The following is a 120,409-nucleotide window of genomic DNA, read 5'->3' on the forward strand; positions in this document are numbered from 1 at the left end:
TTTCAAACTGAAATATTTTTTTTGTATTGATTGTGCTTAAACACCGCCTCTATATAACAATAAAAATTTAATTTATACCACAACAGCCGCGTTTCTTGTGTGAGGGAAACCGTACATAGCCGAGGAAATCCGTCATTTGATACAGCGCATATGGTTAATCCCCTACACAAAACGTAAACAGCGAACAATGTTTGATGGTGTTGGCTTTCCCATCTCTTCTACATTCAGTTCGACCGATTGGACAAAGTTGACTTCCTGCTGAATGCCATTCATTCGATATTGGGCGTGACAATGAATTAATGTCGACGACTTCCTTTTTGACTGATAAGAACCATCAAATACAGGTATAATTGCAGTGAGTGGCTCGTCCGCCGTTCTGATCAACTGACGATGGCAATGTTGTTGTAAACCTGTAACAACACCTTGTGGCACCCATCTGTTCAGCAATTGTCTAATATTCTATAGACTTTGTTAGAAAGCTGCATTCATAATAATTAATGAACTACATAAAAAAAACCCAAAAACGATCTGAACGTGATCCATGGTGATAAGGGTTGAATATTGATCACGTAAATACAGAAAGGTAATCTAGCAACATGACACCGTTATGTGCAGGGTATGGTGGAATTATTAGAATCTGTCGTGAACAACGTGTATGCGCACGTAGAGATAATTTCACATACGTTCACTGTTTTTGATGCAATTATTGTCATATTTTTTTTACAAACTAAATAGAGAGAGCCGAGCTGTGGCAGCTGAGGCCTTGCAGACCGGTGATTAACTGTGAGTCTATAAAACTCAAAATGAGTCGAGTAGGCATCAAGCTGAGCCGCTGTTCCGACTGGCATCGCAAGGTGCTGAACGAATTCCTGAATGAGTGTGACGCCAACAGGCGCCCTTGTCAACACGTCGGTCTTAAAACCAAGAGCACATGTTGACACAAAGCAAATTGCAATTCCGCTACACTAGAGACATTGTACTTGATAGTCCTTTGTACTTTACAGATCCTCTACCCATGCGACATGATGGATGGATGCTATATAAAGCTCTTCTAAATTCTCGGTTTTCCCCTTTCCAAAATTGGATCGATGACCATAATATTTTCACACACGCATGATGTTTCTTGAGCATCGCAGTTTGTTAAGAGGCAATCAAACAACTAAAAATAAAGTTAAATACTTAACCAAATAAAAAAGAATCATACGTGAAATCAGCATATAATCATTGGAATGGACGGCCCAGTAGATGTCTATAAAGATTTTAGACAAGATGGAACTCATTTTTGTGGATTTATATATTTTGAGTGAAAAGAATTTAACCTTCAGATGCCAACAGCAAAAGAACACGTAAAATATCATATCAAAATAACCACCAAAACAGCACAAGCTTTTACCTCTACCTTGATAAATTACGTAAAACGTAAGACTGGAAGAAGTTCCCTTTATTATACATCGACGTATATGTTTTATTATTGAACCCTATAGTTTCCATATACTTCAAATCCAATTCTTGTGAACCGGCCCCTCTTCGTGAAGCGGTAGATCCAGGGTCAATTCTGGGTCGGGTCACACCCGAAAAAGGAAGTTGTATCTTCCTCGCTTGACGATAGTACAACGACTGGTTAACCCGTATTAGTATAATGACTCGGGCAAGGCGGCTTACTTGCCTTCGGTATGCCGTTTCAGTGAAGCAGCACTAGATAAAAGAGCGGTGGAAATCCGTCCTGCAACAAGGAGGCAGGTTACATGCACTCTAAGGACTCCTTCGTCGTCATATGACTGAAAAATTGTAAAGTACGACGTTAATCCCCAAGCACTCACTCACTCACTCACTCACTCACTCACCAATTCTTGTGGTTTTCGTATACGATTCTATAAAGGGCATTTCAGACGAGAGTAACAGAGCAGCATGAATAATATGGTATGCTGATATTGACCACAAACATAATAAATGCAAATTCAGACTAAAATATACTAATACATATACTTTCTTAGAGTGGCTATCTAGTGTTGCTTTGAACCTTTGCGGTTTTATTCTCAGGCAGCTGAATATGAACTGAATTCTGAATTCGTTGTGAAGATGTATTTTGGAGGGAATATACACGAAAATATGCCATCTGTTTTTAATTTTGTGTTTCAGACGTCATGTGTTGTGAATGCTGTCGCCACAGTGGCTGCGACTCGTTCTGTTGGATGTTGCTATGGCTTCTCGTGCTCGTGCTGGTGGCTTGGCCAATCGCAGTCCTTTTCGCTTTTTTCTTTGCAATTATGGCACCTTTTTCCGTCTGTTGTGGATGCTGTAAAACTGCCACTGACGTTGTTTACAAAGTTGTTTTGTGGCCGGTGGTCTGTGCAAAGAACGCCGTCGAGGGAACTCCTATGTGTTAACAGGAACCACACCCTTGTCCTGTCAAGTGTACCAAAAACGCTTTGCATCCACGCGTGAAGCAAATCGATTTTCTAATGGATGGTTTACCGTGAAAGCTGTCTAGGCCTACAAGAGAAACATTTAAAAGTTTTCAACCCAAAGGCAGAACAGGGGAAACTGGAGGGGGAAAAAACAACATCAGTTTGGCGTCATCAACATCAAAGAGGTGGTACCAGTATCCTGGTCAACAGGCCTTTGTTCTACTTTATACACATTATGTAGTGTCTGCCAAAGTTATCTGCGCTATCCCTATACTAGCGCTTTAAAACTCTGTGGAATCAGTTGAGAGTATAGCTTCTAGTATCAAAAATCAGTCAGGATACTTTTCATAGAGAATTTACATCGATAATAATCTGAAATATGATAATTAATGATTATATGATTAAATTTTTTTTCAGGTTTTGCTGTGTTTTTTGCATGGGCTTCAGTATTTCATATTTCATTCAATGCATTTTCAAGAATAATTATGAAGTAAATATTATTGTCCGTAATACAGGGCACAGAGTTTAGGGATTTATAAAAGCTGTTTATGTATGTACATGGAACATATATATATATATATAGGTACCTAGATATTATCTACATATGTATACCCAGCCAGCCGACTAGATTTAGCGTCAGTAGTCACAACTTAAATGCTATACCATATAACAAAATGAGAAAGTCGTTTTCCATTAGTAAAGAAGGCATCGGGGGCGGTCCGTGCATGATTTAATGTAAGGAAAAGAATCAATTAGGCACTATGTTAGCGTATAAAGAATTAACCTAATCGTGACATGGATGTTCTCTATTATTTATATAGTAACTCAACTATTTATATAATTTAACCGACAGGTATTGACAAGATATGTGCACAACAACTGAAATCAATACGATATAAAGCATGATCCACATAAAAAAAATTAAAGAGTTCTGTTTTCAAAAAAGTAAATCAACAGTAAACTGACACTTTAACCTGTGTATTGTTAACGTCTGTGTGTAGAGCTACACCCCATGATCCCATTAACTTAACATTTTTAAGGTATTGATTTGTTTGTTTAAAACACCTGGATCATGTAACCTGTTTTTCAGTTAGACTATGATGGTTATAGAAGTGTGATGCACATGGCGTGTACACAGACCCTACCTCGACTTGTAGCATTTGTTAGATCATGTACGTTATGTCATTTCAGTCAACGTAACAGGTTATTGCTGTGGGGGAAAAAAGCGTGTCAAATATGTTCCATCAAATTTTGTATTGAGTACAGTTCCCTTGTAAAGATGGACGTATATGTTGTTCATACTCTCTGGCACTCTGCTTTGTAACTGTTTGCATTAGGTGCTGTATATTCATCTTGTTGACCGAGATCACTATGTTAACTATATGAACAGTTGCAATCAATGAGCAGTCTTGATTAACGACAGCGTACAAGCCAAATCCACGACTTGGATACTGAATTAATTCATTCCTTTAGAATATTCCTTGCGTCTGAAAAAAAAACCATCTAACATCGCTTTTCTCCTAGATTGTAATCTTATCTTCTTTCTTTGGTAGTGGTTTGGTGGTTTGTGCTGCTGTCTGTTATTTTGGAAATTGCATTGACGATTGACGAGTGGTATACGAAAATGTCTTTTCAACGCCATTAGACTTATATAAGTGCAGCAAAGTGCGGAGTATACTGAGCCATCGGAATGCAGATACCTAACTTTCTATCTTAAATGCGCAGTGGGACAAGCTGTCTAGAGCTCGATTCAAGCTTTTGGCTAAGAATACAGCGAATCAAGCGCCTGTGACTGAGGCAATATAAATACCAATGATTATAGTGAAAGTTTTGTTAATTAATTATCGAATAGAAAGTATATAAATGGTCATAATTTTTCGCCGTGGTTCAGTGAACACTTAATTCTACGTCCACGTCTACGTGCATTTGGTACATACAGCTAGGCGCCTGTAATATTGGCCCTGTTAGACAATATTTGCCCAGGGTGCCCTCCGTGACCAAGTGTGTCTTTCTCCGGTGGGAAGGTCCTCCAGCAACCTGCTGATGGTCGTGGATTTCTTCCGAGCGCTGCCCGGTTTCCTCCCACCATAATGCTGGCCAGCGTAAAGAGTACGGCCTGAAACATCAATCAAATAAATATTAAACAAATAAACATATTTGCCAAGTTTATCCTGAATATGATCGTGTCCGTTTCCCAAGTATTATATCAATAACATCGATATAGTTGAATAATAACTGTGAATAGACCACCATGGGGTGTATATAATGTAAAATATGTAACCAACTTATGCACAATTTGACAAATCAGATATCAGTCAAATAAATTTCTGGTATTTAGGCCTGTTTGATTGTTGATTAACATTATTCAAGATATGTAATTTACATATCATGATGGTGGTCTTCTGATGGGGAAACCTTGGTGCTGAGTGTATAATCCATCAACCTACGGCCAGTTACCGAGGGACTTTTCCATGTGTGACGCACAGTCATGCACATCATACATACTGGTGTATGTGGGAAGGTCTGCCGGCAGCCTACGGATGGTCGTGGGCTTCCCCCGGGCTCTGCCCGGTTTCCTCCCACCATATTACTGCCCGCTGTCGTATAAGTGAAATATTCTTGAACATGACGTAAAGCACCAATCAAATACATAAATAAATGAATAATAGATATATACTGGTAGAAAACAAGTGGTCTCTAGCAAATGGTACGCTACGCAACCGTAGCTCCCACATATGCATAAATGACTAACGGTGATCGAGAGCGAGGGGATCTACAAATTCCTTGTCCAAGGTGTGTATAAATCACTATGCTGTTTTGGTACACAAATTCCTTGTCCAAGGTGTGTATAAATCACTATGCTGTTTTGGTACACAGAGAAGAAATCCTAGTATATATAAAACTCGTATAACATACATGTACTAACTCGAGGCATGGTGTCTATCGTGGACAGTTTGTTAGCTGAACCATTCTGGGCCCAGTTCTACACAGCGATCGAATAAGCTGATTGTACCTACCATGAATGGCAGCGTAAGTATTTAACATGTCCAGTCGTGACAGTTACGATCAGCTTAGCTTACGATCGTTTTGTGCAAAAAGGGATTGCGTCTAAAACATGTGAACAAGCACTACTTCAAAGCGACGTGGACGAATTCGGCTTATCTTGATGATTTTCGGATTCATGTAAGTTTAATTTCATCACGGACAAAAACATTTTGGTGCAGAGCTTGTACACATTATGTACTAAACTAACTGTAACTACATGTACCATAATAATACGTGTTAAGGATAACTTGATGCGATGTTTGTACCGTGGGGATAAATATTGTCTGTTCCCTCAACAAATCTTCCTTTAAACCCTTAAAAGAGGATGTTGTAACTACCGCGCTTGGCATTCAGCATGAAGGGTATAGTGCAACGACTGGTTGACCCGTATCAGTATAATGGTTCGGGCGGGGCGGTTTACTTGCCTTCGGTAAGTCGTCTCAATGAAGCAGCACTAGATAAAAGAACGGTGCAAATTTGTCCTGCTAAAAGGAGGCACATCGCATGCATTCCAAGGATTCCTTGACTGAAAAATTGTTAAGTACACCGTTAATCCCCATTAACGGCACTCATTCACTCTTTTAAATCCATTCAGCACTACGAATTAATCAGTTCCTAATAACCGATTAGCCTGTAATCAGGAGCAGATTAATAGTACCCCAGATTTATAACAACAGACATATGTTCTGTTCCAAACGACAATCAGGTCACAGGTCAGTTATGTTGATGGTAATCGCCATAATGATCGACATATTGTAAAAATATATATGTTCTGTTCCAAACGACAATCAAGTCACAGGTGAATTAAAGTGATGGTAGCCACCATAATGATCGACATATGGTAAAAACATACATGTTCTCTTCCAAACGACAATCAGGTCACAGGTCAGTTAATATGGTGGTTGCCATCATAGTGATCGACACATGTTAGAAATATATATGTTCTGTTCTATACTAAAATCAGGTCACAGGTCAGTTAATTTGATAGTAGCCACCATAATGATTGACACATGGTAAATGCACGGATATGCTCACTCACAAAGCAATGACAGGCAAAGTTGATAACTTCCAGTGCCAGGGGCGAGTTTCATAAAGGCCTCGAAGCGTCACGTGTCTTAAATCGCAAGACAACAACTCATAAAGATGACCCAAAGATAAAACATGATTTATTAATTTATTTTGTATTGCGGCACCTAAACTTGTATGAAAAGTAAGACCTGCATGTACATAAAGAAAATAACCATATATTTGTACAATATGATTTTTTTTATACAGTTCTGTCTTTTCCAAAGTCAGAGATTTAGTAACAGAAGCCATATATATATGTACATTTATATAGGACTATACCGTACCAATATAGCGATTGTACTTCTACCTGCAATGCTATAAATACGTGCGCACTTGTGCGGGCCTATGCATGTTGGCGGGAATATTCAGTCTGTCTTATCTGTCTCCATGCAGTAAAGCCCCCCACACGGCCTCGGACCCCTATTAATTTTCCATAAGCGACAATGTTAACGTCTAGCCCTGTAGCTCAGTCCCAAACATTCCGTGGCCAATAAGCTTTGGTGCATACCTGGCCCAGCCAGTGAGAAAGAAGCCATAAAAATCTTGACATAGGTTGACCGTCAAAATCTGGACCTTTCCATGCCGGCAGCTTGGAGGCGTGCCTAGCAACGCCAAGGGGACGTCACTCGCAGCCTCATCACTACCTCACACCTTGTGTCCTCTCACCCAGAATTTCAAACTTTCATCAATAAAGCTCATACTTCCTCAAAGTTTAGACAGTTTCCAGCATTTTAATACCAAGCATGCACCTGTGCACCAAAAATGGACGCCTGGGAGCAAAAAAAGACTTTATACCCTAAAATTCACAGGACCCTACCGAAAAACGGAAGTTGTAATGGGGGTCTGTGTCCACACCCAATACGGCTGATAGAGCAGGGGAGACTATCCCTGTCAGAAAGACAGGACACTAAGATGGGCTGTGTTACTGCATGTAATTTTAAATTGTGCTACCTGGACAAAAAAAAATGCGTTACCCTTACATCAACAAAAGTATTCTGTGAAAATATGAGAGCAATTACATGTACCTTCTACCTGTATAACAGTAATCAGTCTGTAGCAATAAGGTCATCTAATTTAAGATTTTTAGTTTTTAGTGTAGGCTTATACATGTAGTTTGAAATGCCTGTTAACACACTTAAAAGGATACAGAATTAACACAGACTGGCTGACAGTGGTGACATGGTCTCCTGGGTAAAACCGTGCAGCTTTGGACACGCTTGACTAAATCTGCCATACCTAAAATTCAGCTCGAGCTAGGCATAGCCTGGACTTTCCTATCTCTCACACCAGTCCCCAAGATCACGAAGCAAATCTTAGACTTTAGTCAAAACTTCAAACATTAAATTTGATATGTTCCTTTAGCTAAAATTTGTTGTACAATAACTTACCCAGAACTGACGTTGCCAGGCAATATTTTGGCCTAGCTTGTTACATAAGAAATAACAAGTTTATAAAGGTCTGAAATTTAAATCTAAGATCTCTTCTTTATCCCGAGGCCAGCAATCCGAAACGATTCAGTATCCCTTCAAACATCAGCGTATATACTAACGATACACAGATCTGCGTATCGTTAATATACTGATACTCCAGAAAAACGTCAGAACATATGGATACTCTGGAAAAAGCTCAGAGCATATTGATACTCCGAAAAAAGCACATTTGAAGTTACGATTATTCCTACAAAATCTTACTGCATTTATTTATTTATTTATTTACCTGTCTTTGATAGGTGTTTACGCCATTTTACGGAATATTTCACTTGAACGACGGTGGTCAGAGTTTATGGTGGGATATATTTATTTATTTATTTGATTGGTGTTTTAAGCGATAAATAGGAATATTTCACCTATAGTGGAGGAAACCGGGCAGAGCCCGGTGGAAACCCACGACCATCCGCAGGTTGCTGGAAGACCTTCCCATGTACGGTCGGAGAGGCAACATGAGCTGGACGAACTCACATCGAGCGCATTGGTGAGAGACTCCTGTGTCATTACGCTGCGCTAGCGCGCTAACCACCTGAGCCACGGAGGCCCCTTTTACTTCATTTAGGAAGCTAGATGACAAATAGAACTGAATCTGAGTGATATCTGAAATGATACTGACACTGAGTCGTCAGGCTTAGACCTATGGAAGCGCTATTTGATATGCGTTTTATCAGGCCGAGCCTAGATAGATTTGGACGTCTACCAAATTTCAATTTCAAGTATTTTGGACAATATGGATTTACAACCATTCACCTTGGGCACCAATGAAAACAATCTCCCCTCCTCTCTATCCAATCCCCCCCCACCCAACCCACCACCACCAACACCGGCGAATTTTGATGTGCGGACGCTTTACATGTATACACACCTGCCCCACTCTCTACCGCCTAGACGTGCGTAGTAATATTACTGATATGTGTTGTATTTACTAATTTGAGACAGAGTGTCCATTATAATTTTTGTATATAGAGATTTTAGTAGAAGTAATGGTAGTACGTATTAAGAGTACTACCCCATTCAATACAAATATATATTAATATTGCTATGCTGGTGAAGGTCGCACTCGAGATATGTCAAGGTGAAGGTCAATCTGCAGTATCCGTGAACTGTGAACACAGACCGCAGAAGTAGGTCTAGTGCACTGAGGCGTGATATCTTCACTTATCACTGATCGTCAAGCTTTTTGTGTAAGTTGGTGTTAGAACTGGTATGACTTTGCATGACTAATCGTGTCGAATGACCCAACAAGGTTGATTGCAGTACGTGGCCTATTCATTCTTTGAAACGAGGTGACCGGACTAGCGTACAGGCGAATTAACAGATGTGGCCTGATGTCTGATTATACCGCAGTCAACACTGTGGCGCCATGTTTCCGAACCTTATAACGCGTCCACATTTGGGATGTCCCACCCGCATTTTTGCTAGTCTGATTTTTTGCTCACTAACTTGTGGCAGTGTCTAACCATATTTACAAAGAATGACACGTTTGCAGTCCGTGGGATATCTAAGTCCAACTTGCAGATCTAGGTAGCCTTGAACTTGAACTGTCATTCCATCTCATGTTATCTAGGACTATAACTGTTATCTTATTGGGTAGATTAGATGTGATATAGTCAATACTTACTACTCCAATGTTACGTTTATAATTCAACTACCCCTTTTCATACAGACTATCTCAAAAGCTACATGTACCATACTGTGAGAAAAGAGAAGATGGATGTGCTTGCATGTTGGGGTAGCAATGTTTTAAGGAAGGTAGCATTCGCGGGTATCTGGGAGGTGTACATTTTATTGAAGGTGTAACAGCTGGGACGTGCACTCCTCGGTCATTGACCTTTAAGGAAGCTATGATTAAGGTAACTGACCCTGATTGCAGCTGTGCCCTCTGACACGTCTGATGGTTAATTGCATGTGTCTTCATACAGAAGAGAGGGGATCCATATGTTCAGTTCTGAGGTAATGAATTCTGTTTATTAGGGCTATATAAGTTGCCATGATTTTTTTGGTCGCAGTATTTAAGATACAATATACAGTTATGCGGATGCTGTTATATAAACGGTAAACCTAAAGCGGTAAGCAATATATCAGGTCCATATACCTTGTTGTCGGAGACACAGGGACTGACAAGTGCATATAATGCAACATGTATGTATGGTTTACATGACTGGTTATGGGGGACTGACAAGTCCATATAGTGCAACATGTATATATGGTGTCAATGACTGGTTATGGGTGGCTGACAAGTCCATATATTGCAACATGTAAATATGGTTTACATGACTGGTTATGGGTGACTGACAAGCCCATATAGTGCAACATGTATATATGGTTTAAATGACTGGTTATGGGTGGCTGACAAGTCCATATAGTGCAACACGTATATAAGGTTTACGGGGGACTGACAAGTCCGAATAACATAAATAATATGTTATTTTCCCCAAACTGAAGTGTTGTGCATTATTAATGTTACATAGAATTTCTCGTTTATGTTTGATTGGCAGTTCTGTTCAACATAATGTACAGAGACAAATCAATCACATCATATTTTGATTCAGACGAGGTACAATGTAGAGGATTTCCAAGAGAGATAACTGTTAAAGGCACGGTCCATATAATGATATAAATAATGTAGAATGAAATGATGGAGGTCGGTTTGTGGAGCAAACTATGGCCTTCAGCAGCCAAATGATGTTAACACAGAGAAAGCAGATTGAAGTATAATGCAATGGGATTGGTCCACCTTATGTCAGTAAGAATAAAACTGTGATATGCTAAGGTGTCATTGACATGTTATTCCAGTGAGGCAGCACTACTAAGTTTTCAGCATTGAGACTGACTTAGTACAAGGAGTCACACATCATGATCACAGTTTCACTGAAACATTGTTGAAAGCAATTTTTATCATTAAATCCTATTTCAACAAGCTATTGTTTGTGTGTCCTTTCAGTTATAAACCTCCAGGACCTTTGACATAACCATCACCATGGCAAACTGTGGGTGGCTTTACAGTATCATTTGGCTCATCCTCCTCTTCATCTTCGGCATTCCCATCGGACTCTTCTGCGCCGTCTGGTACATTCTGATCAGTCCATTGGCAGCCTGCTGTAGTGGCTGTATAGAGCTGGTCAACCTTCTAGAGAGAGGGGTAAAACTGCCCAGAACCTGCGCCCAAAACATGGTCACTCAGAGCCCATTGTGTTAATAACACAGTTTTCTGTCCAGCTTGGCATATAACTCCGCTCTTTGCTTTTAATAGAAGCGTGAGCTGTTTCGGTTATGCAATACAAAAGCTCACATGTAGTTCATACACACACATACGTCCACTAGTGGTATATGTGTGCATGTGGTGAAGTAGGCCATTCCAATGGGGATTCCTGTCAACATTTATATTAGTGCACAACAATTGTATCTTCCTGCCAACTGTAGTATTAACATATTAAGAAGATTTGCTAAAGGCTCATGTAATCTTTTGTGATTGACGTCTTTTTAAAACAAATTGGTTAATTTTTTTTTTTTTTGATGTAAGTTATTATTTATTTGATACATATGTTGTGGTCTTTTACATTACCCTATGATATCCTCTGCCTGAAACATTAGCAAGTACTGGTATCTACTTATACTTTGAAATTACAAATAATATTCAAATCATAATGTGGTCATCATGAATTTTTGCACCAACTATCTTGAGATCAAATGTACATGTTTTGAGCCTACATTGTAGTTCTAGACTGTAGTTTCAATATGTAGAGTACTGGAACAACAAGGTACCATTATGTTGTCCTCGTTACATTTGTAACAACAGCCGAGGGTAAACAATATATTGTTTACACTGTTGTTACATGCGTAACACTTATGGATGAAGAACATATTCTCTACATTGTTGCTAGATAGATATATAACTAGATCCAACATTAAAACATATTCTGTACGTTGTTGTTGAGTGTATAACAATAACCTAGGTTAAGATGCACATATTCTGCACACTTGTTGTTAGATTATAGTGTGTAACAATAACCTAGGTTAAGATGAACATATTCTGCACACTTGTTGTTAGATTATAGTGTGTAACAATAACCTAGGTTAAGATGCACATATTCTGCACACTTGTTGTTAGATTATAATGTTTAACAATAACCTAGGTTAAGATAAACATATTCTGCTCGCTTGTTGTTAGATTATAGTGTGCAACAATAACCTAGGTTAAGGTGCACATATTCTGCACACTTGTTGTTAGATTATAGTGTGTAACAATAGCCTAGGTTAAGATGCACATATTCTGCACACTTGTTGTTAGATTATAATGTTTAACAATAACCTAGGTTAAGATAAACATATTCTGCTCACTTGTTGTTAGATTATAGTGTGCAACAATAACCTAGGTTAAGGTGCACATATTCTGCACACTTGTTGTTAGATTATAGTGTGTAACAATAACCTAGGTAAAGATGAACATATTCTGCGCACTTGTTGTTAGATTATAATGTGTAACAATAACCTAGGTTAAGATGCACATATTCTGCACTCTTGTTGTTAGATTATAATGTGTAACAATAACCTAGGTTAAGGTGCACACATTCTGCATACTTGTTACATTATAATGTGTAACAATAATCTAGGTTAAGATGCACATATTCTGTATGCTTTTATTACATACATCACTGGTTATCCATGTAACAATGGCCGAGCCAAAGAACATATTCTGTACATTATTGTTCCATGAGTAACAATAATTTAAAGAAGTGTATATTACATTTCTAAGAATGGCTCAGTTGAAGAACACATTATTGTAACTTTGATGTTTAGAAGTATTAGACAGGATACTAGATTAAAACCCACGTATTGTGTACATTATGTATACCAGAATATAGGATAAGGGACACAGAGTCTGAACATTTTTGTATTAAGTACAACAACCACTTAGAGTAAGATGCATATATTCTATACATCATTGTTACATATATATCTAATCTAGGATAAGATGTGTACAGTTGTTGTTGTTTTTTTCCAGTTATAATTTACATAGTTCAGAATCCATTACATTTTCATATTGCATGTATGCTTATAACTTACATCATAAGCCACACACTGGAGTGATGTGATGTTTTCTGTTCAACATGTCAAAACATGAATTCAATGAACGTGATGTTTAAAACACATGCGGTGTGTATCATATTGATAACTGGGCTTATGCTGTTAGTTAAAATTAATGGTGGAGAACATTGTGCTGCATGTTGAAAATTTGCTTGAGTTATTTCATAAGCAAGATGCACACCTAGGAGCATAAAGGGCTACAGAATCATCTCTGATTGGCTGGAGATACAAGTTGAGCTGAAGTTGAGGTGTGGTACATGTATTAGCTAATCAGTGTTGGTTCTGTGTCCCTTTAGGGGTGTTTTGGACACTGCCACTGCACTAAATGCGCTTGATTCCCCTAATACATAGCAACCCCAACTCCGCAAAATGAGGCCTTGTACCAACATGTCCCAAACAAGATCTGAAGACTCAGCCCAATGCTGAATGATGTTCCAACCACAACCTTGCTTTTATCTTTTGGGACGTGAAGTGGGTCCTTTCAGTTTGAGTATTGAAACCATGATTTTCATTGCTACAGTAGCTTGACCTCTCCATCCAGGACATTGGAATGGGCTGAGAGCACAGTTGTTTCTTCACGTACGTATACAGTGGTCAGCAACAAGTCAAAGTAGAAAGTGGTTACATGTACTAAAGCTTACGTTTAGTGAGATTGATTTCAAACCGTTATTTATTCAACAGTGCAAAGATTTTTATAGTGCTATGTTCATGGATATGGATAGTTAGAAATATACAGGTGTAGTAATTAAATATATATATATATGTAAACTACACAGAGGCCATAGGATAGGTTAGAAGACTTTTGAACCTTTTCTCTTGAAAGTCCCTCACTTTTCAAATTGTCAGCATCAGGGAAATTCAGTGCTATGCTTCCTTTGAAAGTTGTTAGCACTCATTAATTACTTAGTTCCTTTTTAAATTTTATTTTTGACTATTGTTATTGTTTTCATAACAGATGTATTAAAATTGCTTGAATTGTAAAGGTTATGATTTTATCCAGTCCTTGTATCTTATTTCATAAGATTTCATATTTTTTGTTTCTGAGCTATTTTTATATGTAAAATCTAGACGGTAACAAAGTTCTATATGATATGTACCGATAACACAAGCTTAACGACTTTCTTAAGACTCGATCTCTCAGGATTTTAAGAAGCCTGCCAAATATTTTGAAGATTATGAGTATTTTTTGGACTTCAGTATCTAATATCACAATTCCACATTAATAAAAATGGTTTGTTATTACTTCAGTCAAATGACAGGAAATATTTCAAATGTAGCTGCTGTATTCTGCTGATGAGTAGAAAAATTTAGTGATCATGCACCTTGTGCTGTCTGCATATTGTTAAAGCAAAGTTTACCTCATATTTTGGTGCCTGGCTTACACTGATAATCCTTGCCATACTAAAAAATATATTTGCATATTGAAATATTTACCACATTGATATGAGATAACTACTTTGATATTGGTGCTTCTCAACTTTCCATCTTAAGGTTTCTTCCATATTTTCTCTATGTATATTTTCTATCTGAATTTTTTTGTTGTAGATGTGTAGCCTACATGAGACTTTCTTAAGAAAGATAGATCATGACAGTTTGCTTTCCTTTGTGAAAGTTAAAGAAGCTTTACTCTGATTGATCAGGCAGTGTGCATGTATCACCATTCTACTCTTATGTCAACAACAGGAGAGTTTTGAGTTTGAACTCTGTTATGACTAAAGGTAAAAAGAGTCCAAAGGTGTCATGTGACCTGTCAAAACAGTGAAGCAACTGTCTATGATGACACTAATTATAATATGGATATCTGCAGAAAGTTTCACAATTTAGAGTAGATGAACAGTGGAAAAAATCGAAGAGTGGAACGCTTGTGAACTTCCTAAAGTAAAGGGGTTTCATTAGTGCCTCTGGAAAATCGCGAGACTGGTGAGTAGTAAATTAATGTTAACTTGGGTTGCCTACCATTTTTCACAAGTCACATTGGGACCGTTTTTACCATTAGCGACAAAATAGTTCGAAATCGAGACCTCACTATTCTTTGGTTGTTCTGATTGTGGAAGTGTGTTTATTCATGTGTTCCTTCTTACTTTAGCTCTGTTTTGAAATGCTCATAATTTACAGTTTCACAATCTTACATACTGACTGTTGGACGGATGTGAAAGATGTGAAACCACACCTGCATTGATTTCCTTTGATTTGTATGCCAACAGTATAGATTTGTCATAAAAGCAAAATGTACCATGCAGCTGCCAAATGGGCGAACAGACATGCAAACGCCATATGAATATACACATTTGCAGGTTCTGGTTTTAAGGTTTTATCAAACTGACTTTTACTATGTTATCCATTTTCAAGATTTTAATTATATTAAAAAAAAAAAGGAGAGAGAAAAAAGATTGTTAAACGTTTAGGTATGCTTTCATGGTTTTGGTGAGTTCTGCAGTGGTGCTGGTGTCCAGTTAAGCCGTTATTGTGTCTCCTACCTTACAACATAAGTAGTGTTTACAGCAGTTGTAGTTGGTACTAGGAATGGAAGTTATGTTATGTACAATTTTCTCTTTGTACTTAAATATTGTGAAGTGTTTTTGGAGAGTATTAATTTTTACATTCCTTTAGGTACTCCAAGATAAGGATTTCATTACATTTTTTTTTCATTCTCATCATTTCATTATTTTGAGGATAATTTTTTACTGTGGTGCCCGTCTCGCGAATATGGTTTATAAGAACCTAAAACCTCCAAGTACATATGTTTTACTTAAAGTCTACTCATTTACTTTTTTATTCATAAATTGACTGTTGTCTCCGTGTTGAATTCCTCCATATGCATGTTCATTGTGTCGGATTGGTATCAACATGATATGTACATGTACTGATGGCATTAAAATCTTTAAACAGAAAACTGTTTTCATGCAATGTCAATATTTGTCTGGTACTCAACGTCTTCCAAGGAGAACCATCCTAGATTAAGTCACACCGAAGACCTTAAAAGAGGAAGTTGTATCTTCCTGGCTTGGCATTCAGCATGAAGGGGATAGTGCATCGATTGGTTGACCCGTATCAGTAGAATGTCTCAGAAGCAGTGCTAGATAAAAGAGCAGTGGAAATCCGTCCTGCATGAAAGGACTCTTTCGTTGTGATATGAAAAATCGTTAAGTACGACGTTAAACCCTAAGCATTCACTCCAAGGAGAACCTCCTGTTTTGGTGCTATCATAATGGACATCTGGCTTTATAAGGTGATGCATGACATCCGTGAGAAAACTTCAGTGTTCAATGTAAAATTTCAAATTTTATTGAGTTTAAAATGGACTGATAAATAAGATAGATTTCTTTTAACTATCCACATGATAGCCTACTTGAAATTGGATGGCCCATGAATGTGCGGGAAAACAGGGTATTAAGCACCTAAAAGTCTTTGGAAAACTTTTTCTTTTTTTGGTGGGGAACCTGTGTACGCTCAGCCAGTCATCGGAAAATGCATTAGTCTACTGGGTTGATTCTGGGAAGCCATGTCTGACTAAACTCAAAATTTAAATGCCTCATAACATTGTTTTCACACGCATGTCTTAAGAGAACATCGATGAGGTGGTCAAGACTTCATTGTCTGGGACCAAAAAATAAGCCCCAAAACTTTACTTCAGATTTTGACTGAAGTTAGAAATGGCTTTGTGGAAGCGATCCTGAATCCTTAACAATTGACAGATGTCCAGCAAGTACATGGAATAGATGAGCTACATGTTAGTACATGTATATTCTCATAAATCAGCCGGGCCTTGTTGAACAAAGTTGATTGTAACTACCATGGCAACATATGCATACTTATGATAGTTACATGCATATCCTCATAAATCAGCCAGGCCTTGTTGAACAAAGTTGGTTGTAACTACTATGGCAACATATGCATGCTTATGATAGTTACATGTATATCCTCATAAATCAGCCAGGCATTGTTCCACAAAGTTGATCATAACTACCATGGCAACATATGCATACTTATGATAGTTACATGTATATTCTCATGAAGCAGCCGGGCATTGTTCCACAAAGTTGGTCATAACTATCATGGCAACATATACATACTTATGACAGTTACATGTATATTCTCATGAAGCAGCCGGGCATTGCTCCACAAAGTTGGTCATAACTATCATGGCAACAGATGCATATTTATGATAGTTACATGTATATTCTCATGAAGCAGCCAGGCATTGTTCCACAAAGTTGGTTGTAACTACCATGGCAACATATGCATATTTATGATAGTTACATGTATATTCTCATGAAGCAGCCGGGCATTGTTCCACAAAGTTGGTTGTAACTACCATGGCAACATATGCATACTTATGATAGTTACATGTATATTCTCATGAAGCAGCCGGGCAGTGTTCCACAAAGTTGGTTGTAACTACCATGGCAACCATGAGAAACTCTAATCGAATAAATATATTTCAAACAGTAAAAATATTAATATTATAAATGAGTGAGTTGATAAAGACAAATTTCATGGTGTAAAACTAACAAAACTCAATGCCAAAGATAAAATAGGATTCCATACGATTTTTGCTCATTTAATTTCTTTTGAAAAGTTGTTTGAGTAAGGCCTTGCATAGAATGCTGTGATCACATTGCAATGCTGAAAATGCTAAAATAAACAGGAACCAATACCACAGTCAGCTTTTATTTAGTGCTGCTTCACTGAGATGCCTTACTGAAGGCATGTAAGGCGCCCCACCCGAGAGATTCTACTCATATGGGTCAATGAGTCATTGCACTATTCACTTCAAGCTGAACACCAAGCGAGAAAGTTACAACTTCCTGTTTTTAAGGTGTTAGGTGTGACTCGACCCAGGATTGACCCTGGATCTACCGCTCCCGGACTAAATCTGAACATTGGCTTTAAAACTTATCTTTGCTACCTGAGAACAAAACCTGGATTACATTAAGGCAACACAATCACAATTAGAACCTTATGAGTCACAAACTGTGCATTATTTAAGAAGATAAAAATTGACATGAGCCAAAAATCGCTTTATGGATGGATTTGGCCCTAAATCAAGAAAAGACATGAAACCCAAAATGTAGTTGGATCATAGGATGATATTTTAATAGTGAAGAAATTCTGTTTTTGTACATGTGGTAGAGGAAAGAAACTGTTATCGTTCTTTAAGTCACATAAATGTTTTCCTCAGAAGAATGTGTGGCAAAGACAGGACACTTTATATGGACCTAATGAATATTCAACAGTTACAGAATTCAAAACTATTCAGGAAAATGTTCTGTGAATAATGAGTGGATGAATCAGCAGCACCAAAAATGACAAAAATGTATTTTAAGTCCCAGGAGATAGCACTGTACAAGGATCATGATCACAATCACACACTCTTTCACCCAGATCACCCTCTCCAGCATTGTCAGTCATCCATCATAAGGTTTAGTCATAGCAGAACATAAATGTACACTGAGTGACATATGTACAGAACAGCAACAAATTCAGACAGGCAAACTTAAATACATGTAGATCTAAACACATGTAGATCTAAATACATGTAGATCTCAACACATGTACTACCAACAATATTTGAATCTGTACTTGTGCTTCCCAATTTACTTTTCAATTTCTAAACCAGTTTCACTGCATACTACTTGTTTGGTAAATTTCCTCTCTATCAGTTCTTGGATGTCACCACATGCTGTGTACGAATATTTTTTATACAAGACTTTAACGGATAAACGATGATGTCTTGTGACTTTTGGTCATGCTTGAAATGATAAAACATTTAAAATATTAAAATCTATAATTATGACAAACTTTTTACATACACTACAGTGTATTCATTTCTCAAACTTTGTTTAAAAATTCACTGTACCTAATGACTAAAACTATTTAAAACAGGATAAAACATGGACACAAAATAATAAAATCAACACACTGAGTGTGAAATAATAAGTATAAAACATATTCATAACAAACAAGTACAGAAACTCCGGTATGAGCAATCCTTCAAAAGATTGTAAACCTGTATCTCTTACAGAGAGCTTGAGCTGGGCATGGAAAATGTAATGTTTAGTTTCTGAACATCTCAGTAACTATAGATACACTGAATACGTGAAAAAGGCTGATGGAAGACAAAATTAACTTAAAAGCTTGGTCTTCTTCCACAAAAGAAATAATAGGGAAAAATTGATTGTAACTACTACAGTGACACATGTTGCCATGGTAGTTACAGTCAACTTAGGAAGCTTTGTGGAAGAGTTCTGGTTCCCATTCAGAGAAGTGATTGTGAGTTTCAAAATGACACTGTTTTCATCAAACAGGGTAATGTCTTGTAAACATGTGAGGCAGATAAATCACATCACACTGTTTTCTCCATGTTTGACTGCCCATGACTCAGTTGGTGAAAAATGACTTCAGTTCAGTTAACAATTCCACGTCGTTTCATTTGTGCATTAAACTTTTTGTCAGCTTGTCTTCCCTTGACCTCTGCCAATCTTTTTGCACGGCTGAAACAGCAAAACAAAACAGAGAAAATAAGAGTAAGTCTTGCAAGATAAAGGGGAGATGGCACATCTTTTAATGAAGTGGCGTTAGCGAGGTACGGCTTCTGTGATCAGATGTCTATAACACTACAATGCATGGGTTTATACTGTAACGTTATACTATCTTTAATATGAAAACATTACAATGAGCTGGAAAAAGAACAAATCCCATCAATAAGATGTCGAGAGTCCTGCTGCTGCTGTGGGACACTTTTCAAAATGTTATCCATTATTTTATTTATTCCACTTTCATGTCATATTTGCACAAAATTCTGACCACGACAAAGTGTCTCATTTTGCCTGATTCTGACCATTCTAACAAATCTTACAAAGGTCTTTTGAGGTTTTTTAGGAAGTCAGGATGATATTCTACTGGCAAAATGTATAAGTAATACACGTACTTCAAATACCTTTACTTGAAAATACATATACAAAGTAGGATTTTTTTTTTTTTTTTTGATTGGTGTTTTACGCCGTACTCAAGAATATTTCACTTATACGACGGCGGCCAGCATTATGGTGGGTGGAAACCGGGCACAGCCCGGTGGAAACCCACGACCATCCGTAGGTTGCTGGAAGACCTTCCCACTTACGGCCAGAGAGGAAGCCAGCATGAGCTGGACTTGAACTCACAGCGACCGCATACAAAGTAGGAAAGTCCAGAGGTGTTTCAGTACTACATGTACTTACCTGTCTTTCTGAGGAGCCACCTTGATGCTGCTATTCTTCAGGCTAGCATGGACATGGCTGGAGGTCTTGGGTTCCAATGGCTTCAGCTTCCCTGTGTAAGGTTTCCATGATAGAGGCTTAGACAGACTGGCCTGAAGGTCAAACACTTTCTTGGTGGACTGAGACTCCAAGGTACTGTTCAGGGGCCTGTAAGGTGTCACTTGGATGGAGAAAGAAACAAGAATACCAATAACCTCAATATTCATTTTCACAATATCTGATACATGTTTTAGTTTTACTGCCACAGATCAAATCAGTTGTTGTGGAATTGTCTTGATATGAGGACAATTAACCGTAATGGTGGCTTGACAGGAAGCTGTATTCAGCTTCTGTGAAAATCTTTGCAAGAGCCACAGGGGTAAAGGACTACAGGAAGGCATGTCGCTTTACACTTGATTTGTATGGAAGACAGCTGTACTTTCTGTTTTTGATACAATGACTATATTTTGCAGACACATATGGAAGGTAGACAAATGATTTACTGTCCAATATCAGTTTAAATAACCTGGTTTGTACAGTCATTAACAATGGGTCAAACTAAGAAACCTACAGCAAAGTGAAAGGCCTTCCCAAACATTATCCATGCTTGGGAAATCCAATGATCATCATGAGAAAACTAGTGGAATAAGAAATTTGATGCAACTCAAGGAAAAACTTATTCTGCATTATGAACACCTACCGCATGACTTTCTCCTCTGCGGCTGAAATGTGTTATTGAGTTCCCCCAGTGACTTTCGGCTGCAGAGTGTGTTGGTCTTCTCTAATGCTGACACATCACCCACTTTCTTGGTTGACATAACATTGTTTTCAGTATTCCTTGGGGAGCGACGAACTACTCTCGGTTTTTGATTGTCCACTTGACTGACACGTTTGGCAGTGTTTCCGAACACAGGTGTTTTAGCTGAGCCACCAAAGTTGAAACTGAGAGACTTGGTTGACATGATTGAGGGTTTGAAGGGCGTCACTTTCTTCCCAACAGGAGACTTAAAGCGCATGGCGATAGCAGTTTTCTTTCCCTGTTAATGTATTAAAGCATGATTTAGAATTAAAACAAGCATCACAACTTGATCATACTTCTTGGCAAGCTTCTCATGTTCCTGTAAATGGAAGGTGTGTACAACTACTGGAAATATTTACATTTGTATTGATATTTCCAACATTGTTGGTTCATTTGTGTAGGCTAGATACAGCAGGACCAATCCACTAAGCCCAGGGAAGTACAATAGATAGGCTTTGTTTCAAAGTTAACAAAAGGTCGAACCTGTCAACTATGTGGTAGGGCATGAAACCAGATTCAACGTTCATACCTTGAAAACATCAGGTGTCTTGTGATTGCTCAGTTTGGCCATAGCTTCCCTCGCCCGGCTCGCTGCTTCCTTGGCCTGTTTGATGGAGTTTGTAATGGACTGGGTTCTCTTCCTTTTCTTGGCTAGGTAGACATCGATGGAATCCATCTTAGAAAAATTCTTCTCGTGAATTTTAGTCCAGTTTTTGTTTCCTGCACAGAATTGAGAAAAGCAGTTTAAATATCATAAAGATTTAATTTACACACCTTCATACCTGTATGTATTCCTTCATCGATACTTCAATAATTAAGGTCATCTCAGCTTTAACTAAAATCTGAAAGTCATAAGTTTCTTAAAGCAAGTGCTTTTGTGGACTGATTGAAGCAGTACTGAATGTATGACAAGTCAGTTTTATGTGTGGGGGAAGTGCAATCCATTGGCAAGTAACTCACAAACTTTCCCAAGTCATGCACAGATTCACACCGGCACAGCAAGCTCAATGTGTCTTGCCACACTGATGGAAGACAAGCTATATTAAAATGATCTCCTGTAAACTTAATACTAGAACAAGGAAATCTAGAAAATTCCGGTCCGATGCATGGATGAACAAACATTTTTAAGTTCAAAGATTCAAACATCATGCATGCAAGATATATGCTTATTTGCATAGCTGCAGTAAAAAAAAAAACAACATAACATATTATATAAAATTAACCTGTTAAATTAATGTTGATTTGTTGGTTATACATTTGTTATTGTCACTGTATATAACTTATCACTGAGTTCACGACACAAGATCACTTTCTCTGTTTTAATGCTCAATTTGCCACAGCAAAATACAACTGCTCACTTCCAGCCAACTTCCCATGACTGATTTTACATTGGTCTCATAACTCTTCTGTGTTGAAAGTATTAAAGTAACCATTAAACCAAGAAGTGACTGTTATTTTCAGTTATTATGTATGTATGTGCATATTTTGTTTTCTGCATATTGTGTAATTTGTTTCACTACAATGTCTCTCCTTGGATCCAGACATATCTACATATACAATCATACTAACCAGGAGTAACTGCAGTTTTCTCCGCTTTCTTCTTTGCCAAGAACGCAGCAAACCGCGGGATCTGTGAGGTTGTTGATGTGGGTTCATCTTGACCCTCTTCTATCATTTCTGTGGAGGAATGATCAGAAAAAGACTTACATTTCTGTCAGATAAATAAAAACACACATTGCTTGATACACATGTTAACCAAAAAGAGGGAAACGATGACGGTTCTTATGTTTATTTAATTGCTCTTTAAAACAATATTCAAAAATTTTTCAACAGCGGTCAACTACATGGATGGAGAAAAACAAGAGTGCCTTTTGGGAGCTACTGGCGAATTATTCCATGTGTGACACATGTCATATGGTTGAAAGGTAAGTGAGTTTCAGCCAATCGCCAATTGCTCCTGAGAACAAGAAATGCAGGCAATGATAATTCTACATGTGCTTTACTGTTCTTTAAACATCAGGTTATGATTTCTATTTTGATTATCTTACTTTTCTCCACTTTCTTCTCAATGGCTGCCAAGAGAGATTCCTTCATGTCCAAGCTGTTCATCTCTGGTTTCATGGCCTGCATAACGTCCTCCACACTATCCCTCTTCTTCACGTCTGCATTTGTCATGGGAGAAGGCACAACTTCAAATGTACCTCTCCTCTTCTTGCTTGGTTGAACATTACCGCTGGATTTGTCACCTTCATCAGGCTACAACATTCACAAAGCTTTAGGAATCAGTACAAACACTGACAAGTTTTTTTAACAATTGGACATGGACAGAGACATCAAGACGGCATCTAAGTCAAAAAATTTATAAATTAATTTGACTGGTACATAATTCTATACAAAAAGATTTCTTGCTTATACAACCCCAGTCAGGTATGTAAATGTATATGACTGGAGGAAACTGCCTACATGAGAGCCTGGGGGCTGTTTCTCAAAAGGGACATAGGACGGGACATTATGCACATTCAGTAACCCGCTACAGAAAATGGATCAGGGAAGTCTCTGCTTTAACGTTTCATGCAAATGAACCAGTAAAAAGCCTTGCCTAAGTTGTACAAAGTAAAGACATCAAACACAAAGAGCCAAAAACACCAAGAACCAAAAAAAAAAAAAAAGAGTCAGCTTTTGAATGACATAAAAACACGAAAATAACAAAAATAACACAAATACCATAAATATAAAAAATTACAAACCTTATCTTCCAGTTCACTTTCTGACAATTTCCTTTTGCCTCTCTCTACATGGACACTCTTGTTTTCAGGTAAGTCAGATTTCTGAAAGAGCAGATTCATTTTTACTGCTTACATAACACTGAAACTATCACCTAAACAAAATACATGGAGCTAACTGTAGTGTTAAAACTTAGTTACATGGAATCCTCCAACCTCAGAAATATTCCCAAAACATTTATCTACATTTAATTAACTTTGAGTGAAAGCTTGGGGTTTAACGTCGTACTCAACAATTTTTCAGTCATATGACGATAAAGGAATCCGTAGAGTGCATGTATGTGTAATGCGCCTCCTTGTTGCAGGACGGATTTCCACCGCTCTTTTATCTACCGCTTCTTCATTGAGACGACTTACTGAAGGCAAGGAAGCCGCCCCGCACGAGCCATTATACCGATATGGGTCAAAGAGTCGTTGCACTATCCCCTTCATGCTGAACGCCAAGCGAGCAAGTTACAACTTTCTCTTTTAAGGTCTTAGGTGTGACTCAATCCAGGACTGTTCCTGGATCTACCGGTCCCGAAGATGACGCTCTACCAACTGTGCTATCTGGGCTGATAATTAACTTTGATGGTTATGTATTGAGTAATACAACTATTACATCCTGTTATGTTACATGAAATAAAACTGATGAATCTAATATTGACAAGATGATAGAACAAATGATTACCCAATCAATATATTGTCTTTAAAACTATACTGCCTAGACTTAGCATCCATGACTAGAGTTTTAAACCATACATGTATTCCACAAGACATGGAATCAAAAACGGCAACATCCTCAGGATTACTCAATCTATAGGACAAACTCTTCAGAACAACGCTGTATCTGAATGACGACCTTGTTTGCTCCTGTTGTTCGTAAGTTATAACTTTCCATTACTACCTGGCTACCCACCTGAGCTTTACCTCCTTTCTTTCCTCGTCTTTTAGGCTGTTTGACAGCCTTTTGTTTAGCAGGCTTAGTTTCAGGTTCTGGTTCACATTCAACAGGGTCATTTTCATCATTACTGGTCTCTAACTGTTTGAGAATAAAGCACTGGAGTAAAAATATCAGTTGGCTATTAAACTGCACAATCTACCTATGACATGCAATACCATCAATGCAAAACATGTACATGCAAACCAAAATAGGACAGAGCATCCCTTTTTCTCATGAACACAACATCCATGTATGTGCACCCATGCACCTTTCCACCTCTGAGTTTAAAGTTTACCTGTGGAGCTTTTCTGTAAAGTGTTCACTAGTTTACTTTGAACAGTGAGACATATTGCCGGCTGACCAATTTGATTTTGCCAACACAGTGAGACATTTTGTGGGTAGGTCAAATTAAAATACATGTACTTTAATTTATGACTTTATGATCGATCCCTGTTCAATAATCCACTCCACTTATTACTTTTTTGCACACAAAAATAACACCCTAGTAACACCAATGGTCTTATAAACTGATTAAAAAACACTTATTGTGTGCAATACTTAATCTACTATAACATTGACTTTAACAAGATGTCTCTTACATTATCCTCACATGAGTCCACACCAGTTTCATCAGGTTTGCCCAATACATCTGTGTCTTTCAGATTAGATCCATCCTTTTGGAAGTATTCCTCCAAGGCCTTTATAAGTTTTTCACTCTGCAATTAATAACAAAGAACACAAAACAAGAAAAATCAGAAATATTTCAAATTTATAAAGACAGAAATATTGTTCGCAAATAATGACTGGCCCTCTGGACTAGTTATTAATTTGTTACCCTACTTGTTATGTTAGATATATATAGTACTCTTAAAATCATACATTCACTACATCACATGTGTATAAAAGGGTCAGAAGTAAAGTTATGAGTGCATATTAGACATAAACCAATTCATTCCTGCTGAGCTTCTTACTTATTTTCTGTTAGTAACCTGCGGATGGCCGTGGGTTACCCCTGGGTTCTGCCCAGTTTCCTCCCACCACAATGTTGGCTGGTGTCATATAAGTGAAATATTCTTGAGTATCGCCTGAAACACCAATCAAATAAATAAATAAATCTGATTTATTTATCGATTTGTTTGATATTAGTGATTGCCTTAATGAAGAATTTTCCTCTTACAAGGAGGCAGGTGCGACTAAACGTAAATGTTACAGTACAAGCCATGTTTTTAGATGCTTTTTATAAATGTAAGTATGGTCACTGGTTGCTTCAACAATATGCTGATAAATCACAGGGAGGCCAGTCGTAACAGTGCCTGTTAAACTCGACAGGCCACAACAAAGTTACACTGATAGTGGGACAGAGGACCAGTTTTAATTTTTATTTATTTATTTATTTGATTTGTGGTTTATGCCATACCCAAAAATATTTCACTTATACAACGGCGGCCAGCATTATGGTGGGAGGAATCGGGCAGAGCCCAGAGGAAACCCACAACCATCTGCAGGTTGCTGGAAGCTTGTCCCACCTACGGCCAGAGAGAACGTTTTAATTTTGAATCCGTCAAGAAAAGTCAAAGTCCTTCCAAATATAATGTATGTTATTGTGTAAACTTAAGCTCATACAGTATGCTCTAACAGCAAATTAACAGAATTTCAGTAGTAACCTATTTAGATCAGCTCAGTGGAGGGATATATTGTTCCTAGAAAGCCATCACAGCAATGTGGGGAGAATTAATCCATTTAGATTGACTCAGTGTGCTATTTTTAAATTCTGACATTCATCATACAGTGAGTCCATCACTGACTCCCAAAAAAACATGGTGATGATTTCAGACTCCCATCTCTTTTCCACTTATGGCAATCTAACTCACCTCCTCTGCTCATTTACATGTAATTTATGGTGGAATATCTCTAATACTGTCCTGTTAATTTACTATCCTCACCTATGAAACTAATTATCTCTCTGCGTGGTGGTCACATTGACTGCTATAACTACGGCAGTACTAAGTGCCTCGCCTTCGACAGCCACTTTGAAGTGTCACATGACCTACTTCTGGGTTTGCAATGCAACTGAGTTTTGGTATTGAAATCCTCAAGAAAACTATTATATTTCAATTGCTGTATGCAAGAACAACTTCAACCTTCTTAATTCAATCCAAAAAGTCAAAAGTCAAAAAAAGCATAGAAAAGAACTTGTATGTTTAGTGCAGGTAAGTTTGGGTGCCGTGTGTGCAGACCTCATTGAGATCGATTTGAAGTGCACAGATGTGCGGCCATTTGTTTGAGTCGGTGATGGACTCAGTGTTATGATGAATATTAAAATACCACATAGAGTCCATCTGGATGGACTAGGGGAGAACAAGATTTTTAGAGGACTTCCTCAGCATTTCTGCTTGAGGTAGAGCGCAGTTAGGAGTGGCAATGCTGGGCTAAAGCGAAAGGTGCCTACGTCAACTTCCAGCTCTGGAATGGGTAGTTCACTGTTCATTAAAGCAGTGTGGCTATTACGGTGTACATAGTCTAAATGATTCACTGTGTTTGTCTAAAATTCGGGGGGCTGTTTCGCAGAGCAGTAGTAACGTTACCTTATGCAGGACACAAATATCAAGGCAGCGTATGCCATCAGCATGTGACATCATGATGATTAGGCCGTCATGACGAAATTGAGAAAGCGGGCGTCGTATACTGAGGCTTTGTTTGTCCCCAATGACTTCTGTTGGCAACTTGGTAGAGTTACTGTTACAGCGTGTTAGTGATTTTGAACAGCAGTTTTTCCATGAAACCGACTAATCCGACTGAAATACTAATCCTCTACAACGACACACGACCAAAACTGCAGCACTGAGCCAAGTATTATATTTTTGATACGACATGATTATACCAGTACATTTATCAAAATTTTAACCGAATTTCATTTAACCTCTCGTTGTTGTTGTTATCAAATCAGTCTCTGGAGTCGGTGGGTTGATTAAATACTAAAAACAACCTCATCTTACCTTCATGTTAGCTTTGATTCCAACATCCTTCGCTAACTTTTGAAGCTCTGCGTATTTAAGATTACTAAAATTTGGTATTTCTGACATTTTGAAGGTATTTTTCGCCAAACCTAACGTAAACACAAACAGTGCTGCTTTCGTCCGTTCCTACGCCTGCGTATTTGAAGTTTGTGCCCTGTCATCTCATTGGCTGAACTCAACAGACGAGTTCATTCAAATTAGGGGTGAACCATTAAGGTCACCATATCAAGTGATTTGACTGATTTTTTTAGCAGAACGAGTGTTTATAATTGAGAAACTTTCTAACACCCACCATTTGAAATAAAAATTCTGGTAACAACTCCAAATATTGGTGCGTAAGATCATACAACACAATTTGCCCTGGATGGTGCAAATTAAGATGCTGTTTCATGTTGCAGTATCTTGCGTGCGGTACACAAAGATAGGTCTGTGATAGGTACAGAATTAAGAGCTGAGCACCAATATTTTGGTATTATATATAAATCATTTACAATATGTGCATTACATTAATATATTGCTCTACTTATGGGAATGCTTGTAAACCATAAAAAAGTGTAACATCTGAAATAAGCTACAGGAAATCAAGACTTAGAGACAGGATATGTTACTGTAAATGTACATCTCAAATGTACAATTTTCTGAAGAGTATAGGCTTTTATACAGGAATGTATGTTTTATGAGTGATGTACATATATAATGGCATCATGTATAATTAAATAAAATGACAATTAAAATGAATGAATGAAAGCTTGGGGTTTAATGTCGTGCTTAACAATTTTTCACTCATATGACAATGAGGAGTCATTAGATGTGTGTATGTAGCCTATATACTGTGGCAGGGTGAGTCCATGCCACCAAAGTGCTGCAGTCACTGAAGTATCATGATGAGTACACCAGACATGACACCTCAACCAGTCATATCATACTGACACCAGGCCAACCAGTCCTGTTTCCTTGTTCTAAACTCTCAGTCCTGAGCGCCAAGCGAGGCAGCAACAAGTACCATTTTTAAAGTCTTTGGCATGAACCGACCCAGTTTTGATCCAGGGTCTCCCGACTTTGATGCAGACGCTCTAACCATTAGGCCACCAAAGCAGTTATAATTAAATGGAATATCAGTCAAAGAAATCTCATTCAAATTGTTATATATTGCATATATAAAGAGACTGTCTTGTAAATAAAGCATATGTATTTTTGTCCACACACTAAAATCGTACTTGTTGGGTAACATAAGTTTATGCAATGAAATTCAAATATTCTCCTGTATAAAAAGAGTTAAGTTAAAGTCTACATCTGTCACTGTGTCACTAAAGAATCTATCTATTTCAATACACTTTTCAATAAAAAAAATGCATTTCCCAAGCCTTTAATGATACAAAATATTACAAATTTGGGTGTAAAACAAAGCATTGAGTATAGAACATGAAGGGAACTGCAGGAGTAATGTCAATCTATGGATGATTCCATCCGTCGAGAAATATAGGGGGTTACATCTGCAATTCTCCACACTTGGACACAGTCACGTCAAGGAGAGCGTCATTCCGGAGCGTTAGGTGGGAAAGACTGGCGGTGTTAGCAGGTGGGGGTAGGCAGTCGTACCGGTAATGAGGGATTTCAATAGGTAAATTAGCCATATTTGAGTGAAAGAGAGAGGCATGAGCACTTCTAGGACACTGCAAAAGAGCAGAATCAGTAACAGTTCACGGTGACTTGGAAAACACTACAACTTGTAAAGCGTATCACAAGAAGAAGTTCGCAATGGCAGGAGGGAAGTCCGTAACTGTAGTTGACCCGAAGTCGGTCGGTTCAGACGAATACAAACGAAGACGACAGTCTACGGAAAATCAGATGTATTATTTGTACATATTCGTAGCTTTCATCGTGTCCAGTTCATGGCTGCTCGGGACTTTTGAATTCTCTTTCCTTTGGGTGTTCTTACTGTCGGCAATTTTGTTTACGGTATGGAAAACGCAGGTCACACAACTTGTCAGACGACATCTGCAACTGGAAGAAGTAATGGTGCATAGGAAAAGAGCACTAAGGAATAGTGAGACAACAGAGTGGCTTAACTTTATCATCAACAGGTGGTGAGTAGATTACATCTAGTTAGCGTTACAGTTAGAGCAAAATAAAAATACCATACCCCCCCCCCCCCCCCCCGTATACCTGAAGGACACACCCATTTTTGGAACTTTAGAGGCACAGTATAGTGCATGTATCATTGAATGTATTGTGGAAATTAAAATAGACACACCCATTTTAAGAATTGACTTTCAATTTTCGCTATAATTTTTAAACTTTTGCACATTTGATTTGGTTACCGAGATTTTTATTTTGGAAGTTATTGTGTTTTGAAAATTAACTTAATCTTGCATTTAGTGTGATTGGTTACATTAGTAAAAATTTTAATTAAGTTTTTCATTGCAGTGCAGTGATGCAGCTTTGAGTTTTCCCATTGTTATTATGACATTATATATACCAGTAATAGAAGTGAAGGACTCAAATAAACAAAGTTTTTCACTATATGCATGGTCAAATTAAGCAGAGAAACCACACAGACATTCATAAGCTGGTTTCTGGTTTCAGAATGTAGATTTTGACATGTGTATGTGCCGTTGACTTATGGATATGGATATTTGTAATGTGTTGTTATTGGATGCAAATATACACAGGAACATTGGCTCTGTAACGGGTGTTTGCAGTCATATGTTTTTGTGGGATTGATGGAAATGTGCATATGTAAGGAACAAGAATGGCAGACATGTTCCCTCCACATGGTTGACTAGAGTCTTGCGCATTGATTGTGTATGATTTGGTACAGATATATACACTGATATTGTGTGTATGAAGCTGGACTTGTCTCAGTGGTACTTATTTACACCTCCCAACTGCTGCCACACAAGGTGTGAGTTCAAACCCAGCTTAGGCAGTGAATTTGAATAGTCCCTCCATTTCATTGTTTGTGGACCATGGTGACAATCAACATCACCCATGGGCGTGTGTGTGCTGTCTTATATTTAATGAAGACCACTTGTCTTTTACAATATGGAATAAGGCATACTTGTCTGATGTATGTTTTCCACTAACTTGCCAAAGCTCATTGGTCTTCTCTCTGTACTCCAGTTTCCCCAACCTATAGACTGAATAAGAAAATAATTAATTAGTTTATATATGATTGTGTGTTGATCAATGTTGAGTTTAGTAAGCCTAACATTTGGATAATTTTGTACCTTGATGACTCCCAATTGATAATATCGGTCATTCAGTAAGAGTTATGTTCAAAGGCATAATAAAATGGATCAGCATTATTGTATATCTGTTGGACTTAAGTATGCCATAATATTCAGATGCGTTGAAACTTGTTTAAGTATGAGTAAGGTACATATACATGGAATCAAGTTATTACCAATAAAACAATGCTTACAAGGCTTTAATAGACATACAACACACATGTTTGTGTGTATGAATACCTTTGTCCAGAACAGGTACTGGACTGTGTGTGTATGCTATGTAGGCCAAGTGTCTATTTGGGGAGGGTTGGCAAGGTAGGGTCTGGGAGCAGTTCATAATGTTTTGATGGTGCACTAGGGCTTTTAAACATATTTTCCTTCAAATACATGTCGGCCTTCGTGTACGTGTAGTTGAGTATCCCCGCGCCCCACACCCACCCACCTCCAGTGTACATAACCACATGTGTTTCCAGTCAGTCCTTGTATTCTGGTTTTGTATGAACATGGAGGCTCGGCTCTATTTTTAGCTACAACCAGTACTGATTACTGTTAATTACTAAGTATAATAATTGAAGTCAGAGAGTTGATTTCTGATAACAAGAATAGCTTTGACTAGATTTCCTTTTTTTTAAGTGCATTTTTTTTCAAAGAGGTCATTACAGATTTATTTATATACATTTATACTACATACATGTATTGGTAGTGGAGTCTACTCTTTCTGCTACCGTACCTAATTAAAACACAGGTGTATAATCAGCTTTGCATCTTGGACTCGACATCATGTGGGAACAGATTAGAAATAAAATCAAATGAATGTCTTTTCCGAAAATTTCTAGTCTTTTTTTTCTCAAAAAGAAAATGAAAAGTGTGATAAACTACAAAGATTACCTGGATTTATTTATTTATTTATTTATTTATTTTTAAATGTACTACACATTTACATAATGCTGTGTTTTATGTCATTCCTTACAGTTATTTTTCAAACGAAGAAACAACCAAGAATTCCAGGGTCTTAAACCCTTATAATGTACATGGAGAAATCAGTGTAGAAGCGCAGTAGGGCACATAGATTCATATGCATATACCACAAGACATGTCTCACAGCTTAATTTTGTATGCTCGTATTACATGTAACTCATACAGATATTTGTGTGGATTTGTCATGGCTTTGTTTTTACACATGCATAGCATACATGTATGCTTTATGTACACCAGTGATTCAGTGTAACAGTAGATGGTCGTGTGGGTGTACCAGCTTCTTACTCATCACATTTCTGTTTTGTCTTCCCCCATTCAAACTTCTACAGTACCATATTTCACCATACTTTTACAAATGACACATTTTCCTTGATTCTGATGTGGGATTAAGATAATCCATCTATCTTAATCCCTGTTCTAATTGATTCACCCACATTATGAGAGTTTGTATTGAAGTTTGATTAATTTTTTATCAGAAAGAGTTATGTATTATCATCAAAAGTATCATTTTTACGCCCTCAATTTCTTCTGAAAGTGCATTTTTACATATCAAACTGTAGGTGAAATCCAGTAACTTATCACTCTCATGCAGGCCTGGGTGGTGATGATGCAGCTTGACCCACATGCAGGAGTTCAGAGTGTCGTTCATGACCTATCTTCAGAAGGAATCTTACTCCCACGCAACAAGTCAGTCAACACTGCTTTGAACATACAAGTGGAAATAATTTACCATGGATCACATTATGTACATTTAAACAGAATACAGAGAGAGAATCCACCATTTGTATTGAAGTAAATTCATGCAGGCATCTATTAAGTAAAATATTTAGTAGATGCCTGCATGAATATACATGTACAAGTGTAAATGTACACTGTAAATGTAAATGGCTATATGGACATATAGCTGTAGGACTTTTTACAAGCACTATTATTCTAATCTACACATGTAATAGATTACATGCACATTTTACTTGTGGATTACTTGTATAGTCAGTGTTATTTAAGAATAATACCTAAGTGTAATGTATGCATCCATCCAAATCTTTATGTAACTGTTGCAACGGAAAGATAACAAAGTGAACTAGTGTGAATTAGTCTTGAAGTCTTGAATTAAACTTATCATAAGCCTGTGCCAGAATAATATGACCGAAGTTTATTTTGAAATTGCCATGGACTTTTCTTTATATGCAGATCGTACATACATTTGATCACTCTGTAATCGCTTTTAATCAGATTTATTTGTAATGATCATTTGATGCTATAGATGTACATGTACATGGTACTCAAGAATATTGTTCATTTACAAGAGGTTTAGAGATGGTGAACATCGCTGCCTGTTGTTCTTGTTAATCGTGGACTGAAAATGCTCGATATGATTGTAACCAAAGTCGATTGTGATCCAGTAAAAATGTGATCCCCACGGCCAAGGTTTGCTGATTGAGAAAATGTTAGTTAACATTAAAGGCTGTGCAGATCGGAAAATACCCAGTGTTTTGGGACAGGACCTCTGTTAGAAGTTGTATAATTAGCATACGGCGTCTAATTCATTAGGTGAGTACCACACCTGACTTTACAGGTACATACTACTGTAACGCCCAGATTCAGTCATATTGACTTCCACGCGAACAATTTCATTAAAAAAAAATGGCTTGAACCCACCTTATTTTTGTTATCCACCGATTCCCTAAAACGCACAAAATGTAATATGTCAAAGCCAGCAGTGGTATACCATCTTTCAACAGTGATATAGTCGTTTAAACTTTTGAATCCGACAACTCAAATTGTCTGCCATGTTTGGAATTTTTTTTCAAATTCAGGCATGGTGATGGGCCGCGAAAATTTTATCCTACCCAACATTCCCTTTAAGAGTAGCATGCCCTGTTATCAGAATGTTGGGTGGGATAAAATTTTCGCAACCCAGCCTTGCTCGATGTTGAACAAAAAAAAAATCCAAACATAGCAGACGTTAGTTTGATGGGCCCAACTCAAAAGTGTAAACAGCTGGATTACTGTTGAAATATGTTTTACCAATACTGGCCTTGACATGTTTCACATGGTTTGTTTGACTGAAGGAATCTGTGGGGGAGGGGTGGGGGTGGTAGAAAAAATACAGTTTTTTTTGGTGAAATTGTCAGCGTGGAAGTTTATTTGACCGAAGCTGGGCGAACGTCCAGCTTAGCTTTGGGCTAGATTTGAACATGCGACTTCTGCAGGTGTAATGCCTAAGAACAACCTCAAATGGACCTGTCAACACCGCTGGGATAGAGAGGGCCTAATCCCTTTGAAAGGTAAATGTTTGTCATTGAAAATTAGTACATTTACATGTCCCACAAAGGTGAAGGGGAGTGGACTCCATGCGGTGTAGCAATAAAGTGAACACAGTATAACCTTGTCGCAGGTTGTGTTGGCTGCATAGATACCATATTCAATCCATGCTTGTCATTCACTGATAATGAGATGCCATGCTGCCAAGTATAACTACATGTAGTTCCTGACAAATAGAGATCAATACAAAACAATTACAGGTCAATACATGTCCACAATGATGGAAGGGCAATGTTTAAATGACCTTGGCAGTCTTGAGACAATTATTAAAGCATTGGTCACACGAGATCAAAACAAACATGTATGTATACATGAATGGAGATATATAATAATTTTTTTTTTTTTTTGACTTTTTAATTTAAAACAAAATCAGATTTATCTGTAAATTTGTTCTTTTGCTGAAATTTACATTTTCCCAGTTGGAATTCGTCCTACAGTGTGTAGCTTCCAAACAACTCTCAGAAGACCTCTCTAAAATCAATAAAACTCCCAGAATCTGGAAAAATGAGCGACTTATACTCACAGACAAATTTTTAGGTCATTTAGGGTAATTTGCTCTTGGCCTAAGGTAGATCTGGCAAATAGGGATTGACTTGGTGAGTGTATAGTGTACATGTATGATGTCTTTGATCGGCCCCGATAGCACAGTTGGTAGAGCATTCGCTTCGGGAGTGGTAGTTCCAGGCTCAATCCTGGGTCGAGTCACACCCAAGACCTGAAAAGAGGAAGTTGTAACTTCCTTGCTTGGTGTTCAGCAACTGGTTGACCCTTATCAGTATAATTTCTCGGGCAAGGCGGCTTACTTGCCTTTGGTGAGGCGTCTCAGTGAAGCAGCACTTGATAAGATTGGTGGAAATCCGTCCTGCAACAAGGAGGCACATTACATGCACCCTAAGGATTCCTTCGTCGTCATATGACTGAAAAATTGTTAAGTACGACGTTAAACCCCAAGCAATCACTCACTCACTCTGTGACATATGGCGTTTAAGTGAGGTAGCACTTTAAAAATGGCGTTTGGACTAGCCTACCAAAAGAAGACAGTCATATCTCTAAAAGAATATTATAATGTGTAAGTGACGTTAAACCCCAGATAAACAAACTAACAAACACAAATAATTAAAAATACTTGGATAATTAAACAATCATTTTAATACATATTAATAAAACTTGAATCACAGGTTTATAGCTTTAAAAGACTGCTACAAGTAAGTCAGGTATTTTATTATTGAATGAGAACAAAAGTGTTAAAAAAAGTTTTAATGGGTCATCATAAAGGCTGAGGCATGTGGTTCATAAAAGTTGTCTGAGCTCGTCTAACTTTCTTTTTAAAGTCATTAAAAGCTGTCATAATCTCTTCCTGTCATCATCAAAACATGCATGTGGTTATCATGGGCTGCTTTACCTAGACATACCTGACAGCTATTAAAGTGAGATTGTGCACACCCTAGCTGAGAATTGGGATCCAGGCACTTTCACAACACCTCATAAAGCAGTTTTTCACAACAGAATTCTTCACATATCACAACACCTTTATGGTGTGACTCGCCAGAAAACTGCCATTCCTCCCCACAAAAGTTATTAAAATAATCAAAGTTGTACGAAAATGGCCGCATGATTGAGTGTGCCACTGATGTTTTTTCTGCAGGGTTTCAGTTCAGGACATATGAAAGCAGAAAATGAATAGTGGGTAGCTTTTTTGATCGAATTGTAATGACATTCAAACAAAAATTGCTTAAATGACAGTTGATGATAGTCACAGACCTACTTGCAGAGACATTCATATATCTTTGTAACCTGTTGCTGGTGATTTTTAAAACCCTGTGTCCTGTATGTGTTAGACTTGCAAAACATTAATGCCGCAGCTCTTGTGTACATGTATATATCTGGCCAGAATTACTTATGGAGTTTGTGTACATAGGTGGGCATTAACTGTGTCATTTGCAGCATATGATATAACAGTATATATTACATGCATGTACACTATATGTGCACGTTAATTTCCAGAACGCATTAATTGTTTTGAATATACCATTTCAGTTTATAATGATGAAGCATCTGGCAAATCTTTCGTTTTTTTTCCTCTTTCTTGTTTTTGTTGTTTTCTCCTAATGTTGCAAAATTACACTTACACTCTGTGCAAGTTGTGTGCTTACATATATTCAGTATGGAGATGATGCATAACCAGTAACAGTTGGGTGTTCAAACTACAATGTAGAGTGTATTTATTCAACCCATGGACAAAGATACATGTGTGTACGCAGTACACTGACACATTCCCTGGTTTTACTACAGCAGCATTATAATCTTCCCCATGCATGTGTACATCTAGGGATAGGTGAACCCATCCAATCAACACCTGTTGCCAGCCAATCACTTTTCATATTGTGGCTGTATTCACAAATTCAGTATTGTGTATTCATGCCGAGTTCAGAGTGGTTGGTTTTGTTGATGGAAGAGATGGGACACGTAACTGTATACATGTAGTTGTGCAGACTGATATTCTACGGCCTATAGTAATTTATTATGTATTTGTCCGCAGTTTGTTTATTCTTGAACGAGAAAAAAAAAGCACTTAAGACATTTATATTTAACTTGATTAGTGACAGTTCATGTTATTTTATTTTTTACTAATATTTATTTGTTATTTTTTGCACTGGCTTGTTTTTGAGGAAGTTATATCTGTTTGTGTTAAATAAAACCTCAGTTACAGGTACATACATGTACCTGCGTTTATATTTAAACCATCTGCATGTCTCATTAAATTAACAAGTCAACCATGGAATAAAGTAGATGTATGAAATATCATTATAAAAATTTGGGCTAAAGATTCAACACTCATTGTATACATGCTCTGTAAAGTAGTATTAGATTGCATGTTCTAATTTCATTACAAGCTGAAGTTCATCTTCCAGGATGAGTCACCAGATAGGATTTCTATTCATCATCTGTTAATACAATGACAGGATAGCATTGTATGGGGTACATGTATTTATGAATTTCATTGATACCATTAAACATTTCTTATGAGTCAGTCAGTAGAAAATGTTGCCAAATAAAAGTTCAATAACAGCCATTTTAATCCCATTAAATTATCAGTACCTCAATACAGTGAAGGAGAATTCTTTTATATTTTCAAAGAAGTTGTTGAGATTGTTGAATGATGTGTCACTGCATGTACTTAACTCCTGATCATAAACAAAGGTCCTTCAGCTGGGCAGTCCTTTCTCTCACTGACAGATAAAGTGCTCGTTAAGGATTTACGCCTGGAAATGTCATAAATGTGTAATTTTTCCCTGGCACCTAAACACTCCACTAGTTGATGGGAGGTGCTTTAAAGTGAAGTTGGTGTACATGTCTGTGTGAGGAATGTAAGAACTCAGGGGTAGAGAGGCAGGACTGTCATTTGTCTCTTTCACAGGTACATATTATTTCCTACACAAGTTTATTGTCACCTGTCAGGAAAGAGAAAGATTTCGTGCCAGCTAAAGCAGCTGACTGACTAGTGACATTTGTTAGTAAGCATGTCTTTATTAACAGGAACGCTAAGACTTTTGAGTGGTAAAAAATAAGTACTGTTCTCCTGTAGACCAAAAATTCCGAACAGATCATCTATATGGCCAGTGTATTTTCTGCTCATGTACATGTGTAAATTTAGGCTGTTGGAATCAATGAACACCACTCACACCCAAAAAATCAAATCTAATCATTTATGTACACATAGGCAAGCCTTGTAATACATATTTTAGATGGCATCGAGTGTGTTAGAAAGTTTGCCTAGATATTTATGCATGCATGCATGTCACTGTAATTAGTCATTTGCCTGATTGTTGTTATGCATGCACATGTCGATAGTGCTGTCCTGTCAATGAGTATTTACAGTAATGCTCTCAACAAGAGTAAAGTTTTCTTGGACTTGTTTATACATTGTATTCATAAATATCTGTCATCTGACATTTTTCGTAACACTCCAAAGTTTCATTCAGAGATCTGGCAAGTCTGAAGTGTTTGTTGATTCATAGCATCTCAATTGGGACCCTCCCACCATACTGCTGGCTGCAGTGAAAAACTCTTGAGTAGAGTGAAAAACACCAGCCAAATAAATAAAATCAAGTGGGCCCTATATACACAGAGTGTTAAATTGTGTCAAAGTGTGCTTCGTTTCTATTGAGCAGATGAAGGTGTCTGCTGTCCTTGGCAAATTTTCTCAAGACAAAATGTATATGGCGTCCACACATGTGTCCTTGCGCTTTGCTGTACAGATGGGCTGTACTTTGTCTGCATGAGGCATAAGTACAGCTAAAAGGCTTTGGTTTTTTAAGATACGCTTTACACTCAACATGTATATGTACATAGCATGTAGAAATTCAGGTTGTGGTTTTAATTGGTCTCTGGTATATACTCTGTACATGTACGTTTAGAAGAGATGTTTTTAGGCTTAAGCTCAAACTGAAACAATATCTTAAGGCTGGTATGTAATATGTGAAGTAATGTATACACTAGAGCAGGATTATGTAGGTCACTCAGGGAAGTAGTGTTTGTATTCAGTGCATCTCAGACCCAGTCTCAGGTAACAAATGCTGATTGGACCGGTAGTGCCTGGATGAATAGGTTTACTTGTCACCTTTCAGGAAGAGGTTGACACGCTTCACTTCACTCACTCAAACACTGGCTATGTCAGGTAAAATGTCATCATGAATATTAAACAGACTTTGTTGTGAATTTATGCACGGTTGTGCGCATTGAGGCTTATCCATTCTTGTATTTTGAAGTGGTTCACTGCCGTATTTGAAATTTTTATAAAGATCCACAACATTTGCATACATGTGCATCATTTTATTTATTTATTTGATTGGTGTTTTACACCGGACTCAAGAATATTTCACTTATATGACGGCGGCCAGTATTATGGTGGGAAGAAACCGGGCGGAGCCTGGGGAAACCCATGACCATTCACAGGTTGCAGCCAGACCTGCATTATTTTAGTACTTAACATATCATTATGTAGCAATATGTTGACGAGTGAAAAGGCCTCATTCTAGTTTGTAGTAATTTTGCCAACAGAACTTTCCTTTTTTTATTTATTTGTGTTTTACTAATTAAATATACTGAATCTTTATAATGACATAAAATGTGTTGTTTTGTACATGTATGCTACTGTTTAAATGTAGAAGTTCAGTCTACTTACTATGCAACTTTGGGCTGAGAGACAAAGTGTGAAGAAACAAAATGCAAAGTCTTCAGAAACTTAAGATGTGACCTGTAATATACATGTACATGCCCACCCCTCTATAGCCTCACCTGTTCAGTTTGATGAATCCTCAGCACCTCACTCCCACATTAAAGGTATTCATATAGAGTGTTAGTGTGACAATAATTGAAGTTGCTGCAGTTTATCATGAACTGGCATTACCCCAACCTGACAGTATGCAATTTGGAACTGAGCATGCTATTAAAAGGAAAGTGTTCAGCATGATTATTATGGCAAATGCTTAACCATGGGTTATTTCTGAGTATCTAGCATGCACTAAGTTAGCAGATTATGTCTTTGTCTTAGTTAAAGAGTAACAGAGGCAGTGCTTGAAGTTTCTGATTTGGGCAGCCATATTGAAGGTACATGTACATGTAGATCAACACAGGTATCAAAATATTTGATATTTCGAGCTTTTCAGAACGATGAACTCGGCCAAAATTGAGTTGCTCCAGAATGATTTAAAGGTGTGAAATGTATTAAATTTTATTTATATTATTGTAAACAACAAGGAAATGAATAATATACAGGAAACAACCACATACATGTATGTCTCTGAAATTATGAATATTTACAGGACAGAAAGCTGTCTTTGAGTTGACGTGGACTCAATTTGAGGTCATCATTTTTATTTTGTGCTCTTAAGAACAAAGGAATGACAAAACATTTTAATATCTGCAGCATTGGGTGATATAGCATATACATGTAACTCCAATATGGTTGCAAAATTTAGGTCATAAATTAACTGTATTATTTAATACCGTTGTATAGATCATCAGTAACTACAGAATGTCAGCCATCACTGCCCTCCTAATTGTTTATAAAGACATCAGACATAATTACAAAGCCTGTAGTTTTCTCTGGTTCTCCTGGGAAATAAGATCCGTGTGATAAATTTGTTTAAGTGGTTCATTGCCATATTTAAAATTTGCAAAGCTTTTCCCTTTTTCTTATGTTAATTACTATACCTGTTAGTGAGAAAAGGATCAGATGGACCAGACATTTGAACAGTTTATGATGTTGATCAATGTTGAGTGAATGAGGCAGAAACACTCTTGAAAGTACATGTGTATTACTGGTTTGTGTTTACAGGTATATGCACATACATTTTTCCTGCGTATAATTCTGTCATACATGTACATTCATGAACATTCATGTACGTACAGGAAATGTAGATGTGTGTTAAATATTCCCATAAGGCCATGGAATATTTAATTGAGTTGTAATGGATATATATAAACAGCTATCAGATAGTACACACAGTCTACAATTAATCCATCAGTGTAGGAATTCAGCTGATTTGATGCTTTTGAGGCATTGTTTAGTATGGAGCAACTTTCAGTGTAATAAATGCACATTTTTAATTTGATCTTGGAGACAAAACTATTTCGGTTGGATTGGCCAATTTCAGTGCTCCACAAAAAGTATAATTTTATCAGTCTGCACAGAATAATGCCTTCAGAATATGCTTGAATACTGTATTTTGCAAGGGACACACTTTGCTTGATTCTGATTTATTCATTCACCTTATAGGACAACTTAAGAGTTACGTTGTGAAATTTGATTAATTTCTTATCAGGAAAACTTATGTGTTGACATGAAAAATATCATCTTATTGTGCTGCTGAAAGTGAATTATTACAGGCCAAACAGGTGAAATACAGTAAACATGTGCAAACATGCGAAACTGTTGAAGAATTACCGTAGTACACTTGAATACATAGTACATCATAGGCATGCATGTACACATGTATGATCTAATCAACATGATCAAAATATGCTAACTATGTGCCAGCTGATCAATAACATGGGATACTGCACTCATTCAGCATGTAAACATTTAGGGGAGAGAATGTAAAGACTTGGTATGTGTTTTGATAGATATAAATACGTGTATACATACAAATCATCCCTGTACTATGGAGCAGTTCATATTGAATAGGGTGTTAAGAAGCAAATAAATAAATGTTACAGAACATGTGTCATACAAGGAGTGTGGAGGGGCCTCCATGGCTCAGTTGGTTATCGCGCTTGCACAGCGTAATGACCCAGGAGCCTCTCACCAATGCGGTTGGTGTGAGTTCAAGTCCAGCTCATGCTGGCTTCCTCTCCGGCTGTACGTGGGAAGGTTTGCCAGCAAGTCCAGCTCATGCTGGCTTCCTCTCCGGCCATACGTGGGAAGGTTTACCAGCAACCTGCGGATGGTTTCCACCCACCATAATGCTGGCCGCCGTTGTGCAAGTGAAATATTCTTGAGTATGGCATAAAACACCAATGAAATAAATAAATCATAGAATGTGGATATATTTATTCCATGACAGGAGTACAGTCTCATGTACACACATTCTGGAGAAATTACTCATAAGTACATGTATACTCGGTCAGTATACACTTACAGGACGATGGTGGAATGTCAAAACATAAATGTGTTTTTTCAACATTGCGTTCCAGTGAGCTAGAACTTTAAATAAGGCTTTTTTGGGGGATTGGTCTGGCTGTAGGCTATATAGGAGACAACAAACAAACAAGTAAACATCTTCAGCACAGTGTTCATACACAGATTTCATAAGCAACTGCCGTCGTATACGTGAAATATTCTTGAGTACGGGGTAAAACACCAATGACATAAATAAATAAATAAATAAATCATAAGCAGCTGAAAGTTTCATGTTCCAGAAAACGTTAAGAAATGCTTAAGAATCTTTATGAATACGGGCCCTGATCCAGACCCCATGGGTCCTATTGTTCATAATTTATCAACTTGACACCAAACTGTTAAATCTGGAATGTGTTCTGTTGTGTTTGTGTTGACAAGCATTACAGTGTACTTGGTATTGTTATACATGTTAATGTATTGAGATTGAGTTGTGATTGACATAGTATTTACATTTTGGTTATAATTGTATTTATATTGTGTTGTAGTGGTGTTCGTATTTATGGTGTCATAGTATGCATACAGTGTTTTGACCATGTTCGTATTGTGGTTATATGCTTCTATGAAATGGTATTTTCTTATGATTGCATTCATATTGTATCACACAGGTTCAGTATATCTTATTGTTGCTGTCTTTCAGGTGGGTGTTTAGCTCCTCCACAATTGAAGACCTCATCAAGAAGAGGCTAGACTCCAGACTGGCAACTGTCAAACCAACATTCATCAGTAAGAAACAAGACTTGAGGTTGAGGAATTAGGATATTAGTAGGCCATCAGATAATAGCCTGATAAAGTAGTTATTTATCTAATAATAACTCAAATAAGAGAACTTTCTCCAGCTTTTATAATGTATTGTGATTTCCTCCAATATGGGACATTAGACTGACAAATCAGTCACATCATCATAAGTCAAATGAAAAATTATGTTTATGTACTTCATACATTTAAGACGACAGGTTTTAAGATGTGTCATTTGAGGAACCAGTCAGATTTAAGTAGGTATTCAGTTCCAAGGCAAATAGTGCCACCCAGCATCCACTGCATCTGACATCATTCCAACCACACTGTTACACTTGAAGGGTCAAATTCCCCTGCTCTCAATGTGTGAGGGGCCTTGGCATTCTTGTTTACAGTATGCAGTTGGCAGAACTCGTAGGCTGTTAGCATATTCTTGTTATCTAACACCACTCGAACCCCAACTTATATGGTATGCTGAATTTATTTTTGCCCAGGCCAGCTCTGCTTGTATTAAGGGGTAAAACATTTAAGTGTATCACACTGAGGACAGTTTGTTAGTGACTTGCTGTAGGTTGGTGGATTATCCAGAGCACTGATTTGTTCAACCCACAAAACTCACTGCCATCACATAAGTGAAAAACTTTTGAGTATGATGTTAAATTGTTACCATATCTAAAAATTGAAGGGTCAGTTTATTAATTTACAGACCAATTGTCAATGATAGTAAAATGTACAGCTTTCTCATTGGCTGAAGACAATGTCTTCGGTGATTCATTAACACCATTGTTAAATTGTGGTCAAATTGCATGGTTATCTTTTTGTAATGTGTGTGTGTCTGATTTTATTGAAAAATTGAAAAAAAATTTCCCAAGCATATTGTCTAGGTAGTGACATGAAAGTATTACTTGTGAATGGTACAGTGTGTAAAAGTATGTACTGTAATTCTTCAAACTTTTCTCATGTTTGCAACATGTATATTCAAGCATATTCTGTGGGCATTATTTTGTGTAGACTGATAAAATTAGACTTTTTGTGAAGCCCTGAAATTGGCCCATCCAACCGAAATAGTTTTGTCTCCAAAATCAAATTAAAAATGTGCATAATTTGCACTGAAAGTTGTTCTTTTATGTGTGAAAAGGTTGGGTAATTAGGGTTAGTTGTGATTGGTATGGAATATCAGATTTGAAGTCCTTTTAAAGTATAATTTTAAGTTTTATGTACATGTATTAGAGTTTTTTTACACGTTTTTTTTTTAAAGATGTATACCTGTCACTCAGTCAATCAGTCATTCTCATTTTGCAGATCAGATCGAGCTGTTCAGTTTCATGATTGGTGAGGAGACCCCTCATCTGAAAAACGTCACAGTGTTTGAGTTTGACGATGGTTACCCAGGTGGTCAGAAGCCAATCAACTGGCGCACTGTCATGCAGCCTCCGTTTGGCCTTCACAAGTTGTCATCGTTTAAAGTGGTTGTGGAGGCAGACCTAGCTCTTCATAGCAACGACTTTAAGATGACATTCCGCTCCTTGCTTGGAGTCAACAGGTATGTTTCATTTGACTTTCGGCGTAATTTGTGGTTTGTTAGTGGTACATGCACATGTAGTACAGTAGTTAGATCTTCATGCCAAAGAAGATACAAAGTGCTCCAAAATGTTGAAATTTATTAATTGCTAATTGCATTGCACTTTAAAAGGATAAATGTAAAGACATTAAATCAAAGCTAAGTTCATCCAGTCCTGTAACTCATGAAACATTTTCACTATTTCTTGGCTATTTTTTGATTGCTGCTTTAAATCAGAAGCCTTGTTTGTGTTTATTCTAAATGTGCTCATCATGGTTTGAGATATCGTGAATGCGTATTTCAGAGCAAGTATCCTGGTTGATTCCGCTGTAGAAAATCTCAACATCACTGGCCGCGTTCAGATCATCATTCATCTTAGTATGGACGTGCCCTTTCCTCATATCTCCAAGGCAACAGTCTTCTTCACCGAAACGTGAGCTACAATCAACTAGTGTAAACATTGCTGCTAAATAAGTTACATGTGCAGTCAGTGTTATATTCTGCTGTACACTTTAACCTGGTTTTGGATAACCACTATAACTTATATATAACACATTCCACACTATGCTGTTTATATTATTTGAAATAAAGTAGTCTGTCATTTGAAAAAGATCTCAGAAAGCGAGTTGGAAGCTTGCCAAACCTTTACATTTACATGGTGATGCGAGTGGACTTGTTCATTATTATGACGTGAGAGTTGTTTCATTCGGTCTTGTCAAATAATCACACTGGCGAATTTACCATGAAAGCAGCTAGTTTTGACCAGAAAGGAACTTGTTTTGTATCTTACAACTGTTTGATGCACTTGAATGGGTTTTATTTAGGTGTATGAAATATATGAGGAAATATCTGTGACAATTAAACTTCCAGTTATCTCCCCTTTCCTTGCTGTGTTACTTTGTTTGCCAACTACCTCCGGACATTTTATTTCTTATTTTTCAGCCCCGAAGTGTGGTTTAATGTGCGCAGCATGAAGGCATTACAACTCATGCAGATACCATTGCTGAAAACCTGGATATATACTCATGTCATGGAAGGATTCACTGCAGGTATAAACTGTTTGCATGTATGTGTATTTGTATACGTGTATTCTGTACCTGATTAGCCCTGAAGATTCTTATAAATGAGCAAATGTGAGACCTATCACCACAGAGCAACATGAACACAGCAGTCATATTACTTTTTCTCTTTTCAAAACTGCCATTCAATGAGTGTAACAATACCTGTGTCTGCACTTTAGAAAACTTTAATGCTTGTGTTTTGTGTCTTGTTGAAACAATTGTAACAGTTTGACTAACATTCATTTAAAATCAAAGGAGTTTAATTTTTTGTTCCTTGGAAGGCTTCCTTTGAGTTCTGTACTGATCTGAAAACTTTAATTTCAAAAGTAAAAAATAAAATTTCTGTATTTTGACATGTGGTATTCACTTGGAATTAATTGAAATTTTAGGATACAGTATAACAAAAACTTCTTCTATTTTTACTGTTGATTTTGAAATTTTGTGTTTCCTACAAATCTGTAAATCATTGGATGACTGACACTGATTCTGACTATTTAAACTAATTTTACATTTTAGCTCTAGTGGATCCTGGGAGAGTTGACCTCTCTCTAGCCAAGGCAGGACCTGTCTACTCACCTCTTCAAAAACTCACACCTAAACCACTGGGTAGGTAAAACTATGTAAGCCAGGCAGTCTAAGCTAATTACCAATGTTAGTGTGGAATTGGATACGATTAATTTTCTAAAACGGGAAAAGCCAAACTTTGAACTATACATATAATAAATCTTTGTCACTGTCCTTCGATACGTGATTGTTTTTCCATTCAAGTAAATAAATCTTTTGGTTTATGTTGATGATGTTGAATGTTTTTTGAGGCATTTCTTTGTTTTTGTTTCATTTTAGCCCAGGGTGTTCTGACCATTAGACTCAAAGGAAAACATGCACCTAAACAATCAGGTATTAGTATCATCAAAATTGCTTATTCAACAACATTCTTGTTTTAAAATGCTTTGTAAGAACAACTTGCAATTCCTTATTAGTTTGTGAAATGTCAACTTGAATTAAGTTCTTTATGACACCCTTAACTAATCCACTTCAGTTCATAATCTCATGGCACTTGTTGGCTGTCAGTGTAAAACAGCCATTATTTCTGTTGTTAAATTTTTTTTTCACTGCTGAAATTACTCTCCTATTTAGTGTCTACTATTTATATCCTGCTGTCCAAGCTTATGTTGTTATTTTTGTGTCTGCAGCACAATAAAATACATGCACCATTTTAGTAGCTGAAACATGCTCCCATACAACCCCACTTGTGACAGCTATGGCCTGTTATGAGCCAAAATCAGATTTCCTAGCATCTTGCGTATTTTGTCTTTGACTATGATGTATTTATTGGCACATCTTTTGTTGTAGATTCCAGTGACATTCTGTATCATGTTGTGAAATGTCGCGAGCGTAAACGGACCACCCACGAGGTGTATGCTAATGAGGAATGGGAGGCCTACTGCTCGTTCTTCATCTATGACCTGGCGAAAGACAGGGTGAGACTTTACAAGGACTGAACTCTGCTGTGTTTTATAGGTCCACTCTATCTTACTCAAACTGTTATTCAGCCTTTTGCAGTATACACTAGGTAATCACTACACCATAATTAACATGATTTTGGGAACTGTTTTTCCCGCATTGAAGTATAAGATAGTAGTAGTGTTTTACAGCTTGATCATTTAGTTTCACATATTGCACCTACATGTATATAATGATGGCTATGTATATGAAAAGAAACTTGGGTACATCATACCGTGCAGAGCAGTGATTTGGTATATGTTACAACCTTCAATTCATGCAGCTCAACCACTACAGTGCATAGTGAACCTGCATTAAAACTCAACGGGGGCCTCAATTAGTTAGTGCGCTAGCGCAGCGTAATGACCCAGGAGCCTCTCACCAATGCGGTCACTGTGAGTTCAAGTCCAGCTCATGCTGGCTTCCTCTCCGGCTGTAAGTGTGAAGGTCTGGCAGCAACCTGCGGATGGTCGTGGGTTCCCCCGGGCTCTGCCCGGCTTCCTCGCACCATAATGCTGGCCGCCGTCATATAAGTGAAATATTCTTGAGGGCAGCCTAGAGCACCAATCAAATAAATAAATAAATAAAACTCAACACAGATGAAATGAGGGAGTTAGTTCCCTTTTGGATTCTTCAATTGTTCACAACGTCTTGTAAGTGCTGCCACATGTGGATAAAAATGGCCTTTGTCGTGTGGTCGGGCACTTTAAAACAGACAGATTTGATCCCCATTTCATCACTGATCCAAGATGTATCACTGTTGAGCAAAGTGGGTAGTACAGGCATGTCAGGGAAGGAACTGATAACCTAAATATTAACTGTACTGCATGTTAGACACTTGACAATCCACCCGATAAGAGACCCCAGCCTGTCCAGCATGAGCTTCATGTAACCTATTTGTACCAGTAACCTCACTGGTTATGGCTGGCTATGACTGTAAAGAAAGACAAATCAGCTCCTCTCTGCACTACTGAATTTACAATTTAAATGCGATCTGTTTCAAAATATGGTCAAACTGTAGGACTGTAACATTGCTAATGATGGTTTACCCAGTCTTTTCCTCTCCGGTCATAGGTGTGAAGATCTACCAGAAACCCGCAGATGGTTATGTGTTTTGTCAGGGTTCTGTCGCTCTCCTCCCATCGTAATGCTGGCCGCTGTTGTATAAGTGAAACATCGTTGACTACGCCGTAAAACACCAGTCAGATAGATAAATAAATAAATTTATCCACTCTTGTTTCTGTGTGATTTATTTAATTGATTGGTGTTTTTAGAATATTTCAATTAAAAGACGGTGGTCAGCATTATGGTGGGAGGAAACAGGGCACAGCCCGGGGCAAACCCATGACCATCCGCAGATTGCTGGCAGACCTTCTCACGTAAGGCCGCATAGGAAGCCAGCATGAGCTGGACTGGGACTCACAGCAGCTTAGGGGTTCCTGGGTCATAACGCTGTGCTAGCTCGTTAACCAAGTGAACCATGGAGGCCCCTCTTGTTTCTAAGTGCAACTGTGGTTTAATTGTGCTTCCTGTCTGTTTTTATATCTGTTTAGATCTCGGTGAAGAGGAAGTGTAAACGTCTTCTGACCAGTGTCACCCTGGAGGAAATTGACCTACCCCTCTCAAAATACCCTCTGCAGGTCAAGAAAAAGTAAGACAGTAGTTTTTAAGTTGTTATTTGTGCATTTGGCTTTCACACTTATTCGACATCATTATCAGCATTCATTCTCTGTTGGCTGTCAGGTTGAAAGGTGAAGTGGAGAAGCGTGCCTGACCTCTTTGCTTACGCCAGGAACACTTTTTACAGAGAGCAACACATGAGAAGAATAAGTCTGGAAGGCTTCTGTTTTGTCAGGAAAATCAGTCGTCAAAGTACATTTTTAGCTTATATTGCTTCCTGAGCATCAGTGTCAAATAACAGGGAAAACACTGAATGACAAAATGTTAGGGGTATGTTAAAAAGTACTGCCAGTATTGAGATCAGGGTTTGCACATGGAGAGCACAATAACATGAGGGGGATATTCCATCATTGAGTCCGTATGCACATACTAAATACCCTGACTTAGTGTATTGTGCATAGAATCAATGTTAAGCAAAATGTTAGGGCTGGCGTCTGAAAAAGTTTGCACATGTGTAGAGCACAATAAACAAGAGGGGATAGTCCGTCATTATTTCGGTGTATACATATTAAATAACATAAATTACTGAATGTCTAACTTGAACAGTTGAACAAAATGTTAGGGGTGGCATCTCAAATAGTATTTTATGTATTTACCTGAAGTTTTACATGCATATAAAGCACAATGACATGAAAGGGATGTTCCAAAGCTAATGCTCTGTGTGCATATTGATTACCGTAAATTCACTATTTCAGTATTTTATGTATTGCGCTGAAGTTTTGCATTCATGTGCCTCCTACAAGCCTGCTCTTTGGTAGCATTGCTACGAAATCTGCTAGAAGATGTGTTCATGTATCGATGGGCTTTTGATACCAAGTACAGGATCATGGAATTGACACAGTCTTCATATGGAAAAAAGCTCCAATGTGTGGCTGGTGACTGAACACAACTTTTATTGTCTTACATGTGCCATGATGTCAAATTTTGTTATAAACTTGATATTTCTGATTTCATTTCTGTCATTATAGTATGTGTGTGATCTACTTCTCAGAGTAAGCACTGATATTGAGGGTAAAGATGGAAGTGTCATCACCCTGTTCATGGATTATGACAGCCTACCCCCTATAAACCTAAATGAACCAGCTCCAAAGTCTGATGCTGATGCTGCTAAGCACTTGCCTGTAGAAGAACCCACTTCTGAGGGTAGGTATTAAATCAGTGTAGCAATTTCAGCTTGTTTGGTCAGATTTTATTTGGTGACCAGTGTAAATTTTCAAAGGTTAACATGATTAAGAGGTATATATTATGAGTTGACAATGAGGCAGGTTCTTTTCATATTCATTCCTTAACACAGCAATACATTGATGTGTGTGAATTCAAATATATGTACATGTTAGTTTTCAAGACAAATGCAAATTTCTTACAATTGGTAAAAGAGAATTTCCATTTCTTTAAACTGCTTGAAAATTAAAGGAGTGCTTCCAAAAGTGGTGGGTTCAAATTCCAACAGAATTTCCTGGGACATCACAGAGAAAGTTCATTTTGGAGTGAAACTTTTTGTTCATCTGTGATTTATTTCTTTGTTGTGTTTCTGTAGTCTCTGGAGTGATGTATGTTGCAATTCACTCTGCCTCCAACGTGCTGATATCTGACAAAGGAGGAGCCTCTGACCCCTACTGTGTCCTCTTCTGCGATCGCTCTAGGGTAAGTCAGTCACACCTATATTAGCATAGGACCGTCCGTTTGTTTACTACCCATAAGCTTTTAGGCATTACCACATCTACATAACTACTTCACTTTAACTGAAATAATCTGTTATGTTAGGCCCCATTTATCTGATGTATTGGGTTTTCATGTCAGCATTGTATTTGAAGAACTGCTTCACTTAAGAGTTTCAAATGGGACAGTCCTGTGTACACATGTATTTCAATCATCAGCACCAAGCCTAATGTCATTGTCTGATATTCACTCAGCCATAAAGGAAGTACCTTGAGTCTCCAAAACTTAGGTCTGTAAGACGTATGCATGTACCTACATAACATAACTAAGTACAGTTATCTATATTAAACATTTCATGCCATACTGGCTCTCAGGTTTATGGGTGGAACAAACTGGGCAGAGCCCATGGGGAGACAACCACACCCTGTCAGAGGGTCATCATACATGACTACATGTATGTAATAACATTACAATGACACATACCATTAAGTACAAGTATATTATTTTAAGCTGTACATATACATGCATTTGTGTGTCTGTCAGTATATAAGGGGACATTCCAAGTCATTTGTGACACTTATGGAATAACAGATATTGAAATGGTTCAGTGTTTTTGCATATTCTGTTTTCAGGTGCTTACTACACCCTATGTAGCTCAAACAAGAAACCCAAAGTGGGAATCCAATGTGGAATTTTTTGTCAGAAACTTTTCAAAGGTTTGTTTACAGTGGGCAAAACCATCTTTTTCTTCTCATTTTATGGTGACTGATTGTTCTGAACAGTTATGTCTTGATCAGTGTTTTCATCATATTCACCAATGGATATATTTGAAGTTTTCAGTAAAGGTGTAATTGACAGGATGTGTTAATTGTCATATGAATGAAAGTATTAAATGAAGCAGCTCTATAAAATAATAGCAGATATAAAATCAGGTAATAAATTTATTTCTGCTGCATGTGCATCAATACATTTTTTTGTATGTAATTTATGTTTTTTCAATGTAAGTCATCAAGCTGTTTTTTTGTTTTTGTTTTTTTGTTGTCGCAGATGTCGCTGTCTTTCTATGTGTATGATTGGGACGGAACCAGTGTCATTGATGATGACTTCCTGGGTTCTGCACATTTGTCACTCACAAGGGTGAGGGAGTTTTCAGCATCGGCTGTATATCCTGCTCTGCCCCTGTATACTGACGTGTACTTAAAACTGCCATCTGTTTAATTAGAAATCATTTTGGTATTTTATGGTCATTCATTGTATAATCACAAAAAAAAAGAGGATACAAAAATCTGTTCATGTATATAGATACTCAAATAATATAATTTCTAGTAGTGGGCCTAGGTTGTTAGTTTGAGTTTTACTTGAACCAGTATTTTCACTGGTTTTGATTTATCATTGTTGGAAATTGTATCTGTATACTCATTGTATGCCCTGATGATGACTATACTGGATATAGATACTCAATCCACATGTTGATGTGCACTTTGTGAACAACTGATATTTAAACCTGCACATTTTGATGAGAAATGACTTGGCCATCATTATTTAAAACTGCATATTTCAATAAGAAATGTTGGACCATTATTAAGTCTACTATGAAATAGACTCTTTTCCACTCACAAACAATGTTTAGCATACTTGACACCTGTCTTTTCACAGAACCAGCCTAAGGTGATCAAGAAGGTATTGACCCTGGGATATAACCAACCTGCTGAGGGTCATGTGGAGAACAAATCATTCGGGTGTATAACAGTGTCTGCAGTGTTCAGACCAGTGTCTGCCGTGGCACAGTCAGGTGAGATGGTCATACTCTCTGCAATTTAGTGCTCAGACCAGTGTCTGCTGTGGCACCGTCAGCTGAGGCGGTCATACTCTCTGTCATTTAGTGTTCAGACCAGTGTCTGCTGTGGCACAGTCAGGTGAGATGGTCATATTTTTTGTCATTTAGTGATCAGACCAGTGTCTGCCGTGGCACATTCAGGTAAGATGGTCATACTGTCTGTAATTTAGTGTTCAGACCAGTGTCTGCTGTGGTACAGTCAGGTGAGATGGTCATACTCTCTGTAATTTAGTGCTCAGACCAGTGTCTGCTGTGGCACAGTCAGGTGAGATGGTCATACTCTTTGTCATTTAGTGATCAGACCAGTGTCTGCTGTGGCACGGTAAGATGAGATGGTCATACTCTTTGTAATTTAGTGCCTCAGACCAGTGTCTGCTGTGGTACAGTCAGGTGAGATGGTCATACTCTGTTATTTAGTGTTGAGGCCAATGTCAGCTGTGGCAGTCAGGTGAGGCGGTCATACTGTCTGTAATTTAGTGTTCATACCAGTGTCTGCTGTGGCACAGTCAGGTGAGATGGTCATACTCTCTGTTATTTAGTGTTCAGACCAGCGTCTGCTGTGGCACAGTCAGGTGAGATGGTCATACTCTCTGTAATTTAGTGCCTCAGACCAGTGTCTGCTGTGGCACAGTCAGGTGAGATGGTCATACTCTGTTATTTAGTGTTGAGGCCAATGTCAGCTGTGGCAGTCAGATGAGGCGGTCATACTCTCTGACATTTAGTGTTCAGACCAGTGTTTGCTGTGGTAGTCAGGTGAGATGGTCATACTCTCTGTTATTTAGTGTTGAGGCCAATGTCAGTTGTGGCACAGTCAGGTAAATGGGTCATTGTCTGTCATTTAGTATTCAGACCAGTGTCTGCTGTGGCACAGTCAAGTGAGGCGGTCATACTGTCTGTAATTTAGTGTTCAGACCAGTGTCTGCTGTGGCACAGTCAGATGAATGAGTCCTTGTCTCTCATTTAGTGTTCAGAGCAGTGTCTGCTGTGGCACAGTCAGGTGAATGCATTGTCTGTCATTTAGTGTTCAGACCAGTGTCTGCTGTGGTACAGTCAGGTGAGGCAGTCATACTCTCTGTCATTTAGCATTCAGACCAGTGTCTGCTGTGGCACAGTTAGGTGAATGAGTCTTTGTCTTTTAGTGCTCAGACCAGTGTCTGCTGTGGCACAGTTAGGTGAATGAGTCTTTGTCATTTAGTGCTCAGACCAATGTCTGCTGTGGCTCAGGTGAATCGGCCTTGCTGTGTCTTTCCCTGTCTGAGTGGTGTCATGAAGACTTAACTATATTACTTCAGTGAAAATTTGCATTTTTTCCCCCATAAGCCATCTATTTTTTTCATTGTACATGTAGTTGAATGGCCCAAAATTTGTTGCATTGTTTATTTTCAGAGAAATACAGAGAATATTACGAAGGCTGGACCTCAGATAATCTGTACAAGGAGGGAGAAGTCAGACAAAATGTAAGTAACCCTAGGTGGTAGTGTGATGGAGGAGGCAGAATCAGAGAGAACATAGTATTGGATTCTCCCATAAAGTATGGTACTTTCATCACATAAATTTCATTCATTTGAAATTTGTGAAATATTTATGCCTCTGGTATTTGGTGAGAAGTGCAGGAGGCAGGAGAGATATGGAATTTTATTTTAGATTTGCTAATAGCATCTTAGTCATGTCAGCAGTGATTGGGATACATGTAGTCAGAAATACTGCTGTTTCAGTTTTTCTCCTGGAATACCTTTTCAACTTACAATCATCCCTCAGTGAGTAAGATTTGACTTTAAGTTATACAGTGGATGGAAGCTCTAAATGATAAAGGATTATCAAGATATCCTTGAGCTGATGCTGCACATGCTGTAAATTACATGTACACTGTACCTTTGTGTGTATTCTGTACCTGTAATTTGGAATTTATTTTACATGACATACTGCAGAACGTCATGTATTGAACAAGTATTCATTTTGAGGAACATTCTTCTTCTTCTTTTTTTACATGAAAGTTTCTCTTATTTATTTCCCTCAATAAATGTCATTCCAACTGATCTCAGCAATGGTCCTGCATTTCAGTGTAAGTCTTAAGTGTGATCAAAGTTAAAATATAAATCAAAACCTCTCCCAAGGAATGGGAACTCGGTTTCTCTACTGTATTGTATCAGCACTCTACGGGGTCTCTGTAATAAGCACTATTTGGGGGTCTCATCATTTTCAGTTTTGTTTTTTCATTGATTGTTAAGAGGAAGCCAGTCATGATGTTTCATACAGCCTCTGCAAGACTACAAGTAGCTTCTTGACCATGCAGTCCTTGTTTCTGGTTTTGTGCCTCATTTTTTATGTTCATTTGTCTGTCCAGGTTCCACTTCATCAGTCCACCCCACTTCAGGTACCAATTTCTCTCTCTCTCTCAAACATATCTCCTATATTCCCAGTACAAGCTTGTGTCTATACATGTACGTGCATGATTACATTATAGCATGAGTAGTCTACTATACATGTCGAATGTAAAGGAAACTTCATGATGTACACTTGCATGATATTATTCATTTCTTAAACTAAAAGTTGAATTTTACATTAATTGTAAATACCAGTACAGATCTCATAACAAGGCAGAAAATGGCACTGTAGTCCAGGTAGTAGTTGACACTCGGCTTAAGACATAAACACGTTTGCAGTTTTGCATAACTTACCCAAGTACATTAATAGCACTGAGGCTTTATCATAATGCTGTATATGTAATTAACTTCCTGCATTAACCATTCCTGCTTTATTCAGACCAAAGGCAATTTGTTCAAGTGTATTTCAATTGCTCTGTACTAAGAGTTTGTATTGGAAAAATATGTTCTATTAGGATGAGACTAGTTCAATCTGAGTTCAAAATACTCATACTCTTTAATACATTTTTTAAACAAATGGCCCCTGTTTGTTACCTCTTCATGTCGTCAACTCATGTGTCAGATGTAGATTTCTCATGTAGAGGGGGTACTGTGATTAGTACAATTAACACATGGCATTGTTTGTGCTGTATCACACACCTGGGCAAATTACCTGTCATTCCAGGTTATTAACCATATATACATACATATTGACTCTTCATTAAAACATCATGTAGCTGATTGAATTTGCAAAGACTTAACATATCAGCATTGACTGCAAAAAAGATGTACACCTCCAAATCTTTACACTTCTTTTTAACAGCAGCTTTTTTTTATGTAGACAATATCTTTAAACATCTATATGATTTTATTTATTTATTATTTTTTATTTTTTATATGAAATTTGTCCAAATAATTAGGGTGTCTTTCAAGATCTACTCCTTTTTGTTGGTCAACATGCTTTGAAGCCAATTGTGAATTTCATCATACGGTAAATGACCTAAAATTTCACCCTCACACTTGCTAAATGTATGCCATGATTCATTGCGTAAATGGTTTCTGCTCTATTAAGGTATTCACAAACATATTCGGAATCTAACAGATGGAAGTGTTGTCAAAACTTGCATGCTCTGTCATCATGGTTGCTAACTGTTCACACATTGTCTCTGTCATTAGGTTGATTGCTAGTTTTTTAGCATGTAAGTGACATTGAAATCATCCTTAGATTTACTTAACGCACTCTTTCCTTTTAATTTATTCTGTACGCATGTAATTTTATATACACTTAATATTGAAATATTTTTTTCTCTCATACAGATATGTTTTTCAGTGTTTTTACAGTTAATCTGTCTGTCAATGTTATTTCAGTTCATGTCTGTCAATGTTTTTACAGTTCATGTCTGTCAATGTTATTACAGTTCATGTCTGTCAATGTCATTTCAGTTCATGTGTGTCAATGTCATTACAGTTCATGTCTGTCAAATGTATAAATGCTTTCTCCTTGTGTCATGTGATGTATTACAGGTGGCCAAAATCTGTAGAAATGAATTTTTGAAGTCCATCATAGTGTACCTGTGTTAAATAATGTTCAACATTTATCAGATAAAAAGACAGATGTAAATTGCTTAAATTAGTGATACAGGAAACTGTATTGAAAGTGAAAGTTTGAAGTGGATCCTGTTTGGTGCAGAAATGTTTGCTACATTTATCTGGCGATCATTTGCTGACAGCAAACTGCAAAATATTCATAGGTAATGGAAAAATGATACCAAAGTAAAATTCTTTATTGACTTCAAATGTATCAAGTATCATAATAGCTTGGTTGATGGTCCTAACTAATGACTTACCGGTATTTGTAGTTTCTAATTAATAATTCAAGTTCAGCGTTCATTATCAACACACTTGAAAAATAAATAAATAAATTGTAGCACATGAATTTTATTTTTTATACATTTCATACAGCCATTGTCATGATATGTATCCCATTGCATCATTACATTGTAAATCATTATTTCGTAATCATTACTCAACTGCAGCTGTATATCTTTGCTAGAATCATTTGTCATCATGTGTATGTATATCACTGTAAATGTTGGTGCCCCTTACAGCCTCTGGGACGACCACCCAATCACCCCTCAGAGGGTAGCGATATGACACATGGGCAGGTAAGGCTCACCTATCAGTTCAGGTGATCATTTTACTTTATTCCCACATATTTCTGAACTTTGCTGAGTTGGAGTATTTGTCAACAACTTGGCCATTTCCCAACACATTTCTCAACTTGACTATTTGTCCACACCAGACCTTGCTGTAGGCGCACCTGATAGTTCAGGTGATTATTCCTTGCTATTCCTCTGTACTCTAGCTTAGTCACTTTTGCAACCCCTCTGAACCTTGGTCATTTTTCACTGCCTTTCTAGACCTTGGCTATCCCACACTCTCCTGACCTTGACCATTTGACCATTATCCAACTCTTAGCCATTTTACCAGCAGTTCTGAAGCTTGCCATTTGTCCACACTTCTCTATTTGATCGTTCTGCCTTATGCCATACTCTGAACTGGCTATTTGTCATCCACACACAGCTCTGACCTTTGTCCTTTGTTTTCAAGCTGTGTTTCGGTCTTATCTTTGGCATGTATAAAGTGAAGTCATGGCATGTACCTGTAGTTTGGCATCCATTGGTGACAGTCATATGAATTCATTGGACAGGCTCTTTCAAGTATTTCCCAAGATATTGCATGTATTTTTTGGAGAAGGCTTCAGTCTTAATTCTCACATGGTACATGATCTTTATATTGTTCTTTTGTATCCCGCATGGATTTGTAGACTATTCATAGAGGAATATTCTTTTACACACCTGGGTGTAAATATACGTAGTTTTTAAGATCATTCTTTGGATATCTGATGAGTTAATGTAGTACTGAACTAAATATGACAGTAGCAAACATCATCATGCTGTCATGGTACATGTAGCAACTTTAGTAGCCTAACATCGCAGTGTGGAACTGGGCCTGAACCTTATGTGAAAAACCTAACGTAACTTATACTTTTGGGAATTAAAACATGCTGTAGCGGAGTTGGAAGTAATACTCTTAGCTCTAGAAGCGGTGTTATGCTTCTGTAATCTAGTACCTGCCTGTGCCTGGTGTTGTCACTTTTATAAGGTTATGATTACAGGTATTAAATGTTCTGAATTGACTTACTGCCTTGTTTCATGTTGTCTTCCTCTCCAGCTGTATGTGGGTCTGCCAGCAAACTGCAGATGGTCGTGGTTTTCCCCAGGGCTCTGCTTGGTTTCCTCCCACTATAATGCTGGCTGCCATCGTATAAGTGAAATATTCTTGACTGTGGTGTAAAACACCAGTCAAATGAATAATTACTGCCTTGTTTTTTGGGGTTTTTTTGTGGTGATTTGAAGAGAAGGTGTACTTTATTGGCATTCATAAGATTGGACTGAATGTTTGGGTCGTTAAAAGCAAAGAAAACACTAACGTGAAGTATACATGTATGTCAGATGAAAGACCATCAAATATTTTCCTTGAAAATTGTTTGATTTATTTTTTTTTTACAATTTTTTCAACCTAGTAAAATGCATTTGAAACTTTGGAATCTATGCCATGGTCTTTTGATATTAGGACCTGTGATGTCACATCAGGTTTTTGCCGCTTAACATTCATAGGCTTCTAGATTTCACCGTTAACAGAATGCATATACGTGTAGATTTTGTAATACATTCCCCAAATAAACCTTGAAACAAGCTACTTCAAGCAACAAAATATGCATGTCATGTCACTGATCACCACTACAGACCACAGTAGAATCTGATGTTTTTAGACCAGTTTACCTGATTAGAAAAATTTAAAAAAAAAAAAAAATAAATCCAGATATTTTCGTGGATAGTTTTAGGGATCTTGCCTCTGATATATATTTCATTTTAGTGTTTTCTTTGCCTTTTTATTAAGTTAGTTAGCGCACTAGCGCAGCGTAATGACCCAGGGGCCTCTCACCAATACAGTCGCTGTGACTTCAAGTCCAGCTCATACTGTCTCCTCTTCAGCTGTACGTGGGAAGGTCTGGCAGCTGTGTGCGAATGGTCATGGGGTTTCACCGGGCTCTTCCAGCTTTCCTCCAACCATAATGTTGACCGCTATCGTATAAGTGAAATATTCTTGAGTACGGCGTAAAATACCAATCAAAAATTTAATAATAAAGTTAGGATAACAACAGTCTCATTAACCCTTATTATTATTTTAACACTAGAGTGTTTTTGTTTCCCAGCACTTGGGCTGGTAACATATTTAATTGAAATCAGATGCCAGTCATTAAGATGGATGCGTTAATTTTTTTTATATTGGAAATTCCACAGGGTTTGGTGATCTTAGCGTAGCTAATTAATTATTTTCTTGAGGTATCCCTGAAAGCTTTTTACTCTTATGATGAAGGTGTTAGAAATTGTACAACACATTGTCTGCTTGAGTTTTTAAAATTAACTGGGAGTGTGAGGATGTGTAATTGCTCGAGGACAAAATAATTCTGAAAGCTGTGTTAAATCCAAGTAAACAACGGACTAAAATTAACATACAAGTTCTTTAATCGAAACATTCACAAGAAATTCTGCTGATGAATATGTCTTTTCAGGGCACCAAAAAACAATCACCAATGCAGATGGCTGCTGCCGTATTAGAAGGTAAATGTTTCAGAAAATATATGTTCCTTCTTTTGCTGATAAAACTGTCTAACAGAAGTCCGCTAGACCATGACCAGGTTCAAATCCAGCTCCTGCTTGTTACATCATGGTACGTCAGAAGATTTTGTCAGGTACATTCTTTATGAGCACAAAGGCCTTTATAATGGGAATCTGTCAAACGTCTAGCAGCAGGACCTTGAATCCATGTTATTGATGTCAGATGTTCCTTTCCCAACCCATCATTATGATGTCATAATAAAGACAGAACGGCATTACAGCCTCCCATTGATTGCTAAGACTGCTGCCAGGATTTCTTGATTGTTTCTAATGCTTTAATTGCTACTGTGTATGTTTGCATTTAAATGCACTAATGTTATCCTGTTCTTGTTTCCAGCAATGAGTAAAAATGAATTTAAAAGTGTTGTTAATTTTTTCATCAGTTGAGCCTTTTAAGTGGAGAATGATCATGGTATTAAAATCCAGTGGTTTTTTTTTTCCTTATCCAGACAAACTGTTGGTGGAACTTCACATACTCCAGGCCAAGGAACTGATGGGAGCAGACAGAAATGGTGAGTGGTTTGTTTCATGTCCATTACCCGCTTGTATGAAACCCTCTTAAAGTTAAGAGCACGTAACTACAATGGCGACATAATGCCTACAGTGCTGGTTGCCATGGTAGTTACATGCTCAAGAGGGCTTCGTGCAAGTGGGCCCACGTACTTCCAATATCTGGACAAGGGACTGCCTGTAGGTAAAATTGGGTTGGTGCATTAGACCATCTTTGTTGTTGTAACCCATCTCTGTCAGGAAAAACATGGTACCCAGGCAGGATTGTGGGAATCTTTCTTTACTTGATGAATGAATGTCTTCCATATCTGAACTGATGCTTGTAATTTTCTGAGTTTTCCTGAAAATAACAAGTCATTGACCAATGAAGCCATGTGTCTAGTTCTTGTTTGCGAGGACATTGTGTAGCATCAACATGTTCCTCAGATACCTGACGAGTTGTGAAATTCTTTGAATTCCTCCGGGCTCTGCCAAGTTTCCTCTAGACTGGTTGGTTTTCTCCAGGCTCTGCCCAGTTTTTTTCTAGATAGCCTGGCCTTTTCTAGGCTCTGTAAGTTTGAGATGTCTTGTTTCTTCTAAGTTCTGCACAGCTTCCTCCAGACTGCCTGATCTTCTTGGCCCCTGCCCAGTTTTCTCCACATTGCCCTGTCTAGTTTCCTCACGCTCTTTGGTTTCTTCTAAGCTCTTTCCAGTTTCCTCCAGGCTGCTTGATCTCGTCTAGGCTCTGTCCAGTTTCCTCTACACTGTCTGCTTTCTTCTAGGCCCTGCCCAGTTTCCTCCACACTGCCCTGTCTCATCTAGGCTCTGTTAAGTTTCCTCCACACTGTCTGCTTTCTTCTAGGCTCTGTCCAGTTTCCTCCACACTATCTGCTTTCTTCAAGGCTCTGTCCAGTTTCCTCCACACTATCTGCTTTCTTCTAAGCTCTGCCCAGTTTCCTCCAGACTGCTTGATCTCTTCTAGGCCCTGCCCAGTTTCTTCCACTCTGCCCTTTCTCTTCTAGGCACTATCCAGTTTGCTCACGCTGTTTGATTTCTTGTAAGCTCTGCACAGTTTCCTCCAGACTGCCTGGTCTTCTAGGCCCTGCACAGTTTCCTCATGCTGTTTGGTTTCTTCTAGGCTCTGTCCAGTTTCCTCTGAGCTCTATTTGGTTTTCTCCACGCTTTGTCCAGTTTTATCCACTCACGAAGTTGATCACCATCATACATAGGGTGAGGTGCAAGTGTGTTTGGTATGCCAACTGCATAAAATACCATTCTGACAAACAAAAGTAAATATAATCATGTCCTTTTTTTCAGGAATGAGTGATCCGTATGTGGAGGTGAAGAAAGGAAAGAAGAAGCTGTATGAGACGAGTGTGAAGAAGAAGACCTTAACACCACAGTGGAATGAAAATGTCACCTTCATGTTACCGGATGAAAAAGAACACCTGGAGATTGTGAGTGGTGTAATGAACATGTGTATATGCAGAACTGAATAATGCATGCTTGACAGGAAGATGAGAAGACAAATTGTACACAATATATTAATTTATCTCAGTATTTGAAGACTACCCTGCATATACATCTTCAGATGTGTGTTAACTGTCGGATAAGAGACGAACAATTCATGAATTTGTGTCCTATAAATTTGTTATATGGAAATCTCACATTAGTCACAGACGTGTTTATGGCAAATGCTGTTTGTTTATCTGTCGTGCATGTGTTTCAAGTACTGTATGTTGGCAGTTCTTGTGTGTGTGTATGTTATATAAAAACACATGTCACATTTTCCCTCAGAGTCAGGCATTAATATAGTTTGCAGTTCTGGTTCTAGACATGGTTCTGTGGATACGATTTCAGTCTTTGTCACAGAGCATGGCAATTTCTAAAGTTACTCCTCTTCATGTAATCTAATTTTGAATGTGTAGACGGTTAGAAATTTAGTTTTGTGAGCGACAGTTGAAGTGTACTGGATATTAAATGGAGTAAAAAGTCTGCAGACAATATACATGTATGTACAATGTATGATCATATAGAAGTACTTCAGCATGTGCAGGGCTAACTGCAGCCTTACATGAGAAACTTTGCAAAGAACCTCGCCATTGCCATCGCTTCTGGACAGTTTTTTCCATGCATAAACCTCACATCCTTTTAAAAAGGGGAATGCTCTTTCTCATTGACAGACCGTTCAGGATAAGGACTTCATTGGGAAGGATTTCCTGGGTCACCTGAGCCTGTCTGTGGACCAACTCAAGGCCTTGTCAATGAGGGTAAGATAGATTGAAGGCAGTGTTTAAATACAATTTCTGCATGTCTTAACATAACGTATGACCATATTGGCTTCCTCCACTAGACCAAAGATATCTTTCCTTTGACCTGGTTGTGGACAGCCAGGACATTCTACCCTGCTCAGATAATTTTTACCTCAGCATGTATATTTAAAACTACAGTTTGTGGGTAGCCCATCTTTTAGAAGAGAGCACAAGTTCATCCACAATTTAAAGGGAAATCTTTTCAATATATATATTTGTAAGTATGGGTAAATGTTAAACTATTACATTACATGTATGTATATGTACTGGTGTATCTGACTTGAATGCAGTGAAAGGGACATTCACTGTAACTCTGAATGCCTCAGTATATTTAGCCTGTTTTTTTGTGGTGATTAGCGACCACAGACCCTTAAGAAATGTTTGAGTGACATGTTTGAATCTATCTCCAGCTAGTTCAGCTGTGGATAAGGTTGTCTGAATCATATTTATTCATTGTCAATGTGGCCCATGCGGTTTCAGTAATACTTTTTAACCTGACTTATGCCGTGTGTGTACATGTGCTCAGGTATGTGACAGATACATTTAGAAGACATAGTAACTGATTTGCATATTCCTGACCAGTTAACACAGCTCTCTACACACAGCTGCATGTATGTTTGTGCATATTACAGGGGTCACCTCAGTGGTTTCACCTGGAGAATGCCAAGTCTGGGCAGATTGAGCTGGGCTGTTCCATCACCTCGTCAGACGAAAAGGTGGGTGGTGGCAAACGTCACTAGATCTGTATATAGCTGGCAAACGTCACTAGCTTTGTTTATTTGTGGCATCAAATGCCACTGGATGTGCTACATGTAGGTTACAACAAATGCCATTGGATGTGTTTAATAGGTGGCAACAAATGTCACTGGCAGAAAAAGGTGTTAGGTGACAACAAATGTCACTGGATGTGTTTAATAGGTGGCAACAAATGTCACTGGCAGAAAAATGTGTTAGGTGGCAACAAATGTCACTAGATGTGTTTAATACGTAGCAACTAATGTCACTGGCAGAAAAATGTGTTAGGTGGCAACAAATATCACTGATACATTGGGCGGCAAGAAATATGACTGGATGTATGAGGGGGCATCAAGGTTGCTGATGATGGTAAAGATGATACTGTTTGACAACAGATGTGTTGTGAGTGGCTTTCAAAATGTGATATCAGCGTACACTATGATATACGATAGAGGCATACTCAGTCTGTATACAGCAATTAAGTCAATTGCATTGTTTATGTTAGGATATAAAACTGAAAGTTGTTACTTCATATAAAATGAAGCACTTGTCATGATTTTTATTATCTATAGTGGTGGCTTAGTATATTATTATTAGTATTAGATTTAGTGATTACCAGTGTTAATACATGAACCGGTAACAATTTTTCCAAGATGTATTATCAGCATCGTGAAATTAATAATACATGTACAACTGATTTATACTGTAAAGCTGAGAAATCTTGCCATGATGAAATCCTATTTTTTGCTTCTGCTAAATCAGTTTGAGGTATATGTAACAGATTATTCAGCTTTAATGTTTAGTAACTTCTGCTTGTGTTGTGCAGTGAGATAGCTTTATTACCCGCTACCTTTATTACCTGGTACCTTCTTTTTAATTTAGTTACCTGCATATCAGAGTTGCAAGCTGAATTTTAATTTAGTTTCCATGCATCTGATTTACCAAAATAATTCCAGTTATCATCTTAAAAGTGCATTTGAAAATTTTTTGATTTTCCAGTTATTGTTACTACTGTAATTCTTCATTCTATTTGCATGATTGAAAGGTGTTTATTCAAGCATTTTCTGAAGGCATTATTCTTCTTGTGAAGCCCTGAAATTGGCCAATTTTCTTTTCCAAAATCAACTTAAAAATGTGCATAAATTGCACTGAAAGTTGATCTTTCATATGCGAAAAGGTTGAGGAGTTTTGGTACGCAGTTTGCTCTGCTATCCACATGATGTGGCTATTGACATTTTCCTGATTTTTGTCATGAGTGGTGAGACAGTTCCTTTGTAATAACTACACAAAACAAACTTCATGTACATTTGTTTAAGATTTATTAAAGACTATTTTTGTACACTTACATGTAAATGTAGTTTTAAGTGAAATATAAATGTTTATTCTGATATGGAGACAGTTGTTGCACTTTGGGTATGTTTCACTAGGCTTTTAAATCTGCAGGACTCAAAGTGCCTGGTACAGTTAGCTTTTTCAAAGGCAAAAAAACTTATATCATCTGTTATTTTGTACAACAGAAACTCTTTGACATATTATTGTAAAGCACAATATTTTTGTAACACTAACATGCATACAAACCAGGACATACATTAGTTATAACATTTTTACGTCATGAAGTTGCATGTATTTGCTAAACACATAAAAGCTTTATGTATAGAATTTGGTTTATTTTTTATATTAAAATCTGTTATGGAAGTTTGAAACCTAAGGATCTTCTTTGTTAAAGTTAACTATGCAATTATAATGTTGTGTTTTGCTAGATTATTATGAGAACATGTGTACACATATCATTGTGGTAGGTTCCAGTAGCGAAACAGATCAAGGATGGGAGGGTGGGTGTGTTATATTTAACACATATGACAACATGTAACTAACGTATGTAACTTTCATATTATCATTGAAGACTCGATTAAAGTGCGGTACTTTAAATCCTCGATGTTTGACCACAGATAAAGTGCATAATTTGGCATACTGGTAGTTATCGCGCATGTCAGATCTGGATGGGATATTTTATAATTTCTGTGAATTTCATACATGCGAATGTACATGTATGTGCCCCCTACAAGAACAATACACTTTAGTATTATAAATTATATTTTCAAATTGCATCTCAAGTATCTTTACTGGTCAAATTTGTTACTGATTTAGGCAACAGTGTAGTTATCTTGAATTTGTTTACAGTTGAAACTGGCATTTTTGAATAATTAGCCATTATTAAAATTATTTGATAGTGGGATGTTATAACAGTTTGTTCAGATCAGTTATTTACATTGTATCTGTATATTTTTGGGATCTCTTTTGTACACATATATATATCAGGGCTTTTTCAAATTTTTGCAGCTATATTCACCAGTTTGATATTAATACTGGACTTTAGTGGAGATTATGATCACCTCTGGCTTGCACTTTATTGGTTTACATGCATGTTTGTGGCCTGTTGGTTGATAAGGAGAATGGTTACCGGACCAAAAACTTGCACTACAATGTTTGAAACACATGTAACCTGGCAGAATTGGCATAAAACCTACACATGGACATGTATCAGTTTGTTATATATCATCAGTACTTAAACTTTCTTATGGCCTTGAATAGTAGTGTTTTATTCACATTTTGTTATGTTTAAGTAGTGCAAAACATTTTAACTAGCACCTTAACTGGAATTATCCAATTATGGAAAGGAGTCTGTTTCACAAAAAGTTACATAGCATGCCATGCAATTAGGTAACTGGTACCATGACAAGTGGTTACAATACTGTCTGCCATGGTACATGTAGGTACATATATGTGTATTCTTGTAGTGAAGCAGGCTCTGGAATTAAATGGCTTTTTTGGAATTATATAATGAGTAGATTTTGTATAATTCAGTTTGTTCAATAAGCATGATAATATAATGGAAGGCTTGATCAGTACAGGTCTTAATTTTTCTTACTCCACACTTTTTTATGAAGTCAATCTGGTGCTTTTTCTTGATAGATAGAATTGTGTAGATGCTTGGTTATGGTGACCAATACTGGTAAATGTATTGTGTTTTGAATAGAATGCAGATGTAGTGTTTTTTTTTAATAGTATTGCAAGCTTAAGTGAACAATAGCATGGATTTCTTTGGTGGAATTAAATGTACATGTATTTCATGTATTTGTACATGTGTAACAGAAGTGAAGACAAAAGGACAGGAATTAAGGGACAGATACCTGTATGATTGGAAAATGGTACATAGTACTCAGATAGAAATCAAGCAGAATAGCAAATTTAAAGCATATTTTCATGACCACCTCAAATATTTCCTCTATTCCATTGGAAGCCATTAATTTTGTCAACAGACATGTTTTAAGCATGATTTTCATGAACCTCAATTTTTATGGACCAAAACAGCAAATTACCCAGTATCATGGTGCTTATTGAAACTGTGAATTATCTCAACTTGACAATGTTTTAGTCTTGGGTATTGTTTTTCACCTTCATTTTGATTTCAAAGCTTTCTGTTACATTCTGTGTCTGTTTGTCTGCTTGTCATGTCTGTTTGGTACATACGTGTATCACTGCCAGAAAGGTTTGTTTGTGTGTTTGTATACAAGTACCTTTGGCCTATGTCTAAATACTAGAATGTTATAATGAACATGTATAGGCTTAAACAAAGGTAACTCCCATATTGTAGGCCTGGTACCAGAAGGATTGGTTTGTACCAGGTTCATATGCTGTACCTGTTTCATGCCTGAATATGTATTGATTTGATGGAGGCTAAAGTGACAATTTGCACCATGTTAATGGTATGGTTTAACATCACCATCTCAGTAATGCATGTACCACCAAAACTGAAATGTGCTTCTAATAATAAAGACATTTATTGCAAATTTATAATTCTAATGTCTTGGAGTTATTTTTTTTTTGTCACACCGTAATATTTCAGTAATATTTGTCACTAATACCAATACTAATGCACCAGCACCTCATTAGTACTGCTATCGTTAACAAACACTTACAGAGTCATAACGTTTAAAGTCATTACAGTTTTATGAGTTATTTGAGAGGTGATGTGTCACTTTAGCCTTCATAATTCCAGTCTTGAAAAAAAAAAGAACAATTCTGTTTTCAACAAATGAGAACCTTCTGTTACTCCCCAACCTGTTCTATGGGTGTGACATTCTCAGCCAATCAGCAGCATGCCATTACATTGAAGGCTGGAGTCAAGTAGGGGTGTCCCTGTTTATCAGTGGAACTTCTGAAAATTGCTTTATGATTGATGGGCAGCTCCATAACTGGCAATTTTGTTAAAGCTTTATTCAATAGCAATAGCATGGTTACATAGAGATCTTGTATATAAACCTCTTAAGCTGATCAAGATGCAGTGTGTTCTCCATGCCTGTCTCATGGTACCTTTACCTGTATGTTTATACATGATAGCTGGAACGATCCAAATGTAAAATCCAGCACCTCTGTCTGTGCTTTCCTAAGATGATTGTCAGGTATCAGATTGGAGGTTCATTAGTTTTCCTGGATGATTCTTAGGTATTATGCTTGAGATGCATTGGTTTCCCAGGTGGATTCTCAGGTGGATTCTCAGGTACTAGGTTTGAGGGGTGTTGGTTTCCTCGGAAAATCCTCGGGTATCTGGCATGAGGTGCAATCTGGCTTGAGGTGCAATGGTTCCAAAGATAATACTCCTTGGCCTGAGCGGTCTAGTCTGAGGTGGGATGGTTTCCCAGTGTAATTCTTTGTTATCAGGCCTGAGGTGCATTGGTTTCCCAGGTGGATTCTCAGGTACCAGGTTTGAGGTGCATTGGTTTCCCAGGTAGCCTATCAGACTTGAGGTGCATTGGTTTTGCAGGAAGATTTTCAGATACTTTCCCGCATGCTCCACCAATAATTCTGCCTGTCATAACTGAAACATTCTTGAGGATGAAAACACTAGTAGAGCAAATAAACCGTACATGCAAATTACAGCGTTCAACCAATCAGTATCCATGATTTATGATTCCCAGACACTTGAGAACAGAAACAGCAACAACAACAACATTATTGTGGACTTCTCACATCCCGTTAAGACGTCCTCGACACATGACCAAAGTCCACTCTCAAAGCTTGCCACAGGCAGTGCACAGATTCAGAACGCCATCAAGTCTGCAAACAGTCACCATGGCAACAGAGGAGATGACTCCTTTGGTTATTCAGGAAATGAAGGCTATTCATCTCTGGAGACTGACATCAGTGGCTATGACTCCTCCCACGTGTCTGTTGTGGACTCGTCCATGGAAGTTCCCGCCTCCCCCACTGTGCCTGTACCAGTGATCAACCTGCCGTCAGAGCCCATCAGGCACACAGAGAATGGAACACAACACAAAACATACATGGTGAGTACAGTGAACTATAAATACATGTACACTGTACATGAAAATATCACAGAGATTAACATTTAATTTTCTTAGTATAAAGTTTCTCATCTTTTTATTTGTCCCCTACAAAATATCCACAGGCACCCCTTGATCCGTCCCTCAGTCTGTCACAAAACAGTTTTGTGCACTTTTCATTTTCACAATGGTTCTTCCTGTCAAAATGAAATTTGTTACATGGCTTCAACATGACATTTTTTTTTAAATACAGATCACGTTTTTGGAATGTTCATAAAAAGTGTTTTCCAAATCTTTCTGAAGTCAAATATCTCCAAGACAACTTACAGCTTAGGTTCAAGTTTGGATTGTTGTCATCCATGATGGACAAATTATGGATTTTTTTGTATCATTGTGCAGCGTTGACATTTTTGTGAACCTTGTACATGGCTTCTCAGCCTCCACCATGGCAACTCACAGGTTAAGTTCAAGTTTTGGCCATTTTGGACAAAACTATGGCACTTTTTTTGTCTTATTGTGTATTTCGACATTCATATAGTTATTATCATGATAGATAGTAAACTAGTAGGGATATGTGTTTCCAGAATGTTTGTTTCGAATCTGACTAACATAAGCATTGGGTGTTTTAAGGCACAGAATTTCTGCTCATTGCCTTTGTGAAATGTTATATCAATCGGCGAGCAATTGGAAAATTGTAGTATAGAGAGAATTATCGAAGATCTGAACATCTACATGTTTGTCCTACACAAATCCACCTCTAAATGTAGTAGTACCGAAAGAACAATTCCTTGAAAGGACTTTCATTTTCGGGGTAAATCACGAAAAGTGTAATAGTTCACTTAGGAGGTTGTATAATCCCATTATGCCACATACAATTCACAACTGATATTTTACATGTCCATCATGCTCCAGCCTGTTCTCACCACAATATGGCTGAAATATTGCCGATGTGGTGTTTTTTTATCATTCATTCATTCGCTCATGTTGTAGCCAAATGGTGGTCATGGTGCCGGGACTGGAGAGGATCAGCCTGACGATGGACGGTTACAAGTACCGGATTCTCCACCACAGAGAAGGTTGACACCTGGCAGATCTGGCATGAGAATGAAGCGTTCCGTGTCTGATGTCAACGTTAGTCAGAGTAAAGATAAGAAAAGTCCCGCGTTTTCCACCCACCGCCTGCGACCCTCTGAATCGTAAGCCCTTCTCCTTCCCCTCTCCATTATTCCCCCCTCCTGTCTTCCTAATTTGTCATTATCACTCCACAGCTCATAAAAGTCTACCCTGACCACCAAAGATCCCCTTCATGTACATCAACAGCAGACTCTTCAGGTTGCCTCCCTTGTTTCACAGCTGATTGCACACTGTGAAGACAATTTTTATGTTTAACGCACTGTATAGATCTAAGTGTGTATCCTACTAGCTAGTTAGTTACACTAATCTACCATGTTAACGACATATAGTGACAATACATGTAGTTTTGTAAAGATGTACACGTAGTATATAAGAATATTTAAAAGCAAGGTAACTCAGAACAAATTGGTTCACCCAGTATATTTTTACGTACAAAAGAAAGTTCATTCCCAAAGGAAAGTTATTGATAACATGAAAGCAGTGTCCATGGAAAAGAGCATTACAATGATTTCTACATGTACATCTATGTTGATTTATTTATTTTGATTGGTGTTTTATGCCATACTCAAGAATATTTCACTTATACGATGACGGCCAGCATTATGTTGGGAGGAAACCGAGCAGAGCCCGGAGGAAACCCACGACCATCTGCAGGTTGCTGGCAAACCTTCCCACTGACACATTTATGTTGATTGTTTTTCTCTCTGTACATATCAGCGCATGTATCCATAGCATTCCTTTGTCAGATGCATTTCATGACGACAGAATTAATTGATCAAGAATAAAATTTGTAATGAAAACTGGTGCACTGGTTCAGATTTACCTTGCTTTTGTAGGATGAACGTTGTTTAAAGATTCAGCTAGATTCTTGCCAGCTAATGTCTTTTTCATAGCCAAATTTGAATAGATCAAGCAAAGCAACTACATGTATATGTATCTAATTGAAGGAGTCTCTTTCATGTTCCAGTTTGTTTTTATGTTTTTGTTTTGATCACAATGAATTCATCAGCACTTTTTTTTTTTACTATTCTTTGCCTAATATTCAATGTGGCTTCATATTTTCTCATTCTTGGCTATAAGATAGCGCATTAAAGTTGCAAGGTTTTTAGCCTCATTTTCATGATTGTGTTTTATGTTAAAGCCCTTAGTCTGAAGATTATTTACGTCATGACTTCACCAATAATGGAAAAAGCATTGTGAAAATAACAAAAACAATTAGCTTCTTCATTTGCTTCCATAAATACCTGTCTACGTAATTCATTTTGTCGAACAGTGCAGATTGACAAGTTACATCAAGCAATGACAAAGCTGTGACAACCTAATTACGTCCATCAATGACATTGCTGTTACAAACAATAACAATGATGTAACAACCACCTGACCACACAGTTTATAATCCATGTGTTAATAATGATACATGAACAACATTAACTATTCAAATTAAATAAGTTAAAAAACTAAATTGGGGATCGGTCTGAAATATGGTGAAAATTGGGCAAGCTGGCTACATCTAAACTTCATATGCAGTCTCCCATAATCACCTGTTATTGCTCTCCTAATATGCCAGTAACATGAAGGTGTCAAGGATACAATGATACAATGACACAATGACATACATTGTTTTATTTCTAAGCCCACCCCAATGACCTGCCACTCCCACCCAAAGCCACGTCTAACCCATCCTCATGTCCATTTTCAGATCATGTCGCCTTCACTCTTCAAGTCATGTCACCCATGCCCCCAAATGACATGTCTTGAAATCCATGTCTCACTCACCCAATTCATATCACACTGACACAAAGTCATATTGCACCAACCCAAAGTCATGTCTTACCCACCCAAAGCCTGTCTCAGCACCCAGAATCATGCCTCACCCACCCCATGGCTGTGTCAGACCATCCCCAAAGCCATGGCCATCTCATATCAACCTCAAGACCATGTAGCAACAACCCTAAGATCATGTCTCACCCACCCAAAGCCAGGTAACACCAACCCCAAGACCACGTCTCACCCACCCAAAGTCATGTCACACCAACCCCAAGGCCATGTCACACCAACCCCAAGACCATGTTTCACCCACCCAAAAGGCATGTCACACCTACCACAAGGCCATGACACATCAACCCAAGGCCATGTCACACCAACCCCAAGGCCATGTCTCATTCACCCAAAGCCATGTCATACCAGTCCCAAGGCCATGTCACATCAGAACCAAGGCCATGTTTCACCCAACCAAAGCCATGTCACACCAATCCCAAGGCCATGTCACAACAACCCCAAGGCCATGTCACACCAATCCCAAGGCCATGTCACATCAGCTCCAAGGCCATGTCACACCCACCCAAAGGCATGTCACACCAACCCCAAGGCCTTATCTCACCCACCCAAACCCGTGGCCATGCCACACTAATCCTAAGGCCCTGTAATACCAGCCTCAAGGCCATGTCAACCAACCCCAAGACCATGTCTCACACACCCAAAGTCATGTCTCCCACACCTTCAAGTCCATGCCACAAGAACCCCAAAGCCTTGTCTCACCCACCCAAAGCCATGTCACACCAATCCCAAGGCCATGTCACAACAACCCCAAGGCCATGTTACACCAATCCCAAGGCCGTCACAACAACCCCAAGGCCATGTTATACCGACTGAACGCCATGCCGCACCCACGCAAAGCCATGTCTCACCAGCCCCAAGGCCATGTCGCACCCACCTAAAGCCATGTCACACCCGCCCTGAGGCTATGTCACAACAAACCCAAAGCCATGTCACAACAACCCCAAGGCCTTGTCTTATCCACCCAAAGCCATGTCACAACAACCCCAAGGCCCCGTGACACTAACCACAAGTCCATGTCACACCCACCCCAAGGCCATGTCTCACCCACCCAAAGCCATATCTCACCCACCCAAAGCCATGTCTCACCAGACTAAAGCCATGTCTCACCCACCCCCAAACCCATATCTCAACCACTGGAAACCACTTCCAGTGGGAGTGTGGTAAACAGGCCGAATGGGGGCAGGTGTAGGCGCACAGAGGGGGTGCTGCGTTGGCCTGAGGAAGCCATGTTGTATCTGTTTACATGTCACTTTGCCCATGCTGTAGCCACATGGTTCACTGGGCTCGGGGCACATCAGAGATGTTCACTGAGTTCCGAGCAAGATCAGCCATGATGTAATTTCTTAAAAAATCTGACCATTGACAGAAAATATTTATAATATAGAGGGGTAATTAACTGGTATAAAAATACCCCATGTATTCTTTTCATGTATTCTTTAAGAAATTATTTTGACTCTCTGGTGCCCCTTATGACTCCACACTCCCTAAGTCTTAGGCTCTCCACTTCATCACCATATGAGATTCCCCCCTGTCACTCGCCTCTCCATTATCTCATTATTTTGACATGGTCCCAAGATTCTTGAATTTGTATAATTACACAGCTTTACATGCTTTTTCATGGTAGTGGGCTGTCAACATTCATCATTTACCGAAAACCTTAAAATGTACTAATTGCAGGAACACTTAAAATCTGCTTATTAAAGTGGCATTTGGCATTGGCATTGCTAAAGAACAACATTGAAGTGCAGTATTGTAATACTGAAAATTGGGGGGAAAAAAATAACAGGTAAAGTTCAACGGGTCCATCTACTTGATTTACATGTGCAATCCCACCCTCCAAATCTCCTGGACTCTTTATCGCAGGCTAGGCTATAACCCATAGCCTATCCCTACCCTTTCACATGAGGTTGATGGTAACAGATAATCCCCCTAAAGCCAAAGCCGTGTTTGATTCTTGGGTGGAGGGACTGAAGTTTACAGGTCAGTTGTTATTGTTATTGTTGACATCACACACGAAAAGCTGTGGGAATGTGTATGAATGGAGAGAGTGCTAATTTTGCAACATATTTTATCTATTTTTTAGTGTGTTAAATCTGTGATAAAGTAAGAAATTGAGTAAATTTGATAATGTTTTGTTCTTTCTGTATTTAATTATTAAAGGTAAAGATTGAAATAATATTTGCAAGATATATGTTTCTGTAAAGTTAATTTGATGGTCATAAATATGATATAACACACATCAGTTGCATGCATATGCTACAGTTCTTGTATATGCTCTTGTATTCATCCATGCATGCCAGCTATGTGTATATACCAGTACTAACAAGCCGGTGTTATTGTCTGTTTTGTTGTTAATTATAACCACAGTAGGTTAACACAACCAGTTGAATGTCATGACATAGTTCAGTTAAAACTGTAGCAGTTGTTGTACTTAGATTTAATGAGAACTAACGGTCAGGTTTCTGGTTGCCGTAACAACAAAACACGATTTTCTTATTTTCGGTTATCAGTTCTTAGTTACAAAATTCTCCTGTCATGGTCACAATACATATTATTATTTTGTAACATTCATAATCTAACAACTAAATATGCTGTGTAGGAAATGCAAGAGGACATGGCATATAGAGAAATTTAGGATGATGTTTTGATTTTTAGATTTCTTTAATATACCATCTGTATTGGCTAAATTATAATATTTCTGTCACTGATCTCTTAATCATAATTTCAGAAAGAGAAAGCATTTCATAAAGAATTTTGTGATGATATTTTTCCATGTATTTTATGAGTATAGAACAGAACATACGTCACTGCTCATTCACATACATGTATGTATATGTATGCATGTTTTTCAGTATGGAGGTGCATCTTAGAAATTGTATTCAGTGAGTTTTGCTGCTGAGTACATTTGTGCTGCAATATATAGCCTTTAGGGGGAAAAAATGTCATTCAGAATGTCTTATTGGCTTGTTCAAACACTTACCTGGGTGGATTGAACTATGGTCATGTCTTAATCAGCATCTACACCACATAATGTTGTGTTAATGCATGGAGATATTGCCGGCTTGAATGACAGCTGCATATATGTATGTATGTAGGTATGTATGTATGTAAAAAGCTGCTAGCTTCCCATGTCTGTAACTATAACTGGTCACTGACCACTCACTGTCTCTGTTTTCCCCTGAAAATGTATACAGCGGTCATTCAGTGCGGAGCCGTGTCTTCGGAAGACAAAGGTATATCATTATTGCAAAGTTTGCATTATTATCCCCTTTACCTGTCTAACTTACACACATGGTTTGGTTTTCATATGAGCCAGTTGTTCAAAACATGAGCAAAAACTTTACTAATTATAACAAAAAGACCTTGAGAGTAAAAAAGAGCAGAGACAACAGTCACAGGTAATCAGTGAAATCAGCCTCTAGTCAACCTTAGTTTTAGTCTAACATGTAAATGCTTAAATAGTGCTCAAACTATACACACCCTAGCATAATTCGTAAGTAGAATTAGGTGAAAAAATAAATGATGTGTTAATTTAAGTTTAATAGATGTCACGGGTCTGGAATTACCTAATGTTCTGCATTGTCATCTCTCTTAACATATGCCATAACGTTAAAGAAAAAAACAAATTATGGAACCTGCCAAACTTTTAATCTTAATACCATTTAGTCCCACCCTAATACAAAACAAGCGAGTGGATTCAAACTTTAGTGTGGACTAACGTAGGTATATAAAGGATTGGCTCCTGATATGCTTTTGAACAACTGGGCCCAAAATGATAAGCGTTGCTTTCCTTGTAACATTATGCCTTCTTGGTTATGGAATTAAGCGAAACTAATTCCCCTTTGGTTTGAAACTAATACACTTTGTGCCATTTAGTTTTGCTACATGTACTAATGTGGTGTTGGTTTGATTTGAAACTAATATGGTTTGAGGATTTTGGATTGAGAACTAATGTGGTTGGAGCATTGTGAATTTAGAACTGATGTGGTTTGAACATAGAAATCATATTGTTTTGAGAATTTTGGATTTAAAATTTCTAAGGTTCAGACTTCACATTTGTTTTCTTGCATTTTCCGCTATAGCATTTTGCTATCTGTTTATAAAATCTGGAATGTTGTGTGCAAGTCAATTTTAAGGTGAGGTCAGTGTGATGTGAAATGTTTGTATTGTGTGTTTGGGATGTAGGTCAGTTAAAACATGTATATATACTACTACTTTTCACCTTTCAGTTATATTCCGCACATTTAACATCAGGCTTTCCGGACAAGTATGATGTGTAAAACATGCAGCATTCACCACCACGACGACACAGCAAAGTAGGAGCTGACTACACAATTAAGTCAATGTACAACAACAACCAGAGGAAAACATTTTAGAAACAGCATTAAGTAAAACAGCACATAGATGTGGGAAGAAAACATTTTGTTTTCATCTTACATTTGAATTCATTCATTAGAATTGAAATATGCACACTATCCTTTCAAAAATGGAAATGTAAAATATATGCATGGGCCTATTTTATATTCATTTTGCATCAGATCTTAATCATCTTATTTATATTTACATTTAATGTAGCTCAGACAAGCTCACACACCATTCATGTTCATCCTGAATTCATCCTTACACTTTGTTGCTACATTTTGATCCTCCTGATTTATTGAAGGGATTTCCTTATGTTGGCTGTGTACCTGTGTATGTAGGCTACATGTGTATTGTATATACTTACTGAAATCAGAATGATCTCTTTAAATACATGTTTTTTGTTTGTGTTTTTTTTCTTGAAGTTTATATTTTCATTGTTTGATGGAGGAAGTGGTCTCATTTAAAGTCTACTTTTGAGCTACTCTGGGGTATTGGGATATTAACTGTATAATTCTCTGAGTTATGTACATGTCGAGTGACAATCTTGACAGGTGCTGCAGGCTGCGTGTTAACTTAGACTTAAGTCAAACTTTCATATTCCTTTAAAACTGTTATTTCTTATGTAACATGGTCAAAGTAGTAAAGTCTGAGTGTGTTACTGTACAACAGATTTCAGCTAAGAAACACATCCAATTTAAAGATTGAAGTTTGGACTCAAGTCTTTATATTGCTTCATGATCCCGGTCCCTGATATCTGAAATGAGTGATCGGTATTGTGAGTTTGGTCGGGGCAAGGTCCAACATGACAAAACAGGGTTCAGAGTTTAAAACCACAATTATATTATAATGCTGCTTCGTTTTGTCTGGATACATCAATGCATGCACTTAATATGGCCGAACAGATTCACTTAGAGGTTATGAAAATTATTTCTAGGGGAGCCGCAATAAGTTATCATGTGTGTGTCTGAATTATGTGTGATCTGTAATATCATTTTGGTGTAATCCTCGTTGACAAATTGACATCTGCATTTTCAGCAATATCAGCATGTCCAAGTTTTTTTTTTCATACTTTCATCTGATAGTTAGCGTGCGTGAATGATGAATTGTCTAACTATATAACCAGTAGCTAGAATGTTTACCATAGAAATAAACTATTATTTTATACCTACTCTATCTATACCATCTAAAGCTCTTTTTGCTTATCAGGAATACTTTTCTTGGTTTTGCGCAAGAATATTTTTACTGTGAACTGCATGAAAATGAGCTCATTTTGAAAAGAAATCATTTTATTAGAAATTCATTAAATGGAAAGAAAAAGATGTCAGAACATGTTGATCAATATGGGTAGCTTTCTAAAACCGATCTACTCTAACCATCAAGATGTGAGCATGTTCACATAATGAAAATATAAAAAAGACATCAGTCAGCATAATAACTCAGATCATGCAGTTTACAGTGTTCAATCTTTGCCAGTGTTATTGGGGTGGATAACATTTTTAAGACTGAAACTTTTACAAATATCAGGGGCCACTTTCACAAAAAATCAGGGTTTTTCGTAAAATAACATCTGGGTTATAGCACCCTAAGCCAACTTGTTTATTGAGAAAAGTTAAAAGAAAATTGATTGGTGAAAAGTTTTCTGAAAGTGGACCCTGTTACATTCGTTACTTACTTCATTATATAGTGGCCTAATTAATTATCAATATGCATTTGATCCTGACTCAATGACTTCTTTCAACTGATGTATAACAGACTACATTTATTTGCATATACAGGTCATAACAACTGAGGAAAAAAGTTTGTTAACCAAAGACTTACATGTGCTGGAGTACTGAAATTGCCTTTACTTTTCTGGCAATAAAATTACTTCATTAGAAATTTCAATTCTAATGTAGATTTAAAGGAATACAGAATCAATTCTGATTGGCTGGAGAGAGAGAGAGAGAGAGAGAGAGAGAGAGAGAGAGAGAGAGAGAGAGATAGGCTAAGGGCAGGGTGTACCTATATGTAGCTTAAGCTGAATTTTAGGTAGGGCAGACTTACTCAACCATGACCAAGGATGAAGGGTTTAATGCAGGAAATCCTGTGTACACTGTCTGCCAATCGGCTTCAATTGTATCTCTTTAAGATGCAGAAATTAAGAGCTATAAATTCAACCTACCCCAATCCCCCAAGGGTACAGTCAGTAATTGAATTTTGCATTGATGTTTTACCTTTGCCTCAATGTTTTGAACACATGTGCCTGTATGTACTTTACATGGAGTTGATTGAGGTCATTGCTTCAGTGTATTGATCTGTGTTCTATATATATATATATATATGATGTATATGAAGCATGTATTGTTTCACGTGTACTAGGGTAAGCATGTATTTTTATTGCATTTTGTGATCAATGGTAAAATTGGTAGACTATACTCTATGTACATGTATAAAGCTTTGAGTGTTGTTTGGTTAAATGTGAAAGTCTTCTCTCTTCATTTATTTATCTGTACATGTCCAAATATCTGACTACAAGTACGTGAATTATTGTAAGGGAAAGGATTTGTTTCTTACTGACATCCCATATATACAAATAATAAAATCCGAGGCGATGCATACTTCATAACAGCTGGGAAGGAATTGTAGGTGGATAAATTATATGTTAATGAACAGCTTTGTATGCCTATGTATGCATAAACTGTGAAGAGTTTCACTTTGTGAACATTCCACTGCTACACTGATAAATGCTGTTCTTTTATTATTATTTTTTTTTTTTGATTTCAGACTACATTCCTTTGGTGGTTGGGATAGCGTGTCTACAGGTAAGCTGAAACAATAATCGGCTGTTAAATACAAGTAGCCTAGCTACTGTATTTCACCTGGCATTTTTTATGGGACACACTTTGCTTGATTCTGATTGATTCATTCAAATTATAGGACACCTTAAGAGTTTATGTTGTGAAATTTGATTAATTTCTTAGCAGGAAAACTCAAAAATATCATTTTAAGACCTTTATGTGCTGCTGAAAGTGAATTATTACAGGCCAAACTTTAGGTGGAATACAGTACATTGAAAAATATTAATTAACTGTGTACATCAAACAAAAGCAAGTACATGTCACTTTACATAAAAATAATGGTAATTACCTGAAGCCATTAATATGACCAGCATTGTATAAATGAAAAATTCTGTTGTGTTGTTTATGGCAGTAAACAACACTTAGATTAAAAAACCAAATATCCAGTAAATATTTTCAAAATGGTATTTCCCTTCAAAAAGGGAAATTGCTTAACTTAGTTGACTTATTATCATGTTGGTGTTTTGCCACACCATGACAATGTACAAGTTCACTGTATCTCCGGTTGCTTGTCTTTAGGTAGGCTGAACATCTGACGAGATCTTACGAAATGTTCAGTCATCAGATACTAGTGACTTTAAAAGTTTAAGTTGCCTTTTCCATGAATGGCATATGACCTCAAGAAAAACTTGTAAGAAGATTTGGTGTTTTATTTGTGTACAGCGAGCAGCGTGTTACCATCAGATAAGTTTTACAAGGTTCGAGGCACACTCCATTGGGCGTCTGGACTGAGCCACTTGAAAGGGGATGTATACTGTAAGATCCGAGTTGACAAGTAAGTGCTTGCTTCTGTCCTGCACATCACAAATGACTGTGATATAAACCAGATACAGAAGTTTCACCCACGTCTGATTCGTCTGAGTCTTAAAGTATCAAAACAACAGCATGTCTCCATAGACAACATGATGTTCAGGCGTTATAACCCTCAGCATTGATGCAAAATTGAAAAATTTTGTGCAAAAAATTTTAAGTGCATCCTTTTGTGACACCTGAAACTTTACATGGACTTGGGCATAGTTTTATGTTGAAAACTTCGAAAAACATAAAAATTTAGAACAAGTTTAATGTGGGGCTGTCGTAAAAGTGTGCGTTGTAGAGTAGCCAAAAATCGCCATGTGCTTCTGTTTGTCTGATGCATGACACGTTTTGCACTAGTGTAACAATGCGCATACGAAACTGCTATCTGTGTGGATGGCATAAATCCACTATCATTTATTCATTCATTTCTTGTATTCTTTTAAGTAATCTGTTTTTGAATTGTAGATTTTGACATTTTCTTGTTTGATACTAAGGAACTGGACTGTGTATTGCTTGGTGCAGTGTCAGTATATTGTGACATTGTGGGGTTTCATTTGTAAGCATTGCAGTCCAGTGAGGCAGCACTGTAAATGTGTCCCTACAAGGAAACTGACTACACAAGAACTGACTCAAAGCTAACTCAGATGGTTAAAGCTTTTAACTTTTGGACCCTTAGTCCACATTGATGTGTTTACATTTGAAAAGTTTGTTGATCCAACAGCAACTTTAACCAGGAAGCTGTCAGGTATATAGCAATGAGCGGAAATTTGATCAGAACCTCTTGAGGGCGGTGTTGAACACCAATCATATAAAAAATACATCTGTAAGTTTTTTTTTGTTTTTTATTTTTTTTTTTTTTTTTTGGCCTACGTGTATATGATGATGTTTATTTTTAGTCGACGAGCACACCATCGTACCAAGAGACTAGCCCCAGGAAAAGTGGTTGCCAAAACGCCAGTCCTGAAAGCCAGTGGTGACAGAGCCGTGTTTGAATTCCCATTTGAGGTAAACAAACAGAAAAATGGCCCTAAAGGTTGTTGGTTCTAACCCAACAGCAACTTCCAGATATTGTTTAAATAATATATGTAGGCCCTATGTATTTAATGTGACACAATGTAAAAAGTAAGCCTAATGAAATTATAAGGCAACTGCCTTATAAAGGTGGATTGCGTGTTAACATTAAGACGTTGAATATTTCCATATTTAATAGCCAATTAAATTACAAGTCCCTGAAGTATGGTACTCAAAGATAATACAATTTTTCAAATGATGACTTGATTTACAGTGTTGTTATTATTCGTAGGCCTATCCATGACATCGTTACCATATAAATGTCCTTTTACATATACCTCATTTCAGGTGGACCATGGGAAGGGTGTGGCTGCTGAGGGGTTAATTATCTTTGATCTGAAGGAAGCCAGTAATCGTCACTTGGCAACCATGGGATTCTCATTAAAGTATCTCCTTGGAGGTAAGTTTTTGCATGAGGTACCGTAGTTGCTCAGGCGGTCATTACAAAAGTCAATGTTGGTCATAACCCGACCCTATCTGAAAATGTACAATAGGTCAGAAGGATAGGCTGATGAAAAGGAGAGGAATGTAAAAACATTAACTTGAGAGAAAATATGTTAAAAAAACTATCAAAACCCCAATAAAAACTTTTGGATAGATGGTCAGTCAGGTCACGCCCATCAAACATATTTTGCTTTGATATATATAGTCATATGTTGGCTGAGGGGGTTAACATGCCAGCACGGCACAGTGACTGAGGAGCCTCCCACCAATGCGGTCACTATGAGTTCCAAGTCCAGATTATGCTGTGTGGGAAGGTCTGTCAGCAACCTACAGATGGCTGTGGGTTTTCCCTGGGCTCTGCCTGGTTTTAATGCTGACCGCCATCGTATAAGTGAAATATTCTTGAGTAAGGTGTAAAACACCAATCAGATAAATCAAATAAATATTATTACATGTAGTTACTCAGTGATAGGGACCGGCCAGGATAGCACAGTTGGTAGAGCGTCCGCTTCGGGACCGGTAGATCCAGGATCAATCCTTGGTCGAGTCACACCTAAGACTTTAAAAGAGGAAGTTGTAACTTCCTCGCTTGGCGTTCAGCATGAAGGGAATAGTGCAACGACTGGTTGACCCGTATCAGTATAATGGCTCGGGTGGGGCGGCTTACTTGCCTTCGGTAAGTCGTCTCAGTGATGCAGCACTAAATAAAAGAGCGGTGGAAATCCGTCCTGCAACAAGGAGGCACATTACACGTGCATGCACCCTAATGATTCCTTCGTCGTCATATGACTGAAAAATTGTTGAGTACGACGTTAAACCCCAAGCACTCACTCACTCAGTGATAGGATATGCAGAAATATGGTGTCAGTAATCCTCATACTGGCCGAGATGGGATTTTTGTCTTATGAGGATAAATAGTCATATGTGACCTACAACTATCAAAGCAAGCTTAAAATTTTTTTTTCCCCTGATGCTTATATCTCAAGAACTTGACAAAGCCATGAAGTAACTTTTGATCCAGCATTTAACACAAGATAACTCTTATTTTGTGACTTAGAAACAGACTATGACAAGGACTTACAGCGCCACCTGTCTCTGGAGAAGGGGATGGAAGTGGAGTTAACTCTGTCACATAGTGAAATGGACCCAGCCCTCTTGAAGAAGAAATCTGGAATGTTCAAATCATTATCATTTCGTAAAGACAAATAAAATGGAAAACTCTGCTAATTTTAAAATCTTTTTGTGGAATAAAGAAAATTAGTTGTGGGAGAAATAAACAGTTGTATAGTTTTACTGAACCAAACTTAGCTCCCTTGCAGAAACAGATCATGATGGTCATTTGAACCCATAATTATTAATAAAATGTTAAATGTTTAATATTAGTCTCCTTGGTGTCGGAAATGAGAGACTTGTGATCTGATAGATCAGAAAAGACCAAGCGCAAAATGTCCAAATTTGAACATTCTTTGTATTGTAGGTATTGAAATGGGGCAATGAGTTTTTTACAACACATGGCTGTTTGATTTTTATGTTGTACCTAAAGAACACAAGACCAGTTTGGTTCTTTCAATGAAGCATTTGCAGTACTTCATAATCATTGGAAGTATTGGGTTCTTTTGAGGAAAAAGAGTCAAACTTTCAGGTAAACAATATTGAACCTTCCAGTCGTTTTTCTTGATTGTATTCAATGGAAGAAGTAAAATAATATTATCTTCTGTCACACTTGTGTAAAGTGTGCCTCTTACCCCACTTCTAATCCCAGAATGCATTGCAAATAATCTCATTCTGAACAGGATTTGATGTTGATGTAGGTGATAGACTTGAGAGAATTTTAAAATTGGTAAAATATACACAAAGGCCATCAGAATGTAAAATGCTTAACAGGTAGTCTGCATATTTATCTGGTCAAGGGAGTAAATCCTGGTTAAGACAATTTTTATAACATAATTAAAGTTGCATATAGAAAAGTATTTATCTGTTTTTGCAATTGTAGCTAATTTCTGAGAATCAATAAGTATATGCTTTTTATTCAAAATGACACTGCTTTAAGATTGTAGATGATCTATTTACATAATATATGTGTATGTATATTCATAGAGAGGAAATCAATTTTACATGGCTGTTTTAAACTACTGTATTATTATTTTTTTATTTTTTATGTTATCCGATACTGTTAGGTGACAGTCCCTTCATCTCTAGCATTAGAAATCTGGTTAAAACCAGTTATTTATATATATCATATCAGACAACATTATCATCTTACTCATTATTGATAGTTATTGACGCTGCAAAATGATGGAGAGTGTAAATCTCCACTATAATGACTCTGTTAACTTAGATGGCTTAACATAGATTTTAGACATTCTTGAGGACACTTAAGTTGTTTAGAGTAATTTGTTAAATAAAAATATAATAAAAAGATGTTTTCATAAATCTCTCAAAACTTTTGCGGAAAAGGTAATATGAAGATGTTTGTATATCAGATTTGGAAAATATTCAAACACATCATTCAAGGCATATACTTTATCTCCAGATGAATATTCTGCCAACAAAATCATTATAAACATATACATATCCTAAAAATATATGAATGGGATGGTCAAATGTGTATATAAATAATGGGATTGAATTTGTGCACATGTTGAAAACATTTTCTGTATATGTTTATGAATTGTGCCTGTGATACAGTTTTGGAGAAACTGTCTTCAGCTGGTTTAAATATTATTATAGATTTTATAAAATCTATTTTCTATCTCTTTTTTTTTTTGGAATCATGCCATGCAGAGGTCTTATGCAAGTGAATCTTGTTTCAGTGTAATAATTTCAATGTATATTTTATTGTTGCTTGTCCTCAGTCTGTTTGATATTACGCTACAAATAAATGGTTACAAGTTAACCCTCTACTCATTGTAATTTGTGGATCTACTTTCATTTTCACTACCAGTGTTGCATATCAACCAACTTATCACTGTGTACTAACTTTCTCTCCCTGCCAAATATCACTATAAAGTGAGTTTGGTGTCTACATGTCAACCAACTCATCACTGTGTTTACTTTCTCTCCTTGCCTGATATCAATGTCGATGAGTTTGGTGTCTACATGTCAACCAACTCATCACTGTATTTACTTTCTCTCCTTGCTTGATATCAATGTTGATGAGTGTGGTGTCTACATGTCAACCAACTCATCACTGTATTTACTTTCTCTCCTTGCCTGATATCAATGTGGATGAGTTTGGTGTCTACATGTCAACCAACTCATCACTGTATTTACTTTCTCTCCTTGCCTGATATCAATGTGGATGAGTTTGGTGTCTACATGTCAACCAACCCATCACTGTATTTACTTTCACTGTCTGTTTGATATTAGGTGCAGAATATGTTGTCCACAAAACAACCAACTCTGTATACTGTAAATAGATATTTACTTTGACGCTATACCTTATATTACTGTGCAGTGCTGAATGTATAAACACCTGTGGTAAAAGGGTGTAGACTATACCATTAATACCTTTACCTCTATCCCTATGCTGAATAAAAACGTTCTGTCTTCAAGGCTCAATGACAAATGTGTCTGACTTGATATGTGTTGTTAAGATTAGTCTTGACATGTTACCTATATTTTTGTTCAAAACTCATTTGACATTTATCTCCCAATACCAGGGGCATATTGTGACGTACTTGTATAATGCCGAACCTCCTATAGCTCAAGCTGAGACAGCTGCTAATGTTCGGATGGGCGTCAGCTACTACAGCACGAGCTATACCACGTACATCATTTGCGTTGGAATCATGGATGTTCCACCCACGTGATGACGTGCGAAAGCTGTTGTCTGTAGAAAAATCACAATCCGGAAGATACAGATGTACAATAATCTATTTCCTCTTTATGTCACTGAACATTTGCCAACTCGTTGAAATAAAGCCGCAACTGGTTCAGATTTACAAAGCCTTATACGTTTTATTCTTTTTCATTCAAGAATTCTCGCCGGGATACACCCGCAATATTGCTGAAGTTGCGTTAGTCCATAAACATGCATTCATTCATTCGTTCATTCAGACATTATGTGACTGGAAGACGGTTATGTCCTCCGTTTACCAATTTTACCATCTATAATAGGGAAGAACTTGCATGTTGCCCTTACATTAGTCCACATAACTGTACTGGTAGCGTAAGCAAAGGTAGAGCTATGTAAAGCTACCATTGCGTAACGTATTGTTAAATGATAAATAATGAAACCCGAGTGTCCGAGATAAATGTACCATCGGTTATTATTGGCAAGTTACTGACGAGCAGATGCGAATATGGTATTGGTAAGGCAAGTACGCAAACGGCCACACGATCGTCGTCGACAGGTTTTTAATCTCCAGGAACAGGTATAATGGACAGCGTGATCAAATGTTACACACTCAAATGCCAACTGCGGGCAAACTTGTCGTGATAACATTCCTTACATCATTGTTACCAGTCGTGTAGCATTAGGTGCAGTCCGCCCCTGGTATGTTTTTTTCTTTTTCTTTTGTGAAATCAACTCGTGCAGTGAGCAAGGGCACCATTTGAAAGTCAAAAGTTTTGTAGCGGATATTTCAATTTGCACCATTTGTTCGATTTCCATGTAAACGTACGAAAGTTTTTCAGTAAGGACGGTGATTTGCCCCAGCCTCTCTAATCTCTTCTACCATCAAACTGACGAGCATCGTTTAGAAGAAAAATTCTTGAGTATGGCGTTAAACAAGTCATATACGGTAAATAATTCTCATGGTAAAAAAAACACTGATTTCCTCCAGACGATGTCCACGGGTTTTGTGTGTTTTGTCTCCAGACATAAACCTTAATATTCTTGTGTGCAGCATAAACAAAACCAGTAATGAATTTCCGTGTCACATTATGCACTCGGTGTTCTTTTTTAGTGAACTCGGCGCTGAACAGTTACCGCAAGAATACCTTTTGGAGACGTCTCCGCAACGTCTATAGTAAACATCGCACAGGTCTGTCATAAGGTCTAAAGAAGGCTATAACAAAGTCTATTCATATGTATTATACAATAGCCTTTATATTAGGCAAGTCGAAGAAAGCGTGACGTCTTGCTTAGTTATAGCCCGGACAAAGCCGTAACAACACCGATATACATGGAAACCAATTACGGTTATCACTGAAAAAAGAGATTGTTACATACCTAGAAGAATTACTGATAATATCCTAATGCTAGACTACAAAATATATTTTTGTAGGACTGGTTCCTTTTTGTTCTTTCCATGTTCTCTTTTGTTATGCTTATCCAAAGGCTTGTGGGATCAATGTGGCTATGTGGTTATAGCTGAAAACAAGCATAGCCTTTTGTCTGTGCCTACGCGATTTCCAGAGCTGAGTTTCACGACGTTCGGATATACTAGTATCACTTATAGAGAAAGGCACCGTTTACGGTGAGACATACGAGGGTTTTAATTTCTTGCTTGCGATGTGCTGTCTTAAAATGTTCACAATGACGTAAGAGTTCTAAAACACACGTTTTGATTTGTTTAGGTCTGTAGTCGTTCCTTAAACCAGCCCTTTGGTCAATACGTTTTCGAAAGTTTAATAATCATATTTAATCCGTCAAAAGAGATGTTTGTAAATATGCCTTTATTGTATTTGTAAAGTGGCGTATAAGCCCATCTTGTAGACACACTGAAAATGATGCATTTTACAACAGCATTTACTTGACGACATTCTGCCAAATCCATGTTTCTAAGGAGCGTGCTTTCTTTTCCAGTATATGCTGGCGCATATACTGGTTTGAAATGGGAAGATATAAAGCGTCCATTCTTCACTGGTAACATGTTAAGACGTTGATGTGACGTTGTCCTCTCCGGGCTTTGCTCGGATCTTGTGAATATAACATTGATGAGTGTCTACTTAAACACTATAAACATCACAGAATGAAACTCTGAACTCTCTTAATTCTTTCTACAGAAGAATACGTGTTTCTGTCAAAAATGAGTGCTTAGAATATTTGGTTTACGGTACGTACATATTTTTTACAATAAAGCGTGACAAATAATTGGATAAGAGTAAATATATCATGTATCACTATATTACTGAACACATAGACAAAACAGACAACCCTTACGTTTCCAAACATGCAACCTGTACTCCTAACAACTTTTATATTTTCGAAAAGACAACCCTTAATTGCTAGCATACAACCTTTACTTTGTAACAACGAAAAACTTTATTTTCGAAAAGACAACCCTTATTTCCTAGTAAACATTTACTTTATAACAACAAAAAAATCTTTATTTTCGAACAGACAACCCTTACTATTTCCTACTATTCAGCCTTTACTTTGTAACAACAAAAAGCTTTATTTTCTAACAGACAATTTTATTTTCCATCAGACGTGAAGTACACACAACATCATGTTGATAAGGCCCCAAATAGTCAACCTTCAATCTTCAATTAATTACAAACTCATATGCCATGGATTTGGAAAAGGACAAAGTTCAAGACTAGAGGTGATACATGATAATATTACTTATTTTATATTTATCGGCATTACATTACGATATCTGATAAATGAATAACATACACAGGGTTACCAGGACATGTTTCCCAAGCGTTCCAAGTTCATTTGCATAGCAGAATTGTAATGGCTTTTTCGTTGTTGGCTTAATTCACTTAAGTCATCTTTTTGAGAAAAGTTGTAAAAGTGTCCAGCAAGAATGCTTTTGAGTCTTGCATGCACCATGCACCACAAGTCGTCGGAATCCAGTAATGATATGAATGTTACCACAACACATTCAATTAATAAAGAACGCGGAAAGAGGAAATCCGCCCATAGCGTGCTTTCAAATCTGGCTATCCACTAGATAATCAATCAGAGGGTACTTTTTTTTTGTTGGTGGTGGTGTTTGTTGTTCTAGGAAGACAGGGATCTCTTATCACGTATTCCTGTTATGTTCCTCTGAGCTTCTCGACTAGACCGTTCTTTGGCGGTTTCTTTAGAATCCAGATTGTAGCCATCTTGGCTTTTTTCTCCAGCGGTATTGTCAGCAGAAGGTTCAGCGTTTGCAGCCGCCATGACTTTCAGTTCATTTTCCAATTTCTGTTCAGCCATAACGTTTTGTCTCTGTTCGATGGCGATACTAAGTCTCTCTAAGTTCAAATGGATGGAATTGACTTCGGCGATTCGCTTTACGATCTTTGGCGTCAAGGTCACGCTCTTGCGACGCTGCTTTGGTTTCACCCTTTTCTCTTTTCTGGACGACTGAAGGGTCAAAGTATCAGTGGACAGGGACAAATTGGAGAGATCAGACGAAGTGCTACACAAGGACGACGACAGGGATTTGGTGGAAGACTCGATGCCTTCTACTTCGGTCGTGGATACACTTCCCTGACTAGAAGTTGAAGATTTCGCGGAAAAACTCGGGGTCTTTGTTCGAATACACACAAGGTCTCTGTAAACTTCTCTTCTGTCGAACCAGATTTGGTTTAAAGCTTTCCTTCTCTTGCAGTCGATTTGTCGGGTAGCCTGGCAGAGTAAACGTTGCTGTAGTCCGTTCTGAATAATGGCTTTGGAGTAAGGGTCCGCCATATCGCCGTAAATCTATCCACACTTTGTGTATGGAGGTCGTGTGTTAGCATACTGGTGAAACCAGCATCTTCCACACTCAGTGCAGAGCACTGTGTTTGCCTTCTGACCGGAAATCAGTTAAATGTGGTGGGTAGTGGGGATTGTAGTCAAGCTACCTTAAAACCGGCCTGATGTCAACTCTGGCGTCACACAACTTAACATGTGCCTATTAATCGGAGTATGCGTTTCTTGGCCCCCAAAGCCCTTGTTTAATACCTAATGCAATAAGTTAGTACCCAATGCTATAAGTAGCTTATACACTTCAATAAATTCTCCTCTATAACCACCTACAAAATCACCCACGTGGCAACTGACCTGCCGGTCATGATCTTTAAGGCCTGTATGTAAGTGGTTATATGTAAGTGTTTGTCCACCAGCCATATAGTTAGTTCGTATACCGTTTTAACAGGTCAAGCGTGCATGGTCATTTATCATTGGCAATGTTCCTAGACCAGGAATCACCGTGACATAACCCCTTACACAATGCCATCCACCTGACGCTTTGATGTAAGCAGCGGAAACAGCTTTATAAGCTTTCTTTTATGGGGCTTGGACCTCTAACATCCAGGGCTAACCAACACTTCATGTTGTCATGAGGCACAAAATCAATCTCAGGGGCGATCACGGTCACCCGCTAATATTATTAATTTTAGATATCAGTACATATGTGAGAGTTCAAAGGTGTATCAAAAATCAGGCTTAAATCTTAATACAATTTACGTTTCTTCTTTAAAAAATACCAACCGAAACTTTAAGATAAGACTAAATGTAATGCTGGGATTAAATGTTCATACAATTATGCAATGAATTCTCACTACACAAATGATACCCACCGTGACATGCGCTGGGGTATAGGCTGTAAGATTTGCACATCTGCCATTGTGGATGTGCAAATCTGTACACAGTCGTTTTTAGAGAGCAATCGCCTGTCTTCAAAATAATATCTTAAGTACTCAACATATACAACGGATACATAATGCAATGTCTTCTTGTGGCAGAACGAGTCCATGAGATCAAGTTTGATCCATTAGACCACCGAAGCGCTTATAACATCAATAGTTAAGTCATGAAATAACATACTGACGAACATATTATTTTGCACATTGTCCGTAAATCTTAAAAGAGGAATAAAACAAAACGGTTGTAAAGATTTCTTAAATGATTCTGTAAATATCAATCCATGAATTATTGCTATACACGTCATTAAAAGGGTCTGAGCGGCATTATAGTATCGTCAATCGAGACCATGGGAGATTAATCTATCGCCACGTCTCAGACGCCTGTTCAGCTACTTAACTTGAATAGATTTCCGTACGAATTGATTTATTTAAAAATTCAAATCACAAATTTTTTAACGAGATGCAAAACATATGGTAGGCGTAAAAATTTTCTTCAAGCAGAAGAGCGTCGATATGATATCCAAGTGATTCTATCTATATGCTGACTCTTTTGTGTCCTGGCTCACCAGTCAGGTCTCTGCCTTCCTTACTATACGACCAATTATCAATAACGAAAATGCTATGAGGTTGCCTCATTTATCGAAAATTGCCAAATGTCCTTCAGTTATTTACTGATAAAGCCGGAAGTGTATATGTAGACTTTACTTCTGTGTTGCAGGAGTAAAAGGGGAAACTGGTTGTTTGGTGTATAACGGTTTCGATACGAACGGGTTGTTCAGTGGTATATACATCCATTTGGTTTCTCCGTCGATATAAAGCTATAGTTGTATAAGAGAAACTTTTTGATTATTGAGTAAAACATCAACTAATCTTATTCTTATCCCCCACCCTCGGTCTTAAATCAAGAGGTGTGTCCATTTCCCATAACCTGGTCGCAGTCATACAAGTGAAAAATTCTTGAGCAGAGCATTAAACACCAATCAAGCAATTAATCGAGGTTTCACCTCAACTCTTCACCCTTCGAAGAAAAAACTTAATGTGGTCCGCCTGGCAACGTTTATTTGGAGGAAATGCCAAGAAAGGCGTAGAAGGGAATAGCGCATGTTTTAATTTACGTAGCGTACAGGAGTGAACTTTATTAAATGGCATATACTGCTAAGCGTGCAAGGAATACACACCCGTCCATGTATTCTGTGGATCATTTCGACCAACGATATATCCGATAAACCAATATAAAAGGCATTACTATTGACTCCGATCAGTCACTTGGAACTGATGCTATACACACAGTTAAGTTTCGTTAGCTTTCCTGTCTATAGTATTGATATTAAGGTGTCAAAATGGCTTTCCTCGGTGGGGGACAACAGAGTATTGTCTGTGTTTGTCCATGTGTTCCCTTTTGGGGCGTGTCGAATGTCCACTGTCACCAAGAAAGCTCAAGTCTTTTCTGGCGAATCACAAAGGCACGTTGCCCTTGTTGATCCGAACAAAAAAACAAAACTTCGGTGCTATCCATACCACCAGTTCTATACCAGACGCAGTTAGTTAATTGTCAAACTGTGATTGTTGGGCGTTCTCTGTAGTCATGTGGTCCACGGGGACGGGGCCAGTTTAAACCTGGTTTCGTTGAAGTTAAAGCAACACAGACAACTCAAGGACCACCACAAAACTAACTTGATTTTCGAGGTATAAGGCACTTTATGCATGGGTACGATAAGCAGACGATGAAAATAGATACGGAGACAAATAATGTGATGCAGCTTAAGGCCTCTTTCTGGCTGGAACATTGATACTGTTTTTGTATACGAAGTAACCACGAACTGGAATAACATCAGGTCTGTGCAGAGACATTTACAGGCGTCTGCATTGAAAACAGCAAAATGTGGCTTGATGACATGACATTAAGAACATCGTGTCAAAGAGGGAACCGAAAGTGAAGAAGACAGGAATACACGGTTCAGATTATCAAGACGCGACAACAAAGCAATACCCTCGACAAACGTAAAGGTATTGGCGAGATTATCTACAAGGGTAAACGTACTGGTGAAATTTGCCCAGGAAGGAAAACGTATTGGTGGGATTGGATAGGAAATGTGTAGGAAAGATTCTCCAAAAAGTAAACGTATTTCCTTGCAAGGTGAACATTGAAGAAGACTGAAACCCCAGGAAGATTTCAATGTTAAGCTTAATGTAGTGTTACCACAGGAAAGCTGGGATACGCTGCTTTTAGAGAACATGACCTTGTAAGATGTTTGCGAGATTGAAGCAAATGAATCGCAACATAGGGGACTTTTTGACACCATCGTAACGCAATTATAATCCGTATAGGAATGCCTGCTTCCAGGAAACTGGCAAGAGGGTCCATCAAGGTGAAAAGGTTTGGGTCAGACAGACCCGACCACACTCAGAAGACTCCGCTAGCCCGTGTTCCCGAAGAGAATGCCGCAGAACAGGAAGCTCAAGAAATAATAGAAGTAGACAGCAACACACAAACGCAACCGGACAAACAGACAGGAGCAAAGAAAGATTTTTTGTATTTGGATGACTCTGGGTTTGCGGAAATGAAAAAGCACTTGCTTCAGTTTGAGATACGATATATGCGCAGAACAGTTCGTTACACGGAGAACAGAGCGCCATCGCAGACGGAAGTCGTCATTCGACAGAAACAACCGACTAAAGACGAAGATGTGCCGGCACCGAAGAAAATCAGTTGTGATTCGACCGGTGACTCTCCAGAATATATGTTTACACCGGAGATCAGGATATTCCCGACGGACGATTCGGGTGATGAACAGCTAGTGGCACCAAGCCTGGTGGTACCCAATCTTAACATTCAACTGAATGGGATTACTTACCTGTCACACAATTATAAATCGTAACTGTACATGTCTCTATAACGAGACAACCAATCTAGGTGAACAATGTAACCTGTTGAATGCTATATGAATTCCATACATGTTGTCATGAAGGTCACGCCATGGTTTCCATGGCGTCAGTACGATACTCAAAAGTTGCTCCATCGATCAGTGGTTATAAAGGAAAACTGAACAACAAATGCATCAGGTAGCATTCAACAACAGCTGAAATAGGAAACAACAGCAGCACAGAAAATATATTTCTTTCGTTGTTCAAGAAAGTACAGCGCAATGATTGCTCCAGATTGCACTACAGAGGGTTGGCCTGCGGTTATTATAGCTTGGTATTCATTTGTTTCCAGCTGAGCTATCCAATGGTTACTGGTTATACTGGTTATTGGGTTTATCTGGTTCAGTTTTAAAGAAGTCGCTCGCTTTCTATTTGGCTGTCCTCTGAAGTGAGGAGTATTTGTGTAGGCTTTGACTTTTGCTGGACGTTATGTTCTGCCATCCCATTACGGATGTTGTCTCAGGGAAAGACTTACAGATATCTCATATCAGGGTCAATTTTGGGTCCGGGAACACCTAAGACCTTAACAGAGGAAGACGTAACTTCCTCGCTAAGCGTTCAACATGAAGGGGATAGTTGACCCGTATCAGTATAATGGCTCGGGCGGGGTGGCTTGCTTGCCATCGGTAAGCAGCACTAGATAAAAGATCGGTGGCAATCCATCCTGCAACAAAGAGGCACATTACATGCACTCTTAAGTGCATGTCATATGAAAGTACGACGTTAAACCCCAAGCACTCATTCACTCATAGAACTTCAAGGTTTGGGATTGTTGCCTATAGACTTGACATAACGAAGATAACGTCTGGCAAGGGCAATTTATCCGAAAACCAGACGATCCTTCATTATAAGCTCAATGCAGAAAATACTTGGCTGGGCTTAATAAGAGATTATGTACGAGTCAAATCTATGAAATTTGTTGGGGTTTATTAATCATGTGAGTTTTGCCGCAATTCTGACAGTCTGTATGGCAAGCACAGAGGAATCGACTTCTGTAAACGAGAGCTCAATAAAATGAAATGGTTAAAACAAAAATTACTGATTACTGATTATCTATCGATCGATGTCCTGAGCCTGTCAATGTACAGTTCACTGAAACATCGAGGAGATTCCGAGAAAGATTTCTAATGAAATAACAACTTTGTATGCTGAAAGGTAACACAATAAGGAGCGACACACTGATCGATTGGAACAAATGACTTTTAGCGATGTTTTTTTCAGGGTATATATAAGCTGTTGGAAATTACGTCGATGATGTCGTGATAGCTGAGATGGAAATACTATGCATTAAAATCATAACAATAAAGCTTTTAGCTCCAACTGAATCCCGTTCTGACGTGAGTGTGCATTAGAGCGATTATAATCTCGTTTTGATGATAGATATAACCCATGTGTGCTGAGCAACAGAGCAACAGTTAACTCCATATTACAAAAACTAACAACCAGTCAGATACCAGTTTTAAAGGAGTACATGTTTATATGCGACACTTTTGAATATCATACATAGGCCTATATCGAGTGATAGGAGAAAGATTTACCTTTCATGATGATATGTTATATGTATGTTATATGATATATGTTAAAAGAGAAGAAAACATCAAAATGATGCCAAAATCAGACGAAAGAGCGCCAAAACTTATTTGCAAATATGCTCTTTACTATTTCTTTGTTTTGCTTTTTTTTCCAGGAGAAAGGGCGATTTGAAATTATTTTTGTACGGTGGGTATTTTGGACCACATTTTGGTATTTATCGTCGCTGCATAATAATGTTCCAAATAAGGATGTGATGCATGTCTAAGAAATTTGTTTAAAAATAAATTTGTGGTTTATATTCAAACACATGTAATTAATCTGAATTATGATAATATTTCTGAATATATTAAAAATATAAATATATAAATATGATCAAAATCCCAGTTGAACACATTTGTTAGCTGAAAAGACCAAATTCTAGTCCAAATATATTCATTAAACAAGTGTTACATCCTCATTAATAACATTATTACACAAAGACTATGTATACCAAAAGGTGGTCCCAAATACACACCATTCAAAAAATATTTTGAAGTGTTTTTTTCTCCTCTAAAATAAATCTGAACAATTACTGAAGTCCACATTTACGACTAAATTTTCGCACTCTTCCATCAAAACTTTATGTAAATTTTATGTTTTCTCCTCTTTTAAGGAGCTGTAAAAGGGATAGGTTTGTTATATCGACCTCCGATATGCTTTGGACCAATGAAAAAGCGACTTGCTTCTTGTCTGCTATGTTTTGTTAAAGGCGGCTGGGAAGTTGAACCTACCGAACCTGACAAGATGAGTAAGTAGGAATGTCAGATAAATCTTGAGTTTATTATTTTCTGACTAGGCAAAAATTTGTAAAAAAAAATCTTACCCCGAGTGATCTATCCCGCTGTGTGAGATCAATACTGAGTTGTAGAATGGCTACAAAATAGTTGTATCGCCCTCTTGTTATGTATACACTGACCTTGTCAGACGCCGCGTCAGCAAATGGTGAAATGGATACATTGTCTTCCATACAGACAGGATTTAGTTTAATCTTCTTGTCTGTTGAATCCATTTATTAGACATATCTAATGTTTGTAATTCTGTTATACATGTTCAAATGGTTTAGGTATTTCGATGAAAGCTTTGCTGCGTGAAATCTTTCTTAATGTACTTAAAACCTGACATACTGAGTCAAATATATGTATATGTACTTGAACCTGACAGCATCCAGGGACTATTGGTCACCCAAACCTGATAAAAACCTCGATCAATATGGATTAAAGATTATAAGGCAAAGATATGTGACAGCGTCGCTGGTCACTGGAGAACAAATAAATGGTTTAACCGACAAGGGAATTATCTGAGAAACCGAGAATTAAATTCGTGCTGACTGACAAGACAGATTGGTCAAGGGTGCCAATATAGCTGGTAAAATGTGGAGAAGAATGTGTGTTGTGTTGGAGATTTTACTCTTACATGCATCGCAATATGGTGAGTTTTCTTAGCCTTTAAATTTTAAGATCAGAAATTTGTATTATTACATATGTAAAAACATGTCACCATTCTATAATGTGCTATACACATTTGGAATAGGCCATGTGTCGACATGATCAACATGCTCACCGGACAGGTTCACCAGCCAGTCAGCGAAAAGAAGTGCGCAGTGCTTTACAATACCGCTGTACAAGAAATATATTATATAAAAACACAGCTGACCGCCAAGAATTTGACTGAAAATTTTTGAGTTAGGTCAAAATAAGAGTCTAAGTTCTGGTCGGCTCTGCGTGTCATTATATACCCAGATGGCGCAAGGTGTCATGTCTAATGTCTGTGGAATGGAAAATGAGTGAGTCAGAACAATTTTAGACATCTCCACATGAAGACATACGTACAACAAAGAGACAACCTTGACATAAGACAGAATGCTAAAAGCAGTATTTAATCTCTAGGCTCAATCCCACTTTAAATGGTGAAATGCAACGCTTTCAGTTTCGCAAAAAATATTTTCAACAGGCGCCCCCTATTATTATATAAGACATGAAGGTGTACTTTGTGAAGATAGTTCAGTGAGCAATTTTAATACAAATGTAAAATACGGTTATCTAATGTAACGTTGTATGGGATTATCGTTATCTCTCTTTGATGGTCAGATGAATGAACTAGTGCTGCCTTGACCTCATGACGTTCCAAAATACAAGCGGAACAAACCGTTGCTTTTACAACAAATTACAGGCTAAGATTAGTGAGGTCATTTATTGCGGAACATAAGATACAAATTTTATACACGTATACAAAGTAATAGAACAAAGTAACACAATCATATCACTTTTTCAAACTTTCCTTACTGCATGCACTTGATGTACGTCTTTCAGGAAATGCCTACAACGCATATTACGAAAGTAAACCGGAACTGGGATATTTTGCTGTACATCTACCCGTGGTTACAAAACCCAGCGGAATACAGTGCGCAAGCGCGTGTTCTTTAATTCACGGGTGTTCTGTGATCAGTTACTCAAGGAACCAAAAGCTGTGCAAATTATCGAGAGGAATAGGAGAATATGTTGCAGACTCTGCCTGGACAACACTGGTATTACGTGCACAGGAACATGGACTCAATGGCCAGGTCAACACATCTGTCATGACGTCATATGCCACAGGTACAACAAAAGCAACGCCAGAAGTCGTGACGTCACAACCGCCTGACCTTGTGACTGAGTCTTCATATACAACTTTTTCTGATTTCATTAGCACTGCTGTAGGTTCAAATCCCAGTGGAAGCGCCGTAATTAATGGAGTGGAAAGTCCTAATCCTGAAACTGTCAAGGCGTCATATAGCACTGACATCACGGTGACGTCATCTGCCACAGGTACAACCAAACTGACGCCAGATCATAGGGATATTTCCATGACAACTGCGGATGCAGTGACGTCACAAGCTGGTGACATGGCAACGACAACTTCAGACACAACTGCTTCTGTTTTCACCAACTCTTTCACGGAACCCCCACCCACTACTGTGGGTAATGGGACTGAATGTCCTAACCCTAGTGTTTTCATGGCAACACCATCAGGCTCGTGTTTTCATGTCTCAGACGCATATCGTGAGATGACCAAGGCTACGTCATCATGCAATAGGCATGGTGGTCACTTAGCAACCATATCAAACGAAGTTGAAAATCACGAGGTTATAGCAATGCTTCACGCAACGGGTGAGTATACACGTAATTCTGTCGTTCATTTTCAATTATAAAAGACCACAGCACAGAGATTAAAACCAGAGCAGCGACAAACAGTGTGATAATTTGTCCCACAAATGGCCACACGTACTACCGGTGAAGTCCTGCATCTTGTCGATTTACATCAGTCGGGGTTCTATTCTGTCTGTTCAAGCATATACTTAAAAAAAAACGTGGCTTGAGCACAATTGGGTAAAAAAATGCGGAGATTTTAGATGCAATTTATTTAACTTAAATGATCTAGAATTACTCCAAAACGCTGTTCTTTCCGAAACAAAAACGTATACTCCATATATATTCATGCATTGACGCCTAATTTATTAATAAAGATTATTTCCTTATATTGCTTTAGGTCAGAACAAGGAACAATATATGATTTTGACCTAACTTTTATTTCACTAGTTATACCTACAAGCCCTGTTAAATGTGTGTCGACATATAATTACATTTTGATAGAAATTTTGGGATTATTCGTTTGGACTTTACCTTGAATTTATTTAGAACTTACAGTTGTTATTTTGACCAAAATCCAAAATTTTGACAAAGCTTATGAGTAATTTAAGGAATTAACATAATTCTTGGGATAGTTTTGCTGTCATTTCTATAAATGATGAATGATTAAGTCAAATGCTTGATGCTAAAAATTCTCCGCAATATTCATGTAAAGCTGAGTTTGATTTTTTGTTCAGGTTCCTTGGCAACGAACGTACTGATTGGTGCAACGGGTTTAGAAATGGAAAGAACATGGAAATGGGTAACCGGTGAACCGTTCTGTGAGTCTTCATATTTCGTATCAGCTATTATATTCCCCTCAACAAAGTTGAAGGAAGTGGAAGAGTGGGATGGGGAGGTGGCGTGGGGGTGGGGGTGGGGGTAGGGTTCGTGGGTTTGTAGTAGAATCACCTTATCTGACCGTCTGTCTGTATGGCTGTCTGTCGGTAGCCGTCAATTTGTCCTTGCATCTCCTCCCAAACTCCTTCACCGATTTTGATGAAACTTGCTTCTTGGCTATCATCTGAACTTGGACATGCTTAAGTTTAATGGCAATCAGGTAAGTATTTTGGTAATTACCCCCATTTAGGACTTTCCATGTATAATGTATTCAGATTTTGTCCAATCAACTCTTCCTAAACCACTCAACCTATTTCCATGAAACTTAGCATACATCTTCTACGGAAGCCGATCGCGCTACCTCGGTACATCGAAGTTTCTAATACAGGGCGAGGCAGCGAGATAATAAGGTAGCGAATTAGCGAGGTAGCGAGATTAATAGCGGGGCAGTGAGGCAGCGAGGCAGCGAGGCAGCAAGGTAGCGAGGTTGCGAGGTTGGGAGTAGTTATTATTATAACCACTTTAGTGTCAGGCTGAGGCATACACCGCGTGTAAATTGGGTTCCTGGTACACCTGGCCGCATGTGATGCCGGTTGAAATCAACACACTCTCATTGCCAGGCCCTGGATCTATTACTTGATAGTCCCAGCTATGTCAGTACTTTTGCTTGGCTGAGATGTGAATTAATGGAAGCTATGGGAGGGTTGGTTGGGTGGTGGAGGTGCAGAGCTGGGACAGGAGTTTTGTTGGGTATATATAATGACCGTTTTTCCTTCCATCATTGTCCAGTGAAATTTCCTTTGTTTGAGAGGGGCAAATTAAAAGGTAAATTGATTTCTCCATGACACGGAATAATCAAGTAAGGGTGAAGTTGTGTGTGACCCCATGGCGTGGGGAGAGCTTTGGGTGAAGGTGTTGCACAGGATTTTTGTACTAGAAACCTGTATAAATACAGTGGAATGGAGAGAACATTCGATCTCGTCCGGTCCGCTTCGGGAGCGGTAGATCCAGGGTCAATCCTGGGTCGAGTCACCTTAAGACCGTAAAAGCGGAAGTTGTTACGTCCTTGCTTGGCGTTCAGCATGAAGTGGATAGTGCAACTGGTTGACCCGTATCAGTATAATGGCTTGAATGGGGCGACTTACTTGCCTTCGGTAAGGCGTCTCATTGAAGCAGCACTAGATAAAAGAGCAGTGGAAATCCGTCCTGCAAGGAGGAACATCACATGCACTCTAAGGATTTCTTCGTCGTCATATGACTGAAAAACTGTTAAGTACAACGTTAAACCCCAAGCACTCACTCTATCAGAATTCTCTCAATCTCCTCCGTGTTCCGAGCCGTTGTAAACGCCTTTCTTCGCCGCCTACCTATTTTAGCAATTGTAAACCACTAAAACTTAGTATGAGCGATTCAGAAGGGCAATCCGTAAACAAGAAGTTAGTTGAAATTATAAGGAAGGTTGATTCTTCTGAACAGGATATAGAGACGGCGGTTGACGCTAAGATAGCGCGTCTGGGTGAAGAATTCGTACAAAAGTCCAGAAATCCCAAAAAGAGAGGGAACATGGATGGAAATAGACATCAATTTGACTTTGATAGCGAAGTCATAGAACAGCTAGCGACCGTACAATGGGGCCTGAGATACGGTAAAACTGATTACGCTGATGAATTTTAATGGAAAAACTGACTACCAGAAACAAACAAATAAAATTGGCAAATTCCTCAGAAGAGGGTTGAGAGAAAGTGAGGCAGTATGTAACAATTAAGCTAGCTTCCGATTCTGACGATGAGAAGACGAGATTATGCTTAAAATTAAATGTTTTGCACCTGTGTACATATAAACACATGTAAAATAGAAAAGTATTTATTCATATTTTCAAAGGAATTAAAAATTATTCACGTGTCTAGTTTACTTGACATTTACGTAGTAATCGTTGGTGTGATTATTTTGTATACATATATGTAAAACAAAATATACCTATGTGTAAATGTATTGCACATGTGTACATATAAACATATATGTTTGTTCATACGTACAATAGAAAGGGATATGTGTACAGTTATTTTACACATATGTAGGCCTATAATTATAGAAAAAATACCGAATACCGAAAAATAACGGTTTGCAATGCCGACGCATCCCTGTGTACGGCATCATGGGGTCTTATACCACCTTCCTCTTCGGGTTTCATCCATTGCCATGTCTTTCACATACCCACCTATTTGTAGATCTGTTATTTTGGATCTATCTCGCATACCGAGTGCAATCTGTCAGTACAGAACACGTAAATCCATCCCCACGAACTGCTGAAGAAGCACGCCAAGCAGTCAACCTCAGCGTGGGGATTGGTAGGGCCCGTGCGGGATGGCAGCGAGGTTAACATAATCTCGGTACCTCGCTGTCTCGCATCGCTATCCCACTGCCTCATATTGCTACGTCGTTACTTCCCTTCGCTACATCCTTACCTCGCTGCCTCGCCCTGTATTAGAAACGTCGAGGAAGCGAGGTAGCGATATGTCTTCTATCGGCTTCTATAATCTTTCCTATCATCTAAACATGTGCATGCTGAAGTTTAATTACAATTCTGTAATTATTTTCATAATTACTCTTGTTCAGATACTATGTGCAAAAACGGATTTTCATGTACAGAGATTTTGACCATGCAACCCTGGTCAAGTATTGCACCAATTTCTCTGAAACTTTGTATATATGTTTTATATGGTCTAAACATTTGCATGCTTAATAATAATGACAGTCTGATTAATAAATCAATTTTCATTTTCTTTCTTTTTTTGTTGGAAATGTTGGTTTATGGAAGGTGGATATTTCGGATATCCGAGGAGTCTAGTTTTTATCGGGTATCTGTCTCGGTAATATAAGTTGTGGATCTCTGGGATATAAAGGATATTTATTGTGCAGCAAATGTAAGCTCAACCAATTCACATTTTTGGGAAGGCGAGGTATCTGGCAGATTTGTTGATTCCATGCCGCAGGTGGAGTAATGGTCACGGGTTTTGAATTGTGATCTTTTGACTTGAAGAGCGGAAAAGTGATTTCAAATTCGCAGTTGTCAACTACCTCGCACCGAAACATGCGGAGGCTATAATTCTTACTCACTATGTCTAAACCAAAGCATGTCGTCATTTTCAAATCTATACCTGGTCGATTTGCTTTGGTACAGTAATCAGGATCATTCTAAAAGAGTTCGTTCTATAATACAGTAAATTAAGGGTCTAGAATGTGATCATCATACTGCGAATATTGAATCATAAATTTTCCCACTTGCCTATGTTTCAGTAATAACTAAATTTTGATTTCCACAATGTTGTAAGTTAACGGATTTTTCCTGCAGCTTGGATCGGCACGGGCCCTGCCAATCCCGACGCTGAGGCTGACTGCTTGGCGTACTCCTACAACAATTCGTGGGAATGGATAAAAGTGCCCTGTACTGACAAATTGCACTCGGTATGCGAGAAAGATCCAAAATAACAGATCTGCAAATCGGTGGTCGTGTGAAATACATGGCAACGGATGAAACCCGAAGAGGTATGTGGCATAAGACCCCATGATGCCGTACACAAGGATGCGTCGGGATAGCAAACCGTTTTCGGTGTTTTGTCTATATGATTTTTGGCCTACATATGTGTAAAATAACTGTACACATGTCCCATTCTAATGTACATATGTACAAACATATATGTTTATATGTACACATTGCAATACATTACACATAGGCATATTTTGTTTTACATATATGTATACGAAATAATCACACCAACGATTGCTACGCAAATGTCAAGTAAACGTAAACTAGACTAGTGAATAATTTTTAAGTTTGCAATTCCTTTGAAAATATGAATAAATACTTTTCTATTTTGCATGTGTCCAAAAGGATTGCACATATGTTAAATAGTTCCTGTTAGTATCAAAAACAACGACTTCTCCCCAAACAGCCCGCGGTCAGTCAATGGCGACATGAAGTATGCTCGTGCCTTGCCTCGCTTGTCATTGCTAAGAGGGATTATTCAAATGTTGGGTTCCAGACGTGCTGTGTTTGCTCAGCTTCGTATGTACAAAAGATTTCCACACCTGTGGAATAAGGGTTTATGATGTTGTGGAAATATGGAGAAATATTGTGTACATGTGTTCATTTCTTGCAAATTTGTATATTTAGCGAGTAAATAACGAAACGGCTTTCAGGTACAAGACTGTGTTCAAGTGAGGCAATAAAGATGGTTAATATCATAAATTTACATATGGTATAATACGTCTTCAGCGTGGTTATGTCTAATTCTATAATTAATAATTTTTCAAATTTGTTTATTTATTTTATTGTTCTTTAAAGTCATACTCAAGAACTGTTCACTTATGCAATGACTGTGTTATACGAGTGTTAGAAACCTGAGAGCGCGGAATAAACCACCGACCTTTGGTAAGTTACTGACAAGTTGACAGATACGCACACCACATTGGTGAGAGGCAAATGGTTTTCAATGAACGTTCATATGGGCAACCGTCACACAAGCGTCGTCCACTACTTATTAATGTCTACAACAGTGAGAGCTGAAGAATCCACAAATTCCTTTTTTTTTTTTTTTTTTTTTTTGATTGGTGTTTTACGCCGTACTCAAGAATATTTCACTTATACGACGGCGGCCAGCATTATGGTGGGTGGAAACCGGGCAGAGCCCACGACCATCCACAGGTTGCTGGCAGATCTTCCCACGTACGGCCGGAGAGGAAGCCAGCATGAGCTGGACTTGAACTCACAGCGACCGCATTGGTGAGAGACTCCTGGGTCACTACGCTGCGCTAGCGCTTTAACGGACTGAGCCACGGAGGCCCCCAAATTCCTTTTACAAGGCCGAGTATGAATGTTGTGTTCGCCACTGACGCTCCTCTTAATTTAACTCCTCGCGCTCTTTCAAGAGTCAAATTGATTTGCCCATTAGAGCCCTCAGAAAAACAGCCATGTCCAGTTCTGCACAGATCACACATGGCCATAACTTCGTTGGACAAAATAGCGACACACTCAAAATGAATCTCTAACTTGTCATGGTGAAGCTAGGTATCCACTTTCAGCTCAGAACAATGAACCATTTCGAAAAATATGTGGAAAAACTGATTAAGTCTAAAACTGCCGTCAAATTGTCCAACTTGGACATAATGATCCGAAATACCAATGTACCAGGTTCAAATGCAATATAATGAACTGTGTTCACCCAGCAACGGACCAGTGATAGAAATCGTCTACACTTTGAGCATGTGTAAGTCCTGTTGATTTTTTTTTTTCTTTTTTTGATTGGTGTTTTACGCCGTACTCAAGAATATTTCACTTATACGACGGCGGCCAGCATTATGGTGGGTGGAAATCCACGACCATCCGCAGGTTGCTGGTAGACCTTCCCACGTACGGCCGGAGAGGAAGCCAGCATGAGCTGGTCTTGAACTCACAGCGACCGCATTGGTGAGAGGCTAACCGACTGAGCCACGGAGGCCCCAAGTCCTGTTGATGAAAATTTCGAAATTCTTCAGGAGTGGGTATGAGAGGGTAATGTTTTGGGCCGAGTTGCAGCATTAAAAACTTAACATGTTCACTTACGGGGAGTTAATGCGCCTGAGACCACTTAATATCCTCTTGCATCAAGAAATATAATTTGAATCACGTGCGGTTTGTACCTCACCTAGCTTTATCAAATAAAAGTTTAAGGAAACCATCCCTTTTCTCCCCCAAGCTCTGTCCGGTTCCCTCCCACCATAACATTGCTGTCGTAGATTTCGTCCATGACTTATTTGCGCATTTTCCCTTATTCTGATAGTTCTATTGAGTTCAGAAAAGTGTTATGAGGTTTTTCTTGAAACATGGAATGATATCCTACTTGACAAATGCAAGTAGTTTATCTACCTCTAAATATGCACTTGTGTAAGCAAAATTTTAGGTTATTTAGGGTTGTTGAAATACTCGCGTTAAAACGCTATTGAAATAAAGATATAAAGATAAAAAATCTAAGGAAATCGGAACTTGCTAGAATAGATTCCATTGTAGTTTCGCTCGTGACCTGTCAAACATAATGTTCCAACTGTTTGAGTTTGAAGAGCTGCGAAGTTACAATCCCCACAACTCCAGGGAAATTATATCAAGATTATCAACAAAACAATGCATGCTTTATTTGTGTTTTTGTTAATGGTTGCAATTTTTAGTAAGTTAGTAAGAATAAAACCCTGACTGAGATAAACTGACAAGGAGCACCATTTGCCAGTTTTCACACTGTCGCCGCTGCACTGGTTTTACTTTCTGTGCTCTAAGTCCTTAATTATTGCGTACATTAGTGTAATGCCTTTCCGTCTCAGTATAGTCAAACAATGGTGCTTGTCAAACAAACAGCTCTACATGGAAATGTTGAAGCATTATTCATAGGTGGTAGTCGATATTCAAAAGTGTCCCCTCTGTAATCAACTTAAAGGTTTGTAACATCGGTATAGGCCTACGCCTGATGGCGAGTCCCTACAAGAGGAGTCTGGGTTCGATTCCACAAACCCGTTCCTGGCTTAAGTCAAAATTTAAAAACTCTTTCAGTTCTTGTAGTTCTTGGTACTAGATTTTGAAAATTGGACACATTTGTCTAACGATAACATTGATGAGGTGAATGAAAATTTCATTTTCTGAAGCCCAAAAATAAGCTTTAAGATTGCATGTATTCCAAATATAGGCTCAAGTCAGAAATATCTCTATGGAATTTGCCCCAGCTGGCCATAAGTAAACCGACCCGTGGACATTAAAGCATAGCAGGTTGGAATCTAAGGCCTAGCCGGTTCGGCTACGATTTAAGTCAGGGGAGTTGTCAGGTATCCGGTGAAAGATGATGGTTGCCCCTGGTTTCTTCAACCCCTAGAACTTAAACGCCGTCATATAAATGAAAGATAGAGTAGTAGAACACCAACCCCTGGACTGTCAATCGTGTGGCTTCGATCTCCGGGACAGTGAAGTTTTCTAAATTCCCCTGTTTTCTTAGGTCTTTTGCGTTTGACTTACTTGACTCGACAAAAATTTATGGATTTTCTCGAAACATAAAACCGTAGCATGAAAGAAAAATTATCGGTTTGGAACACGTCAATATAAATATTATTTCCAAAATAGATACAACAAATTGGATATCCTATTCATACCTTGTACTAAAAGGAAATTTACATCATCACTGAGGTATTATTTTGTGGTGAGTCTAGTTTGCCTTCAAAACGTGTTTTCTTACGCTTACTCAGACACATCCTGTTATAGCGTCTAATTGTTCTGACATTTTGACAGGCTGTTCAGTGGCGGGCCTAGTAACGGAAATGAAGCGAATTACCTGGCGTATTCCTAATCCAACGCATGTACATGGACTGACGTCAACTGTAACAATGCTCAGCTGCATTTTGTATGCCAGGCGGATTCCAGTTTGAAGGCACAATCCTAAAATACTTCTTTCATAGACACCGAAAGCTTATTTATTTCAGTCCCACCGGACTAATATGCTCTTTATCATATCATTTGGATAGCCTGCGGTCCACACGTAATTCATTTATTTATTTGATTGGTGTTTTACGCCGTACTTAAGAGTATTTCACCTATACGACGGCGACCAGCATTATGGTGAGGGGAAACTGGGGCAGGGGAAACCCACGACCATCCGCAGGTTGCTGGCAGATCTTCCCACGTACTGCCGGAGAGGAAGCCAGCATGAGCTGGATTTGAACTCACAGCGACAGCATTGGTGAAAGACTCCTGGGTCATTACGCTGCGCTAGCGCGCTAACCGACTGAGGCACGGAGGCCCCAGCAGAAAAAGAAACGAAAAAAAGCAGCCCAGAGAAGCAAAAGAAAATATATCTAAAAAAAACATCTGATCAACTGAGCGGAAGTTCAACAGGTGATCATGCGCAGAACGCACAATGTTGTAACAAAAAGGGGACAGTACCGAGTGTCCGGAAAGGTCTATAGTCAAGGAATGTAACGACAAAGATGGGTAAATGTAAATTTTTTTATTGTCTTTCATGAGATGAGATAATTGATGCACAAATGATTTGTTAATTTACGATATTAAATGTTGCTGTGGACTTTATCGGTACCTTATTAGGCGAGCTGTTTTAAATGAACACCTATATAATACATGTATACTAAAGCCTCCCCATACGTCAAGACCACGAGGCAGTGAAAAGAAACGAACTTAACAAAGACTAAAATTCACTGCTCTGTAGGGTACAGTGCAAAGCCAGAAATGGACAATAAGCTGCACAGCTTATAGGCCCGAATTACTTAAACCGAAAAAGATTCTCCATTGTAACATGTGTGAAACATTTCGTCAAATGCAGTATGATATATAAAGTGATACCAGTGAAACGGTTTCCGTTGACATAGGGGAGGTTTCTGAACACTAGACGCCAATGATCTCGAGTAAGTGGTAGATTGAGCCAAACCAGTTCCCCATTAGAGTCAATCACTCAATCATCTTCAGTCCTTACGCTGACGGATGACTTATTCCCTACAGTCACCTTTCGCGGATCAATACAGAAAAGAAACAAAAGTATTAAGCAGTGGTTTTAATGACAATTACGCCTATAACTAACGAAATGTTTTAACACCTTAATTGTATGTGCAGTTCGGTCTTACACATATACGACTCCGGAGCATCTTGCATGCGGCACCGCTGTCGTAAGTGAAGACCACGTGCTTCCGTCTCCGTATATTGGCCCTACGCAAGCTTTGCACGAATACAGTGAAATGACGTCACCGTGATATCTGCGAAAACCCAAGCGCGTCTAAAGCCACGTTCTCAAATCGTTGTGAATTGTGGAATGAAAACAGGACGAGTCTATTTCACAAGCTGCGATCACACGGTGCAATTATTGTCGAGTCGACTTGCCGGATTCGACTAGTGTAATGAAATTACAACATGCGCTTTTTCATGCGGCTGAAGCATTCGACAAATTGCGCCGTCTGAACGCGGCTTTAGGTCAGTGTAATCCAACTAAAGCACACACAGTACGTACATCTAATCCGTGAAGCACTGGAGCACCACGTGTGGGTCCGGTATACTTAATACCGTGTTATGGCAGCCGTCGCACGAAAGTACAGGAGAATATATACCGACAATATTTGCAAACCCGTTGAAAGTAGTCTCAACTGCACGCCTACATGGCAGCTCACGTCAAATGTGGCTTAAGGAGACAGGCCTACAACGTAGCTAGGCGACTGGCAACAACCTGTAGATGGTCACTGCTTTCCTTCTGGCTCTGCCCGCCTTCTTCTCACCACAAGGCTGGTCGCCGCCGTATAAGTGAAATCTTCCTGAATTAAAAAAACACAACAACAATCAAATAAATAATAAATAAATAGTTACGCGCCTCTTTATAAATACGGCAGCCGAAAAGGAAAATGGAGAGCCCGGGGAAACCATCGACATTTGGTAAATAACTGATGAACATTCCAAACTGTAAATTAATATATATGCACACCATATTTGTGTAAGACTTGTAAGTGCTTTTCAACGAGCGTTAAACCGCGCAAATAGCCGCACGGCTGTGATCGACCAATTAAGGCCCCTCGCAGACGCCGCGGAACAGGGGGGGCTGGGGGGGGGGGGGGGGCTGAAGCCCCCCCACTTTTTCCTAACCAAATGTTTTTTAAAAATGTCCACAAACATTCCAAGTTCAACGAAATTAAAATTTAGTTGCGGCATTATTATTCATCTGATATTTTACGGGGCCAGGGCCACATAGTCAGTACTGTACCGTAACGTTTAACATGACTCCATTTTCCACGGAGGCTTTGCGTCGCGATCTGATAAACAGTGGGATTGCAGAGGTACCGGATTTCGATACCGGTACGTTAAGACAACAACACCAATCACTCTTTATCTCTCTTTTGAGCTTTAGTTTTCACGGAAGTAAACTATAAAGTTGGCATCATAACATGCAGGCCTCGCTCTTTTAACAGAAAGCGTAACACTGATGATGCCATTTATCTAGTTTGAACTGTTTTTGTGCAAATAAGCATTTTCCTGGATGTATAGATGGCGCTGCAGGTCAAACCCCAAAAATACCTAGTGAAGTGTTCTGAGCCAAGGTGAACTTCAGAGGCGTTCCGGCAGCTATATGGTTGTATTACCCATACATGCAACTTTGACGTAGTCTATGTCAGGTCTATAGATAGACTGAGTGTCTCAGTGTCGCTTTCAAAAACGCACCAACATTTAAATATGTCACAAAACGCAGGAGCAAAAAAAAAAAAAGCGAAGCTTACAGCCTGATATAGCTTCTTTTTTCGCCTCAAAATCACAGCGTGTTGACGAAATTCCGACACTCGCTGATGATGAGAGCCAGCCATGTACCTCACACGGGCAAACTGCGGAGAAGACCGAGTCCACTACGGCCGGTGAGCTTTCAGAAACAACACCTGCCACCCAAAAATCTGGTCCTAATGCCGATAGTCCCCATTCGTTGGATGGTATGGCTATGCGTGAGCCAGTCTCTACTTCGCCTAACCAGCCGTCAAATTTTAATTTCCCAAACAGGATGTTCGGGAAACAGCAGCGATCTTTTCAACCTCAGTGGTTCAAAGCCTTTTCTTGGCTGCATTATCTGGAATATAATGACACTGTATTATGTCACACTTGTGTCACTGCTGACGAGCAGCGCAAACTTGGTAACGCCAAAAATGCCGAGAAGGCATTTCTCATAAATGGATTTTCCAACTGGAAAAAAGCCCTTGAAAAATTCCGTGATCATCAGAAATCCCAGTGCCACAAACTAGCTGTTCAGAGCGTTGAGTTACCACAACAATGTGGAGATATCGGAGAGCGGTTGGATACTGCACTAGCAGCTGAAAAAAAGTGGAACCGCTCCATTTTAGTGAAGATTTTAGAGAACCTTAGGCTGATGGGGAGACAGGGGCTTTCACTGCAAGGCAGCACAGACGAAGACTCCAATTTTATACAGATTTTGAAACTCAGGGCAATCGATGACCCATCTATTTTGAAATGGTTAGAAAAAAAAACTGGCAAATATACCTCCCATGATATCCAAAATGAGTTACTCAAAATCATGGCCAACATCATAGTGAAAGATATTGCAACATCGATAAAGTCTGCTGGATTTTTCGCTATTCTCTCAGATGAATGCACAGATATATCAAACAAGGAGCAATTAACAGTCTGTCTGAGGTGGATTGACAAAGCCTTAGAGCCACATGAAGACTTTGTCGGGTTTTACCACATCCCTAACATAAACGCAGACACTATTGTCGGCGCTATTAAAGACACCTTAACAAGACTGGATCTGTCTCTCAATAACTGCAGGGGGCAGTGCTACGATGCTGGGGGACCTATGGCCGGGTGGAAAATGGTGTGGCTGCTCAAATCAAGGCTCAATCAGTGAATGCACATTTCACTCACTGTCATGGGCACGCACTTAGTTTGGCCGTAAAGGATACAACTAGTGGCTGCAAGCTGCTACGCGATGCCATGGACACAACCAGAGAAATCTGTAAACTAATAAAGCTTTCTCCTAAACGCCAGGAAAAACTGGAACAACTCAAGGCCGAGATGCAACTGGACACACCTGGGCTCAAAGTTTTGTGTCCAACTGGATGGACAATCCGAGCTGAAAGTTACAAACGCATCCTAGAAAACTATGATGCGCTTCAGTTAGAATGGGATGAATGTTTGGAGGGCAAACTAGATTCTGAAATGCGAGCCAGAATAATAGGCGTGAAGGCTCAAATGGAGAGTTTTGATTATTTTTTTGCATTGAACTTGGGACAGAGGATATACAGTCATACTGACAATTTGTCCAAAACATTGCAGCAGGGCAAACTCTCGGCAGTAGATGGTCAGCGTAACGCAGAGCTTGTCGCTAGTGTTCTACAGAATATGAGAACTGATGACAATTTCAGTGCATTCTACGCTGTTGTCAACAGCAAAGCTACTGAGCACGAAATAGCTAAACCATCGCTACCAAGAAACCGGTCGGCCCCACGTAGATTTGAAGTTGGTGAAGGGGAAGCAACGTTTCCCAGAACATGCAAAGATCGATACCGCAGGATATATTTTGAAGCGATTGACCTCTCTGTTAATGCTATCAAAAGCCGCTTTGAGCAGCCAGGGTTCAAGGCCTATGCAGAGATGGAGAGTCTGCTCATGAATTGCCTAAACGGAGAGGACTATGCGGCAGAGTTGGCTTTCGTTGAGAGTGAGTATAGTGGCGATATTGACCTCTTCCAATTTGAGTCCCAGCTGACACTGTTCAAGGCAATGTTGCCAAATGAGACTTACGCCTGTTTTCGAGATATCTACTCAGCTTATATTCAACTCAGCCTGAGGAATAAATGTTTGGTTTCAGAAGTTGAAGTTTTGATGAGACTCATTTTGGTCAATCCAGCCACCGATGCTGTGGGTGAAAGATCCTTTTCTACAGCCCGTCGCTTAAAGAGCTGGCTTAGATCGTCAATGAACCAGTGTCGATTCAACAATTTGGCAATTCTGACTGTCCACAAGGAGCGCACTGATGCCATAGATTTAGTATCCGTAGCTAATCAGTTCAGCTCCTTAAATGAGAATCGAGTAGCCACTTTTGGAACCTTCAAAAAGGAAGACTTTGACAGAGCTCATTAGGCCTAGATCTGCTGCGTAACCCAGATGAGAATGGCGACTTTGAATTGTGACTCTAGTTTTAGGCTGTTATGGTGCTTGTTTTGGAGGAAACTCACAATATCAGCATGCTTGTCACCTAAGCTGTTCTCAGCACTTGCATATTTACCATTGAAATTCTTCAATCTCTATTTAGCGAATATACAGAACTGCCGTTTAAAAAGTTACCGTATATACCGATTAGTCATTACAACCTTGTTGTGATGGTTGCTTGGTCGAATTAGGGTTTCCGTGTATTCAGCAATCTATTTCTGTCCTATATGATGGCGGGGAGACATTAGCCACTTTGTTGTTACCACCACAGGAGTTGTTACCACAGAGATATAGTCTCAGCGGTATATTCAAGTTACTGCCAACGTTAATGTTTGTAATAGTCGTTTTAATCAATCTTAATGAAAGATTAAGATCCGAAATTTTGTAGTTCCTTAATTGTTTTCAAAATCCAACAACACCATTGGTGTTTCAAGTTATTGCAATTAAGTCACTTTTCTCGCTCATTCATCCTTCCCTTTTTAGCGCCGTAAATCGCCGAAATCGCGTCTCCGGCCATCTAGGGTTTCAGAGCTTCCGGGGCCTAGGCGGCCCCTGGACCCTCGCCTGTAGGGCAGGGATAATCGTCCCGGGCCTGCAGTTAGCCCCCCCACTTCTCAAATCGATCCGCGGGCCCTGCCTCGAGCAGTGAAAGTGGAAGGGTCAACAAATTCGCTGGCATAGATCGGGTTTGAACCTACACCTCATGTGTCCGAGCGACTAAAAGGCAAGTGCCAATTAACAACTAGACCACGGCTCATTCTAAGGGAAGGAAGAATGATGTGACGTTACTTACCTTCCACGGGGATGTTGATCAAGACGATAAATGTTTGTCACCAGCAAAATCCTGTGACATTCGACACGATTGGCTGGATAGTAAAGTCGATGTGATTGGTCGGTTTGCCGACAACCTGGATATGCAGATATGGGATTTCCTTCATAAACTGGTGGCAGTATGTAAGCGTCATTTAAGTGTCTTACTCGGCTGGCAATACAGCACCATGTGGAAGTGGTGTTTGATATTCCACATTCTTCTTCAAGGAATTCAACAAGGTAAGTTTCCGTCATTGTATATGCTTTTAATTTATTGATTTATTTGATTGGTGTTGTAAGCCGTCGTCACGAACATTTCCCGTGTACGTCGATGGCCAACACTATAGTGAGAGGAAATATAAACCGGGCAGGGAAACCAGAGAAAACCGACGACCATTCGCAGGCTGCAGAGAGACCTTCTCACGCATGACCGGAGAGGAAGTCACCTTGAGCTGAACTCACAGCTGGTTTTCTATCACTTATTTTTATAGCTGGCTCGTTTTCTATATAGCCACCAATTTGATTTTATTATACAATAACTCTATGGCCTTACATCATGTAGAAGGGTTTACACAAATTAATCCGTTAAATTTAACAGAAAGTCTGCTGTCTGAGTGATGTCGTAATGCAACCTGTTATTATAACACATTATTGTGTCATCTTAATCAGAATATCCTATTAGTCTAATAGAATCGTGATGTTGAATTAATAGAATATGTGTGTTATATTTAACAGAATAATCTGTTGAAATAACAGAATACATTCTAGCATCACTCAGGCAACAAACTTTTTGTTAAAATTAACAGAATTTTTGAGGGTGTTTGTATATGTAGTAGGCGCGCCACAGCATAACCATTGACAGAATAATGGCTTAACTGTTCTCCAGAATAACAAATGAAGCGAGAATGCATGAGTTCTTGTGCAAAAATACCGACATGTTGCCCTCGCTACACCGACGTCTAAGTTCTCGGTAATTTAATACAGCCTTGTAACATTCCAGGACTATCTCTCGCGGCACTTTACAGAAGAAAATCGGAACTGGGGCATTTCTCTCTACATCTCCTAACGATCTCAAAGCCCAGTGGCATACAGTGCGCAAGCGCATGCTCTCTGACTGACGGATGTTCCGTGATCAGTTTCTCTAAGAAGAAAAACTTCTGTGAATTATCAGCGGGAACAGGAGTGTTTGTTGTAGACACCGATTGGACAACTCTGATATTACGTACAAGAGAACAGCAAGAGTATAATCAGACAGGAGTGTCTGCTGTGACGTCATCTGCCACTGAAATCTCACCATTGACGTCATCTACCATTGAAATATCACCAATGACTTCACGCTCCACTGAGTCACCTGTCACCTTGACCCCATTCTTAGAAACAGTTACTGCCACCTGGGGCACAGCTGTATCAACTATAACTATCCCTCACGATCTAGTTGTGAGGAATCCTGGGGCCAGAGGAATCACATGTCCATACGGGTTCTCAACGACGACATCAGGCTATTGTTTTCAAGTGAATACAGATTTAAAGAATTTTAAAATGGCTTTTAAGGCTTGTGGAAATATGGGTGGATATTTGGCAGAGATATCAAGCAAAATTGAAAATATGGAACTGACAGACCTATTACAACAACGACGAACTGGTAGGTACAAATCATTTGTGTTATAGTGTAGTTAATAGGATAAATAAGCATAAAACAGATGACCATATGAATGCAGGGTTGGCTTGTTTCTTCGCTTGTGTTTTAAGGTCAATTGCAGTATCATGTCTGTCATATCACGACAGTGTCGCCTTACTAGAACGCGCCCTTACCAAGACACCACACAAGACACTGCAGCCCTGTCACTGTAGACACTGACCCGAACAGTATAGTTGGCCTATCCTTCTATGCTGTGCTACTTTCACAAAACTTCGTAAATCAAATCAAAAAAAATAAATAAATGCACTGAACGTATTGAGCTACTGTTCATATTTGCCCAAGTTCAAGTACCGAGCTGATTCACTTGGGTCCATATTTAACAAACGCCACAAGACTTGCGTCAACAATTCAAGCGGAGCAACAATTAAAATGCTTTGCTCTATGCAGTTTGAAAATTTGTAAAATTTGTTCTTTATTGCAGAACAATGCACCGACCACAATTTGAGTTCTTTCTGCTCCGAGTGTGGCTGTTTAAGCACTTTGCAATTTATAACTTAAATCTTAAGTTGCTTGATAAATACGGATCCAGTAAGGTTTGCACTCTCTAGCGCTCTAGCGCGGCGTGATGACCCAGGAGCCCCTCACCAATGCAGTCACTGTGAGTTCGTCCAGCTCATGCTGGGTTCCAATCCGGCCGTACGTGGAAAGGTCAGTCAGCAACCTGCAGATGGTCATGGGTTTCCCCCGGGCTCTGCCCAGTTTCCTCCCACCATAATGCTGGTCGCCGTCGTATGAGTGAAACATTCTTGAGTACGGCGTAAAACACATATCAAATCAAATCAAATAAAAGAAGAAGTTGTAACGTCCTTGCTTGGCGTTCAGCATTAAGTGGATAGTGCAACAACTGGTTGACCCGTATCAGTATGATGGCTGGGGTGGGATGGCTTACTTGCCTTCTTTAAGTCGTCTCATTGAAGCAGCACTAGATAAAAGAGCGGTGGAAGTCCGTCCTGCAACAAGGAGGCACGTTACATGCACTCTAAGGATTCCTTCGTGGTCATATGACTGAAAAATTGTTAAGTACGACGTTAAATCCAAACACTCACTCACTCACTCCTTACTTCTAAACCAGTGGCGTCTAATAAATTGCAGCTGATATCAATGTACTTTTTCAGATCTCATTACTTAAGTCATGGTGCTCGTGGGTGTGTCCGTTGTTACGTTTTAGGTTTATACATGAACGGTCGGAATAAAACCCTAAATGGGGGAAACGGACTACAGGACATATTTCACCGTATTATCGGATTACACTTTCTGAATATATCTGAATATATAGATTCTAATGCTGATATTTGGCTGAGACCACTGCGGGTTTCGAACCAGCGACCTCAGTCAGGTCAGCAATATATGTAGACCAACAGACCACTCGTCCAACAGGCGTTCCACACAGTAGAAGACAGTTGACCGGTAGACTTTACAGCGAACAAATATATTCATATTTTACCGGTTAGTGTGACCATTTACCAACTATCACACCATCGTCACTGCTCTGGCTTACTGTCTGTGCTGTAGCCTTTTATATTACACGTATGCCTTGTGTCTCGGTGACTACCCTAGGAAAATTCATACTTCTCAATAAGGATAATAGGTTTGGTGGTTATTTAAAAAGGCCCTCGCTTCTCAGATGCCCATTGTTAAAAGCAGATGTTTTAATGAACAGATGCCATACCCTCTATACATGGACTTTATGACCAAATCAATACCCTAAACTTTACAACTCCCTTTCAGTAAATTCTTAACTCACATACATTTATCTGGCAGACCTGAGCACGGACGTCTTTATCGCCGGTACCGACGAGAGCGTGGAAGGGACGTGGAAGTGGCTGTCCGGAGCCCCATTCCTGGGTAAATATTACTGTATGAAGTAACTAGATTTGAAATATTTCATCTCAGTAATTTCAATCCAGAAATCCAAAAGGTACTGAATGAAGTTCAACGGAGACCGCTTGTCTTTTGCCAATATGACGTATATCACACATGGAAGAGTACACCAGTAGATCGCCTAAGATCGGTGGTTTACCACGGGCACTTCGGTTTTACAAGTGACAAATTCTTTAGTACATGGCGTTAAAATGACACTCGACTAGATATGTATAACATCAATCAAATAAATAAACAAGTACACGCATGCTGTCTCACTTATTACAAGTAAGCGAAGTATCCGAATCACTGCTCAAGCCCTCAACCGGCAAAACAATATCCCAAACCAAATTCGCAAACACCACTTTCATTACTAAAAACTTCAGTTTCGCACTTGTGAATACAAGTAAATGCAATTAAATCAAATACGATTATCCAGACTGAAACAACTACGTAGACACCCGGTTTCCTCCCACCATAATGCTGGTCGCCGTCGTATAAGTGAAATATTCTTGAGTACGGCGTAAAACCCGATAAAATAAATGAACAAATGGATAATGAATTTATTCTATCTCAGCTAGACACTATAATAGGCTTGTTATCTAGGCTGGTGGAGTAGTGGATCTATCCGGACACCCTAATGTCGAATGAAAGATCGAATCTCACTCGCACCAGTTTTTCTAATCGTCGTGCGGAAACTTCTCAAGCGTCGACAGTCATATCCGAACTGATGTATTCGATTCTTTCAGACACAACCTTTCTAATGACTGTGTCTTTGTTTTTATCTTAACAGGTTGGATTAATAGCGCACCTAACAATTACGACAGCCAGGCGGATTGTCTGGCGTATTCGTACGTAAACGCTTGGCAGTGGTCAGACGTCATTTGTGCAGAAATAAACCACTACGTGTGCGAAGCTGACCCGATTTGAGGGCACACGAATTTTTGTAATCGTCAATATAACCTCCTTCATTTATACAACTGAACATTCGTAATCTTTATTTATTTATTGGCTTGTTGTTTTTTTTTACGCCTTGTTTTTTTTTACGCCATGGTCAAGAATGTTTCACTTTCACGGTCAGTTGTATGAGACAAGGAAACCGAAATGCCAAGAGTAAATGCAACCAGCCTTTGTTATTTTACTGACTCACATACACATGCGCCATACTGGTGGAAGACAAGTGGATTTCAACGAATGTTACACTGCGTAAAAAGCCACGTGAGCGGTGATGTTGCCTCACGGTGAACGCAGAGCAAATATCCTGTCCAAGGCCGGTTTTGAACCACCCTTTTAGCGATTAAATGACAAACACATCTAACCACTGGACCGCTGTCCGCTCCAAGCTCAACCTGTAATGGCTTGTGTAAATATTATCAGTCTCCAGTATGTACGATACACAAGTATCCCCGAAAATGCCAAGGCGATGCGAAAGTCATCGCACTTGAAATAATGGCTACACTTGTAAGATATGAAGCAATCTGTGTGAAACGTTTCGAAAGACCTGATCAAAGGAAAATGCAAAATAAAATGAAGTCATCATCATAATCAAACACCGAAACTATGCAGCTAAAATACTCTCGCCCTCTTTAATCTCCTTTTTAACAAAATTTGATGCTTTCAAATATTTGAAAATTTAAGTGAGTTTTATTGAACAAATATATTGCTGAGTGATGCCGCGCGTGTGAAGATCTGTCAGCAACGTGCGGATAGTTGTGGCTTCCCCACCTCCGGGCTCTGCTTGCTTTACTCCCACTATAACGCAGGCCGGCATCGTATAAGTGAAATATTCTTGAGTGCGAGTGATTAACCAGAATTTGCCATTTGTAATTCCTCTCCGTATCCTGACCATACGGCTCCTAATTATCGGTGCCACACCATAACAGGATAAGGCTTTTACTGCTTTACTGGCCTTCTTGGAAATAACATTTGGTCAATTTTTTTTCTGTTGTTAGGAGATTTAGAGCTATTGAGCTACTACAGTAAGTTCCTTATATCTCAGCAACTTATAGAGCGCACATTTTCATGTATATGTTGTCTGAGTTTCAAATGCTTCATCTTTCTATATTCGAGTTTGCTTGTGCTGTTTTTTGGCGACGCTTTTCAAAAGCGCTTGTTCTTTGTAAATGCCAGTGTCGTCGTCTGTGGAGCAGAAAGCTGTGGAGTTCATCCTATTGTAAGAACGTCGTAATCTTTATCATTATATTACCGAGAATCACGATCCAACATCCGTTGAAATTAAGAGCATGCTGTGTGGAGTAATTTGCACGGCTACCATTGTGATTCTTCTATCAAATAATTCCATCGATTATAAAAGGAGATAAAAAACGAAGCGCATTTTCCCGCCGCATGGTGACTCTGACCAAAGCCGGATGAAGCATTATTCTCTTGTCATACATGAGTATACTGCATTATCTGTTTGATTAAAAATCGTCATCGCCAAGGCGGGAATAAACAACTGCACTTTAGGCGGGAAGGTTCCCCGTTAATGGGAACATAGTCAATGTCCTTTAGGTGCCATCTGCTATGTATGTTGCACAGAAAAGTTGGAGTTAAATCGTGTATGGGATCAATAATTGACTGAATTTGTCAGCCCACATATTGAGGTAACAAAAACTCTAGGTAGGTCTGCATTGTAGTGAAATAACCCTACAAAGCATACCGTTCAAAAGCTATCATGTCTTCCATAACTACTCTACTCTATTGCGAATACCAAGCCCTTTGGAAACCCTGTTAACACAACAAGGTTTTGAGATACGCTTTTCAGTCACGGTTCTTGAGGGCCTATTTTTAATACAAAAGGAGAAGACTTCAGAATCGCGATTTTTCACTGCTAACCATCATATCAGATGATAATTGTGATGTTTCTGAAGCGAGAAATTAATAACATTGAGAGTCCTGCCATGGAGACAAAAGAGCACAAACAATGCGATCAGATGAAGGTTTGTCACTTATTATAGGACATGTTGCGTCCTTTTCTCTGGACTCTCAGGAAATTGTGGGTTAGCTGCCCAGGAGAACGGCGGAGACAGCAAAGACGACAATTAATGTGGAGGGATTATCAAGCATAAGTATTCGCTTGTGTGTGCTGCGTACAGGACATTTGTAGCTATATAGTACACTGTTCATAGACGTGTGCGTATATACACTGATCAAATGTACACAGTTCAAATGTAGATTGTTCACAGGTTGAATGGTGTTTGATTGCTCTTGGAAGAAAATGCAAGCAAGGGAAAATGATGCTCAAGCTGAGTGTCGCATTTCAGCTGCTCCTCTTTTACAAACAGAATGGTAAGACTAATATATTCCCATAGTGGTTTAATATGTAGACAAGGGCTCGCAATGAAATTAAGTGCAATTTTTGTCGATCTTACCTGCCTGAGCGGTGTAATAGAGAGATCGCACGAATTTACCGATGCCAAAACGAAATAAGGGAAATTATTCGAGACTGCAAGAAACGTTTCAATATGATCCATGCATCAGTACAAAATCAACACAAATTAAGACTAAAGGTAGGCCTATTCAGAAAAAAATAGTGAGCCTGTGTTAAGAAACCATAAGCTCATATCTAGATACGAATTCATATCTTGACAAAACGATGACAGGCCTTTTAAGGGATACATAAAGAGGAACTATAAAACAAAGATTGTGTTACTATGCCATATGAAGAAAATTATGCCTAGGAATTTTTGTAAAAAAATTTCATACAAAAATTTTCAGATATTTTTATACCTGTTAATTACCCCTCTATATTATGCATATTTTCCGTCAACGGTCGGATTTCTTCAGAAACTATGTCATCATTTGGTCTTGCTCGGAACTCAGTGAACCTCCGCGTCCCTACACCCGCCGCGATTAGGCGTGTTCGCCACACAATTGTCCCCATTCGGCCAGGCCCATTCGGTCTGTCTACCACAGAGTTCTTTTTAAACAGGGATCGTCGTTGACGTCACAGCTGCAAGCTACTTAATTTCTGGACTAACTGTTGTGGCCTAAAGAAAAAAGTGTACTTTGAAGCCATTTTTACCCTCCAAAGTGCAAGTTAAAAAAATTTGTTTGTACTGTTATATGTTATTACACATGATAATCTGCAAATTAAGAAATAAAATAGAACCGCTTTATGTATCCTTCAATGTTACATATTGTTTTTTGCTACATACAGTACTTGTCCGTTGTGTTTTTGTCGTAAGTAATTCTCATGCTTGTTTCAGGAACTGCGCATATAGCATATTACAAGAGGAAACAGTCACACGGATACTTCACTGTTCCTCCTGAAAAAATCCACTTTCATACAGTGCGCAAGCGCGTGCTCCCTAATTGACGGCTGTTCTTTGATAAGTTACTATAGGAACCAAAAGTTGTTCAAATTATCGACGCAAGAAGGAGAATATGTTGTAGATCCCGCGTGGACAACTCTGATATTACGTGCGCATGAACAGGGATTGGATGGTGAGGTTAGCACGAGTGTACTGAGGTCCCACGTCACTAATACCACAACGGCGACTTCGAAAACCATGATGTCATCTCCCACAGATATAACAGATAAAACTACACGCTCAGTGGCTTCACAGCCCTCTGATTTTACAACAATCACAGGGCCGGTGACATCACATCTCACTGACTTTACACCCAAGACAGAAATGGTGACGCCACGTTCCACCGAGTTTACAATCACGACAGAAACTGTGACATCACGACCCACTGAGTTTACAACCATCACAGGAACTTTGACGTCACACACAGTGAAGTTTACAACCACCACTGAAGTGGAAACTCAGACAGCACTGACTTCACAACCATCACAGAAACGGTAACGTCAGATCACCTAAAGTTTACAACAGCCAGAGAAAAGGTGACGTCAGATCCCACTGACTTCACAACCACCACAGAAGCGGTGACGTCAGATCCCTCTGTTTTTACAACCACCACAGGAACGGTCACGTCATATCCCACTGGCTTTACAACCATCACAGAAATGGTGACACAAATTGATTGCACATCTACAATTTCGCAACGTAAGGCATCGTCAGAGCGGGATATTCCAAGAAAAACTGAAACTACAACATCTACTGCTTCAGACGCCTTTTCGACATAGACTCCTACTACAACATACCATGTGCCCGCGTGTCCAGAGGGATACACGATGACACCCTTCGGCCACTGCTTTATGTTACTCACACCTTAAAACACCTTTGACCAATCGCCGCAGATCTGTTACCAACATGACGCATTTTTGGCAACGATAACTTCAATCGCTAAAAACCAAGAAGCGCTCCACATGTTACAAATGTGGACAGGTAAGAATGTGAATTCGCGCATTCTGCTAGTAACCCCACAGGATGCAGTGCTCTATTAACCATATTTTACCAATGCAGTCGTTGTGAGTTCATGCTGGCTTGATCTATGGTCGTACGTGGGAAAATTTGCCAGCATTATGCGGATGGTCGTGGGTTTAACCGAGCTCTGCCTGGTTTCCTCCTATCATAATGCTGGCCACCGTCGTATAAGTGAAATATTCTTGCTTACATCGTAAAACACCAATCAAATAAATAAATAAAATAAATAACCAATCAACAGACAAAATAAATGGACAATAGAAAGGCCTGTGTTGGCAATGAGACTGGACTTCTTCATGAAGACACCGTCCTGATATAATCAAATAATAACAGCGAAGTTAACATATTATTTGTCTTCTCTTTGAATTGTAGACTGGATAAGCGGAGGACCTACAAAT

General features: G+C 38.5%; 4 protein-coding genes across 12 annotated transcripts; 3 read left to right on the plus strand and 1 right to left on the minus strand.

Annotated features, from left to right (window-relative positions):
• Positions 1–18,173: 18,173 nt before the first annotated feature.
• On the minus strand, positions 18,174–27,976 carry LOC135468430 (nucleolar and spindle-associated protein 1-like). Of its 2 annotated transcripts, none has more exons than XM_064746688.1 (10): positions 27,835–27,976; positions 25,438–25,554; positions 24,815–24,937; positions 23,881–23,961; positions 23,182–23,389; positions 22,703–22,810; positions 21,663–21,853; positions 21,035–21,371; positions 20,317–20,515; positions 18,174–19,590 (listed from the first exon to the last, which is right to left on the minus strand). In XM_064746688.1, the coding sequence occupies exons 1-10, from the start codon at positions 27,919–27,921 to the stop codon at positions 19,503–19,505; spliced, it is 1,539 nt and encodes a 512-aa protein (XP_064602758.1). In that variant the 5' UTR covers positions 27,922–27,976; the 3' UTR covers positions 18,174–19,502. The 2 variants fall into 2 exon arrangements, with proteins under 2 accessions (XP_064602758.1, XP_064602757.1); XM_064746687.1 differs by having other exon boundaries at positions 24,815–24,955.
• Positions 27,977–29,410: 1,434 nt separating this feature from the next.
• Positions 29,411–84,534, plus strand: LOC135467816 (uncharacterized). 8 transcript variants are annotated; one of them, XM_064745684.1, is made up of 30 exons: positions 29,411–29,942; positions 42,710–42,795; positions 44,110–44,350; positions 44,673–44,801; positions 45,311–45,417; positions 45,946–46,035; positions 46,273–46,326; positions 46,783–46,910; positions 48,486–48,583; positions 49,604–49,755; positions 50,150–50,256; positions 50,904–50,987; positions 51,319–51,408; positions 51,928–52,063; positions 53,495–53,565; positions 54,453–54,482; positions 56,580–56,636; positions 59,111–59,159; positions 59,666–59,728; positions 61,023–61,162; positions 61,889–61,975; positions 62,650–62,733; positions 67,732–68,100; positions 69,088–69,293; positions 74,265–74,303; positions 78,196–78,233; positions 78,933–79,044; positions 79,964–80,072; positions 80,427–80,538; positions 81,640–84,534. In XM_064745684.1, the coding sequence occupies exons 1-30, from the start codon at positions 29,614–29,616 to the stop codon at positions 81,789–81,791; spliced, it is 3,549 nt and encodes a 1,182-aa protein (XP_064601754.1). In that variant the 5' UTR covers positions 29,411–29,613; the 3' UTR covers positions 81,792–84,534. The 8 variants fall into 8 exon arrangements, 7 of the variants coding, with proteins under 7 accessions (XP_064601754.1, XP_064601759.1, XP_064601756.1 ...); XM_064745689.1 differs by having other exon boundaries at positions 69,088–69,173; XM_064745686.1 differs by lacking the exon at positions 74,265–74,303.
• Positions 84,535–107,903: 23,369 nt separating this feature from the next.
• Positions 107,904–109,005, plus strand: LOC135467453 (zinc finger MYM-type protein 1-like). The gene has a single exon (XM_064745227.1). The coding sequence runs from the start codon at positions 108,079–108,081 to the stop codon at positions 109,003–109,005; it is 927 nt and encodes a 308-aa protein (XP_064601297.1). The 5' UTR covers positions 107,904–108,078.
• Positions 109,006–109,091: 86 nt separating this feature from the next.
• LOC135467454 (uncharacterized) lies at positions 109,092–110,240 on the plus strand. Its single transcript, XM_064745228.1, has one exon. It carries the CDS (start codon positions 109,092–109,094, stop codon positions 110,238–110,240), a length of 1,149 nt encoding a protein of 382 aa, XP_064601298.1.
• The last annotated feature ends 10,169 nt before the right edge of the window (positions 110,241–120,409 follow it).

This window comes from Liolophura sinensis, chromosome 6, assembly GCF_032854445.1.
Source record: "Liolophura sinensis isolate JHLJ2023 chromosome 6, CUHK_Ljap_v2, whole genome shotgun sequence".
In the NCBI taxonomy this organism is placed as follows: Eukaryota; Metazoa; Mollusca; class Polyplacophora; order Chitonida; family Chitonidae; genus Liolophura; species Liolophura sinensis.

Bases quoted from the DNA above. Each gene is read 5' to 3' on its own strand.
- LOC135467816 (XM_064745684.1), top strand. From the start codon at position 29,614: ATGGCAGGAGGGAAGTCCGTAACTGTAGTTGACCCGAAGTCGGTCGGT. The intron at 56,637-59,110 runs GTAAGGCTCACC...ATGTCTTTTCAG, and splicing joins GCGATATGACACATGGGCAG to GGCACCAAAAAACAATCACC. The intron at 69,294-74,264 runs GTAAGCCCTTCT...AAATGTATACAG, and splicing joins CGCCTGCGACCCTCTGAATC to CGGTCATTCAGTGCGGAGCC.
- LOC135467454 (XM_064745228.1), top strand. From the start codon at position 109,092: ATGGACACAACCAGAGAAATCTGTAAACTAATAAAGCTTTCTCCTAAA.
- LOC135467453 (XM_064745227.1), top strand. From the start codon at position 108,079: ATGGCTATGCGTGAGCCAGTCTCTACTTCGCCTAACCAGCCGTCAAAT.
- LOC135468430 (XM_064746687.1), bottom strand. From the start codon at position 27,921: ATGTCAGAAATACCAAATTTTAGTAATCTTAAATACGCAGAGCTTCAA. The intron at 22,811-23,181 runs GTAAGATAATCA...ATTCCTCCACAG, and splicing joins TGAGAAGAAAGTGGAGAAAA to AAATGATAGAAGAGGGTCAA. The intron at 19,591-20,316 runs GTAAGTACATGT...TTGCTGTTTCAG, and splicing joins GTGGCTCCTCAGAAAGACAG to CCGTGCAAAAAGATTGGCAG.